This window comes from Mustela erminea, chromosome 7 (assembly GCF_009829155.1).
Source record: "Mustela erminea isolate mMusErm1 chromosome 7, mMusErm1.Pri, whole genome shotgun sequence".
In the NCBI taxonomy this organism is placed as follows: Eukaryota; Metazoa; Chordata; class Mammalia; order Carnivora; family Mustelidae; genus Mustela; species Mustela erminea.
Window position 1 is genome coordinate 89,368,500 of NC_045620.1, and position 122,107 is coordinate 89,490,606.

The 122,107-nt window shown below is 36.8% G+C and overlaps 1 protein-coding gene and 1 non-coding gene across 7 annotated transcripts; both read left to right on the forward strand.

The window, feature by feature from the left end:
- The first annotated feature begins 39,985 nt into the window (after positions 1-39,985).
- On the forward strand, positions 39,986-120,878 carry ZNF638 (zinc finger protein 638). 6 transcript variants are annotated; one of them, XM_032352410.1, is made up of 28 exons: positions 39,986-40,120; positions 53,911-55,420; positions 60,270-60,331; positions 67,199-67,237; positions 68,605-68,897; positions 70,805-71,082; positions 72,433-72,579; positions 73,491-73,610; positions 79,756-79,814; positions 80,177-80,229; positions 88,113-88,163; positions 90,054-90,122; positions 91,274-91,360; positions 91,632-91,700; positions 92,064-92,104; positions 94,082-94,213; positions 96,049-96,177; positions 97,515-97,556; positions 98,225-98,359; positions 100,174-100,299; positions 105,039-105,076; positions 109,700-110,921; positions 111,524-111,589; positions 113,238-114,204; positions 114,700-114,819; positions 117,913-118,014; positions 118,902-119,020; positions 120,558-120,878. In XM_032352410.1, the coding sequence occupies exons 2-28, from the start codon at positions 54,113-54,115 to the stop codon at positions 120,621-120,623; spliced, it is 5,940 nt and encodes a 1,979-aa protein (XP_032208301.1). In that variant the 5' UTR covers positions 39,986-40,120; positions 53,911-54,112; the 3' UTR covers positions 120,624-120,878. The 6 variants fall into 6 exon arrangements, with proteins under 6 accessions (XP_032208301.1, XP_032208302.1, XP_032208305.1 ...); XM_032352411.1 differs by having other exon boundaries at positions 39,986-40,110; XM_032352414.1 differs by lacking the exon at positions 120,558-120,878 and adding an exon at positions 120,294-120,551.
- LOC116596640 lies at positions 57,356-57,460 on the forward strand. Its single transcript, XR_004288228.1, has one exon. It is a non-coding gene; the product is annotated as a U6 spliceosomal RNA (small nuclear RNA).
- Positions 120,879-122,107: the final 1,229 nt, after the last annotated feature.

Here is a 122,107-nt window from a genome sequence, read left to right on the forward strand (position 1 = left end):
GCTTTAAGAAGGAAAGGCTGTATATTTTAGATCCACTTGTCTTTCAAAAGTGGGGAAAGAAAAAGGCCTTTTTTTTTTTAAGACCTTTTTGAAAATTTATTTGTAAGAAAGACAGAGAGAGAGAGAGAAAGAAAAAGAGCACAAGCATGGGGAGTGGCAGGCGGAAGGAGAAGCGGACTCCCCACTGAGCAGGGAGCCTGATGCAGGACTCCATCCCAGAACCCTGGGATCATGACTTGAGCTGAAAGAAGATGCTTAATTGGCTGAGCCAGCCAGGCATCCCCAAAGGGCCTTTTTATTATTAGAAAAAAAGAAAGAAATGTGTGTGTGTGTGTGTAAGTAAAGAATTTTCCTGTGTTTTAATATATAAACAAAGTGTGTCTGTGTCAAAAGAAGGCAAATTAAGATGCCATTTAAAAATTTTTATTTTATTTAATTTTATTTATTTGTGAGAGAGAGCACACATGAGCAGGGAGGAAGAGTAGAAGGAGAAGCAGACTCCCTGCTGAGCAGGGAGCCCAACGTGGTGCTCTATCCAATGACCCCGGAATCATGACCGGAGCTGAAGGCAGGCGCTTAACTGACTGAGCCACACAGCTGCCCCTAAGATGTCATTTTAAAACCAACCCATGAGAGAATGTGGACTCTGAGGAGGGTTTTGGAGGGGAGAGGGGTGGGGTGTTTGGTGAGCCTGGTGGTCACTATTGTGGAGGGCACATACTGCATGGAGCACTGGTGTGGTGCATAAACAATGAATTTTGGAACCCTGAAAAAAAATTAAATTAAAAAAAACCCCAACCCTACATAGTGAGCAACATTACTAGTATTTAGAAAAGATATAACAGGGTTTGTTTTTGATGGGAATTAAATAAACACGTCACTATGATATGTATTTATTTATTTATTTTTGGTAAAAAAAAATATATTTTTAAAGATTTTATTTATTTATTTGACACAGAGAGATCACAAGTAGGCAGAGAGGCAGGCAGAGAGAGAGAGGAGGAAGCAGGCTCCCCACCAAGGAGAGAGCCCGATGCAGGGCTCGATCCCAGGACCCTGGGATCATGACCTGAGCTGAAGGCAGGGGCTTTAACCCTCTGAGCCACCTAAGCGCCCCGGTAAAAAAAAATTTTAAATTCCTGGGTATCAATACCTTATATAGATGGTAAGTTTCCAAAGCAATGCCTTTTGAGTAGAGCAGAAATTATGTACCTCAAACAGAAAGATATATAAAAAAAAAAGTCAGAATTATTGGAACTACTGTCTCATAGCATCTTGAATAGCTGACTGAGAACTTAATGGCAGATTACACTTTAAATTTAAATTATTTATGGCATTTTCAATTTAAGCTCGTAAAAACACATATATAGATAATATCACTCAGCAGCATCTGTGGTGTCTGAAATTTTTTTTAAATTTTTATTTATTTATTTGACAGAGATCACAAGTAGGCAGGCAGAGAGAGAGAGAGAGGAGGAAGCAGGCTCCCTGCAGAGCAGAGAGCCCGATGTGGGGCTCGATCCCAGGACCCTGGGATCATGACCTGAACCGAAGGCAGAGGCTTTAACCCACTGAGCCACCCAGGTGCCCCGGTATCTGAAAATTTTAATGGGTGGAAGAACTTTTGGATATGTCATCCATGAGAAGGCCAGTATCAATGATTCATTTATGCGTGTTAGAAAAATCTGTCAAAATTTAATGAAAATAGGTTGAAAATATATTAACTTGATGATAGATAGTGCTCCTGGAATAATAAATAGTTTAGGTTAACATTGGATGTTTTAGTGATATGGTGAGAGGACAAGACACAAATTTAATAATATGTTTATTGCAGGGCACCTGGGTGGATCAGATAGTTAAGCCTCTGCCTTCAGCTCAGGTCATGATCTCAGGGTCCTGGGATCAAGTACCGCATCAGGCTCCCTGCTCAGCGGAGAGTCTGCTTCTCTCTCTACCCTTCCCCCTGCTCATGATCTCTGTTTCTCTCTCTTTCAAATAAATAAATGAATAAAATCTTTAAAAATTTGTTTATTGCGGACTTCAGTAGGAGTAATTTTAGTCCAAAAGCTTAAAAATGCAATGACTGTAGTAACTGTCACCACAAACTGGATACTGATTCTTGAACTTTGGGTGTTTCAAGGCTTTGCAGGACTTAGTTTGTACAACTCTAGTCTCCTAAATGCAGTTTAGGACTGAAAATGTTTTTTCAGTTGTTAAGAGAAATCAATTTGTACTTATTGTCCAAGAGAAAATCTTTGCCTCAGTTTACCAGTGAAGAATGGCTCAAGGATTTGGCTTTTTTGGCTAAATTACAGTTGATACAGATATAAGTAGATACTGCAAATATGTGGTATTCACAGGGTGTACCACATTTATATGATTCAGTTCTTCCATTTTAGTAAATGTATGTTTTTTGGCAAACATTTGGTAAGGAATAATCTGGATCATTTTTATATGCTGAAGTTTCTAACAATGAAAATTATAGTCTTAACTTAATTCCCAAAATGATGGAATTTAAGACTAAATTCTAAGGCAGGCTCTTTGATTTTATACTTTATGAAAATGAGCTAAGATTTCTCAATTAATAGCAATAATGTTAAGGGATAGCTACAAATGAAAGTATAAAAACTAAATATTATAACATTGGAGCAACAGAATTCCATAACTGCCTTTGAATTACCCTAAATTCAAAACTCACTATGCAGAAATTTCATTTTTGTTTGAGAGTGCCTGTGTTTAAAAGGAGTTGTTTTCTCTTATGAAACTCAATTTAAAAAAATATTGCTCTTAGGGTACCTGGGTGGTTCAGTCAGTTAAACATCTGCCTTCAGCTCAGGTTGTGATCCAGGGTCCTGAGATTTGCAGGGAGTCTCCTTCTCCCTTTGCCTCTGCCCCCACACCTGCTTGTGCTCTGTTTCTCAAGTAAATAAATAAAATCTTAAAAAAAAAAATACTGCTCTTACTTTGAGGATTCAGCGATGAATACCATATTACACATTGCATGCAATTCTAACTACATTGACATCTTGGTACAAGGGAAAGGGTGTCAGATTCTTGGTTTTAGGTCTGAGATGCTGTGAGCTACAAGAAAACCTTAATAATTAAGTGCTCCTATTTTTTATTTTATTTTATTATTTTATTTTTTTTAAAGATTTTATTTATTTATTTGACAGACAGAAATCACAAGTAGGCAGAGAGGCAGGCAGAGAGAGAGGGGAGGAAGCAGGCTCCCTGCAGAGCAGAGAGCCAGATGAGGGGCTCGATCCCAGGATGCCGGGACCATGACCCAAGCCGAAGGCAGAGGCCTTAACCCACTGAGCCACCCCGGCGCCCCAAGTGTTCCTATTTTTTAAATTTGTATTTGTCAGTTTGAAATTGATGATCTCTCCTGTCATAAATGCTTATATTATAGTATATGTCTAAATCATAGTTTGTTAAAAATAATGTTTGATTCTGTATCTAGTATTTGAATTTTCTTTGATTTTGAGCATTTCAGTTATTTATTATTACTCAATTCAATTATTTTCAATTCAGTATATTTAATTATTAATATATATTACCCAATTATTATGAGTTAGGTATGTGAGTTTGTGACCCTTGTCTTCGGTGGAAGGTAAAATCTTAGCTATATTCTTGGGGAAGATGCCTATGAAAATATGGCAATCGCATCATTCTAATTAATTTTACACTGTTACCACTTTTCCTTACCTTAGACACTAAACATATTTTCATGGTGGTTTGTTGCATGGTGACAGTTTTAGGGAGTGAACCTGAAAAACTCCTGCCTATTTCTTTCAGTATCATAAGTACATACTAGCCAGCCCAGCATCATGTAACAAGACTTTTTTTCCCTTCTCCCTACTCTCACCCTTGCAGAATATTCCATGAGAATTCCTTATGAAATCTTCAAGGCAAACCATTGAAAAATAACACCCGTGAAGTTTGATGGGATCAGAGGGTCTAACCAGACTCAGTTTAGACAAGTAATTGGGTTCAGGTGAGGAATCAGAGTCTGTGCTGTGTTTTGTAATAACTCCTGAGTTTCTTTGTTGCCTCATTGAAATTCTTCAGTTGGTGATCAGATGACGGCTGCTGCCTGTGAGAAGCTGCCTGGTACTCTCCTGTCCCTGGCAGTGCTACCCTCTCCCTGGCTCGGATGCAGCTATGGCTCTGCCCTCTCAATTGCTTGCTGTTTGTTGCCTTTTCATAGAATTATAGACCTTAAAGACTCTCTAGTAAAGCTTTTGACCACACACACTATTTATTTATTTACTTATGCTAAAGTTCTCAAACCAGCTCAAGGAAAGCAGAGAAAAAGAGAACAATGGAAATTTTTAAAAAAAGATTTTATTTATTTATTTGACAGACAGAGATCACAAGTAGGCAGAGAGGCAGGCAGAGAGAGAAGAGGAAGCAGGTTCCCTGCTGAGCGGAGAGCCTGATGTGGGGCTTGATCCCAAGACTCTGGGTTCATGACCTGAGCTGAAAGCAGAGGCTTTAACCCACTGAGCCACCCAGCCGCCCCTGGAAAATGTTTTTCTAAATCCTAAATTATTGCTGGTACTGAACTGTCACTATGAATATATACTTTTTTCATCCAGAAAGTTCAATGTCTAGTTGGGTGTTTAAGTTTTAATTTTGCTGAGTGTTTAGGGGAAAAAAAACATATTTAAGAAATGACAGTATGGGGGCACCTGGGTGGCTCAGTGGGTTAAAGCCTCTGCCTTTGGCTCAGGTCATGATCTCAGGGTCCTGGGATCCAGCCCCACTTCGGGCTCTCTGCTCAGTGGGGAGCCTGCTTCCTCCTATCTCTCTGCCTGCCTGTCTGTCTACTTGTGATCTCTGTCTGTCAAATAAATAAATAAAATATTAAAAAAGAAAAAAAGAAAAGAAATCATGGGGGGAGAGGAGAATGGCAACTTACCACCCTTCCCATTTCTCCTCACTCCCTTTGATCCTTCTTTGGGGTCAGATAGAATTACACTTCAGAATACACTCTTCAGCAGTTCTCAAGTGTGGTCCCTGTGCCAGCAGTTCCCAGCATTGGGAATTTGTTGGAAATGCAAATTTTGGGGCCCCATCCCAGACCTACAGTATGAGAAACTCTCGAGGAGTATGATGTGCAGCAACCTGTGTTTTAACAGACCTTTCAGATGATTCAGGTATACACTGGCATTTGAGAGCCGCTCTTCATATAACTTGAATTATGCCTGTGTTAGAATTGGATGTGGAAACCGATAAAAGTTTTCAAACTCCTGTAGTGTCTTCCTGCTTCCTTTTCATTGCATTGGGGTGGGAATCTGGATAAAGTATATATTGTGGGGAGCTGCAGACCTTTATCCCAGCTTTGTGGCCTTCTTGGTGGCTACCATCAAGGTAATTGCCTTGACTGACAGCTACTAATTGTAGAGGTCATGAGTGAGATGGATCCTTGTGCACTTCCAGAAGAAGTCAGAGTGGGCATCCCAAGAACTGTTGATTAGAGGGAAAGCTAGTTTTGAGACATGGTTACTTAATTATTCTCGTCTGGTTACTTAATATAAGTAAACTATTGGAGGGAAAAAAAAAAACATTGAGTATATGACTTTGTATTAAAACTGTGGTTTGATTTTTTTATTATAGTAGAATGTATATAACATGAAATTTACCATTTTAAACATTTTTAAGTGTACATTTCAGTGACATTAAGCATGTTCACCTTATTGTGCAACCATCACCACCATCCATCCCCAGAACTTTTCCATCAAACCGCATTCAGTACCTATTAAGCAATAACTACCCACTCCTCACTCTCCATAGCCCCAGATAACCACTCTTCTGGCTTTCTCTATGAATTGACTATTTTAGGTTTCTCATCATACAATTTCTGTCCTTTTGTGGCTGGCTTATTTCACCCAGCATAATGTCTTAAGAGTCATCTATGTTGTAGCATGTGTCAGAATGTTATGCTTTTTAAAGGCTGAATGAAGTTCTGTTGTATGATATACCACATTTTGCTTATCCATTTCCCTGACAGTTAATGCTTGGGTTTCTACCTTTTGGCTATTGTGAACAGTGATATACAAATACCTGGTCAAGTCTTTTGGGTATGTACCTGGAAGTGGGATTGCTAGATCCTGTAGTAATTCTGTTTACTTTCTTGAGAAATTGCCATATTATTTTCCACAGTGACTGCACTATTCCCACTCGCAATGCACAAATGTTCCAATTTTCCCATATCTTCACCAACACTTTTTTATTTTCAAGGTTTTTTTTTTAAATAATCGTTATCTTAATGCATAAAAAGCACATCTTTTTTTTAAAGATTTTATTTATTTGACAGATTGAGAGAAATCACAAGTAGGCAGAGAGGCAGGCAGAGAGAGAGAGAGGAGGAAGCAGGCTCCCCACGGAGCAGAGAGCCCGACGTGGGGCTTGATCCCAGAACCCTGGGATCATGACCTGAGCCAAAGGCAGAGGCTTTAACCCACTGAGCCACTCAGGCGCCCCTAAAAAGCACATCTTAATTGATTTGTGTTTCCCTAATTTCCTGTGCTTATTGGTCATCTGTATTCTTCATTGAAGAAATATCTATTTAAGTCTTTAGCCCATTGTTTTAGTTGGGTGTTTTGTTTTTGAATTGTAGGAGCTCTTTATATATTCTGGATATTAGTACCTTTGCAAATATTTTCTCCCCTTCTGTGGGTTATCATTTTATTTTGTTAATACTGTCTTTTGATGCACAAAAGTTTTAATTTTGATAAAATCCTATCTATATGTTTCTTCTTTTGTTATCTGTGCACTGAATGTATAGAACACTTAGGGAATTATTGTCATTTTATTTGTTTATTTTTAGATAGAGAGAGAATGGGGAGGGGAGAATTATTGGCATTTTAACAATTTTAACTCTTTCAATCTATTTAGTTGTTGAGTGTTGTTTTTTTTTTTTAAATCAGGAAAGGAGGGGCGCCTGGGTGGCTCAGTGGGTTAAGCTGCTGCCTTCGGCTCAGGTCATGATCTCAGGGTCCTGGGATCGAGCCCCGCATCGGGCTCTCTGCTCAGCAGGGAGCCTGCTTCCTCCTCTCTCTCTGCCTGCCTCTCTGCCTACTTGTGATCTGTCTGTCAAATAAATAAATAAAATCTTTAAAAAAAAATAAATCAGGAAAGGATGTTGAATTTTGTCAAGTATTTTTTCTATATCAATTGAGTTTACCATGCTTTATTTCCCTTTAAAAAAAAGATTTATTTATTTATTTGATAGACAGAGATCACAAGTAGGCAGAGAGGCAGGCAGAGAGAGAAGAGGAAGCAGGCTCCCTGCTGAGCAGAGAGCCTGATGCTGGGCTCTGGGATCCTGACCTATTCGCAGGCAGAGGCTTCAACCCACTGAGCCACCCAGGTGCCCCTTTATTTCCCTTCTAATTCATTTTATGAAGCTAATATTACTCTGATACCAAAACAGGACAAATATAAAAAAAAGTACAGACTGATACCTCTCATAAATACAGATACAAAATCCTTAACAAAATATTGGAAAATAGATTAAGCAAGATATAAAAAGAATTATATACCATAACCAAGTGGGGTGTTTTCTAGGGCTGTAAGGCTGGTTTAGCATCTGAAAATTAGTCATAATAATTCACCATATTAATAAGGTAAAGGAGAAAAACCACATGATTATATTATTCAATGTAGAAAAAGCATTTGACAAAATTTAACATCCATTCATTTCATAATTAAAAACTCTCAAAAAATAAGAAGAGAGAACTTTCTCAGCTTGGTAAAGAGCATCTACAAAAGCCTACAGATAAAATCATACTTAATGGTGAAAGACTAAATGCTTTCTCTTTAAGATTGGGAACAGAACAGTGCTGGAAATTATTGCAGAAAATAAAAGGTATACAGATCAGCAAAGAAGAAACAAAACTGTCCCTGTTTGCATATGACATAATTGTCTTCATAGAAAATCTCAAGGAATCACCAGAAAAACTAGAACTAATACACAAGTTCAGCAAGGTTGCAGTATAAAAGAAAAACATACAAAAATCAGTTGTATTTCTAAATGCTATCAGTGAACACATGGATACTAAAATTTAAAATGTAATATCATTTAAAGTCACTTGAAAAATATGAAATACTTATGTGTATTTCTACCAAAAAAAGGTACAGGACTTGTATGCTGAAAACTATACAACACTGATGAAAGAAGTGAAGATGTTCTAAATACTTCTTTGCAGAAAAATACTGTGGATTGGAAGATTCTATGTAGGGAACATATTGATTCTCCCCAGATTTAAATATAGGTTTAATGCAATTGCTATCAAAATCTCAATAATATTTTCTGTAGATATAAACAACATTATTCTAAAGTGTATATGGAAAAACAAAGTAACTAAAAGAGCTACAACAGTTTTAAAGAAGAGGAAGTCTTCTTTAAGACTTTGGGGAAGTCAGGCTATCTGATTTTAGGAGTTACTATATGTAGCCATAGTAATCAAGACTATGGTGTTGGTAGATTGATGGCACAGAATAGAGACCCCACACCCCAAAAAAGAATAGAGAACCCAGATGGATACCTACACAAATATGACTAACTGACTTCTTACAAAGATGCAAAAGCAATTCAATGGAGGAGAGAGCTATTTCAACAAATGGTGCTACAGAAATTGCATACCCACTGGGGAAAATATGAGTTAAACAATAGTTAACAAATGGTTAATAAAGAAAAACCAATCAAATTAGAAAATGGGCAAGAGAGGGATGCCAGGATGACCCAGCTGGTTGAGCATCTGACTCTTGATTTAGGTTCGGGTCATGATCACAGTGTTGTGAAATTGAGTCCCACATCATGGTCTACACTGAGCAGGAAGCCTTCTTAATATTTTCCCTCTCCTTCTATTACTACCCCCCCCACCAACTTGATCTCTCTCTCAAAAGAAAGAAAGAAGGAAAAAAAGAAAGAAATGGGCAAAGACACACTGAGTCATTTCAACAAAGAAGATAATACAGATAGTAAGTAAGCACATGAAGTAAATGTTCAACATCATTGCCATTAAAGAAGTGCAAATTAAAACCACAGTGGCGGGGGCTGCTGGGGTGGCTCAGTGGATTAAAGCCTCTGCCTTCGGCTCAGGTCATGATCCCAGGGTCCTGGGATAAAGCCCCACATCTGGCTGTCTGCTCAGCAGGGAGCCTGCTTCCTCCTCTCTCTCTGCCTGCTTCTCTGCCTATTTGTGATCTCTGTCTGTCAAATAAGTAAATAAAATCTTTAAAAACAACAACAACAAACCACAGTGGGCTGTCACTATATATCATCAGAATGGTTAAAATTTTTAAAATAGTGAAAACCCCAGATACTAACAAGGATGCTGAGAAGCTGGACCACTCATACTTCGCTGGTAGGAATGTAAAATGGCATAGTCACTCTGGAAAACAATTTGGCAGTTTCTTATAAAATTAACCATGCAATAACCATACAACCCCAACAGCACTTGGGCATTTATTTGTCTTAGAGAAATGAAGGCTTTTGTTCACACAGAAACCTATATGCCAATGTTCCAAGGAGCTGTATTTGTAATAACCAAAGACTGGAATCAGCCTACATGTTCTTCAAAGGGTGAATATTTAAACTAAAGTTTGTCCAGGGGCACCTAGCTGGCTTATTTGGTAAAGGGTATGACTCTTGATCTCAGGATTGTGAGTTCAAGTCCCACGATGGATGTAGAGATTACTTTTCGTGTGTGTGTGTGTGTGTGTGTGTGTGTGTGTGTGTTTTATTTTATGAACATAAAATGAATTATTTGTTTCAGGAGTACAAGTCTACAATTCATCAGTCTTACACAATTCACAAGCACTCACCATAACACATACCCTCTCCAGTGTCCATCACCCAGCTACTCCATCCCTCCCCCATCCCTCCATTCCAGAAACCCTTAGTTTGTTTCCTGAGGTTAAGAGTCTCTTATGGTCTGTCTCCCTTTCTGGTTTCGTCCGGTTTAATTTTTCCCTCTCTTACCCCATGATCCTGTGTCTTATTTCTCAAATTCCACATATCAATGATATCATATGACAATTGTCTTTCTCTGATTGACTTATTTTGCTTATCATAATACGTTCTACTTCTATTCACTTTGTTGCAAATGGCAAGATTTCATTTTTCAATGGCTGCATAGTATTTCGTTGTATATATATACCACATCTTCTTTTCCATTCGTCTGTTGATGGACAGCTAGGCCCTTTCCACAATTTGGCTATTGTAGACATTGTTGCTATAAACATTGGGGTGCATGTGCCCCTTCCGATCACTACATTTGTATCTTTAGGGTAAATACCCAGCAGTGCAATTGCTGGGTCATAGGGTAGCCCTATTTTCAACTTTTTTTTTTTTTTTAAAGATTTTATTTATTTATTTAACAGACAGAGATCACAAGTAGGCAGAGAGGCAGGTAGAAAGAGAGAGAGGAGGAAGCAGGCTATCCGCGGAGCGGACAGCCCGATGCGGGGCTCGATCCCAGGACCCTGGGATCATGACCTGAGCCGAAGGCAGAGGCTTTAACCCACTGAGCCACCCAGGCGCCCCTATTTTCAACTTTTTAAGGAACTTCCATACTGTTTTCTGGAGTGGCTGTACCAGCTTGCATTCCTACCAACAGTGTAAGAGGGTTTTCCTTTTTCCACATCCTCACCAACATCTGTCTTTCCTTGTTTGTTAATTTTAGCCATTCTGACTGGTGTGAGGTGGTATCTCATTGTGGTTTTGATTTGTAATTCCCTGATGTCCAGTGATGTTGAGTACTTTTTTATTTATCTGTTGGCATTTGGATGTCTTCTTTGCAGAAATGTTGAGATTACTTTTTAAAAAATGTTAAACTGTGGTACATCCATACTATGGAATACCATTCAGCAATAAAAAGGACTGAATTATTGGTACATATAACAATCTAGGTGGATCTCCAGATGCTTATACTAAATGAAAAAAGCCAATTCCAAAAGAAAACATGCCATCTGATTCCATTTATATAACATTCTTGAACTGACAAAATATAGAATTGTTGAGCAAATTAGGGTTGCCCCAGGCTATGGAAGGAGGTGAGTACAAGACAGAAATGGATGTGCGTATAAAAGTGTAATGGAAGCATCCTTGTAGTGATGGAAATACTCTGTATCTAGATTGTATCAATGTCAATATCCTGGTTGTGAAATTGTGTTATAGTTCTACAAGATGTTGCCATTAGGATAAACTGGATAAGGAACAGAACACGGGGGTCCTCTCAGTATTATTTCTTATGACTACCTATGGATCTACAATTATGAAAAGTTAAAGATTTTTCTAGGGGTGCCTAGGTGGTGCAGTTGGTCAGTTAAGTGTCTGACTCTTCATTTCAGTTTAGGTCCATGGTCCATGCAATCAAAGCCCACATGGGGCTTCTGGCTCAGTAGAGAGTCTGCTTTCCCTCCTCCCTTCCCCTGACTCATATGCACACTCTCTCTCTAAATTAAATAAATAAATCTTTAAAAATTTTTTTTTCTATAAATGAATTAGCAAAATAGCAGGATACAAAGTCAACACACAAAAATCAACTGTATGTCTATATATAAACAATAAATGATCTGTAAAAGAAATGATAAAAACAGTTCCATTTACAATAGCATCAAAGACAATAAAATACTTAGGAATTCACTTAACCAAGGAGGCGAAAGACTTGTATAATGAGAACTACAAAATATTACTGAAAGAAATTAAAGAAGACTCAAACAAATAAATACATTTTTCATGTTTATGGATTGGAAGACTTCAAATTGTTAAGTGTCATGCTGCCCAAAATGATCTACATATCAATGCAGTCCCTATCAAAATGCCAATGATGTTTTTTGCACAAATAGAAAAACAAATCCTAAAATTCATGTGAAATCTCAAGGGATCCCAAGGAGCCAAAATAATCTTAAAAAAGAATAAAAATCTGGAGGATTCACACTTACAGATTTCAAAGGTTACTGCAAAGCTACAGGAATCAAAATAATGTGCATTTGGGGCACCTGGGCGGCTCAGTCAGTTAAGCGACTGCCTTAGGCTCAGGTTGTGATCTCAGGGTCCTGGGATCGAGCCCTGCATCAGGCTCCCTGCTCAGTGGAGAGCCTGCTTCTCCCTCTATCTCTGTCTTCTGCTCTGCCTACTTGTACTCTCTCTCTCTATCCCTCTGTCAAATAAATAACAAAAATCTTAAAAAAAAATACTGTGGATTTGGCATAAACACAAACATCTAGACCAATGGAATATAATAGAGAGCCTAGAAATAAACCTTCACATATGTGGTCAAATGATCTTTGACAAGGGTGCCAAGATAATTCAATGGACAGTAAGGACAGTATCTTCAACAAATGGTTTTGTGAAAACTGGATATCCACAATGCAAAAGGATGAAGTTGTGCCCTTATGTAATACCATATACAAAAATTAAATCGAAATGGATCAAGGACCTAAATGTAAGACCTAAAGCAAAAAAACTTAAATGAAAACTTATGACAAAGCTTTAAGACATTGGATTTGGCAAGGATTTCTTGGATATGATGCTGAAAGCACAGGTAACGGGAGAAAAATAGACAAATTGGATTTCATAAAGGTAAAAAAATTTGTGCATCCAAAGACACTATCAACAGAGTAAAAAAGCAACCTACAGAATGGGAAAAATATATACAAATCAAATGTCTGATAAAGGACTAATACTTAAAATATATGTAAAACTAAAACTCAACAACAAGAAACAAATAATCTGATTCAAAAATGGGTAAAGGACTTAGATATTTTTTTCAAAGAAGTTATGTGAATGACCAATAAATACATGAAAAGATATTCAACATCACTAATCATTAGGGAAATATAAATCAAAATGCATTGAGATTCTATTTCACACCCATTAGGATGACTGCAGTAAAAAGAAAAACCAAGAGAAAACAACAAATAGTGACAAGAATGTGGAGAAATTGGAACCCTTGTGCACAGTTGGTGGGAATGTGAACAGGTATGGCTGCTGTGGAAAACAATATTGTCATTTTAAAAAAAAATTTTTTTTTAATTTTTAATTTTTTATAAACATGTATTTTTATCCCCAGGGGTACAGGTCTGTGAATCAGCACTCACCAAAGCACATACCCTCCCCAATGTCCATAACCCCACCCCCTTTCTCCCAACCCCCCCTCCCCCCCAGCAACCCTCAGTTTGTTTTGTAAGATTAAGAGTCACTTATAATTACCATATGACTGAGTGATTCTGCTTCTGGGTATATACCCAATTGAATTGAAAGCGAGGTCTAGAAACGATATTTGTAAACCCATGTTCATAGCAGCATTATTCACAGAAGCTAAAACACTTGGGAAGCAACCCAAGTGTCCATCAGAAGATGAAGGGATTAGCAAAATGAGATAGTCCTCAGCCTTAAAAAGGAAAGATTCTGCATATGCCACCACCTGGACAAACCTTGAGGACATTTTGCTAAGTGAAATAAGCCAATCACAAAATGACATATATTGTATGATTCCACTTACACAAGGTACATAGAGTAATAAAAATCACGAAGACAGAAAGTATAATGGTGATTGCCAAGGGCTAGGGGGAGAAGAGAAAGGGAATTATTGTTTAATAGGTATAGAGTTTCCATTCTACAAGATGAAAGAGTTATGGAGATGAATGGCGGTGATGGTTGCACACAATGTGAATGCATTTGTACCACTGAACTGTAACCTTAAAAATGGTTAAGACGGGGGACACATGGGTGGCTCAGTCGGTTAAGCAGCTGCCTTCAGCTCAGGTCATGATCCCAGGATCCTGGGATCTAGTCCCACATATGGCTCCTTGCTCATGGAGAGTCTGCTTCTCCCTCTACCTGCTGCTCCCCCTGCTTGTGCGCTCTCTCTCTCTCTCTCTCTCTCTCTGACAAATAAATAAATAAATAAAATCTTTTTTAAAAAAAAATGGTTAAGACGGGAGGCACCTGGGTGGCTCAGTCTGTTAAGCATCCAATTCTTGATCTCAGCTCAGGTGTTGACCTTAGGATTCTGAGTTCAGGCCCTATGCAGGGCACCATGCTGGGTGTGGGGGCTACTTAAAAAGAAAATGGTTAAGATGGTAAAGTTTATGTTATGTGTATTTTACCACAATAAAAGAAAGAAAAAATTTCCTAAAGAAGACTTTATGCCCAGATGGCTTCGCTAAGGAATTCTTCCAAGCATTTAAGGAAAGAATAATACCAGTGATTCACAAACCTTCCTCCCAAATAGAAAACAAAACAAGACCAAACCAAACCAGGAATACATCCCAACTAACAGGCCAGCATGACCCTGATACCAAAGCCTATCAATAATATTTTGAGAAGGTTAAATTACGCACATGCAAAACAAAGGAACAAGATGGGAACATTGGAACATAGCAGTATAATCTCAAATAAAACATTAGCAAACCAGATTTGGGGATATATAAAATATATAAAATGAATCACAAATCAGTATTCCGGTTAACACCAAGAAATGTTAAGCTGATTTAACGTTAGTTAATTAATTAATAATTATTTAATAAGTTGGTTTAACACCAATTAGTGTTACGCATGAACAGAGTACAAGAGAAAAATCTTATGACCATCTTGATAATCAGAAAGTGTATTTTATAACATTGAATATCTGTTGATGAAAAAGTTCTTGATAAATAAGAAATAGAACTTTGCTGATCCAATAAAAGTGATACACAAAAACAAACCCCTGCAACAAAACATCATACTTAACAGTGAAAGGTGAAAGATTTCCTTTTGAGATTGGGATTAAAACAATAATGTCCACTACCCCCTTGTGTTCAGCATTGTCCTGGTGCTCCTAGCTTGTACAGTAAACAAGAAAAAAAAACCTGCTAAACTATTCTAAAGATTGTGAAGGAAGAAATAAACTGCAATTGCCATCGATCAAATGATTGTGTCAATGTGTCAATGTGTCAATGTGTAAACGATTGTGTATAGAAAATACTAAAGCAGCTAGGGAGTTACTAAGTAAGTTCAGCAAGATTGCTGGATTCAAGGCAAGTATACAAAAATCAATTGCTTTTATATATTGCAACAACAAACAAAATGTTTTAAAAATACGGTATTTTCTAAAGCATCAGGAATAGCAGACAGCTTCTCCTCTACTGCCCTGCCAACAGCTTCCTTGCAGTCTATTCAATAAACTTCTGTTGCCTTAAAAAAAAAGACACCAGAAATATTAAATACATCTAACATAATGTATATATATTATATGAATGCAAAAAACCACAAAATATTATTGTGAGAAATTAAAGAACTTTTGGTTAAATGGAAGGATATATGGTGTTTAAGGATTGGAAGTTTCAGTATTGTAAAGATTTCACTTCTTACCAAACTGATCTATTGAGTCAATGTAATCCCAACCCAAAGTTCAATAAGTCTTTTTGAGAACTTGACAAGCTGATTTTAAAATGTACACGGAGGAGTGCCTGGATGACTCAGTTCGTTAAGTGGCTAGCTCTTGATTTCTGCTCAGGTCACGATTTCGGGGTCCTAGGATTGAGCCCTATATTGGGCTCTACGGTCAGCAGGGAGTGTGCTTGAGGAGTCCCTCTCTCTGTATCCCTCTGCAGCTCCCCCTACTCTCTCTCATGTGTGCATGTTCTCTCTCTCTTTCTCTAAAATAAATGAATCAATCTTAAAAAAAAAAACCCACCCAAAAACAAAACAAAAAAATGTACACGGAAATGCAAAGGGCCAAAAAGTAGCCCAAACAATCTTCAATTGAGGAAGGACTAGCTGTGTTAGCTGTAAGTACTCATAAAAAGTTGCAGTTATGGGGGCACCTGGGTGGCTCAGTCATTAGGCATCTGCCTTGGGTTCAGGTCATGATCCCAGGCTCCTGGGATCAATTCCCGTGTTTGGCTCCCTGCTTGGGGTGAGCCTGCTTCTCCCTCTCCCTCTGCCTGCTACTCCCCCTGCTGTGCTCTATCTCTCTATCTCTCTCTCTCTCTGTCAAGTAAGTAAATAAAATCTTAAAATAAATAAATAAAGCTGCAGTTGTTATGAAAGTGAAATATTAATGGAAAGATGGAAAAATTAACCAATAGAATTGAATAGAGAGCCCAGAAACAGACTCCCATATATCCAGACACTTGATACATGACAAAGTTGATGCTAAAGAGAAGAAAAAGAACTTGTTTAGTAAATAGTGCTGAAACAATCAGATATTATTTTTTAAAGGAAGAAATAAAGAGGGGCACTAGGTGACTCAGTTGGTTAAGCATATGCCTTCGGCTCAGGTCATTATCTGGGGTTCATGGATTGAGCCCCACATGGGGCTCCCTGCTCAGTGGGGAGTCTGCTTCTTCCTTTGCCTCCACCTGCCACTACCCCTGCTTGTGCTCCCTCTCACTCTTTCTCTGTCAAATGAATAAATTAAAAAAAAAAAAAAACTTAAAGAAAGAATCAAAATTAAAAACCAAACCAAAATTTGACCCAAGTTCACAATACTTAAAAAAAGTCCCAGGTGGATGGTAGTTTTTTTTAATTTAATTTAAAAAAATTTTTAAATTAAAAAAAAATTTTTTTATAAACATACAATGTATTATTAGCCCCTGGGTACAGATCTGTGAATCGCCAGGTTTACACACTTCACAGCACTTACCATAGCACATACCCTCCCCAATGTTCATAACCCCACCACCTTCTCCCTACCCCCTCCCCCGGGTCACCTTCAGTTTGTTTTGTGACATTAAGAGTCTCTTACGGTTTGTCTCCCTCCCGATCGCATCTTGTTTCATTTATTCTTTTCGTACCCCCCAAACCCCCACGTTGCATCTCTACTTCCTTATATCAGGGAGATCATATGATAGTTGTCTTTCTCCAATTGACTTATTTCGCTAAGCATAATACCCTCTAGTTCCATCCACGTCATCGCGTATGGCAAGATTTCATTTCTTTTGATGGCTGCATAGTGTTCCATTATATATATATACCACATCTTCTTTATCCATTCATCTGTTGATGGACCTCTAGGTTCTTTCCATAGTTTGGCTATTGTAGACATTGCTGCTATAAACATTCGGGTGCACTGCCCCTTCAGATCACTACGTTTGTATCTTTAGGGTAAATACCCAGTAGTGCAATTGCTGGGTTGTAAGGTAACTCTATTTTCAACTTTTTGAGGAACCTCCATGCTGTTTTCCAGAGTGGCTGCACCAGCTTGCATTCGCATCAACAGTGTAGGAGGGTTCCCCTTTCTCCGCTGGATGGTAGTTTTTTTGTTTTTGGTTTTTTTTAAAGATTTTATTTATTTATTTGATGGAGAGAGATCACAAGTAGGTAGAGAGGCAGGCAGAGAGAGAGAGAGAGAGGGAAGCAGGCTCCCCGCCGAGCAGAGAGCCCGACGCGGGACTCGATCCCAGGACCCTGAGATCATGACGCAAGCTGAAGGCAGCGGCTCAACCCACTGAGCCACCCAGGCACCCCTGGATGGTAGTTTTTAATGTGAACAGCAAAACAATAAAGTTCCTGGATGACAGCATAGAGAAAATCTTCATAACCTTTGTATAATAAAAGACTTTTTTCCTCCCAAATATGATGTAAATAACACAAATTATAAAGAGAAAGATAAATTGGACTACATTAAAATCAAAGTATTCTATTAATCAAAAGGCACCATTAAAGACAGTGTAAAAAGAAAAGTCACAGTGAGAGACATGCTGGTCTTTGGACAACTCTAATGGAGAATACTAAACATTTAATATACAGAATACAGAAAGAAGGCTTACAAGTCAATAAGAAAATGGTAAACAACCCAAAAGAAAAATAGGCAAGAGATTTAAGTAGGACTTCAAAAAAGCAGCTACCCAAAATGGCCAGTACACGTGTGAAAAGGTGCTTAGTGTCTTTAGTGAGAAGGAAAATGTAAAGTAAACCTACCTTTCCTTCCTTTCCCTTCCTTTCCTCCCTCCCTCTCTCACTTCCTCCCTCCCTCCCCAGATTCAGAGCAACAATAAAAGGACATTACTCTTTACCAGGAATACTGTGGTAGTGGCCTCTCCCTGGTATCCTCACATCAACTCTTGCAAATCTTCAAGCCCTTCTGCCGAGTGAATGATAGCTGGCAATTATCAGCCAGAATAACCTTTTCAAAATATGCATTTCATTATGGTACTCTTTGGCTTAAATCCTTCCACAAAGACTGGTTAAGTAAATTCTAGGTATCTCCAGAAAATGAGGTATTCTGCCATCATTTTAAAAAAATGAGGTAGAGCTCTTTGTACTAATATAAAATAATCTCAAAGAATTATTACTAAGTCAAAAACAAGGTGCAGAACAGCATGTTTAAAAATGTTTAATAAGGGGCGCCTGGGTGGCTCAGTGGGTTAAGCCGCTGCCTTCGGCTCAGGTCATGATCTCAGGGTCCTGGGATCGAGTCCCGCATCGGGCTCTCTGCTCGGCGGGGAGCCTGCTTCCTCCTCTCTCTCTCTCTCTGCCTGCCTGCCTACTTGTGATCTCTCTCTGTCAGATAAATAATAAAAATCTTTAAAAAAATGTTTAATAAAGGATAGAGGAGGGCCCTGGCTGGCTCAGTCAGTCAGTTAAATGGCTAACTCTTGTTGATGTCCCCTCAGGTCATGATCTCTTAAGATTAACATGAAGGGCGCCTGGGTGGCTCAGTGGGTTAAGCCTCTGCCTTCCGCTCAGGTCATGATCTCAGGGTCCTGGGACGAAGCCCTGCATTGAGCTCTCTCATCGAGCTCAGCCTGCTTCCCCGCTCCTGCCTCTCTGACTACTTGTGATCTCTGTCTGTCAAATAAATAAATAAAATCTTTAAAAAAAAAAAAAAGATTAACATTAATTTTTTCTCCCTTTCCCTCTGCCATTCCCCACCCACCTCCTCAGCCCTCTCTAAAAATAAAATAAAATAAAATAAAATAAAAATTGGCAGAGGAATAGATACAGTGGAATGTCATCACATATTCACTTAAGTTATTCAAAATCAACTAAAGCATATCAGTGAAAAGTAGAGAAATAATATTGCTAAACAAGGGCAGGGTACTAACCTGACCATTTTTCCCTCATTGTGATTATACGCTCCATCTTGTACCAGTCTATGGAAATAGCGTCCAAATAATTTCAAGGGTTTTATTGACTATTTATAGAGAAGAATTACACATAATTCAGGCCAGCCAAGTGAACAGTAGTGGTTTTCTCAACAATCGCGTAGGACTATTTGTTTTAAGAGGGTGTCACCCACATTGCAGGACTTTTAATGTATTTGGCCCTCGAGCATGAAATGCCAGGAGTTTCTGAGTTATTGGGTCAAACAAAGAACTACCCCTACACATCTTCAAACAGACGTGGTTGGGGCAGGGGTTGGCATCATGCTGTCTCAAGCCTTCTTGGGAACAGAAGAGGAGAAAAAGAAGTAATATAATGTCATAAGAAAGCTGAGTGAAGACGTAGAAGTCTTTAGGATTGGTTATACAGAAGTGTGTATGCTGTATTTGATTAAAGAATTTAAGGACTTTTCAAAGATTAGTTTGCCCATGAGTAAGGCAGAAAAGCAGGTAGGGTGAGGACCCTCGAGTTTTGTTTTGTTTTTTTTTAAAGATTTTATTTATTTATTTGACAGAGAGAAATCACAAGTAGACGGAGAGGCAGGCATAGAGAGAGGAAGGGAAGCAGGCTCCCTGCTGAGCAGAGAGCCCAATGCGGGACTCGATCCCAGGACCCTGAGATCATGACCTGAGCCGAAGGCAGCTGCTTAACCCACTGAGCCACCCAGGTGCCCCGGGACCCTCGAGTTTTATCTGCCATTTAAGTTAGGCTCTCAGTTGCCAACACCAAGGAGCTGTCAGGAAATGACCATGTACCCAAGGGACTCATCAATCTGTCCCTGGGAGCCTCACTGTGAAGTGTTCCCCTGGCATTTGCCTTATTTACCCAGTGCCAGCCTGTCCCTCCTCCCTTCCAGCAAAGGGGAAAGGGAAATACCCTTGAGGGGGCAGACCAGCCCTGAGGAAGAAAGGGAGTACTGACTAATTAAAGAGTTCTGATTTGATGCAGTGTGTTACTGGATTAGACCAAGGAGACCCAGAATGAATTCGGCATAAAGAATTGTCTTGCGGGCCGCCTGGGTGGCTCAGTGGGTTAAAGCCTCTGCCTTCAGCTCAGGTCATGATCTCAGGGTCCTGGGATTGAGCCCCACATTGGGCTCTCTGCTCAGCAGGGAGCCTACTTCCCCACTCTCTCTCTTCCTGCCTCTCTGCCTACTTGTGATCGCTGCCTGTCAAATAAATAAATAAAATCCTTAAAAAAAATAAAAAAACTGTCTTGCAACTGTTACAACTGTGAAAAGTCACAAAGACACCCCCCCATCCCCCATCCCCCATTCCCAGCATGGGCCTGCTGGGCCAGCTTTCCTCAACAAGGTTTTGGATTGTGCCCAGTTTTGGTTACCACACATTTAAAAAGATGTAGATAAATTTAGAAGTCCACAGAAGGTGATCAAAATGATCAAAAGCAGGCAAACTATCAACCCTAAGATTGGCATTGACATTTTTTTCAGGAGCAGAGCCCAGCCCGGGGACGTTTGAAATTTTCAGTAGCAATATTGCAGAAGACCACGAGATGGCAGAAAAGCGCTAAAATGGTTTTTTTTTTTTTTTTTCTTTAAAGGTAGATTTGGGAGAGGCAGTATCGGATCAGATGTTCCCTGATGAAAACAAGGACAAGAAAATTAAACAATGTCTGTATTTCAAAGCTTATATGATCAAAATACTCGCTTTGGCAAGTTTTTGCAACACTTGCTTATAAGATGAATAAGGTCTGAGGATCTAATGTAAAATATGGTGACTATAATTAATAACACTGTATTGTATAATCGAAATTTGCCAGGAGTATAACTTAAATGTTCTCATCAGAAAATAAATATATGTAGGGCACCAGGTGGCTCAGTCGGTTAAGTGGCTGCCTTCGGCTCAGGTCGTGATCCCTGGGTTCTGGGATAGAGTCCCGTGTTGGGCTTCTTGCTCAACAGGGAGCCTGCTTCTCTCTCTCTCTCTCTATTTCTCTCTCTCTCTGCCTCTGCCTGCTGCTCTGCCTACTTGTGCTCCCTCTCTCTCTCAAATAAATAAATAAATAAAATCTTTAAAATATACATATATATGTTAAAAAGTATATATAGGTGTGTAGGTGTGTAGGTATCCTGTGTGTGTATTAGTTAATTATTAACACATCCATCACACACACACACACACACACACACACACACACACAAAGCCACATGTTAAGATGTTAAGATGTCAGTATCACAAGAATATGGACTCAGCCAGGGACACTGTGTAACTGCTTGGGACAGAACCCATTTACCAAGCTGCACTGGACATGCCGCACAGCAAAACATAAACCTGTTGCGTTAATCTAAAAAAAAATAAATAAATAAAATAAAATATAGTGACAGATAACCAGATGGAAGAAATCCTTTCACAATTTCTATGTATATCAAATCATGATGTAGAAATATCTTACAATTTTATTTGTAATAAAAATAAAGTTCTAACTAGAATTCAAATAAAAAATTGAAAATAAAAAAGCTAAAAAATAATAAAGCTGAAAAAAAAGAAAAAAAATAGCAATTCTGGTAGATGAGTTAAGGATTTCTCAGTCAGATGTATCAGATACTTAATAGGCAACGAATATTGCCTCCTTAGTTTTCTGCTGTCTTCTTCTCTTTTTTTTTTCTGACCTCTGTTCTGTCTCCTTCTGCCAAGACATCTTCATATGAGGAAAGCAATATAATGTGATTAAGGGTGTGGGTTACCGAGCCCTACTGTGTGAGTATACATAGAGGCCACCAGTTATTAACTATGTGACATTCAGCAAATGATTTAACTCTGGGCCTTGGTTCCTTTTTCCATGGAATGGGGAACATCATACTGTCCACTTCATCAAATTATTCTCAGGATTAAATAAATTGATGTGTGTAAAAGCTCTCAGAACAATGCCTGGCAGATAAAAAATGTTAAATTTTTATGGAATTAAAGTTTCAATTTTTTTCTATTAATTTACAGAATTACCTTGTTTTCATTTGTTAAGCAGATGAGTGAACTGTTTGAGGATTTTCTCTTGTTTAAAAAAAAAAACAAAAAAACCCCAAAAACATCCAAATCAAATTTAGGTGTTTTTGTTAGAGATGGTATTTCATAAACTTTTTTTCTGTCAGGCATGTTTTCCTATTTCCCACCCTTAGATTAGTCACTGAAAAGACTATGACAGGGACTGTATTTATTTATACAGTGGATTTTTTATTAAAGGTTGTAGGGTTATTATATTCCCGGTAGTGAAATAAGAGAAAAAAAAAACAAACCCAGAAATAAGAAAAAAAAAAAAAGCAGGATAGGGTTTTTTATTTTTTAGATATTTTCTGTCTGAATAGAAAAAAGACCTTTTCAATAATCTGGGAGCTTTTATTTTTTTATTTTTTTTAAAAGATTTCATTTATTTGACAAAGACCGGGAGAGAGGAAACAAAAGCAGGCGGAGTGGAGAGAGAGAAGCAGGCCTCCCATTGAGCCCGGAGCCTGATGTGGGACTCAATCCCAGGCTCCTGGGATCATGACATGAGCCGAAGGCAGACGCTTGATGACTGAGCCACCCAGGCGCCCCTCAATAATCCGGAAGCTTTTGTTTTAAAGGATACTGTGCTTTACTTATTTAACCATTTGAGGATCATATTAAAACTATCTACTGAGGAAATCTGACACTTGTACATTCACTCTTCAGAAAAGAACACTTCTGGGGCTCCTGGGTGGCTCAGTCAGTTAAGGGTCTGCCTTTGGCTCAGGTCATGGGATCAAGCTCAAGGTCCGGCTTTCTGCTTGGTGGGGAGCCTGCTTCTCCCTCTCCCTCTGCTTGCTTGTGCAAGTTCTCTCTCTCTGCCAAACAAATAAATAAAATCTTTGAAAAAAAACTTTGTAGGTAAAAATACTTAAAGTATCCAAAAGATTTTGTGTAATTCATATTGTTTTAAATATAAAACTTATTTTACTCTAATGTGGGACTTAGCTCACAACCCTGAGATCATGACCTGAGCTGAGATCAAGAGTTGAACACTTAACCCCGACTAAGTCACCTAGGCGCCCCCCTCAGTTAACTTCTAGAGTTCAGATTCTCTAGAAAAGTTGAGGAGGAAGATGTCTTTTTCTTAGGTTTCTGCAATGTTACTGTTCCTTGTCCTTTTTTATTTCCATGAATACTACTTAATCTCTTTTATTGGTTTGTCTTTGTCTGCTTTACTCTACAGTGTTGGTGTGCATAAAATCCTGTCCTTGGCCCCCTGAGAGCTGCATGGTTGACTCCTTCACCTCCTTCTGGCCTTTATTGAATTGTGAGGCCTTCTTAGTCCATCCCTTTTGTTTGTTTATTAATTTTTTAAAATATTAAGTAATTTCTACATTCAACGTGGGGTACCAGTTTACAATCCCAAGATCAAAAGTTGCACGCTCTACTGACTGAACTAGCCAGGAGTCCCCAAGTCATCCCCTTTAAAATCTGATGGTCCTCTTTCCCACTCCCTATCCGCCTTCACCGCTTCATTTTTCTCCAGAGCCCTTATCAACACTGCCTTTCTCCACCGAGGCTAACTCCACAAGGACAGGGACTTTGTATGTCTTGTTCACTGTTGTATCCCTAGCGATTAGAGGGTAACTAGTATGCACTAGACTGTAATAAATATTCATTGACTGAACAGAATGAATCTCATTGAGGTTTCATTTTCGCTGTTGTTAGTGAGATTGAGCAGGTTTCTGTTGGCTATTTATACTAACCCCCTCGGTGAAATGCCTCACCATATCTTTTGCTCATTTTTCTATTGGGTTGTTTAACATTTGTTTGACTTTCAGGAGTTCTTTATAAATCCAGATTGTAAGCCTTTGTTAATTACTTATAAAATAAATACGCTTACACGTTGTGACTTAATTTCTAACTTTTTAAAAACTATTGATATCTTTTAATAAACAGTTTTCAATCTTAATGAAGTTCATTAATATTTCCTTTTATGGTTTGTGTTGTTTGACTATTGTGTAAGGAATTCTTTCCTATCCCGAGGGCATAAAAGCCTTTACCTATGTTTTTCTGTAAAAGTTTTAAGGCTTTGCTTTTCACTTTCAAGTATTTAATGTACCTGAATGGATTTTGGGGCATGTTGTGAGGTAGGAGTCCATTTGTTTTTTCCATTTGAAAAGCCATCCTTTCTCCTGCTGATCTGCATGCCACATCTGTTTTGTATAAATATAAGTATAAATTGATATATAAATCTATATATACATTCTGTTTATATTTCCATAGTTTCTATAAATGCTTAGTTCTTTTTGAGCTCTCTTTTTTTTTGTCTTATTAATTTTTTGTTTATTCCTGCATAATGCTACATTTTTTTGTTTTTTCATATTATCAATTTTTTAGAATTAAAATTAGTTTTTATTGTTCTGATTCTAAAAATATATGTTTTTTTCTTTCCAAATATTTATTCTGAAAAATGGATCTTTATTTTTTTATATTCCCTTTTTCCCATTTTTTTATTAATCTTTTTTAAATAAACATAAAATGTATTTTTATCCCCAGGGGTAGAGGTCTGTGAATCGCCAGGTTTACACACTTCACAGCACTCACTATAGCACATACCCTCCCCAATGTCCATAACCCCACTCATATTATTAATTTTTAATACCTCTTAATATCTGGTGGGACAATTCTCCCCTTATTCTTCTTCCTTAGGAGAGTCCTGAGAATGCTTAGCTCCTCATTCTTCCATATAGATTTTAGAATTAGCATATCAGATTGTAAAAAATGTGCAGTTGGGATTTTGGTTGAAATTCAGGTGAATTTATACATGTCTTTAGGGCAAAATTTCTGTATATACAGTATTGAATGTTACTATCTGTGAACCTAATATATAGCTTACGCTACTTTAATGTTCTTTATATCTTTCTTTAGATGTTCTTTAATATCGTTCAGTAAAGTTGTATTGTTTTGTCCACATGGAATCCTGAAATGTAGAGTCACATGCTCTATCAACTGAGCCAACCAGGCACCCCTGTTAAACTATCTTATTAATTCTAGTGATTTATCTGTAGATTCCTTGGAGTTCTCTATGTGCATAGTCATGGCATCTTCTAAGAGTTATAATTCTATTTCTTTTTAATATTTATACCATTTTTGTTGGTCTTAACTCATTAGCTAGGACTTCCAGTGTAAGGCCAAGAAAAAGCAGGAGTAATGGGTATAGTGGGTTGAATACTGTCCCTCAAAATTCATGACCACTGGTAACTTTAGAATGTGACCTTTTTTGGAAATTGGGTTTTTGCAGCCATAACTAAGGAATGAGATGAGATTGGACTGGATTAGGGTGGGTCCTAAATCTAATGATGAAGGCCTTCTGAGAACCTGGGGGCTGGGAGGAGAGACATGTCACTTTCTTCCTCCAAGCTTTCAGAAGGAACCGGCCCTGCTAACACCTTGCTTTTGGATCTCTAGCCTCTAGAAATACAAGAATAAATTCTGTCATTTTAAAGCCACCCAATTTTTGGTTTTTATCCCAGCCTTAGGGAACTAATGCCTTTTATCTTTTTCCAGACATTACCACCTTATTTACTTATTTCGTTTCTCTCTTCCTGTTAGCTTTAAGTTTGAGAGAACTTCTTTTTATGTTACAGTCTTTAAAAAAATGATTTTGAATAGGCAATGTAAATGGTTCAAATTTAAAAGGTAATAAAGGATATGCTCAAGTTACCAACTCTAAACTGTTCTGCCTCTTACTTTTCACTAAGTATAGCTCAGTGATCATCCCTGATCATTATACAGATTCCTTGCTCAGTTTTATAACTTGGTAGTATTCTTTTTAAAGATTTTATTTATTTATTTGAGAGAGAGAGTACAAACAGGGGGAGGAGCAGAGGCAGAGGGAGAATCAGACTCCCTGTGTGGGGCTCCATCCCAGGACCCTGGGGTCATGACCTGAGCTGAAGGTAGATATTTAATTGACTGAGCCACCAAGGCATCCTCTTTTTTTTTTTTTAAGATTTTATTTACTTAGTGTTATTTTTAGTGGTTGGATGTACCATTGTTTAACTATTCCTTACTGATGGATATTTAAGATGTTCCAATGTTTTGTTATTACAAGTAGTATTCAGTGAATAATCTGGTATGTTTGTATAATTATGAGTACATCTGTAGGATAAAAACTTAGTAGTGGTATTGCTGTTTCAAAGAGCACGTGTTTTAAATTTGACTGGATATTTGCCAAATTGCCTTCCATAAAGATCACAGCAATTTACATTTTACATAGGAATATGCTGATCACCCACACGCTAACCAACATAGCAATACTTTTTGATCTATGCTAATGTGATGGAGGGAAAGTAGTATTCTTATGTAGTTTCAATTTACATTTTTTTGAGTTAAGTTGAATATCATTGCATGTTTAATAGCCCCCCCCTTTTTTTTTTTAAAGATTTTTATTCTTTTATTTGACAGACAGAGATCACAAGTAGGCAGAGAGGCAGGCAGAGAGAGAGAGAGAGAGAGGAGGAAGCAGGCTCCCTGCTGAGCAGAGAGCCCGATGTGGGGCTTGATCCCAGGACTCTGGGATCCTGACCTGAGCCGAAGGCAGAGGCTTTAACCCACTGAGCCACCCATGTGCCCCCAGAATGATCTTTTAAAAATGAAGATATTTATAAGCAAAAGAAAAAACATCAATGTACATCCTAGGTTTCAGGTAAAGTTTTAAATCTGAGAGCTGTATCTTCGTGTGCACATAAATTTTATAAAGTTCGTTTTGGCTTAAGGAAAAAACTGTGGTCATTTAAAAAAAAATAAAAGTAGAAATAAAAATGAGCAGGGAAAAAAACTCTCCCAGTATTTCCCACTGTTAACACCGGGCTTTTGATGGCATCTACTTCATATACTGCATATATTATACTTTTCTATTTCAAAGTGGGAACGTATGACAAATACTTTAAACTTTTTCAGTAAACATTACAATCTAAAAAACTAAATTGTTGAGTGGTATTCTATTATGTGGATATAAAGCAATTGTGTAGTTTTCCCTCAGTTATTTCCACAAGCTCATCCTCTCCTTCATAGTCATTAAATATTGCCTATTCTCAACACTTGACCTTAACCATCTTCTCATTCAGTATTATCTTCCCAGGTAATCTCAATGGCTCACAGCTTCAGTTATTAGATACCTGCCAGGGATTTCTAAATTTACATCTCATAAGCCTCTTTGGAGACCTACGCTAGATATCTCATTGTCTATTTAGCATTTCTACTTGTGTCAAAGACACGCCAAACTCTACATATCCAAGCTAGATAGAACTCAAGAGCCCTCCTTGTCCCCCAAACCTGGCAGTCTTCCAGTGTTGCCTAGCTAAGTGAATGGCAGGATCATCTGTCCCACTGAATAAGCGATCAATTTAGGAATCACCATTGACACATCTCTCACCTCTCCCACTTATCTACTGTATTACCAAATTATACCAAATAATTTATTCCTCCTAAATATGTTGTCTTCCCATTTCCTACTATCTCCACTGCCAACATTTTAGTCTATGCTATAATTCTTGGCCAAAATAATTGGTTTCCTTCATCCAATCAGACTCCATCTTATAAATTCTCTACACCAATGCTTCTCAAAGTATCTGTGGTGAAGGACCAATTTTTAAAAATTTTCAATATCACAGACCAATATTTTTGTGAAATGTAATAAAAATAAGTTATTGGAAAAAATGAAATTAAAAACCTGAATATATACAAAATACAGCCATGCATTGTTATTAAATTTAAGATATAAAACTGCTGCATTAAATTGGTATAAAATTTCTGTGGTGCCTAAATGGGGTGTCTCTTGATACAATGGAGGCCCCCAAATGTGGGGCAGCAATTGGGTAGAAGCAGTGAAAGAATTCATCTGAACAGCAGAACAAAGGAGACAGAAGTTTATTGACTACACCACAAGGGAGCGACAGGTGGAACAGGAGAGGAGATGAGGTCGGCCAGGAGGCGGTGGGTGGGGGTTGTTTTTAAAGCGGGAAGAGGAAAAGGTATGGTGACACACTGAATCTTCTTGGGAGCTGTGCCTGGTTGTAAGGAGCGCATTGGTCAGTCAGGGCCTAGGGACAGTTTGAGGTGAGCACCCGATGGGTCCATCTATACCCAGCCAGTTGGTGGCTGTGGCCCTTTCAGCATTCTGTCGCTCTAGCCTGTTTGCCTGAAAGCAGCCTCTGCAGTTTCTGAACACTCTCCATGTTTGCCCTTAATGTGATGTATACTGTTGTATATTTAGTGCTTATCAGAATGGCTAGCATACAGATAACACTTAATAAATATTTGTGAAATGAAAAATATAACGTTGGCAATTTGAGGACATTCGAGTTGTTTTCAGTGGTGGCCATTTTAAGGATTTTTATTATTTATTAATTTATGAGAGAGCGAGAGAGAGAGCAAAGAGGGAGAGAGAGAAGCAGACTCCCCACTGAGCAGAGAGCCTGATGTTGGGGCACGAGCCTGAGGCTTAATCCCAGGACAGAGATCATGACCTGAGCCACTCAGGGACTCCCAGTGGTAGCCATTTTAAATACCACATGACTGTATCTGTAATTAAGACTTTATTTCTTTAGGGGCTCCTGGGTGGCTCAGTCAGTTAAGCATCTGCCTTTGGCTTGGGTCATGATCTGGGAGTCCTGGGATCAAGCCCCGCATTGGGCTCCCCCCACTCAGCAGGGGTTCTGCTTCTCCCTCTCCCTCTTCCCGTGCTCATGTGCTCTCTTTCTCTCACTCTCTCAAATAAATAAATAAAAATCTTAAAAATAAAAGATTTTATTTCTCTAGGATTGATTCCTAGATATAGAATTGCCATATTCAGAGTAAAGACATTTTTTTTAAAGGTTTCTGTTAAGCCAGATCAACTTCCAGAAAGACTGTTCCCATCAACATTGAATGTGAATACTCATTTCTGTTCTTTCAGAATAGGCCTCTTTGTTAAGCTTCTTCACTCAATTTAACTGTTTTAGTCTTCGCCTCTGTCTTGGGGCATTTCTGAGGTGGGGAGGCACTGCTTATCTTCCCCTTGTCCCCAGTGTGCATTTCAGCTGGCTCATTTATGATGTGATATTCACCTCTGTCCAACCTAGAATTGGTTTGGGTGAGGCAGGAGGAGGTAAGAGGGACATCGGTTCTTCAGGCTTTACCAGTTCTTTGGGTCTTCCTAGACCCTGATCAGATCTTCCATTGTGTCTCCTTTGCATTAGCTTGAAGCAGATTATTGGCTTTTGTAACCTACTAAGATTAGTAATTTTATGACCCACATCCATTTTGAGATCACTGTCTCTGGGCAATAAAGAGATTTCTTTGCAAGGCTCTAGGGTATTTTTTTTTTTAATTTGTTTTCAGATGGACCATTTTGACTGAAACTTATTCTTTCTAATTTTTTTTTCTTTTGCTGTATGGTTCTTCATATTTTTTTTTTTTAGATTTTTAAAAATTTTATTTGATAGAGAGCAAGTATGAGAGTGAGCACAAGTAAATAGAGCAGCAGGCAAAGGGAAAGGAGAAGCAGACTCCCTGCTGAGCAGAGAGCCCAATGCAGGGCTTGATCCCAGGATCCTGGGATCAGGACCCAAGCTGAAAGCAGGTGACAAACCAACGGAGCCACCCTGGTGCCTGGTTCTTTGTATTTTAACTCAAGTATAGATTTGTGTAACCATTGCCATAATCAGAATAAAGAATACTTTTATCATTCCAAAACACCCTTTATAGTCACACTTTCCCTTCAACTATAACTCCTGACAACTACTGATCTACTCTCCATCGCTACAGTTTTGTGGTTCTGATAATGTTATATAAATGGAATCACATAGAATGTAACCTTTGAGACCAGATTCTTTCACCCAGCATGTTTCAAAATTTATCCAAGCAGTAGCATGTTTTGGTAATGTGTTCCTTTTTTTTTATTTTTTTTTTATTTTTTTTTTAAAGATTTTGTTTATTTATTTGACAGAGAGAAATCACAAGTAGATGGAGAGGCAGGCAGAGAGAGAGAGGGACGCAGGCTCCCTGCTGAGCAGAGAGCCCGATGCGGGCCTCGATCCCAGGACCCTGAGATCATGACCTGAGCCGAAGGCAGCGGCTTAACCCACTGAGCCACCCAGGCGCCCAATGTGTTCCTTTTTAAAAGATGTGTTTCTTTTTACTACTGACTAAGGTTCATTGTATCAATGTATCCAAATTTGTTTATCCATTTACCCTTCAGGGATGTTTGGTTGTGTCCAGTTTGGGGCTATTACAAATAAACCTACTCTTAACATCTGTGTATAGGTTTTTCGTGTCAGTGTAAGTTTTTGTTACTCTAGGTTAGATTCTCAGAAGTGGGATTGTAGGGCTATATAGAAAATTCTTGTTTAGCTTTAAAAAAAAGTGCATTTCTAGAATGGCTGTACCATTCATTTTAGATTTGCACCAGCAATGTATCATATTACCTTACTGCCTTTGCCACAGCTAATTAAATTAGGGATAAGTGCCTTAGCTAAAAGAGACATTATATTAGCCAGACCAGTGACTTATGAATGAACTAGTATGAGAACTCTGCCAAAAAGGGGACCAGGGGACTCACACAAATCCAAATTGAAAACTCGCAGAAAAAAGAGAAGCAGAAGCCAAGGTTAGAGGAGAAGCAGAAACCTAGAAATACAGAGTCATCTGCATGGTAGACTTATTTAAGTAGGGTACAACCCTTGCCTATTTCAGAGGGAATGAGGAGATGACAAAGTCCGCAGTGCTGCTGTTGGGTCACGAGTGATGAAAAGCTCATATTCTATTGCTCTTTGAGACCTGGCTTTTGAAAGGCTGAACTGGAGACTCTACTTTTTTTTTCTGTTAGCTTTAAAATAAAGACTCATAAATTATAGACAGAACATTTAATATAAAAGCGTTATTGGGATATAATTCATATATCATACAGCTCACCCACTGAAAGCGTACCATTCGGTGGTTTATAGCATATTCACAGAGTTCTACACTGCCCTCACTGGAATAAATATTAGAAACATTTTCATCACTTTAAAAAGAAAATCCATACCCCTAGCCAAAGAGATTTTCTTATCATGGGGACCAGCTGCAGTTCCTGACTATTCCTGAGTAACATGTTTCCAGTCCCTGCAAGTCCCTGAAGGTATTCAAACAAAATAATCATAGCTTATTGCAGGAGCCAGGTATCAAACCCACCCTATTGATAGTACAAAGCCTATCTCCCACATGTGGTTGTTCACTTTGTTTCTAAGTATGACTCTCACAGGACCCTATGTGATGTCCTCCTTCCCCAGGTTGTAAGTATACGTGACAATAAACTGCTAACAATCTCATATTTTCAGCATTGTGTGTCGTGTGTTCATCCATGCCAGTGATCCCAGAGTGGGAATGCTGCTGTCACTGATGGGGTGATTAGTAAGAAACTAAAACAAGGTGTTTAATAGCAGATTTGAGCAGGCAGAAGAAAGAAACCAACATACTTGAAAATAGTTAATTGAGGGCACCTGGGTGGCTCACTCCGTTAAGTGTCTTCCTTTGGCTCAGGTCATGATTCTGGGGTCCTGGGATTGAACCCCACATTGGGCTCCCAGCTCAGAAGGGAGTCTGCTTCTCCCTCTCCCTCTGCCTCTCCCTCTCCTCGTGTTCTCTCCTTCTCTCCCAAATGAATAAATAAAATATTGGGGAAAAAAACCCAAAGAGATCCACATGAGGCACAATATAGTCAAATTGTTAGAAGACCAAGAATCTTGACGGTAGGAAGAGAGAAGGGACTTATCTTGCACAAGAGAGCCCCAGTAACAGTGACAACTGATTTCTCTCCAGAAGTCATGTTGGCCAGAAGACAATGGAATGACATATTTAAAATGCTAAAAGAAAAAAAAAAGTGTCAACCAAAAATTCTATATCTGATCTAACTGTTCTTCAAAAATGAAAAAGAACCCTACTCCTTTGACTTCTGTTGCAGCCATTCCACCACCTTCCTGGAAGAGAGGAAGTGGGAGAGGAGCTTACATTGCCTGCCATCCACATAATCTCTCTCTACTGCCCCAAAAGAGTATAAAATGTTTATCTATGTCAAGCTTGCCTGCACCCCCTGCTCTGATGCAAGCTGGATCCAGAATTGCATCCAGACCTGTTGCCGCATCAGTGCTATCTTAACAGAAGAGGGCTCTATAGTATTCGATGGGGCCCAGCATGGTGTGATTTAGCTAATGTCCATGTGGTTCTTTAAAAAAATTATTCCTCTATCTTTATTTACATTCTCTATTTGTTGCAACATGTTGTACATTTACTTACTTCTTTGAGCATGGTTCCTTTTATTTAGTTCTCCCAACATATTTCTAATAATTATTATGAAATCTTTTTATGTTAAATCCAATATCTGGGCCTTCTTACAGGCAGTTGTTGTCTTTTTCTCTTGTGTATGAGTCACACCTTCTTGTTTCTATGTGTGTCTTGCAATTATTTTATTGCTGAAAACTAGACATTTTAGGTACTACATGGTAGCAAATCTAGATCCCAATTATCTTTTTCCCCTGGGACTTGTTTTTGTTGTTGTTTGTTTATTTGTTTAGTTAACTTTTTTAAAAAAGATTTTATTTATTTATTTGACAGAGAGAGACACAGCGAGAGAGGGAACACAGCAGAGGGAGTGGGAGAGGGAGATTTGCAAGGAGCCTGATGCGGAGCTCAATCCCAGGATCCTGGGATCATGACCTGAGCTGAAGACGCTTAAGGACTGAGCCACCCGGGTGCCCCTATTTGTTTAGTAACTTAACTGAACTGTTTTAGTGAAGCCTATTGCCCCATCAATGTTTAGGGTTCTTGCTCCTTAGAGAGTGAGCCTTGGATGCACACAGGTTACTTTTGGATAGCAATGTTTTAGCAGGACTCTCTTTGACAGTCTCTTTTCCTGATCTGTTGTGCTGTCTGCTTCTGTTAGTATTTCAAATTCCTTCCCTTTTGGGCTTCTCAATAGGCTGTTTGAATGTTCTCATGAACCTGACTTTACCTAGTATAAGCAATACAAAAAAAAAAGAAGGGAAAGTCAGGTGGAAGCTATCCTTGTTATGACTTAGCTTGAGAGGTCACATAGCATCCTTTCCACCACGTTCTGTTCATTAGAAACAATAGGCTAAGTCCCATCTGCATTCAGTGAGTGTGGAATAGGCTTTACCTTGTGACATGAATCCTATCAAAGACTCTGTGGTCGTATTTAGAAACCACCTTAACAAGAAGGGACAATCTGATTTCTAGTTACCATTGCATGAACTTTGATAAAAACTCAGAAAAATAATTGCTTGCTCTTTTGAGTTCGTTTCTGAACTCCTCTCTAAATGCTACGTGGGTACACCTTATAGTCTGTCACCAAGGAGGCAAAATTCAAGGATTGGTAAGAGCCAAGTTTTGTTGACGAAATTAGCAGGCATGATATGGTTTTCATCATGGCCATGTGTCTATCCCAATCATTAGATTTGGATTCTAAAGACATATGGAGGGCAATTACTACCCCCAAATCCTATTTTTTACTATCCTTGTACTTGAGATGAAATGAGGATGAGATCCTTTGTGTCACTGAGACAAAGCCCCATGTATGTTAGCAAATCCCAGGGAAAGGTTTGTGATGACTCTTCTTTTCTCTAAGCCTTTCAGGCATTGAGCTGTGCTGAGCAGGCAGGAGCTGAGCAGTGGACAGAGCTGTTCAGTACTTGCCTGACCAATCAGAAAACAGAGTGGATAAAAAATGGGGAGGAGGATTGTGGACAAAAGTCATGGTCAGAAGAGTGGGTGGAGTAAGATGACTTTTTTTGTGTTAATAATATTGACATTTTTAGATGGGAATGAGAATTTCTGCAAGTGGTCCAAGGTGGCGAGAAGATATAAAAATCTGGAGAGGTGTGGATATGGTAGATTCTAAAATTAAAAAAATAATTCTTAGGCATGACACAGATATTCATGAGCATCTTTCAGTTTATAGATTTCCAGACTCACATCTGATGGGCAGGATAATCTAGTCTCTTCCCTTCCCCCTTTTCCCCTTATGAAAACTGAAATCCAGTGAGGTTAATATCAGAGCAGGAGCTAGAAGGGAAACTCTTGTGATTCCTGTTCCACCATGTATTCAGTGTTCTGTATAGCCATAAGGAGCTTATAAAGACTTGTACAATCTGATCCCTTGTACTTCTCCATCCTTATCTTGTCCTTCCTCTATGTCATCCCACTGCAACTGTGCTGGCCTTCTAGTTTTTCCTTAAACAAACCCAAAGTGCTCTGATCCCAGGGCCTTTGTACTTACTATGTCCTCTGTTGGAAATCTCTTCTTCCAGATATCTGCAAGACTTTTCCTCTCTCTTCCTTTATATTTCTGTTTCACTCTCACCTTACCATGGAGGACTTCCCTGACTATCCTATCTAAGGCATTACCTAGACCTTGCTTCATCATTTTTTCCCTTACTTCTTTATTTCCCTTATTTTACTTTACCACATTATATATTCCTTTGTTTATTGTTTCTTTCCACAAAAATGGAAATTCCACGAAAGGAGATTCTGGGTTTTTGTTGACTACTGTGTCCTCTAGTATTTAGAATAGTGACACAGAGTAAATAATCAATGTAAGTCAATTTATGTCGCCCCTTTGTTCAAAACCTTCCCATCTCATTCACAGGAAAAATCAAAGGCCTCAACATGGCCTTTGTTATGAACTGAATCTCTCCTCCCAAGTTCATATGTTGAAGTCTTCACAGCCAGGATTCCTCAGAATAGGACTGTATTTGGAGGTAGGGCCTTCAAGGGTGATTACAGTTAAGTGGAGGCAGGTGAGTGGGCCTAATCCAGTATGACTGGTGTCCTTCTAAGAAGGGGTTAGAGACAACAGGGATGTGTGTGCATAGAGAAAAGCCTATGTGAGGACACAGAAAGAAGGTGGTCAACTGCTAAACTAAGGAGAGAAGCCTGAGGAGAAACCAACTGTGACTATACCCTGATCTAGACTTCAAAGCTGTGAGAAAATAAATCCCTGTGGTTAAGCCACTACCCAGCCGGTGATATTTTGGTAATGGCAACCATAGCAGACTAATATAGCTTGCTTCTCCTCCACCTCATCTGCTGTGTCCCCTCTTACTCACGCTGTTGCAGCTTCTTTGGCCTTCTTGCAGTTTCTCTAGTATGACAAGCTGGCTTTTGCCTCAGAGTTTTTGTGTTTTATGTTCACTCCTCCGGAATACTCTTCCTTCCAGATTTCTCTACTGCTTATTCATACACTTCAGTCAGCTTCCTGCTCACATGCTGCTTTCTTAGTCATGTCTCTCTCTCTTTTTTTAAAAGAAGTTTATCTATTTATTTTTAAAGTAATCTCTGCACCCAACATGGGGCTAGGACTCATGACCCTAAGATCAAGAGTTGGATCATCTACTGACTGAGCCAGAGATCCCTTAGTTATGCCTTTCTTGACCACCATCCTGTTTAAATTGCAACCTCTGTCACTTCCTTATTCCCTATATCCTGATCTTGGTTGGTTGTTTTCCATAACACTTATCATCTGACATACTATATATTGCCTTGTTTATTGTCTGTCTCCCCCATCAAGGCTGTATGTGCCATGAGGGCACGAGTCAGTGTTGCTTTGTAGTTTGCCACTGACTCTTCTGTGCCAGAGGAGTTCCTGGAAAAAAGTAGGCTGTCAGATAATATTTATTGCATCAGTTAATGAATGAACAAATGGTACTGGCCCATAGATAAACAAATAGATAATGAGGACAGGCTAGCAGTTCTATAAATCCATTTTATGTATGGGAATTTACTTCTTCATTGTTTGTTTGTTTGTTTTTTTTTTAAAGATTTTATTTATTTATTTGACAGGCAGAGATCACAAGCAGGCAGAGAGGCAGGCAGAGAGAGAGGAGGAAGCAGGCTCCCTGCTGAGCAGAGAGCCCGATGTGGGGCTCGATCCCAGGACCCTGGGATCATGACCTGAGCCGAAGGCAGAGGCTTTAACCCACTGAGCCACCCAGGCGCCCCTTCATTGTTTGTTTTTTAAAGGGAAGGGCCACTTCAATGAAGGGGGAGAAAGCATGGTTTTTTAGTACATGGAAACTTCATGATTGATTTAATATATTTGAAAGAAAACAAAGTTAGATCTTTACCTCATACAAAGAGAATAAATTTTATTTTATTTAAATTTATTTACCTCTTTATTCATGTAAGTAATCTCTATCTCCAGTGCAGGTCTTGGACTCATGACCTCGAGATCAAGAGTCCCACACTCTTCCAACTGAGCCAGCCAGGCCCCCCAAGAATAAATTTTAGATTTAGTATGTCTAACTGTAAAAAATAAAATAATGAAATTGTAAACAAAATTTTAATAAGTTTACGAGAATTTTTATATAATTCCTAGGTATGTATGCTTCTTGGGGGTGGTGTGAGACTTCTTAGACAAAAAGAACACTCAGAAGTCATAAGGGAAAAGACCGACAAATTTGATTACATTTAAAATTTATAATGGCAAAAGACACTCAGAAAATATGAGTGGGGAGAAGCCAATTATGACATATTTGACAAGGTTTAATATTCCTTATATATGGGGCGCCTGGGTGGCTCAGTGGGTTAGAGCCTCTGCCTTCAGCTCAGGTCATGATCCCGGGGTCCTGGGATCGAGCCCCGCATCGGGCTCTCTGCTCGGCGGGGAGCCTGCTTCCTCCTCTCTCTCTCTGCCTGCCTCTCTGACTACTTGTGATCTCTCTGTCAAATAAATAAAAATTAAAAAAAATTCCTTATATACTAAGAATTATCTTCTAATAAGAAAAAGACCATCTGCTTATTAGAAATATAAGCAAAAAATATTAAAAAGATTTTTTTCACAGAGGAAATGTACATGGCCAGTAGATATGAAAGGAGACTGAATAACTTCATACACACATGCACACACACACATTTTTTTACCCATCAGGGTCGTTCTTTTTTTTTTTTTTTATAAAAAATACACTGATTTTCCTACTGTGTACCAAGTATTATTCTAGATATTGGAATATTGGAGATAAAGCAGTGAAGAGAAGAGGCAAAATCCCTAACATCATGGAGCTTATGTTCTAGTGGAGAGAGACAGATAACAAACAATAAGAAATAAATTATATGGTATGTTAGAAGGTGATAAGTGCTGTAGAAATAAATAAAACTATTTAAGGGGACAACATTTTAAAAAAAGGAATTTATGAAGTTAGTTTGCCCAACTCTAGGAAAATGAATTTGAAAACCCAAATGAGTGATGTCTGGGTGCCATGGTCAGTTGAGCATCTGACTCTTGGTTTCAGCTCAGGTTGTGATCTTGGGGTCATGATCTCAGGGTCGTGGACTGGGCTCCATGCTCAGTGTGGAGTCTGCTGTTCCTTCTCCCCATGCTCGCTCTCTCTTTCTTTCTCTCTCTCTCAAATAAATAAATAAAACCAGATGAAATAGATGTTTTTTGAGGAGAATTAAATTACAAAAATGATTGCAGGGAAGAGAGAGAAATTCTAATCAAATTATATACCATAAAACCATCTGGAGAAAGTTGTTCAAGAGCCACAAGGTGAGATAGTTCAAAGGTTAATTATACCAACCTAAATTTTAATTTTTTTAATTAAAAAAAGATTTTATGTATTTTTTTTTTTCAGAGAAAGAGAGACACTGAGAGAAGGAGAAGAACACAAGGAGTGGGGAGGGGTAGAGGGAGAAACAGACTCCCAAAGAGCAGGGAGCCCAATGTGGGACTCAATCCAGGACCCTGGGATCATGATCTGAGCTAAAAGTAGACATTTAACCGACTGAGCCTCCCAGGCACCCAGTCTGTCTTTCTTTCTTTCTTTTATTCTTTCTTTCATTCATTAAGTAAACTCTGCCTCTAATGTGGGGCTCAAACTCAAAACCTTGAGATCAAGAGTCACTTGCTCTACTGACGGAGCCAGCCAGGTGTCCCTAATTATACCAAGTTTTATTATTTTTTAAAGATTTTATTTATTTATTTGACACAGAGAGATCACAAGTAGGCAGAGAGGCAGGCAGAGAGAGAGAGAGGAGGAAGCAGGCTTCCTGCCGAGCAGAGAGCCTGACGTGGGACTCGATCCCAGGACCCTGAGATCACGACCTGAGCCGAAGACAGAGGCTTAACCCACTGAGCCACCCAGGCGCCCCTACACCAACTTTTAAAGAATGGACATGTTCCATGATACTTAAGTCATTTCAGAGTTTAGAGAAATAAGTGAGGTTGTGGAGAAATGATCATTTTCCTATGCATCTGGTGGAAGTGGGACTTTGGATAAACTTTTCAAAAAGCATTCTGACAATATCTAATAGAATTAAATCTAACTACACATATATAATACATATATATATATCTTTAATGTAGATGTCTAACTCTGGGGATTCTAGCCTTTAGAAATAAAAATATCAGTTGGTAAGACTGTTTATGTATCACCAATGTTTAGAGTGTCAGAAAGACTAAAAACAACTTCAGTGTCAACAGGTTGAATAATTGATGATGGAGCCATGCTATGAATATTGCACAACTATTTAAGAAAAGGGATCTACTTGGAGAAATTCCAGTAATCAGAAAAGGAACTAGCAGGCTAATGTCAAGTTTTTGGCAAAAAAGAAAAAGAACATTTCCCATTGCATGCAAATAACACATTTGTGTATGTTAGTATGAATATATAGAAATGTATGGAAGAAAACATTTGAAGCTTTAACATTGGTTATGTGGAGTTGGCTTGTTGGCTTTCTCTTTGTTGTTTGTGGTTTGCTGCCTCTGCAGTATTTTTAGTTTGAAATGAAAATCGGGTAAGATAGATTTTATGTATTTTCTTTTATATATATTCTCTATATATTCTATACTATTCTATATGTTCTATCTATATTCTATATTATTCTGTATATATTCTATATAGATATCTGTATCTATATATTCTATGTATTCTCTTTTTCTATGTATTTTAACGTGAATAAAAGAAATACATCTCTGTGAAAAAGAAAGAAAAGAAGAAAGAAAGAAAAGAAAGGAGAAAAGAAAAGCAAGTGAGGGTGCCTGGGTGGCTCAGAGGGTTAAGCCTCTGCGGTCAGTTCAGGTCATGGTCTCAGGATCCTGGGATCCAGCCCCACAGAGAGCCCTCCGGCTCCCCCCCCAACCCTTCTCTCTCTGCCTACCTCTCTGCCTACTTGTGATCTCTCTCTCTCTGTCAAATAAATAAATAAAATATTTATAGGAATAGGAAAGAAAGAATAATATACATCTGCTTGGTAACTGATACATGAGACTTAGGTGGTGTGATTTGTGTGGTATCCATAGGCGAGACTTGGGAATTTTGCCAGATTTTTGCCCAATGATTGAGCTTTTATGTTGGTGTAGTAGAGTAACCTTGAGTTATTCAAGTTCTTTCAAACCAAATGAAGGTTATGAATATCTATCACAAAGGGAGGTATTTTGATTGTGAAACGACACATGGAAAGATTTTTAGAGTGTTAAGCTTTTAGGTTAATAAGCTTCAACAGCCTTCTAATTTTCTGACATTTTCAGTGGCCGTGATATACATCACATCACCGCTATAGAATGGCAAAAATAGATATAAGGCGAGAGCTTAAAGGCAGGCAAACTCCTAACCATACAAAGTATTATGATATCCAGTGCAAGATATTACTGAAGGCAAAAATGTTCAGGGAAGACATCGCGGAGGCGAGAAAACACGGGTCTTATAGTTTGCGCATCATATGGATAGGACAGGTAGAGAGCAGGTAGAGGAATTGACAACGGGTGCCTAAGGACACGCTGGGCTCCGGGAACGCTACGCCCAAGAGCGCCCCCTTTCGGAAACAAGCTACTCAGGCTCCGTTCTCGTGCCTCCTGGCGAGCGCGGTGCCAGCGGTACGCAGGCGCCGGGAGCAGATGAGGGCTCGCAAAGGCTCGATAGGCGCGCATGCGTGCAGTTCTCTGGAGGCGGTAGCTTCTTCGGCGTCGAGACTGGAGGCTGAGTGCTAAACTGTGTGGGGCACAAATGGGATCCGGCTGTTAGTCGGGTAGGCATAGGTAGGACTGCTGCCTTGTGGGGTGTAGGGGGCTGGAAGGCGGGAGCCCATAGCGTGGGGTCCTGAGCCTTTCCCGTGCGGTCCGGGCCGACTATTGTATCTGTGTCGCAGCGGCTGCGCACAAAATGGCGGCGGGCAGGCGGCGGGGGCGGGAGGAGGTTGGGGGACCCCCGGGATGGGAAGGGAAGCTTGGCTGCTCCGCTACCGCGTCGGTTCACTTCGCTGCTCTGGAGGGCCGGGTCGGGTAACTGCGCTGGGACCTTGCTTCAGGAAGAGCCACCCGACGGCGGGTGCACTGGGCGGAGGAATGAGGACAGCCCTTTGGCAACGCCGTGGCTGCCCCTTCCCCATCGGCGCAGGGCCTGCCGAGGCCGCGCCAGGCCTGACAGCCAGAGGAAGCGGTGGTGCGGGAGCATGGAGGAGGGAGTAACCATTCCTGTCGGGCCAGGAAGAGAGGCGGCGGAGCTGGAGCTAAACCCCCTGGCGAGCGGCGTTGTGCAAGAAGCGTGCAGAGAAGAGCATGTTTGTGTTTGGGGCTGGGGGAGAGGGAGTTGGGGTGAAGGGGGGAATATTAGATCCAGCGGCTTTTGCTGTCGCTGTCTCTTGTGCCTGCCTTTTGCAGCCTTGAAAGCAAAGAAAATGTCACCTCTGTGCGGGATACGGAGGGCTCACAAACGATTCTGATACTTACAAATTTCTCCAAGGAATCGGAATACCGATCGTTAATGGTTTGTGTGTGATTCCTAGGCTGAGCCCCGTTCTGTTAAAGCTGGGGGGAGAGTGTATAACGCACAGTTCAGCCTTTGAGGACGTTTGAAACGGATCTTTTGTTGTTTGAGATAATTGCGAATGAGGGAGACTTAACGTTAGTACAAAATCTTTAATTGAACTAGACAATGACGGCTGCCTCTAGCTAATTTTTCTCAAGATTTACTCTAAGGAGAAAATTGGGGGGGGGTGGAACCCTATTTTAATCTGATGGCTTTTTGAAGAAAAACTTGTTAACAGGATCCGGCAACTGAAGTTGATTCAATTTTTTTTTTTTTTTCTAACCGGCTTTGGAATTGTGCACAAAAAAATTTCTTCGTCGTTTCCCGCCCCCCCACCCCCCATTTGTTTTAAAGGGTTGATTGATTTATTGGGGATATTTGCTGATTCAGATTTGCAATTAGTATTGCTAAATCAGAAAAATTAGTTTCCAAAAAATGATTAATGAGTTTATATGGAAAAATAAGTGCATAATTTACATTATTTCAACATAGCTTTAATTTTATTAGGCATTCTAGACTTAGCTTATGTTGCATTTTTTTTTTTAATTTGACAACGTTTCATATACGGCTCTTATGCATATTTTGTAATATGCACTTTTAAAAAATTGTGTGGACTCCATCCTGTTAATACAGTAAAATATGCTGGGCCATCCCTGCTTCATTGTTGCTATCTGCTAAGGGGAAAGATAAAACAGTTGGAAGACGTCACAAAATCTCATTAGTTTCTATTAACTAGTTTTCAGAATGTATTTATTCATGTCACATATTTTTTACCCTGAATATTGGTTATATTTTAGTATTATAATCTTTTTGTCTTGGAGAGTGTATATAGCAGATACTCTTGTTTAAAAAAAAGCTTATTAAAAATCAGAGATCACTTTGTACTTCATGGTTGTCATAAAGATTTTCTCTCGGGTGCTCTTAAGGTGATCTCTGGAAATTTTTATGTAGTGAAAGAAAATGCGAGACAAATAGTTTAGTGAAATGAGAATAGGCTTTGGAATCAGGAGATCTGGATTCAGATGTCTGTTGTTTTCCCTTACTGAATGTCTAAGGTTTTGGGTAAGTTACTTTATTCTTTCTAAACTTTTGTTTCCTTACCTGTAAATTGGTGATAATACTACTGCCTGCTTGGGAGTGTTGTGAGACTTGAAAGAGGCAATGAATAGAAAGCCGGTATACTTTGGCATATACTAGGTGCTTAATAAATATTAGCTGATACTTTTATTACAAGTGTTTAAGTTTCAGGCAGCAGCTTTTGATAAAAGATTGTTTCTTGTGGATATTCCCTTTTAGTTAAAAAGAGGCTTAAAGGAATTCAGATTAAATTGATAGAATTTTGCAATTGAAAAATCATCTAATATTTCATTAAAATTTTGGTATATCTGTACATTTTGTATGTACCTCTCTTGTAGCACTTACCAAATATATTGTAACCATTTATTTATTTGATTGTTACGTTCATCTTTGTATCTGTCCCAGGGCTCCATGCTCCTGTGTTGAGTGAATGAACTCAGCTAGTAGTTACCAGAGCCTGGGTAAGAACCTATCTAGCCCTTGGAGTCCAAATTGTGCTCTTTCTAGCATGACTTAATGTGTACTGGTCATAAAGTTTGAATAAATCTGTCCAAATCCCTCATAAAATGCTTTATATACTAAGAATCAGTGCTTCCAGTATGGGTACCCAGTAACATTGTTTGGGCTGTTTTGCAAGGAAAGAGGAGCTACTGAATGTTGGCATGTGGTGGTTTAGATCGACAGGTTTTGAAAGTAATTTTATTTGTGGCTAAAGCCAATAAGCCCCTGTTTGTATTCAACATTACTTGCTCCTTAATTACTTTAACCTTATATAGTTACAATAGTTTGAAATTTGTGGCTGAGAATGAAAATGAAAACAGCTATTTGGAAGATAACAATGGAAAGGAGGAAGATGAGGTGTAGAAATAAAACATAGCTATTATAATGGTCAGCAAGGGTCAAAGGAAGGGTTTTTTTTTTTTTTAAGATTTTATTTATCTGACAGATCACAAGTAGGCAGAGAGGCAGGCAGAGAGAGAGAGAGAAGCAGTGTCCCCACTGAGCAGAGAGCCCGACGTGGGGCTCGATCCTAAGACCCTGAGATCATGACCTCGTGGGAAGGCAGAAGCTTAACCCACTGAGCCACCCAGGGGCCCCAAGAGCAAGGGTTTTGTCCTGAGAAGAGTTTAGGGAGGACAGGAAGGTTTTAAGGTACACATATTTTGGTATTTTCTTTGTGGTTACCTTGGGCATTTATATATTTTGGGTTTTTTCAACTCTTGAATCCCTTGAATACCAAAATAATTCTTGTTCCAGTCTTAATGTCTTTTGAATGTCTTCATTTCTTTAGAAAAGTTTTTATTATGGAAAATTTTAAACATATGCAAAAGCAGAGAGTATTATGTAATTGTTAACCCATGTAATTATTGCCCAGCTTCAGTAATTGCAAGCTAGTGGTCATGTCTCTACCTTCCACCCTATTATTTTTAATCAAATCCTGTATCATTCAATTTATAGTTCAGAATTTTTCTCTACAATATTTAGAGAAAAACATGCTTATCACTGCTAAAATGATAATTCCTTAATGCCGGTATTCAAATTTCCCCAGTTATGTCTCATATACCACACTCACAGTGTGTATATACATGTGCTAATTTAATTTCTATCTCAGCTATATTGACATTTTCAGAAATAACCCAAGTCTTAATAAAAGAAGCAGATACCTACCTACTTCTTAAGTAAAGCATTTTGTTTACTATCTTAACAGTTTCTGAGCAGCACCTGTTGTGAGTCAGGAAGTATAATTTTTTAAAAAAGATTTATTAATTTATTTTGGAGGGGCAGAGGTGGGGGAGAGAGAATCTCAGGCAGACTCTGCTGAGTGCAGAGCCTGAGGGAGGGCTCTAACTCAGGACACTAAGATCATGACCTGAGGCGAAATTAAGAGGCAGCCTAGAACTGGTTGCTTAACCAGCTGAGCCACCCAGGCCCTTAAAAGTATAATCACCATTCTGCAGTGGGTGTTGTTTTTATTCCCATTTTTCACATGATGAAACTGAGGCTTGGGTTAACCAGCTTGCTGAAGGTCACTTTTTTAGCACTCAGCAGGACCAGAATTAATACACTGAATCTAAGGTCTAACTTGTTAGAAAACACTATGCTACATTAGTGTTAAATTTTACTTACGGGAGTTAACCAATTTTGCATGAAGTAATTCACTGGCACCCCTCCTAGCAGGGTGGATATCATCAGATTAGTTGAAATGTCCCCAAAGATGAGATTGTTTTGAATTGCATAATGGGCTGACTAATAGTCAATAGGGAGTGAGCAGGATGTAGAAAAAGAAAAACAAAGTGTTTAGGGCTGATGGCTCTTTTATTGTGTTGCATGTTTTCTGCCTGTTGCCATACTTGGAGTCTTTTTTTTTTTTGACTTCGTATATAAATAAGGGGTTAGTCTGGTGTTGGACTGAAGAGGTTGGGTCATGAACTTTCGAATTAATTAAATCTTTGGTAGGAATACCCTGTCTGTCCCTGTGTCCCCTCTTCCATTTTTATACGCATAGACACGTGTTTTTTTTTCTTCCTGAACTGATTGAGAGTAATTGCATATTATTGTACTCCTTAACTTTAGTTTATTTCCTAAGGACAGAGTATTTTCCTTTGTTGTCAGAGTATAGTTAGCAACCTCAATAAATTTAACATTGATAAAATTCTTGACCATTTTCTGATTTTGTCAGTTGACTCAGTAGTGTTCTTTATAACACTTTATGGGTTTTTTGTTTTGTTTTGTTTTTCCAGTACAGAATCAGTCTGGGGTCAGATAACTGTATTTTTAATTGTTACATCCATTAGTCTTTTTTACTTTGGAACATTTCCTATAACCTTTCTTTGTTTTTTGTAAAGTTGACATTTTTGAAAAGTGCAGCCTGCTTTCTTTCTTTCTGTGTTCTTTTTACTTTCTTTCCTTTTTTTTTTTTTTTTTTTTTGGTAATAGAACATTTCTCATTTTGGATTTATCTAATGTTTCCTCTTGATTAGATTCAGATTATGTGTCCCTGGCCAGAAAAATCACATAAGTGGTGCTGGGTCCCCATGGTATCAAATCTGGAGGTGCATGATGTCCATCTGTCTGCCATGAATGATAATACGTTTGATAACATATTTGGTCAAAATATTTGATTTCTTCCCTATCCCCCCAGAACTAATTGATTGGTGGAGAGACATTTTAATACTATGCGGATGTCCTACTTATTAAAATTTCCTCTAGATTTAACATGCACAGATAATTTTGTCTGAACCAATCTTTACTATTATGGTTACAAAACGATGATTTTTCAAGTCAGTACTCTACATTTGCAGTGTTTGATTGCTATGGAGTTACAGACTTTTGTTTTTTTCAGTGGTTTATAATTTATTGTCCAGTTTTTCTTTTTCTCATTTCATATATATATATCTTGTCTTGCACAGTGAAAGCCCTGGCTCCCAAGACTATCAAATATTTACTTATTTGCTTAATCCTATAACATATCTAAAGTAATTTAAGAATTGCTTCAGCTCTATCATTACCAAAAAATCTCCCCAAAACAAACTACTAAAAAGAGTAAGAATTTATTGTAGTTCTCCCCTTTTTCCTAACTCCTCTAAAACAGAGGATATATAAAGCAAATGGGGGTTCGTAAGTTATATGCATCAGTTTTTTAAGTGGGGATTTTTTACCTTCTTCCATCCTTGTTTTAATTTAAATAAGTGTTGGTTGTTAACATGCTTCTGAAAGTCAGACTGTATAATAAGATGTACTCCATGAAATATTCCCATTTTCTTTAAGTCCTTTCTGTCCAGTATCCCATATAGGTAATCAGCTTGTTTCTGTTATCCTACCTGTGTTTCTTTTTGTGACTGCAAGCAAATATATGTGTTTTCTTATTTTCTTTTTTTTATACAAAATATAACATATTGGGGTGCCTGGGTGACTCAGTCCATTAAGTGTCTGTCTTCAGCTCAGGTCATGATCCCTGGCTCAGTGGAGAGCCTGCTTCTCCCTCTACCTTTTCTGTTCCCCCTTCTTGTGCACGCGAGCTCTCATGTCAAATAAATAAAAGCTTCAAAAAAAAAAAAGGTACATGATATATATGCTTTTTTATGCTTTGTGAAGACTTAAAGGAATTTAGCATTTTAAGGCATTTGACCAGATAGTTTAGGTATGCTTAATCAAAGATTCTAGAAACTCATTTTAGGCAGAGACAGACATATTTTGGCCTGTACGCTTCATGAAAGTGAACAGCCTAATTGCAGGGAAGGCAGGAATACAGTTATGCCTCAGAACGGTTGCATCTGGGTAGTGAATGTCTTCCATACTGTATTTACTTCTTGGGCCTGCATTGGCTTTATTTTGTTTCCGTGGTTGTGTTTTCTCACTGAGGCAGTAAAAATGCTATCGGTAGCATATGAGTTTTATCAACATCCACCACTTTTCTCATTTCTAGTTTTAAAAACAGTCCCAGGAGAGATTTCTTTATTCCATCTTGGATTAGACAGTTCTCTTTGATTAATGCATTACATTTCTTGAGGGTAGCAAGGTAACCAGGCCCACCAAAGCACTTCTCAGGGAGGCATCATTTACTACGAATACAGAGTGGTCTCTCAAGATCCATTTATGTATGCAGTGCTTTTTAAAAAAGTACATATAATTATATTCATCCTGTTTATCAAAAAGTTGTTTTCCTGGGGCACCTGGGTGCCTCAGTCATTAAGCATCTGCCTTCCGCTCAGGTCATGATCCCAGGGTCCTGGGATGGAGCCCCAAATCAGCCTCCCTGCCCAGCAGGAAGCTCACTTCTCCCTCTCCCACTCTGCCTGCTTGTGTTCCCTCCCCCGCTGTCTCTCTCTGTCAAATAAATAAAATCTAAAAAAAATTGTTTTCCTGGAAATAGTAACTATTAAATCATTGCTATATGGGATGGTTAATGCATGGTTCTCATGGTGATCTGTTCTTGGCATTGTGCGTTAGCAAGTTGAGCTTTTTTTTTTTTTTTTTTTTTTTTAAATATATGGAATCATGTTTATCAGCCTGCTCAGGTGACAGTGAAGTTTGTGGTGCCCTCCGTGATATCAAATGATGTTTCTAATCGTCTGCGTATTTTTTCTTTCTGTTTCTTTTTTGACAGTTTCTTTGAGGTGTACCACATTTTGGCATTTTAAGTTTTAGTGATATTGTCCAGCCAAACTTGTGATACCGTCAGAGTTATGACTTACCTTCTGTGAGATATGAAGGGACACAATTTGCGGTAGAAAACAGTTGGCTAATGGATCCATCTGTATAGTAGGAGAGATTAGCAGATTGAGTGACATTTAAACTGAGTAAAGCGTAGAAAGATAAGTACTCTCTTTTATATTAACTGGCCAGTGTAGTACCCGTATTCTTAGGTAGAAAAGGGGATTTATATGTTGGCAGTCACTCCAGCAAGATGTATATATCTGGAAAAGTCAGTGGTTGGTTTTCCTTTATGTTAAAGTTATAGAAAAAACTCTTCTGTATGTCATGAGGGTAATTTTTCTTTATTTTGGGGGGGTGGTAATGAACATTTATTACTTTTTTTTACAATGAGAAAAAGCAAAGCAATAAAATTTACATTTTATGTATCTAGAATATTGTATGGAAAAATACAGAGAGGAAGTATAGATTCTAGTTATGGTCTTGCAACTCAGTCCTGAGGCTTCAGTTAATCTGTAAAAACTGGGATTCCCTTGCTCACTGTGTGGTTGTGAGGTTCCAGGTAGATAATGAATATTAAAGTGCTTTGTAAAGTTCACCTTTGGGTTTTGATATAAATTTTTCATTATGGCTAAGGGAGCCATTATGATCAGGCTGACTAATTTTTGATGATACTTGTAGATTTTTAGATTTCTGGTTTCTTTAACAGTATCTTTAACAGTATCTGGTTTCTTTAACAGTATCTTTAACAGAAAATAAAGGACTATCTTTCTTCCAAAAGATTATGTTAGAATAACAGGCAGTGTTTGATTTTCCATGGTGGTGAACATCTCAGAAGGAATTTATGGGATCTAGTGTCAATATATTTTTAATCCATCAAGCCATTTCTGCATGCCTGCCTCAGAGGTCAGTTTCTATTAAGTGTTTCTAAAAGAATTTTTATGTTTGACATTTTATTGAATATTTGTTGTTTCAGAGTGGCATGTTTCGGTTTTTAAAGGGGCATAGAAAAGAGTTAACTGCTACTTATCACAATAATAGAATTTTTTGAGGAGTTCATAATGTTTCGTGACCAGTAAATATCCTGGTTTTTTAAAGATACTTAATATAGGAAAATAAAATGTTAACTGAAAACAGTGTATTTCTAATTTCATACAGTAAAGTTTGGTGTATTTTCCTGCCCTTCTCATTCATGTGTGTATTCACATAAACCTGAAAGAAATTAAATCAAAATACTAGTTCATTCTAGGATCATGGTTTTAGTGGTAAGGATTTAATATACTACTTTTTATTTTCTATGAAAAGCATATGTTACTTATAGGAATAAAATTTGTTTAGAAGTATTAATATTTAGTTATAGTTGTTTTCAAAGCAGTGTTAATAATGAAAAACTCAGATCTTAACTCCGGTTTTTCAGAGTTAGTTTAGTGATTTCATAAATTACTGTAGGTGAAGCATCCTTTTTGTGGCTAAAGCTCAGTTATCCAGAAAATGGCATATTCCTAATAGTTATAGTTAATAAAGATTATATTTACTGGGTCAGGCATTTGTTCAGAGTTTTGGCTGTCACTTGTTACTTTGTAAAAATTCTGTGATATTACCAGAATTTACAAATAACTGTAACTGAATGCCACTGTTGGTGAAACCCTTTGGGTTTTTTGTAGTAGCAGATTTTGGAGAACAAGGATTCTCTTATATTTGCTATTTTTGGTTTAGATACCAGCTTGACTTTAGACATATGTGATGGTGGTACTATGTATCTATGTAAGTAATACTATTATGTGGATATTTTATCTTTAATCAGCATTTTACGTTTTGTCCATATGCCAATTTAAAAAGAGGAAAACAATTTGGAGGGTTTTATGTACTAGTTACTATCCTTAGGGTATGTCCCACCAAGGATATTTAATATTCCTTTTTACAGGTGCAAAATATGGTGTAACATAGTTTATTTGACCAATCTCCAGTCTTTGCAAACCCTCTTAATTGGAGACCTGTGAAAAGGGAAATATCCAAATTTCTAACTGTATTTTATCATTTTGGTTTCTCTGGTTCTTATGAGACACTAACTCCATCTTAAAAACTGGAGCATTAGCTTTATAAAGGAAGGGTTCTGTTCTGGCTTAATAGCCTTGCTACTTCCCCATGTAGATCAGCACTGTTAAAGTATTTGTTTAGTGGGTGAATAAGAGTTGGGTTTGAAGTTACTGTGACATATTTATGTTAAGACAGTTTCTCTAAGTTTTGAGGCGTACCTAGAATTTTTTTTAGGCAGCTTGAAAGATCCGATAGTTGATTTTGAATTTTATTCTTCTGAATCTGTTGAGGTGATAAATTCTTATGCCTCATTTAGTGATTAGCATTTGCCTTGAGTATTTGCGTTGAGCATTTCCGAGGCATTTTTGGTAGGGCTGAAGTTTAAACAAAGGGGAGACAAGTTAAGCAACAAAGGAAAGGATGCTGATCGGTAGGGCTTGCCTGTCTTTACATTAGAGTTGAAGAAATGAAGCTTGAAAATTATATAACTGCAAAATGAAAGTTTGTAATACTTTATAAATGGAACGCTTGAACTACAATTACCAGCTTCTTTTTAATCAAAACGTTTTGTTTGCAGTTAATGTGAATGATAGTTTTAAGAGAGACTAAACCATAACTTTCCTAAATGATTTTTTAATCATTTAGGAAATATGCTTACACTTACAAAATAAAAAGACAATTATGCAAATGAAATATGGGTGTACTCCTTAAATTTCATTTACAGAAAACTCATAAAGTTACTTAATGTTTTTTTAGCCATGGAAGATCTGTTACTTGGCATATGCATTGTAGGCATACTTTTTCGTATATTTTAAAAATAGTCTCTGTCAGTTCTTACCAGTGTTGAGCATTGTGTTTCATGCTTCACACTTAACATTCATGTCACTGTAGTGAAAATTTCCACTGTAGTGGAAATAGAACTAGAGACAGCTGAGCATGTATAGTATAGTAATTTATCATATGTTAGTATAGTATAGTAACTTATACTATACTATAATTTTACTATACATGTATAGTAAAGTAATTTATCATAATTCCTCTTTAGTGGTGTTTGATGGACTACTTTGTCAGAAACTTTTCTACCATGATTAAAAGTGATAGTGGTTGCATAAGAATGTGTTTGATGATTTTACATCAGTCAATCAGTGTCTGAAAATAGTAACTAAATGCAATCTAAAATGAAAATATACTTAGAATAGGTCTTAAATCCAGAAGGAGTCTTGGGATAAAAGTTAGAAGTGTTGGCTTAAAGTTCAGAAGGATTAAACTTGTTCTTAGAAGGGAGGTTAGTTAAAGAGAGCTATTGAAAGAGTGATGTTTGCTTATAATGATAGATTTTCCAGGATACACATATCTGGAGAGAAACTCTTTCTTACCTCTAGCCAACAGTAGGTCCTGGAATCAGAATGCTTCATATATAACTATGACTAAGCCCCTAACTTGTTTTACCAAGAGAGAAGGGAAGACAGCCTCTTTGGGAGAGCCAGGACTGCTGTGTCCTCATTAGATTTCACATTGGGACTCACCACGTAAGTCACTCACTACATGTCAGACGAGATAGGACATCTAGTGTGTGTGCACATGTGTGTGTTTTAAGGCTAAAAATGCAAACAAGCCAAATCTCTGCTTACTGAGAGTTGAAATTTAAATTAGGGAAAGGCGGGGCCCCTGGGTGGCTCAGTGGATTAAGCCGCTGCCTTCAGCTCAGGTCATGATCTCAGGATCCTGGGATCGAGTCCCGCATCGGGCTCTCTGCTCAGCAGGGAGCCTGCTTCCCTCTGTCTCCCTCTCTGCCTGCCTCTCCGTCTGCTTGTGATCTCTCTCTGTCAAATAAATAAATAAAATCTTAAAAAAAAAAATAAATTAGGGAAAGGCCTTTTAATTCTCTTCATTTATATTCCAAACTGTTCTATGAATCTTGAATCTTTCAGGACTGATATTCGTGACTACAACACTGATATAGATAATGGCAGTGGAAATAATTCTGCCCTTATTAGTAAGTAACTTTCTCCCCAAGGGCAGACCTCCACTTCTCCCACTCTTTTAGTCCCTTCCGAGGACTGTCCCCCTCTCCCCAACTCCCCACCTTATGCTATAGCAACTAAAAGCTTAAGGGGGGTAGAGAAAGGAGGGGCTCAGGACCCTGGTTGCACACTGTAAGTCACAAGTTACTGTTATAATTGTTCCTTGCTGTGCTTTACCAGTTACTAAATATTTGAAATATCACCTCTGAGTATAAGCATGAAGAAGACTCAAGTTTAGGAAGCACAAAATGAAGTTTTTAAATAAACAACAGCATCATACAGCCTTTAATGTACAGTAAGCATCATGTCTCTCTAGGAAGAGTAGCTAGTGCATGCATTTCAGACTTTCTTGACCAGGGAATTTGTTTGTGGAAGACCTACAGTCTTAACAGGATATTTCTGCAGAATACAGTTTGTGAAGGGCTGCTCTCTTACAGTCTATAAACATATATCATAGATCCATTAGGAAATATGTAGGTAAGTTTTTTCCTTTAAAGAACTTAGGACTTACATACCTCTAAATGATACCTTGTTCACAATTCCATGTGGTAGGTAGATGACTGAAATCTGTTCTTTTTGATTTCCTTATGGGGGAGAAACAGTACTTGGGAGAGTTTGTGTTCCTGATGTTGTGGGAAGAGTCCTCACCAGTTAAGGAAAACGGTGCTGAAACATTTTGAGTAACTAGATGACAAACTGCTTATGTAAGACAAAGTTTTCTTGGAAATAATTCTATTTTTTGGAAAACAGGCACAGTTTCGTATGGCTGTTGTCTAAAGAGACCTGGAGTTTGTTATAAATGAACATTATTGACACAATTCAGGTATCATTTCATTGTTTGCTAAACTTGTGTCTGCTACTTGTATCTGTTGAATTAGAAGCTTGTGTAATTTTTGTTGTTGTGTTTCATTCCGATTTGAAAATTAATTATGTATGTTAATGACTGGATGTGATCAAACAGTTTAACAAATATTTGAGGGTATTTTTTCTTTTTAAGATTTTATTTATTTATTTAACAGAGATCACAAGCAGGCAGAGAGTCAGGCAGAGAGAGAGGAGGAAGCGGGCTCCCTGCCGAGCAGAGAGCCCGATGTGGGGCTTGATCCCAGAACCCTGGGACCATGATCCGAGCCGAAGGCAGAGGCTTCAACCCACTGAGCCACCCAGGTGCCCCTATTTGAGGGTATTTTAAGTAGGAGTAGAGTTTATGCTTGGAAGGTAAGACAGCAATAAACATATGCTTTTAATTGACAGTGGATAGTTTAAAAAAAGACCACACATTTGAACACAAAATGTATGAATCCCAAATAGAACAAGCAACAAATAAGAAAGTTTGGGCCTTTGTGGTCATAAAGGTTTAATGGGGGCTGACCATTGAGTAAAATCAAGTAAGTCATGATGGTCCAGGGCAAAGTTATAAAGCCCATTTCTCAGCCAAATTAACATTTCACTACCATTATAAATTAAAAAAGGATGTAGTGGAGTTATGGGTGAAGTTGTAGCTTGAACCAGAAAGCGATGATCATCAGATATGATCTGTAGTGTGGATTTTCACAGTAAGTGTAGATGTCTCAAGACCTCGTGTTTCCCACCTTGCATTTCTGTCAGGTATAAAAGTAGGTAAACAGGCATAGCCTTTTTTTTTTTTTAAACTGGAAGAGGAAGTCCAGATCGGTGGTCGCTGACCTTGGTCCTGAATGATAACTAAGTTACTGTTTTTCTGAGACTCAGGTTAGAATGAGTTGTGTTGTGCTCTCATGGCTGGACAGCAACCAGTTTAATACAGTGTCTGGAACTGCAAAATATTCTTGCTCACATCTATTAGTGGTTAAGAGCATGTGTTATGGGGTTAAATTACCTTGAGTGCAAATCTTGGCCCAGTCATTTATTATCTGTGCAAGTTACTTAATTTCTGTGCCTTAGTGTTCTTGTCTGTAAAACTTAATATTTGAAGGGGTTGTTGTGAGAATTAAATTAATCCATGTAAATTGCTTAGAACAGTCACTGGCACATGAATAGTATAAACTTAGTCTTTGTTATTATCTATACATATTTGCCTATACACTGGAGGGAATCCAAGAGAAAGGTGACTGGTGGTTGTGCTGCATATTATGTTGTCTGTTATAATCAATCTATGCTCCTGCGCACTCTTTTGTCAGACTCTAGTCAAGTTATTGATGATAAGTTTTCTTCTTAAAAGAAACATTTGTTTAATAATGGAAACTTAAGCATAGTCTAATTACTATATGGAATTTGTGAGATATGATTTCAAGGAACACTGTGTCTTGGAGAAACGGGTCTTGTAAAATTTTAGGCTTACAGTTTTTGTTTTAATGGTTCGTACCTAACGTACATATTAAGAATAATACATTCTAAATATTTTAATGACTTCCTCTTTTTTTCCAGTAACAAAGCATGAAATAAATCCCCAGTGTTTTTCAAGATTATGTAAAAGGATTTGTAATTACCACTCAGCACCTAGGACAGCACCCAGTGCAACACTTTGTACATGAACTCTGGCTTGAGGTTTGGGGTGTGTGCTCTGGATTCGGGAAAGAAAAGAAGAGAACATTTTGGGAAAGTTAACAATTCTCGTAAACACCCTAAAAGTATATGAAATGGAGGATGGTTTCATGGCTTTATTTCAAAATGCTTTACACTGGCTGTAGAACCCACTTCATGACGTAGTTTGAGTTAAAATGATCTAATATTTGTGTTTTAACTTTCAGCTTTGTGTTATTCTTGGAAAATTTCGCACCACTTGTGAATTCCTTGAACCTGGGCATTGCAAACCCACTTCTGTTGGGCCCATCTCCTTTACACTTTGCTCAGATTAAGACTCAGTTGGCTCTTCAGCAGCTGAATGCCGTTGCCTCACATAGTTCAACACCACCTTATACATTATTAAATCAGGCTTTCTTGAAAATAGCCATGTCGAGACCCAGGTTTAATCCTCGAGGAAACTTTCCACTTCAGAGGCCACGAGCACCTAACCCTTCTGGGATGAGGCCTCCAGGACCATTTATGAGGCCTGGATCCATGGGTCTTCCAAGATTTTACCCAGCAGGGAGAGCCCGTGGAATTCCGCACAGATTTGCTGGCCATGAATCTTATCAGAACATGGGACCACAGAGAATGAATGTTCAGGTAACTCAACACCGAACTGATCCAAGATTGACCAAAGAAAAATTGGATTTTCATGAAGTTCAACAAAAGAAGGGGAAGCCTCATGGTAGCCGGTGGGATGATGAGCCTCATATATCTGCATCAGTGGGAGTGAAACAGAGTCTAACACAGGTTACAGAGCAGAGTCCTCAAGTGCAGAGCCGCTATACAAAAGAGAGTGCCTCAAGTATCTTAGCAAGTTTTGGATTATCTAATGAAGATTTAGAAGAACTCAGTCGCTATCCTGATGAACAGCTAACCCCTGAAAATATGCCATTAATTTTGAGGGATATAAGAATGCGAAAGATGGGGCGTCGATTACCCAATTTTCCTTCTCACAGCAGAAATAAAGAAACGCTTGGTAATGAGGCAGTTTCAAGTAATGTGATTGATTATGGGCATGCAAGCAAATATGGCTACACAGAAGATCCACTTGAAGTACGTATTTATGATCCTGAAATTCCAACAGATGAGGTCAAGAATGAATTTCGGTCACAGCAGAGCATTTCTGCTTCTGTTCCCACTCCAAATGTGATATGTAATTCTATGTTTCCTGTTGAAGATGTGTTTCGACAGATGGACTTCCCCGGTGAGTCCTCTAATAATCAGTCCTTTTTCCCAGTTGAGAGTGGAACTAAGATGTCAGGCTTACACATTTCAGGACAGTCAGTCCTTGAACCAGTAAAATCCGTCAATCAATCCATTAGCCAAACAGTTAACCAGACAATGAATCAGTCTCTTATTCCTCCACCTATGAACCAGCAACCTTTTTCATCAGAATTAATTTCAGCTGTAAGCCAGCAAGAGCGGATCCCACATGAACCTGTGATTAATTCATCTAGTGTACATGGATCAGGAGGAAGCAAAAAGAATTACCGGTCAGAGGCTGACATTCCCATTCAGTCGCCCTTTGGGATTGTGAAAGCATCATGGTTACCAAAGTTTTCACATGCTGATGCCCAGAAGATGAAGAGACTTCCAACTCCCTCTATGATGAATGATTATTATGCAGCGTCTCCAAGAATATTTCCACATTTGTGTTCTCTGTGTAACGTAGAATGTAGTCATTTGAAGGTGAGTGTTTTTAAAGATCACTGTATAATGATACTCAGCGCCCAAATTTCCTCTAAATTTTTATATTGTGCTGGTCTTAACTAGGCATTGAGGACATGGCAGAAATTATTTGTGATTGCAACTTCCCTGCTTAGTTGTAATCTAAGTGGTCCTGGCCTAAATACTGGATTGAGTGTTAGGCTTTCTGTATTCTTGTGACTGGGCACATGACCTAGTTTGTCCATGTACTTTGAACTTTTGGATTAGTTCTCTCAGAAAATTCATGCAACATAAAATTTATATAACATAAACCATGGACTTATAAAACAACATCTCATGAGTCAACTTTAAATAGAATCTGTTACTATAAAAATATAAAAAGTTGGAATAAAATATTTGTACTGCACACTTTCAAGAGACAGTGTATTGCAGCCTTGCATGTATCTACCTGTCTTGGGCTAAAAGACAGTTAATGTTAATTTTAATATTTTCTGATTCTAGCTAGACTAGGATTTTTAGTGTTTCATGAGAAGGAGCTTCCTAAACTTAATCCATAGCAAAATTGAGTCAAGAATAATTATTTTGGGGTTAGCTGTCAACTCAGAATAGTGTAAAATGGTAAACTTGAGAGAGAAAAATCTTAAAATAATAAAAAAGGCCTTAGGTACCTCTATCGTCAGTATAATTAGAAGAAAGTATTTTATAGAAGTGCTGAAGAGTAATGTAGAATATACTTTTTTGATAGTACAGTTGACTCTTGAACAGCTTGGGGCTTGGGGGTGCCAACTCCTGCACCGTTGAAAGTCCAAGTTGACTCCTTAAAAACTACTAATAGCCTGTTGACTGGAAGCCTTACTGACAGCATAGATAGTTGGTTAATACGTTTTGTATGTTAATAGTATTGTATACTGTATTCTTATGATAAAAGTAAGCTAGCGAAAAGAAAATAGTAAGAAGATGGTGAGAAAATACATTTATGTATACTGTAAAAATCTGTGTGTAAGTGGACCCGTGCACTTCAAACCGGTGTTCAAGGGTCAACTGTAATCGTTGGCGGATTTGTGTAGGAATTCTCCAGTATGATTTACTTACTTACATATATTTGGAAACCACTGTTTCTTCTGTTCACTAATGGGATTTGTGGATTTATATTATAAATGGTCAGGAAGGAATGTACTTCCTATGGAATAAGCTTCGATTCAAGGCCATATCATTGGCTATATACTTTGTATAGGTTTAAAAACCTATAGGTGTTTAATTCTCTTTTTAAAACTACTTCCAGTGCTGCCCTTTTTTATTGTCTTTGTATTATCCACTCACAGATTTCAGCTGATGCTTTTGTTAACTCTAGCAAAGGAAAGTGGCATTCTTCCTCATTTTAGCCAAATTTGTGGAGTTCTAGTAAAATAATAGTTGGTGTCCCTATCAAGGGAGATAGCCAAATCTTGAAAAGTCTCAGAATAATTCATAGCACTTAGCCTTTAAGTAGTGCTGGTCTAAGTTCCTAATTGAGTAATAGGCTCTCTGTGTTCCATTTGAACTTTTAACTAGTCATGGTGAATCCAAGAAAGGTATAGTAAAATAAAGAACTTAAAATTTTTTATTTTGTCGAATGGAAAAGGTATACGTTTATTCAGTAGGTATTTACTGATTACCAGTTTCATACATGGCTGTATTAGATGCTGGGCAGAAATGAGAGCTATATAAAATGAAGATGTTGGTCTTAAGCAGTTTAAACAGTCTCACTGAAGAGAAAAATTACACACCAAAGGAATTTTAAAAATTAGAGGGCATCACATGGTTCAGTGATTGCATTTAACTTTTTGGATGTGCTGTAGGGGAGAGAGATTTAATATAACTATCTTGACTTTAGGCTTATATCGGTTCAGGCCAGCTTTATTAATTTATCAACATCTATTGTGTTTTTAGCAGCATATAATTAAAAAGTATAAATAATGCTTGCTTTGGCAGCACTTAGCTAAAATTGAATCAATAGGGAGAAGATTAGCATGCCCCGTGTACAAGGATGACATGTGAGTTAGTGATATGTTCCATGTTTTTTGTAGTAAGTGTAGTTGCCGTCATCATCTCATACAGATAAAAAGAAAGCGCCCCTCCCCCCAAAAGTATAAATGTACTTTCTGACTTCAAAAGACTAGTTGGGTAAGATTTAGTGACAGAGACTTAACTATGTTGAATCTGGCCTGGAAGGATTTGGGAAGGAAGACTTCATGGAGTTGGTTAAATATAGGTCTTAAATAATGAGTAGGCTTCAGATATACCTAGGGAAGGAGGGATGACATTTTAGATGTCAGCAGTAACAGTAGGTACCAAAGGCCTTCAAAAGCTTAGCTTAAGGAGTTTAGACTTGAGGTGAGCTTAAGGAGTTTAGACTTGAGGTGAAAGGCATTAGGAAGCTAATTAAGGTTTTTGGTACATGAAGTGACATGTTCAAAGTGTATTTTAGGGAGATAAATCTGACAAATGTATGCAGGATGAATAAGAATGAGAAAAGATAATGGTAGGGCACTGAATATGAGGCTTCCCTAGTTCCTTCAAGTTTAAGATGGTGAAAGTCTGGGTTAGTATGATAAAAATAAAACTTCGAAAAATAAATCATTAGTAATTGATTCATTAGAATTCACAGAGATTGCCATTTAAAACACCTTTTCTTTTAATAACAGCATGATGGATCTAACTAATGAATTCTTTACTACTAGATGACCCCATGATAGGGATTTGTGAACATGGACATAGGTGGTACAAACAACTTCTCTTGTTTCTGTGTGATATATCTTGCTACCTTGTAAATATGCATTTATATGACATTGTAAATAATGTAGCCAATTAATATAAAGTATCAACTGCCTTTTTTTTTTTTTTTTTGGCTAATTGTCATTTGACAGATAGTCCCCCACTGCTGAATCTTTAAAACTATAGCCTGAAGAGGGCAACAGTAGACTGTAAAATGTATTTCTTTTCTAAATTGGGGTTCAAGTGTCAGAGAAGGAGCTGTGCTTAGTTCAGATGTTATGTCTTTTGGGCTGTCCTCAGTTTAGAAGCTGTATTTCTGACTTAAATAATTCAGTTTGAGAAAATATTAATTGACATAAAAGATTTTTGAGATAATTGGAGGATAGAGTAAACTCATATGGGTAGGTATTTTCACAGTTTGATTCTGTGCCTACTCAAGTCTGCAGTCTTACAAGCATTTCCTGCTTAGTAGGTAGTTATCACTTTTTCTCTAGAGAGGTAGTACTGCTTTTGGATCCTTTTTATCTAATCTGGATACTCTAGACAGTCTAGAAATTGGGTGGCAGAGGTATATTTATTGAGCTTAAAGCAAGTGCTATCATGAGTGAAGTGGGCCTGTTAAATAGTACTCGGTGTGAGTGTGTGTGTGTATATTCATATGCATATATATATATGAATGTTTGTATAGAACTGGAGAGTATGCCTTAAATAGGGCAGCTATCAGCATCAGCTGATACTTGCTATACAGAATACATCCAGTATTGTTTTTTCAAGAAAAGCTGCAAGTTTGGATTTGGGGGTAGAAATCACTGGATTTTTAAATGATGGCAACTTATTCAAATAAAATGCTTTATGGTGTAAATAAATTATGCCCAACCACTATTTGCCAGTGTGTCTGTTTGATGTAAACAATGTCCAGTTAATGTCAAAGACATGGGTTCAGCAGTACTACAGACTCTTCACTGCCAATCTCTTCTAGCTTCTATTTGTACCATTGAGCGGGATATGCAGACATTTCTTTTTTGCAATCCACAATCAGTTTCATGGCTTAATGAAGTAGTTTAGGGTTTTTCCTAACCTGTTGCTGAGTATTATAAATAGCACGCACTTGTCTTCAGATGGTTCTTGACAAGACAGATTCCAAAATTAGTGTCAACTGTGGTTTTAACTGTGGAAACTTCTAGTTTGTAGCAGTGACATATTAAAATGTTTTTGAAATGGATATGAATAACATTTTCCTCAAGGAACATTTTAAAATACAGAACCGTTGAGTAAGTTTTTTTTAACTATCCAAATGCCGGAGAAACAATAAAACATTGAGTAATAATACACATTGCTTTTAACTGCTTCACTTGGGGGACTGTATCTTTGAAAACTGTACATTGTCTTTTCTAAAAATTTTAATCAGATGTATCTTCCAGGAGCTGTTTTGTGGGTACACAATGTAATTTTAGGGCAGATTTATAAATGAAGTAATGTATTAAAAAAGCATTTTGTTCATTGTAAAGCTCTATGTAAGGGATATTGTGTCTTTGAAATGGTGTTACTTTCCCTTAAATCCTGAAAATAAATTAGATTTAATCAGCAGTTTTTCATATTTTTACTAATCTTATCCTTTATCAATATAGTGGGTACCTTGTTTGGAATGGTACTGACCTAAGAGGTAGGATTTTTTGTTGTTGATGTTGTTAGCTTGAATTTAGAGATACAAGTTATTGATACTATATTTTTGAGATGCCATTTCAGATACTATTTTATTTATGGAGTTTTTGGTGTTTTCTGGAGTATTTTTATATGTAAGATGAATTATTTCTGAAAAATGCTTTTATTTTTTCCAAGGTTAAATATATATTTGATTTCAAAATGAGTATCCATGGGTATGATTTTTTAAATGTTTTCTATACTAAAATGTTTCAAAATGGCATCAGTAAGGTCTGGTATTAAGTACCTTTGTTTGGAGGTACTTTATTTTTGTGAAATATTATTGAGTAGTCAAATGTTATTTATAACTACATTTGTTAATTTTTGAAAAAAGAATCCTGTGTCATTTTTTAAAAGCCTAATTTCATAGTGTGAGGAATATTCTAATTTCAGTGCTTTTCTCCTTTCACAATAGGATTGGATTCAGCATCAAAATACGTCTACTCATATTGAGAGTTGCCGCCAGTTACGTCAACAGTAAGAACAAATTTTTCTTTTTTATAGGTAGCAAATTTATGAAATAGTAATGTTCAGGTATGACTGTTTAATAACTTTAGTGTGGTACTTTAGAGAAAAATATTCTTAGAAAGCTATTGCATATTTGAAATATTTTATGAAGCATGTTTAATCTTTTTCCAAAAGGAGAGAATTAAATATGATGTTTTCTTCTCTAATTATTCCCAGTAGGTAGACTTAGTATCATGGGTTCATTCCTTGCTGGCTTGCCTGCTTTGCAGTGGTTTAACTATTTTAGAGTAGATAGCATTCCCTTTTCCTATCTGCTCCGCTTTCCCAAAGGACAAAAAACTAAAAACCACCCCAAACCAAACACCAATATTTAATTTCATGTGCAAAGCTCTCCTCTGGTTTAGAACCTATTTTAAGAAAAAAACCTTAAAAAAAAAAAAAAAAAAAGAATAAACCTTAGTGGCACCTGGGTGGTTCAGTCAGTTAAGAGCCTCCCTTTCCGTCCACCTCTGCTCCTTCCCCTGCTTGCTTGCTCATGTGTATGTGCTCTCTCTCTCAAAATAGATAAATCTTAGGAAAAAAAAAGAATAAACCTTAAGTGGGAGATAAACAAGCTAAATGTGTTGGTTCCTCAGCATTGTTTCTTCAGTTCTTCAACCTTTTGCCCTTTTTTTTTTTTTTTAAAGATTTTATTTATTTATTTGACAGACAGAGATCACAAGTAGGCAGAGAGGTAGGGGGCGGGGGAGTGGTAAGTAGGCTCCCTGCTGAGCAGAGAGTCCATTGCAGGGCTCCATCCCAGGACCCTGGGATCATGACCCAGCCAAAGGCAGAGGCTCAATCCACTGAGGCACCCAGGCGCCCCAACCTTTTGCTTTTCTAAGACAGACGCCTATGAAGGTGAAAAGTGTGACTACAGCAGCAATCTCTTATATATCTCATGGAGTAACAAAATTCAGTTGTATTCCCTGTACTCATTAAACACAATGATACAGTTGTGTGAAGTTCCCCGGTCCCTAAACTGATGATAGGAACATGTTTTGGGGCAAATGATTTTGTCACAGCTGTTTTGGGTTTTGGTTTTGTTCTTTATGAAAACATTATCAAAATATTTTGAGATTGTTCAGGACTCTTCCAGTCATAAGTGATAAACTTAATTCAAAGTAGTTTTTATTTTATTTTATATTCATTATTATTATTATTATTATTTTAAGATTTTATTTATTTGACAGAGATCATAAGTAGGTAGAGAGGCAGGCAGGGGGGTGGGAAGCAGGCTCCCCACTGAGCAGGGAGCCTGATGTGGGACTCGATCCCAGGACCCTGAGATCACTACCTGAGCCGAAGGCAGAGCCTTTAACCCCCAGAGCCACCCAGAAGCCCCTTATATTTATTTTTTAAAGATTTAACTAATTTATTTTTTTTAGAGAGAGCCAGAAAGGGCAGCAGGACCTTGAGTAGGGGGAGGAGCATGGAGGGAGGGAGAAGGAAGGGAAAGAATCTTGACCAGGCTTTACACTGAACGTGGAGCTCGATGCAGGGCTCTGTCTCATGGCCCTGAGATCATGACCTGAGCTGAAACCAAGAGTCTGACTGCAGACTTAAGCGACTACATCACTCAGGGACCCCAAAGTCATTTTTATTTTTATTTTTATTTTTATTTTATTTATTTATTTATTTTTTTCTTTTTAAGATTTTATTTATTTATTTGACAGAGAGAGATCACAAGCAGGCAGAGAGGCAGGCAGAGAGAGAGGAGGAAGCAGGCTCCCGGCTGAGCAGAGAGCCCGATGTGGGGCTCGATCCCAGGACCCTGGGATCATGACCTGAGCCGAAGGCAGCGGCTTAACACACTGAGCCACCCAGGCGCCCTATTTTTATTTTTTTTAAGATTTTATTTATTTGTCAGAGAGAGAGAGCACGAGAGCGAGCACAGGCAGACAGAGTGGCAGGCAGAGACAGAGAGAGAAGCAGGCTCAAGGAGCCCAATGTGGGACTCGATCCCAGGACCCTGGGATCATGACCTGAGCCGAAGGCAGCCACTTAACAACTGAGCCACCCAGGCGTCCCCAAAGTCATTTTTAAAGTAAGGGAATTTATGATTCTACTTTCAGGAACAGCTGAATTGGATTTTCAAACAAAAATCAGAGTGGTCAGAAATTGTTTCTTGGCTGTTCTGTTCTCTTCTGCTTTGGCTTCTTGAGATCCCAGGTATACTTCCTCCACAAAGCAAAATGACTCCCATAATTCTGGACTTAAATGAACTATGTAGATAGTAATTCTAGGAGTTCAAAACAAACACAACAAAAATACCCTCAAAAAAACCCTCTTTCCTCAAAGCTCCTGTGTAAGTCCAGGTTTTGACTTTTTTGGTCCACTTTGAGTTAGTTGTCCATCTCGAAATGAGTTATAATAGTTGGGAGAATTGGGTTCTCTACCTGTGTTGGGGTTGTGTACCTTCTCCTGCTGTTGAGTGTGGTAAGCCCAACCTGAATCATGTAGACTATGAATAGAGATGGTTTCTTCCCTAAGTAGATGCTGTGCAGACAAACACAGGTTATTATATGGAGATAATTTATCATCTGAATTAGATAGGCCTAGCTGCCACTATAAATAGAAAATCTCTTCTAAGCCACAAATTCTCTCATAGATATCCAGTAGGATGTCTAATGTTTACAAAGGTGAGGGATTTAAGTGGTAGTGAGTCATTTGCTGTAGGTTGGCATTAATGTTAATAAGATTCTAGCTACATACACTGCCATTAATTTACTAGAGCAAATGGCACATATGCCTATTAAAGCCTTCTGTATAGATGGCCTTGTTTTTTTTCTTTTAATGCACGTAGGCCCTGATTTTGAAGTGCTTTCTGTGCCTGTCACTTTTATTACTCTAGCCCACATATTTACCTTTTTCAGGCTTTGTGCTCTTGAATGATTCCTTTTTGGCTTTCTCTACACTGCAAAAAAATAATAACAACAACAAAAAAATAGATTTGATTAGGTGCTTGGGATCCTTCCATGGCAAAATATGTGCTATTCCATTCTTTGTTTTTTTTTGTTTGTTTTTTTTTTAAAGATTTTATTTATTTATTTGACAGACAGAAATCACAAGTAGGCAGAGAAGCAGGCAGAGAGAGAGAGAGAGGAGGAAGCAGGCTCCCTGCTGAGCAGAGAGCCCGATGTGGGGCTGGATCCCAGGACCCTGGAATCATGACCTGAGCCGAAGGCAGAGGCTTTAACCCACTGAGCCACCCAGGCGCCCCAATTCTTTGTTTTTGTTTTTTTTGTTTTTTTTTTTTAAGCTACATTGTGTTCCTTTTGTTTCTATACCTTAATGTATAGGTATATACATTATGTATATATGTATATTTAGGTATAAATATTTATATGTATTTTTAGGTATATGTATATTTAGGTTCTTACTCTTTTTCTTGAGGCTGATTATCTTTTCCCTCTCTTTGTCTTTGTTGGATCTTTCTGGATTATGATACAGGAGTAGTTGGTTAACCTGAGAAAAGACACAGTGCATCTGAATTTTAGTATTAAAAATAAATAATAGCCATATTCTTTTTTTTAAGATTTTGTTTATTTATTTGACAGAGAGAGACAGAGCGCACGCGCACAAGAAGGCAGAGCAGCAGGCAGAGGGAGGTGGAGAATTAGTCTCTCCTGCTGAGAGCCCAATGCAGGGGTCGATCCCACAATGCCAAGATCATGACCTGAGCCGAAGGCAGATGCTCAACCAACTCAGCCACCCAGGCCCCTCAGTATTAGCTACATTCTTCTTGTTTGCTGGGCATAATTCTAAGTCCTTTACATAATTTAAGTTTCAAAACAACCCTGTGAGATGTATGTATAATGATTATTTGTGATTTTACCAGTGAGGAAACTGAGGCATAGAGAATCAACTTCCTTGCTGAACCACAGCAAATAGTTGGTATAGCTAGTCTGTCTAGCCCATTTTCTGTTCAGCAGATTATTCTGAAAAGTTTCTAAGCTGCAGAAGTTGAAGGGATAGTAAACATTCATATATTCATCTTTATTCACCAATTATTATCATTTGCCACATTTGTTTTATGTTTCTATTAAGCTTTTTTGAAGCTTTATTTGAAAATAAATTGCAAACATGGTAACTTCACTCCTCAATTCAACATCTCTCTCCTAAGAATAAGGAAAATTTTCTGCAGTAGTTATCTGTTACAACCACACTGAATCCCTGCCTACCCCCAAACCACACTCCCAAACCACGAGGCAATCAAGATTCGTGTACTGCAGTCTCTTAAGCTAGAATAGCCCACTCTGCTTGTTTCTTCTCTTACCTTCCTTTACCTTTCATTTGTTCCTTCATTCATTGATCTGAGAAGTATGCTTTCACAATGTTAACTTACTTTGAAATGTTCAGGAAAGGAGAGTTGTCTTGTAGAATGTCCCAAAGTACATTTTGTACTTTTCTGTTTGTTTCCTTATCATTAAATACATATTGAATATTTTTGTCACAGAAACTATAGGTGACGTTTATACTTAACTGCATTGGGACACACATACTGTCATTTTGTTCTTGCCATTGTGCTGTACTGCCTGTGTGAGGGTTATCATGCTTCTGAAGCACATTTTAAACTTGTTATGCAATGTACAGGCAGTCCAACCTCAACCCGCAGAATAGTACACATGCTTTATCTTTCTGCCCTGGGCACCAGAGACAAAAACATGTATTCTAGCAGTCAAACTAGTGAAGATCCAGAACATTATTACGACCTCTTGACTAATAGTCCTCAAGCTCTTTTGAATCCATTAAACCGGAGATTGCCAGAAACTTAATAACATCTGTGTGTTGACAACCAGCATATTTCTAGCATTGTACATTTAAGAAAGCTAAGCCTTACTCACATTAAGTAACTGGCTTTTAGATACATGGCCATAAAATGTCAGCACCTACACTCAGAGCTAGCATAGCTTAATTCCAGAGGTCTTGCTTTTAAACACCATACCGTAAGAATAGAAATTTATCTTCTTAGATGGTAACAGATTGAGGAAAGTTTTTAAAAGCCTAAGTGTTAATGAAACAGAATTATCCATGTTTTGACAATTAATTATTGATGCCAGGTGATAGATACACTGGATTAAAGTTGACTTTTTTGTTCTTCATAGTTTGTCACCTTATAGTTACAATTAGATGCTTCAGGCATCATGGCTGCTATCAAAGAAGGACAAAGGGGCCAAGAGGCAAGAAGAATTTTGCCAGTGGTTTTGCGTCTGTCTCACTGTTTTGAATCTATCACTGGCTATATTTATTCCAAGGAGGTTAGGAAAGCAAATATTTAGCTTTTTTAGCCTTTATAGTAGAGGCAGACAAGGAAAAACGAAGTTGAGAATTGTTGTTGTGTTAACCTGCTATAACAGTGTCTTAGGCAAATAGCAACAAATAAAAACCACTTTACTTTTACTGTGGTTTTGACCGGACTTCTTGCCAGGTGACTTGCTGAAAGAGATGGCTGCCTCCATTTCCTTACTTGGCTCTTCTCTTGGTTATTAAGCTTGTTTTTGAATATTAGTTGTCTTAATGATTTAATTTCCAATTTAAAAATGTTTTTAAAATTTCCAATCAACTAACATACATACATTTATCTATCTATCTATTTATTTATTTATTTATTTTAAGAGGGTGTGTGAGAGCCAGGGTTGGGGGTAGGGCAGAGGAAGAGGGAGAATCACCACAGGCCTTGATCTTCATCATGACCTGAGCCGAAGTCAAGAGTTGGACACTTAACTAAGTTACCCATGCACCCCTAAATTGACCTTCAGAGTTCAGGTTCTCTAGAAAAGATGAGGAGGAAAATGTCTTCTTCTTAGGCTTCTGTGGTATTACTGTTTCTTGTACTTTTTCTTTCTGTGATTACTACTTAATCTCTTATTCGTTTGTCTTTGTCTGCTTTACTCTTCAGTGTTGGTGTGCATAATATTCTGTCCTCAGCCCTTTTTATTCCTACAAACGATCTTCTGTGTTAGTCTAACACAACCCTTATACTGTATAGGCTTCTTCATGCCTAATTTTCAAATATCTCAGTCCTAATCTTTCCCCACAATTCCAGATATTTATTTCCAATTGACCCGAAAATATTCTTGTATTCTCTTCACTTCAGAAATGATTATTGGTTCTTTGTTACCTTTTACTTATGTGCAATCTCCTTACCTGATTTCAAGGACCTTCACAGTTTGTAATTCTGAGCTGCCTTTCCAGCCTCCCTCCACCCCCCGCCCATAATTCCTTTTTATCATTTGCATGCTGCAACCAGACCAGTTCATGAAATAGAACACTTGTTTTCCCTCTCAATTCTTTTATGTATGGCCACTGCATCAAACCTGGCTTGAATCATGCCTATTGGTAGACGTAAGGGCTACTTGAAAAGTAGCCTTTTCTGCGGATTTTCCCCTAATTCTTCCACCAGATGTATCTCTTCGAGGACTGCCTGGTACAGTGTAAAGAGCACTGTACATGTTGTTTTGTGTAGAATGGGGTCTCCTGGAGTTCTGCAAAGTGCATGAACTGTCCTTATCTTTTAACCCCTACCTAAACTTGTGTCATTCTTAACACTTGTATGTGTATTGCCTGTTTTACTTTAAGAAACTTTGAAATCTTTGATGTATTGGGAATGTGTTTCTTTTCCTTGAATTGCCTACTAGAATAATGCTTTGATTATTTATTGAATTAGACACTCAAAATATCATACTTTCAAGAAAATTTTCATACTTAATATACTAAGAAATTACTATGTAAACTTAGGTTTTGAACAGTCCTCCTGATGATACATTGCAGGGAAGGATTGAGACATACAGTCTCATTTTAACTGTTTATTAATACTGTTTATTCTCAAAATAGGTATCCTGATTGGAATCCTGAGATCCTCCCATCAAGAAGGTAATTCTTTTTAATAGTGATATTGTTGAGACTTGATTTTCTTTTAAAAGTAAACAAGTAGGGGTGCCTGGTTGGCTCAGTGGGTTAAGCCTCTGCCTTCGGCTCAGGTCATGATCTCAGGGTCCTGGGATTGAGCCCTGCATCGGGCTCTGAACTCAGTGGGGAGTCCACTTCCCCCTCTTTCTCTGCCTGCCTCTCTACCTGTGATCTCTATCAAATAAATAAATAAATAAATAAACAAAATAAAAAAAAAAAAGGTTTTAAAAAAAGTAAATAGGTGCTCTCTTTAAAAAAGGTCTTATTTTTAATTGAGTTCCTGTTTGACCATTTTTACTTTTATTTTAAATTTTTTTTATTTTTACTTTTAAACAGCAGATGAATGCAATAATCTCTATGAACCTTTAATTATCCCAGCTTACATGTGATCGCTTGCCTCTCTGAGCTTCCATTTTCTTTCCTTTTTTTTAGTCTTTCTGAAAATACTTCCTGCTTTTGTTATTGTTCTGATTGTGGGGTCTTATGTTACAAATGTTTTGAAGGCTAGGAGTGGTTTTATTAAGTTTTGTATTCCTTAGGAAGTCTTGTATTTAAATGTTTGCATATAAACATTTTTATATACATGCAAAATATATATAAACTTTTTTTTTTAAAGATCCTATTTATTTATTTGACAGACGGAGATTATAATTAGGCAGAGAGGCAGGCAGAGGTAGACGAGGAAGTAGGTTCCCTGCTGAGCAGAGAGCCAGATGCAGGGCTCTATCCCAGGACCCTGGGACCATGACCTGAGCCGAAGGTAGAGGCTCTAACCCACTGAGCCACCCAGGCGCTCCTGTATATAAACATTTTTGTACATTTTTTGTATATTTGTATATAAACATTTTATATATATATATACAAAATGTTTGTATATAAATAAGTTTTAAACTTGTATTTAATGTTTGTACATAAAGTAACAGCAGTTAAAGAAATATTTATAAATGGCATAATCTCTCAGGGGGGAAAATGTTGAAAACATTTGTTTATGTAAATCATTTCTTAAATCCTTTATATAACTTAATACTTCCAATATATAGTTGACTATAAAATGATATAGGAAGAGACCAAGAAATTGGTAGAGGGTCCTCTTCTGTATATTAGCAAAACAGGGATCCAAGCAATTTGAGGACTGAGCTTCTGTTCTGATTATTTTTTATTTATCTATGAGGGTGAATTGTGTCATAACAAATAGGTTTTTGTTTTAAATAAATATATACTATCAGAGTTTGGAATTGTTTATACTCTCTTGTTAAGAAGGAGCCTCTGTCATAGAAGTTAAATTTACATTAAATTGCTGAATCTTGTAATTTCCCCCCCATACTTTATAGAAATGAAGGCAATAGAAAAGAAAATGAAACTCCAAGAAGACGTTCTCATTCCCCCAGTCCTAGACATTCTAGAAGATCAAGCTCAAGTCACAGATTCCGTCGATCTCGAAGCCCTATACGCTATATATACAGACCAAGAAGTCGAAGTCCAAAAATCTGCCATCGTTTCATTTCCAGATACAGATCCAGATCCCGTTCACCATATCGAATGAAAAATCCATTTAGAGGTAGTCCAAAATGCTATCGATCAGTTAGCCCTGAAAGGACATCACGGAGATCAGTGAAATCATCAGGTACACCTATGGTTATGAATAATAATACATACTATAGTATATAACATAATAAATTTACTTATTTTGACTAAATTTTTTAGGATTTTTTTTGTGTTTGAATTTTTCAGTTCTGTATTTTTAGTAAGTTTGAAAACATGACATAATCTGCTACTGCCAGGATTTAACAAAACTTGGGGTGCTTGGATGACTCAGTCGTTAAGCATCTCCCTTTGGCTCGGGTCGTGATCCCAAGGTCCTGGGATGGAGCTCCGCATTGGGCTCCCTGCCCAGCCAGAAGTCTGCTTTTCCCTCTCCCACTTCTCCTGCTTGTGTTCCTCTCTTGCTGTCTCTCTCTCTCTCAGATAAATAAATAAAATCTTCTAAAAAAGAAAAGATCTAACAAAAGCTGATGTTTTGAGCTGTTTTTCTTAGCTCTTTAAATAAGCTAGAAATGGAATTTCTATTTTACTATATTGACCCGCATCCCAACCTAGTCCATTCTTCCTTTTATTAACTATCAGAAGAAATGTGGAAGAGTGTATGTATCTACCTAAAATCAGATTTAAAAACCACTGATATGCCAACATCTTAGTGTGCCCATGAATTAATCTAAAAGTGTTTTTGAAATTTCTCCTATTTTCAACCTGTGTCTTAATATTGGTTTAGTGACATTTTTAGAAATAGCTCATATATGTGTTCTCTGAGATCTTTTTAGAAAGGTCTCCAAGACCGGGGGGTCTTCCAACTATGTGAAGCTGAGTTTCCTTTATATGTTTCAACCAGAGCAATGTATCCATCAGATTGGAAGCAGAAGCAGATAGGAGAATTCAGGGTTTTTTTTTTTTTTTTTTTAAGATTTTATTTTATTTTATTTATTTGAGAGAGAGCAAGCACGAACAGGGAGAAGGGGCAGAGGGAATGGGAGAAGCAGGCTCCCTACTGAGTAGGGAGCCTGATGTGGGGCTCAATCCCAGGACACCAGGATTGTGACCTGAGCCAAAGGGAGATGCTTAACTGACTAAGCCACCAAGATGCCCCAAGAATTCAGGTTTTAAGCCCAACATGAAAGTGTATGGGGAAATACACAGTGGTGCAACTCATCTAATTTTTTGTTTGTTTTGGGAATTAAAGTTTTTCATAAAAATGTTATTTATGCTAACACAGAAGCCTATTATTAAATGAATTAGTAAATATTTTGAAATAATTTCAGGGACACCTGGGTGGCTCAGTGGGTTAAGCTGCTCGGGTCATGATCCCGGGGTACTGGGATCGAGTCCAATGTCGGGCTCCTTGCTCAGTAGGGAGCCTGCCTGTCTCTCTGCCTGCTTGCGTGCTTTCTCTCTCTCTATTTTTGACAAATAAATGAATAAAATCTTAAAAAAAAAATTTAATTTCAGTTTCTTATGGTAAATATTGGTAAGTCTAACAAAATCTCTTTGGAGTCTTCGGTTTTTATTTTTATTTATTTATTTATTAAGATTATATTTATTTGACAGAGATCACAAGTAGGCAGAGAGAGGCAGGCAGAGAGAGAGGGGGAAGCAGGCTCCCCATTGAGCAGAGAGCCAGATGTGGGGCTCGATCCCAGGACCCTGGGGTCATGATCTGAGCTGAAGGCAAAGGCTTTAACCCACTGAGCCACCCAGGCACCCCTGGAGTCTTCCGTTTTAAAAAGTGAAAATGGATACTGAAATCAAATGTTTGAGGACCATTGGTATAAGATAAGATCATGAGTGAAGAATTAAAGACTGAGAATTGTTTTGTGTATATTTGATTCCTGTCTGGCTTGACAGTGGCTCTGTGTGATAAATATTTGGGCAATTAAGGAGTTATTCTTTCTTCAATAATGTGATTTTATATTATAAAATAATGTGGTTTTCATCTTAAGTTCTTTTCAGTTGAAGTTGCATTTATGTCCTTTTTACTAGATAGAAAAAAAGCATTAGAAGATGTAGTACAACGATCTGGGCATGGGCCAGAATTCAATAAACAGAAACATCTTGAAATAGTTGATAAAGGACCTTCACCAGCCCCAAAGCCTAAAATGGGCAGTGGATCAAAGGCATTAATTAAATCTACAAACCTTGCAAAGAGTGATGCAAATTTAGGGGGACATTCTATTCGTTACAAAGCCAAGAATATTGAAGATGACACCTCATCAGAATGTAAACCAGTGTCTGAAAAACCTGTTTCTCTCCAGCGTAAGGTCAGTAGTTTGTTAATGTAAGTGTGTACATACATGTGTCATTATGATACAAAAAAGTTGTTTGAATTTTTTATTTTCATATTTTAAGTTTGAAATCATAACTTGTTGAATTATGTTGATTTGGAATATTTTATTGATTGTGCTTATGAATTTAGAAAAAGTCCATTAAGTCAAAATCTTGTAGCTTACAAATCCTAGCAGTTTGGCATTCAGTGTATCAAAAGTGAGAACATTCTGATGGTTTGTTTTTGGCTAACCACACAGGCAGGTTGTTGTGAGGAGTTTGCTGTCTGGTGGGGGAAGTGAATGTAATCACACCAGCAACATTAATGATTTTTTTGTCATCTTTATCAGTAAACTGTAAACGTGAGTCTTTGCTGAGAATTGACCATTTTTAATCTACTTTTTACTTTTTTGCAGTATAGTTCATAAGTCAAATACTCTCTTGGCCAATATAGAATAGCCTGTTTTCTAGTACTGATTTATTAATATATTTTGACTGTAACCTGCTAGTTAAAATACTCAGAGGTATTGTTCTACATAAAGCATCTTGAGAACATTAGAACAGTTGCCAGTGTTTAGGCAGATTATCAGATGTTTAATGTAATATTAACAAGTCTTCAGGTATTTAGGTATATATTACTCTTAACATTGTCTAAATATTTTCAATAGCTATAAATCCTTGCCTTTAAAGAGCTTATTTTTAGACGGATACACTAAAAATAATCAACGTGTAATTACGCAGTTTTGAAGAGTGTTAGGAAGAAATTTTAGTACAGAGAAGATTTTTGAAGAGGCTAAATTAATCTGTACTATTCATTTTGTTTCAAAACTCTAGGTGGTGGCAGTGGAACTTTTAAAGTCAGTTTTTAATACAGTTGATAAACTTGGTATTATAGGAAGTTCGGATTTTATACATGCTATATATGTTTTGAAAATGGTATACCTCTATCTAGATACCATCGCAGCTTACAAAACACAAAGTGCACAAAGCTGTAGTTTTATCTTTCTTAGTGGTGGGCCATGTAGATTCATGTAGAAAAATATTCTTCAGTGGTTTTGGACCATTCCATAGGTCTTGTTTGTTACAGAATGCTTCTATACAGAAAAGAGCATCTGTGATTGTGTTACCAGTAACCTCTGATCACTGTTAGGGTCGAATGGTAAAATATAAAACCTATCTTTTACTATTTTATTTAGCATTTAAAAATTTTTTTAATTGTGCTAAAATATTTAGAGAAGCCTGTTTCAAGGACATAGCTTAATGGCAGAAATTATATTGGGAATTATTATTTTTGTACTTCATGGCTTAATTTGGCTTATTTTTAATTTCCTTTCATTCAAAAATAGCTTCGGAAGGACCAGTCTTCACATTATGGTTCAGTTCTTCTTATATCTGAATTACCAGAGGATGGCTGCACTGAAGAAGATATTAGAAAAATATTTCAACCATTTGGAAAAGTTAATGATGTCCTCGTTGTTCCTTATAGGAAAGAAGTGAGTCAGTCACTCTGTTCTAAAAATACATACAAAGTTACTACATTATAAAGTCTGGTTATTACTTTATGAAGATCTTTTAGCACTTTTTGCTACATATGTAATTGTTAATTGAGAGTTAATGTAAATGCTTGGATTCCAGTGAACAAGGTCCCCAAATACCATTTTATATCTTTTAGAACAGGAGTTGGCATTTTCTGTAAAGGACCAGATAGTAAATACTTCAGGCTTTGTATGCCATAGGATTGTAGCTATTCAATTCTGCCATTGTAGTACAAAGGCAGCCAAAAATATACTAATGAATGGGTACAGCCATGTTCAAAAAAACCCTTTGCAAAAACAGGTGGCAGGTTATAGTTTGCTTTCCAGTTCTTTAGCATACTGGTTAAGATGATGCTAAAAAATGATTTTGTTGTACAGTATTTTTTACATGTGGATTATATATAGTCCTGTAACTCAACACGGTAAAGTTCATCAGAATTATGAACAACTCCCATACTAAGAAAAAGATAAAATTGTGAGACGAAACGGGAATGTAGTTGGTAGTGTCCTTTATTTCAGTAAGCCTTAAAAATGTCAGGTTTACAGCAACTAAGGCCAAATCCTGTCTTTTCTCCATTTATTCCATGAGTCCTGCCTTCCTATTTCTCATTGTTCCATGAGTCTGCCATGGGCCCTTGTTTCCCCTCTTCTTATCTTGGTAATGGTACAGAAATTCTGTAAGGTTAAATGTCCATTTCATGTATGAAAACTAACCCTAGAGATCAAGTGACAATGTAGCAAAACAAAAAGATGTAAAAGCAACCAGGACTTGAGGTAATTTCATAGTTTTATGTTCCACAAAAAGTACTGATGCATGCAGAGAGTTTTGAGTTAGATTTTTGACCAAAAATGTAATACATTTTATTTAGGCTTACTTGGAAATGGAATTTAGAGAGGCGGTTACTGCAGTCATGAAGTACATTGAAACAACACCTCTTCTCATAAAAGGGAAAAATGTGAAAATATGTGTTCCAGGAAAGAAAAAACAGGTAAACCAGATTTAGATCAAACGTGTCTCATTATTGTTAATTAAATTTGACTTTATAAAGTATGATACATATAGAAAAATGCATTGAACATAAATGTTCACTCAGTAGATTGTATGCATATGGATTGAAATACATTGAAATTAACAACTTTATATCTACATAAATAGCACTACAAACAATGTTAAATGGCAAGCAGTAGACTAGGAGAAGATGCTTAACAAAATTAGCAAACATCTCCGAAACCTACCTAGGTCACAAAAGAACATTGAGAACATCTTGGAAGCCCCTTGCATACTTCTTCTGAATCCTTATACCCTCCATTCTGCCCCAAAGTAACCCCTAACTTGATTTCTAATACCATAGTTGAGTTTTGCCTGTTTGGAACTCTAAATAAACAGAATTACAGTGTATATATTCTTTTGAACCTTTTGCTTCCTTAGAAATATTACTGTTTATTAATTTAGTCTTTCTAGATCATTTTTTATGGTTCAGTTTATAAATTTATTGATGTCTATAGAAGTACTTAAATATCAGCAAGTTTTACTTTGTGTATGAGTGTTCTTTTCAGGTAATTATTGTATTTGCTGAAGAATGTCTACTTTAAAAGGGTTTTGTAGTATACTTTTTTTTTTTTTTGACATACAGAGATCACAAGTAGGCAGAGAGGCAGGCAGAGAGAGAGAGAGAGGAGGAAGCAGGCTCCCTGCTGAGCAGAGAGCACAATGTGGGGCTCAATTCCAAGACCCTGGGATCACGACCTGAGCCGAAGGCAGGAGCTTTAACCCACTGAGACAACCAGGTGCCCCTGTAGTACACATTTTTTCAGTCAGCAGTTTGATTTGGAGATCTAACCATGTTTGTACCTACAGATTTTCCTCCTCTTTCCTAACTCCTGTGTGGTATCATTTTGTATGAATATACCACAGTTATTTTACCAGTTCCGTATGGATGTGATATTTAGGTTATTTCTAATTTTTCACTACTATGTTAATTTCCTTGTATATGGCTTTTACAGGCCTTATACATGTATGGTACTATTTTTAAAGTGATATCTACAGTGGAATTGCTGGGTTACAGAACATGCAATAATACCAGATCTCCTGTTAAATAGCTGTAAGAATGTAGTTTGATAATAATGAGAGGACTGGTGTTTCTGTGTTATCCACAATATCTAAGATTTGCAGTTTAAAAATCCAGTATGTAAAATATGTTATCGAGCTTTAATTTGCATTTTCCTGATTATTATTAAACTTCAGTATCTTAATATAATAGCTATTACTATATTAATGAGTTGTATAAAGCTTTTCCCATCTTTCTGTTGGGTTATTTGCCTTTTTAAAAAAGCTTAATTTGAAGGTGTTCATGATTTTCAGTACCAATTTTATATTACTTATGAGAAATATTTTCTTCCAGTATGTTGTTTATGTGTATATCTATATATAAAGTTTTTGATTTCAGTGTACTCAAGTTGTTTTTTTCTCTCTTAATAGCTTCTGCTTTTTTTTCTTTTGTCTTTAGAAGACCTTCTCTATACCAGTGCCAAAAAGATATAATTCCATTATTATTTTAATCTAGAAGTTGTGGTTAATGTGTTATTGAGATCTATACTATTTCTAAAGTGGATAACCAACTAGTGCAACACCATTTATACCTAACTGGTTCTTCCCCGTTGATTTCAAAAGCTATCTTTATGTGTATAAATTACCCTATACACATAGATCTCTATCAGATTATTGTTAGATGAGTCCGTTTATTTCTATTATAATACTATGTAATTTCAGTTCTTATGTTATTATAATTTTACATAATTGCCTATCTTTCCAGTAGAATTCTTTTTCTTTGTTCTTTATTTAAAATTTATTTTGAAAAAATAAAATTTATTTGGGGCATCTGGGTGTCTCAGTTGGTTAAGCATCCAACTCTCGGTTTTGGCTCAGGTTCTGATCTCAGGGTCCTGAGATCAAGCCCCGCGTTGGCTCCATGCTCAGCGTGAAGTCTGCTTGGAATTCTTTCCCTTTCCCTTCCCCCACCCATGCTCCTCTTCTGCTCATGCTCTCGTGTACACACACATGCATTCTCTATCTATAAATTTATTTATCTATATGTAGATAAAATCTTTTTAAAAAATTTTATTTTGGTTAATCTTGAACATTTACTCCTGCGGTTGGTTTTAGAATCTGTTTAAGTTCTCTGAAAAATCTTATTGGGAGTTTCATATTGTATTGAATTTGTATTTATGATTTATAATACTCTTTCTGTTCAGAAGCAGGGATTTTCTCCATTTATTTAGATTTCATTTAGTGTCTTTCCATAACGTTCTTTTGTAATGTTTCCACAGTGTACATTTTGGAGGAGATGTTAAGTTTCTTTCTTACTGATATATTTATTTGTGTATATCATAATTACTACTTAAATCACTATTCCATAAAGGATCTATATTTTTTATTTCATTTATGCTCTCTGGTTAGTTACTACTAGAGTAACCCATGATCCTAGGTTACATCTGTTACATGCCATCTATTTATTTCCATTGTCCTGATGTGAATAATGAGTTTTATGGTAACCCTAGTTATTAACAATTTTATCACTTAGGATTTCTTATCTTTTCAACTAGCAGAAACTTCACCAGTGGTTTATGAAAGGAATAAGAGGTTTATTTATATCATAATAGAAAATCTATAGGTAGGTGGCCCATGGCTGGTGAAGCAGCTCCATAATATCAGGAACCCAGGCTTTTTGTTTTTTTGATTCACCAGCTTTATGTACTTTTCACTCTCAGTTGTGAGATGGTTGCTGTACTTTCTAGCATCATTTTTATCTTCCTAGCAAAAGGAAAGGAAAAAGAAATAAAAACAAAAAGGGATTTTGATTTTTTAAAAAGATTTTTTAATTTATATTTTTGTGGAAGAATGAGTTCCTCAGCAACTTTTACCTACAATTTGATTTACCAGAACGGTGACATACAACCTTCTCTAGTTGCAGAGGAGGTTAGGGAGAAGCAAGAATTTGAATGTATAATTTAAGAATGTAAGCTTTATCCTGTAGACAGTTAAATTTTAATCAAGGTTTTGAACAGAGCTATGATGCAAAATGGATAGGTTAAATAGATTCATTTGGGAGTGAGCTGCAGAATGAATTAGGCAAATGACTGAAGAAGGCAAAGAAAGCAAGCTTAGCAGAGTGATTAAAGGGGAGAAGAGAAAAAAAAAAAACAAAAAAATAATGAAGTCCATTTAGAAGACTCATCTAGCCAGCCAGCTTATTGTAACGATAGTAATGGTTTCAGGTAGATTAGTATACTTGAGATCGGAAGGAGAAATAATAGCTTAAACCAGTTACTATCAAGCAAGACCTGGCTGATAATTAAATTTTGGAGCCGGGGAGAAAGTCATTCTTTTTTAATATTGAAAAGTTTAATCTGGGAAAATGGATGAATAAGGATACATCTAGGTTATTAGAATATTTTAGTCAGATTAAAATAACTCTCTTTGATAACGTTTTAGTAAGGTAGCGACAGAAGTCCAGAAAGAGCCAGCCATATTTACAATTCTGATTTTCAAAGTAATGAACAGGGGAAGCTGTCAGCCCTATAATCTAGAAAACATGCCATCTATGTGTCAAAAATTTGATATTCTTCAACTAAATATAGTTTGGATGGGGCTAACTCAGTGACCTCTCTGTTGTAATCAAGTAGCCTTCCTAGCGACTGATAGGAGGAGAACCCACAGAGAACTCCAGCCATAGCTGTTTAAGATTGGAAGTGTACAGATAACCTTAGCCTCTTATTACAGTGGAAGACATCAGATTTCCTTGCCAGAGCAAGCCAAAAATAGACTGGGAACCTAGACTAGGAACCAAGGCAGTGCTGTAGCTTTCTTGGTCCAGATCTTAATTTGGGCACGAATAGTCAAACTAAGACAAAACGTTTCTGCCCACATTTGATACTTCATGTTAGGACTGTCTTTTACTCTGGCTTTGATTCAAAGTATAGTCTCTCCATTTGGCTATTTCTTCAAATCAATAAAGAAATGTTACAGAAAAGGTGAAAATTGACCACATCCCTGTATTTAAACCTGAAGGATTAAAATACGAATCTGCACAACTCTAACAAACTGAATTACCTTTTCTTTAATTATAAGCCAGTATAGACTTCAATTATTAATACTGATTTTTAGCCATTTTTGAGCTACCTTCACTACCAGCACTACCAAGAATCTGATGAAAGCAAGCATTTTTTTTTTTCCCCATAGAAATGGATAGTAGTCCATACTCCCAAAATTATCTTTAATGGAGCAGGACACTTGATCTACAAGAGTATCAGATTTTCTGTTGAAACTGTGAAATAGTGCTGCAGCTCAGCTCTACAAAAACAAAATGAAGACAACACTTTTCAAATTTTAATTTGGTATTTTCAGCAAGATTCATGGCAACATTATATCTAAAAGCCAGAGTAGACAGCTAAGATCCAGGAAGATTGCATGGAAATGAAAACAATGCTGGGAAACAGTTATCAGTGGTTTGAACATTATATAAAAATCTAATGAGTAATGAGGAAATAAAACCAAAGAATTCATCGGATGAGAGTTTAATTTCATTATAACTGAAAACTTTTCTTAAAAATCTGTTATATATGTCGGGCATTGTGGTACCTGCAGTAGAGTGATGAGCAGGACAGATGGGCTCTCATTCTTGGAGCTTATGGTCTATTAGTGATAAAGAAGAAGGACTTGGTGGATATATTCGGGAGACTCCATTTGCATATAACTGAAATTCCAGAAAGCGGACACCACTTTAATACTGTTGAAGATTTTTAATTTTATAATTATGCAGGGGCAGCCTGTAGTAACTCAGGCAGAAGCAGTTTAGGTATGAAAAGAAATAGTCTAGTCTTAGCAGAGGAACACATTCTCAAGGTTAAATGGAAGAAAGATCAGTTTTTTGTAATTCATTAATTCCATCTTTTACTATTGATCTACATTTTCTTATCACTGTCTTTAAAAATACTTCAAATAATACCATGACATTTCAGGATCTAATTGCTATTACCCTGGCCCAGTGTGTCACCATTTTTTCTTTGTTACTACAGTAGCATCATGACAATATTGTCCTTTTCTCCTTGCCTTTTCACTCACTTTGACTGTATTTCTAGATAGAACCAGATTGATCTTGTCATTCCTAGACTCAGAACCTTTCATTACACTCAGAGGAAAAACCAGTACTCAAAATGGCTTATGAGTTTACACCACCATTCCACCCACACTCTACCCCATAACCACCACATACCTATTTCTCTCCTCTATTTCCTACCCAAGCATCCTTTGTACTTTTTTTTTTCTTAAAAGATTTTACTTGTTTATTTGACAGAGAGGGAGAGAGAGATCACAAGTAGGCAGAGAGGCAGGCAGGGAGAGAGGGGGAAAGCAGTCTCCCCACTGAGCAGAGAGCCCGATGCGGGGCTCCATCTCAGGACCCTGAGATCATGACCTGAGCTGAGGGCAGAGGCTTAACCCACTGAGCCACCCAGGTGCCCCACATCCTTTGTACTTCCTAAGTAAGCTAATAGGCATGGATCTCATTAAGTTTTCTGTAGTTGCTGTTCTTCTGTCTGGAATGCTCTCAACACAGGGAATGGTTTGGTTTGCTCTCTTACCTCTTTTAGCTGCTTGCTCATATATCACCTTTACAGTGAGACTTGTATAACAGACTTATTGATAGTTGCTCCTCATTCCCCAACAAGAGCAATTCCGTTTCCTTTCTCTTCTAGTTTTTTCCATAGTACTTGTTGCTAACAGACATAGTATGTATGTATTTTTAAATTTCCTTGAGGTCTTTTCTTCCTTATCTCTTGAAGTTATTTATTTCCTGAAATTATTATTATTATATTATTATTTAATTATATATAATCATATATAATTACTTATATTATTATTTATTACTGAAATTATTATTATTTATTTACTGCTCCTCTCCAGTGCCTAAAATTGTGCTTGACAATTGGTGAATAGTCAGTAAATATATGTCAGATTGTTCTGAATCTCATAATAATGTTTTTATTGTATTTCTTTATGCTTGTGTTTTCTAAAGTGCTGTTTATAATTGGGGAAGAAACTAAGATTTTCTTTTTCAAAATCTTTTTCTTTCATAGAACAAAGAGTTGAAGAAAAAGACCTCAGATTCAAAGAAAGCATCTGCAGCTTCTTTAAAGTAAGTAATTCCATGATTTCATATGCAGGAATGAATGTGCATATGAATTAAAACTTCAAAATTTTTATACAATTGCATTATTTATAAATTTATTATCCTGACTCCAGTTTAAATGGACTCCGGCTTTAATTCAGTTGTTCAAATTGAATTAAATTAAACTTTATTCTTTAAAATTTTAATTTAAGTAAGCTCTGCACCCAACATGGGGCTTGAACTCATTACCCTGAGATGAGGAGTTTCATGCCCTACATACTGATCCAGGCAGGCATCTCTAAGCTTCTTTAGACTTAAGCTTTTGCATCCTTAGAAGTTTTAGAACTTGGAATTTCAGTCTTTGCCTAATTTTTTCTTCTTTCAAATAGAAAAGATATAGATGCTTCCAAAGCTGTTGAAACTATGACTCCAGCTTCTGCCAGTAAGTTGTTACTTTTAATACTCTTCCAAATAAGTATATTTTGTCAGTTTACTAGAAACGTCTTGCAAGATGATGCTAGGAAACCATTATTGTGCTTTAATAGAAGGGAACAATATTGGTCCCTATATTAAGCTAGAAGACTCAGTGAGATAGTATATGTAAAATACCTATCATAGTTCCATAAGTAATCGCTGTTAAGGTTAATTTTGTCATACTTCCATCTCCTACCAGTAAGACAAAACATACAAAAACAAAGCCTGTTAAGGTTGCTTATTTAGTCTCCTTTTATTTTTAAAATTTGCTGAGAGCCCAAAGGTGAACAAAGAAGACCAAACAGAAATCAGTTGTTACACTCATGTGTTAAAGTTGTTTCTTTATACTCAGGAAAACATTGTGGGTCTTTATTATGAATCTAGCTAAGTGAATTTCTGTACAGTTTTAATAAACTGAATTTTCTCTTTCCATTTAGGGTTGGAAAGAAGTTACTGCAAAACAAATACTCTTAAGTTTAAGAAGAGATAGCTTGATAGTGAAGGATGAGACAGAAAAGCTAAAATAAAGTAGATATAAACTATATTTAGGAAGTTAAATTGTTTTGTGTGTTCTCTTTTGGAAAGACAGGTGTATAGTGAGTTCTGGATTTCTGTTCAGCAATCCGTGTGTGTGTGTATGTATGGGGAAGGGGGGATAGAGAGAAGTTAGGGAGATGATACAACAAAGGTAACAGAATTGGGGAATCACTTCATCAACTTTTTGAAGCGTGCTGGGAAGTTTTTGAATTTGACTTCATTAATAGCATTTCTCAAAATATGTGTGTGAGAGACTAATTCCTGAAAGATGTTTTGGATCAGATTTGTATTATAGCTTCTTTTTCTTTTTTTTTCCCTAAAAACAATCCCCAGAACACATTTCAATTATGAAGTCTTGAAGGAGAGAAACCTATTTAGCTTTATGTAACTCATTATTCATGAAGCTTGGCTTAGGGTGCTTGCCATTTTTCCTTTGTAAGATTTAGTACAGACTCTGGGAAATTGCCATCGGGAATAAAGAACCATTAATTGTTTAGGATTTTTATGTAGATTGGACAAAGGCAGAGTGAAAAATCCTGTTGAAGCAGCTCTTTCTGCCCATGGGTCCTGATCCCAATGCTTGAATAAAATCACCTTTTTGCACAAAAAAAAAAAAAAAGAAAAGAAAAGAAAAAAAGAAAAGAGAAAAGAAAAATCTTACTGAGAAAACACAGTTAAGGTTCACTTTAAGGTAACAGGGACTGAATATAAAAATGTTAATTAAAATGGTGTGAGAAGGTAAAATCTGATTTTTTTTTTTTTTTTAAGATTTTATCTATTTATTTGACAGAGAGAAATCACAAGTAGATGGAGAGGCAGGCAGAGAGAGAGGGAAGCGGGCTCCCTGCTGAGCAGAGAGGCCTATGCGGGACTCGATCCCAGGACCCTGAGATCATGACCTGAGCAGCGGCTTAACCCACTGAGCCACTCAGGCGCCCCAAATCTGAATGTTTATTCTATAGAATGTTCTAGTGGATAGAATATAAAATTAAAACAATTTAAAATTTTCAACGTTTCAGGCCAGGTAGTTTTTACTAGAAGAGTGTGGTGATATTGATTATATCTATGTAACAGGAAAACTTAGATGCAGTGATTTCTTTGAGAAAAACCATGAACTCAGATTTCAACATTGATGAATTTCAGATCTCAAAAACTTACCTAGTGGAGATATCCTTAGGTCAGCCAGTCAATGGATTTGAAAGTGGGATACTTTAGAAATTGTTAAGGTCTAGATTTTGGGAGTGGGCCTAACATAATAAAAGCAGTGAGTAGGGGAGAAGCACTTCAAGGCAAATATGCCCTCCTTTCTAATAGAAGTGTAGAAAGACAGAGAGGCTGGTGAATAGGGTGGAGAGTGTCCGGTGAGAAAGCAAAGGGTGCATGGTTTCTTTTTTGAGATAAGCAATGTGAGATTGAGTACTGACAAGTCAGTTAGGGTAGTTTTAATTTATTTTTTAGAGAGAGGAAGAGTGCACACACATGGGTGCCCACGACTTAGCAAGAAAAAGGAGGGGTAGAGGGGAAGAGAGGCTGAAGTGGACTCCACACTGAGAGTGTGGAGCCCAGCATGGAGCTTGATCTTGGGACTCTGAGATCACAACATGAGTGGAAATCAAGGGTCAGACACTCAACCGACTGAGGCACTTAGGTTCCCCTAATTAGGTAGTTTCAAAGACTTTAGCTATATGCACAGATAAGCAAGGATGAAGAGAAGTACACGAAGGAGGCTAAAGTATAATTTGATCAAAAAGAGAAACTTTAGGACCGTTACCTATAACTAGTTAAAAAGAAAGAATACTGAGCATCTACTATATCCTCATAATTGGATGTACTTTTTAAAGTGTTAGGATACATCAGTAAACCAGTAGGCAAGATCTCTATATCCAAGTAGCTTATATACTAATTTGAGGTGACATGATATATAGTAAATAACGTGTTTTATAAAGTGAAAAGTGTTATAACAGGAGAGGAGATCCAGGGTTAGTTTGGAGTTTGAATTTACTATTTAGAATAAAATGATTTGTTAAAAAGTAGAGTCTCCTAAGGGGCCTAATGTATGCCAGGTGACAGAAAACAAGGGGAAGAAACTTGCCATTGGTTACACTAATACTAGGAAATTTACATTATCTTTCTTAATCTTTCAAATTACCTCATTTTGTAGATAAGAAAACAGATTCAGAGATTAATAACATACTCAAGGTTAAATGACTTCCTTGGAGTAAGAATTCAGATCTAAAACTATGGTTTCAAAGCTTTTCACCTATTTTAAGCTATCTGAGAATGAAAACTTGTTCTTTTTTTTTTTTAAAGCGTAGTTTTGTTTTCTTTTTTAAAGACCCTATTTATTTATTTGACAGAGAGAGAGAGAGATCACAAGTAGGCAGAAAGGCAGGCAGAGAGAGGGGGAAGCAGGCTCCCTGCTGAGCAGAGAGCCGGATGCGGGGCTGGATCCCAGGACCCTGAGATCATGACCTGAGTGGAAGGCAGAGGCTTAACCCACTGAGCCACCCAGGCGCCCTGAAAACTTAATCTTAATCTCCTTTGATTGCTCTTTTATCTTCTTTTAATGGTTCCCCTAAATGTCTGTTCCTGTTATGTCATACTTGTCTTCCTGATTTTATCTTTGTACAGCATTAGGGACCAGTGACATCTTACATACATGTACAGACCTCTACTCCCTCAAGTTAACTTTTCTTATTTTCTTATGTTACCTAATAGTCATCAGTCATCATCCAGTGTAGAAATTGTAAGTAATCCTTTCCCTGGCTTTTCTCTTCTGTCCTATCTAGTTCATATTTAAATAACATCCTTCCTCTTTTCATCCATTCAGTGGCTGATTCAAATACTTCTCTTTCAGATCTACCTCAGGCTATGTCTTTTGCCTTTCCTTCATCACACCGTTAATTGTTTTAATTAATTTATGTTTGAATTTTGAAAATAGCCTCCTGACTGGTATTTTTACCAGCTTCATTATTCACACTGATCTCTTTAAGGCAGATCTGATTATTCTGCTCTTAGTGACCTATAGGAGAAAGTCCGAATTCTTTAGCATTGAATTAATGACCCTTTACCCTTTGTCCCAGGTTCCTTTTTAATGTTTTGTCACCTTTATGCTGTCCATTTGTTTGGAATTGTCTGAATTCCAGTTTACTTCAGTAAGCTCTTACATGTACCTACTTGGTAGGTGCCAGGCCTTATGCAAGGTACTGAAGATAGAATGTCATTTAAGACTCCTTTTTTGGGTTGGAGTTGGAGCAAATTCTAGTTTATGTTTTAAGGCCCATCTCAGATATAATTTCTTTGTGATATCTTCCCTAGCTCACCTAGGCAATTAGAAACTTTCAGTTCTCTTCTAGTGATACTGAATACATTGAGTCATGGTATTAGTAGTTTGCTTAGAAGTCTCTCTCTTTCACTTGGCTGGGTAAGGGAATATTTTATTTTTCCATCCCTTAAATGTAGTGTAAGGGTTAGTAAATATTTGTAGGAGGAAGAATACAGGGGGCACTCAAACTAAGTTTGTATTGTTATGGGAACCTATGGGTAAACATAGCCCAAATTTTCTGATTTGTCATCCTTGGTTTAATTATTTTTCTTTCTATAAGATTTTATTGGTTTCTTTCTTTCTTTCTCTCTCTTTTTTAAAATAAATGTATCTTATTCTTTATATTTTCCAATTCCCAGATGAAAATAACTTTCTTTTAGGGAACAAAGCAGATGAACAAATGGAAAAAAAGAGACAAACCAAAAAACAGACTCTTGACTATAGAGAACAAATAGATGGTTACCAGAGGAGAGGTATGTGAGGGGTTAGGTGAAATAGGTGAAGAGGATTAAGGGTACATTCAATCTTGGTGAGCACTGAGTAATATATGGAACTACACCTGGAACTAATATGACACTGTATGTTAACTACACTGGAATTAAACAATTTTTTAAAAGTGACTTTCTTTAAGTCCTTTATTCCTCCATTTAGAGTATTCTGCCCAAATAGTTCCCATGTATGAGTTCCACCAAACCTTTAAGGAATTAATAAATCTAGTTCTATTTCAGCTATTCCATGACATTTAGAGGAAAGGAATATTTTCTTTAAGAAGGGGGGTGGAGAGAAGGAAACAGGAAAAAGCAGGTTAATAGGGACATCAGATGCTGACAGAGATACTGTATGCCTCTCAGAAAGGATAAACTAAGAAAATGGTGGCACCAAATTTTATTGAAGATGTGGAGAAACTTGTACATTGATGCTGGGAATTTAAAATGGTACAGATAAGAATATTGCAGGTTGGTTTGTTTTTTTTTCTCTTAAGTTTATTTATTTAAGTAATCTCTGCTCTCAGTGTGAGGCTCAAATCATAACCCCAGGATCAAAAGCTGCATATTTTATCGACTGAGCCAGCCAGGCGCCCTGAGTATTGCAGCTTTTTGGTTTTTTTAAACAAAATTAAGTGTGTTCTTACCATAGGACCCAGCAGTTACGCTCTTTGGGCATTTATCCTAGATGGATGAATTACATTTACACAAAACCTGTTCATGCAAAAACCTCTATATGCATGTTTTCACCTTTATTTATAGTAGCCAGAAACTGGGAACAGGGCAGATGTGCTTCAGTGGGTGAATGGTTAAACTGTGATGTATCTGTAGCATGGGATACTACTTGGCAATAAAAAGGCACAAATTATTGATAGATGAAACACTTGGATGGATTGCAGAGGAATTACGCTGAATGAAAAGAAAATATCAAAAAAATACAAGCTTTTTTTATACAGCATTGTAGAAATGATAAAGCTATAGAGTTAGAGAATAGACGAGTGGTTGTTGGGTTGAAGAGGAGGGAGACAAGTAGCTGTTGCTGTAATCCTTGTGAGGATGGAGCTGTTCTGTATTGTGATCAGTGGTCATAGCAGTCTACACATTTATGATAAAATTTTATAGCACTAACTATACATTAATGAGTATGTAAAACTGCGGAAATGTTGGTAGATTGTATTAGTTTTGTTTGTAACATAGTACGTAGTTATGCTAAATATTACCATTAGGGGAAACAGGGTGAAGCGTATGGTATTCTTCCCAATTATTTCTTACAACTTCTTGTGAATTTACAGTTATCTCAAAACAAGTTAAATGTTTTGAATGCTGATAAAGTGGTTATAATAAATTAAAGTTACAGAACAATTTTTCTTATGAACATTGATGTAAAACATTTTTTGCGGTAATACTTTTAAGTAAAATTTTAGCATGTAGAGGTGAGGAGCACATTAAGTGGATAGTAATGGTGTGCCCAAGAGGAGATCACATCAGAAATATAAAAGTGTTTCAAAATTAGAAAATCTTTTAAATTCAGTTCGCCATATTAAGTAGAGAAAAGGTAAATGCTAAGGATATTAGGAAAAATTCAACATCCGTTCCTAGCATCAAAAAAAAATTCTTAAAATAGGTAACTACCTTAATATAGTGTGTTTTATATTTATACACACACACACACACACACACACACACTTTTGCTTATATACATATGAACATATACATATATCAAGTCAAAAGCCAGCATAGGCTTAATAGTGAGAGTAGTAGAAGTGTTCTCATTAAGGTTAGGGACAAAAGAAGGGATACTCATCATTTCTGTGAAGTAGCTTAAATATTGTCCTAAAACTAACAGCCACTTGCCAGTGCAAGTCACGAGGCATAAAAATTGGAAAGTATGATTCAATATTATTATTTGCAAATGTGTATGTATGACAGAAAATGTAAGAGAGTCTACTGAAATGCCTTTAAATCTAACTAGCCACCTTAATTTTCTAAATTAATTTAGAGTTTCAGTTGCTTTATTATGTAGAAAGAATAACCACTTACATGTAATCTAATAAAATACTCTGTTTAAAATAATAAAAAGGGCGGGGGGCGCCTGGGTGGCTCAGTGGGTTTGAGCCTTTGACTCAGGTCATGATCCCAGGATCTTGGGATCGAGCCCCGCATCAGGCTCTCTGCTCATCGGGGAGCCTACTTCCTCCTCTCTCTCTTCCTGCCTGTCTGCCTACTTGTGATTTCTGTCAAATAAATAAATAAAATCTTAAAAAATAATAATAATAAATAAAAAGGGTAAAAACTATGAAAATTTTAAGCTACTATTGTAAGGCATAAAGAAATGCTATGTGGAAAACAGCTCATTCCTTGATAGAAAGCTTCTCACCATTATAATGTGTCTTTTTTTCTTATATTAAGATAAATGTTAGGAACCCAATAAAACTGCCAGTAAGATTCTTTTTTAATTTGAATATAGTTGATACAAACAATAAGATTTTTAAACTGTACAAGTTTATTATAAAGTTTATAAATAAAGAATTAACAGAATAGACAAAAATTCTGCAGAGGAAGTGTAATTAGGACAGATGAGCACCAACAGATACTAAAAGAAGTTACAGAGGTAAAGACTCAAAATAGTTTCATGTAGTTGTACAGCTAGACAAAAGATCAGTAGGACAGAGAGTTTCCAGAGGTATTTCCTAGAACATATGGAACATCAGTAAATAATTGTGGTAATATGTTAAATTATCCAGGAAAAGATCAATTACTCATTAAATTGCCTTGTCACTTTGTAAAAGTAAAGCATGTTAATAAAATAAATCACAGCGGATTGTAATTCACAAGGTGGTAATTAAAAGTACTGAAAGAAAATATGGAGAGTTTTTTTGTTTGGTTTTAATTGCAGAGCGAGGGCATCCTTCCCTTTTAGGAAAATACTTGATTACATAAAAAGTATTTTTACATAAGTATTTTGCATAACGTTTTAAAAAATTGTTACCTCTGTGCTATAGATGAATTTTCTTAATATGTAAAGCCCTCTTAATAAATAAGAAAACCTCAACAACCCAAAAGATAAATTGGCAAATATTAGAATAGCGGATCACAGAGAAAGATTTAGTGTTGAATTAAACATATGAAAGTCAACATAACTTTATTCCTGATTAAAGAAATAAAAATTAATCTGTACCAATGTCCATCTTAGATTGGAGTAATTAATAACTTCTCTTACATACTGTATGTGGAAATTGGAAGCCCCACTCTCATGTACTGTTTTTGGGAATATCAGTTGGTACAGTCTTCATGTAGAACAATTTAATATTGTTAAAATTGAAATCTTTTCCTTTCATCTCAGCAATTGCATGTCTCAGAATTTACCTATATAGTTCCACAAGCATACAAAGATGAGCGTAAGGATGTTTTTTTAGTGTTTCTTCAGTCATTGCCAGATTAGCTCTTTCCTAAGTCTAAATGATAGTATTCGTAATGTGTCATTGATAATGTTTTTCTTATTAGCCAAAACTGGACAAGCCAAGACATCTGGAGCCAAAGTCATTAAGACTTCAGGTATGTTTTTTACTAGAATTCTAGACCTATTAACTTTAAATTACTTAAGAAGTATATAACAGTTATCTTGGATTTCATGTGACAAAGTATGTTCTGGGTGTATACTAATTTTTTAAATTTATAGCCATCTAGGAATTCTGAGAAAGGAGACTTAGTAGGTAATGCTCCTTCTTTGTAGTAATTATCAAAATAAGATAATTTCCCTCTTTCTCTTTTATTGAGGTCTCTCTGGAAACTTTCTTTTATAAAATAGTTCAGATAACAAACAGCAGAATTATATTTCATTATCAGTTGTTATGGACTTCAGTGGGGTTTCTTGGTTGTTGTTTAACTCATAACCCTGAGATAAGACCTGAGCTGAGATCAGGAGTTGGACGCTTAACTGACTGAGCCAGCCAGATGCCCCTTCAGGATTTTAAAGTAATTATTTTTTCTCCTTCCTCTAGCATTATCCTTCCTACTTCTCATTTCTGCTAAATGCTTGTTCGTTTAGGGTCATCTTTTTAAGTCGATAGAAATCAATGTATTAAATTATCTTCTCTGTAATAGTAGAAAGGATGCAGCTTTGCATTGGTAAATAACCATTGTTAGTGGCAGATCCAGAATTTTCATAAAAGAGTTTCTTTGAAGCAGTAATCTGAAGGGGTCAGGGGAAGCTAGATATCTTGTTTTGAGGATGCATTTATTTAGTAAACAGTTTGGTATTACTTTGATAGTAAGTTTATGGGAATTCTGGTAGAGATTTGGGGGGAAATAGGTGTTAAAGCTGCTTAGCCACCCCTTAACTGTGCTGGGAAATTAATTCTCCATATTTTTTCCTTAAGCTCTGGTTCCCAGCTAGAAGTATTAAAGTGAATTGATGTATAAATACAGGGATAGTGAAAGAAATACTGAAAGGCCCTTTGGGCTCAGCTCATGTGACACAGCAGTGTGTTGAAACTTGGGGTTAACTAAGAAATGACTGGTTAGGTGATACTCTATAAAGGATTGGTATTAATCTTTTTGGGCAAAGGTTAGGGTCTATCTTTGATATAAAGGGTAAATTTGTAAACAGTTCAGTTGATTTTTACATGTCATTAGTTTTATTTGTATTATAATTTTTCAAAAGCATAGTCATGTTCTTAAAAGGATTCCTCAAGTAATTAAAGCAGTCACCACCCTTGTTTACAAATGGGCACATGTGCACAGAAATTGGTTCATGCCCCAAGACTTGACAATTTAATTTGGAATTCAGCTTGGATCTACTGGTAGTTTGATTCTGAGCTTTTTTCCTCATAGTGCAGCCTTAGTAGTTGTTAATGAGTCCTAAATTTCAGAGCTAACTCTGTTGCTCTCTGGTGATCTTTTCAATGACACTTTGATGATCACAGTCTTTATACATTATCTTTGAAAATAAGCAAGAGTAACAGATGTGTATGTACGAAGAAGGGTCAGAGCAATTTAAACAGTCTTGTTCACATAGAGCCCAGTAGGAATGAGTCAAAGTAGGCTTTATGTGGCTTAACCATGATTAAGGTGTTCTTGAATGCTTTTCAGTCAGCTGGGAGCCCCTAATTATAACTGTTTATGAAACATTAAAAGCATTATGGGACTGTTTTTATATCCTTGCAGTTAGTAATTCTTAGTTGGTCCACACATTCAGAGATTTATTTAACTTGCCTGAATGCTCTTTTTAAGTACCTCTCTGGGGAGGTGAATTCTTACTTTAGTGATACTTTTTTCTGAAGATATTATTGTCATTGCTTGATTTAGAAAGTGACCTGTGCCCCAAAGATAACATTTTATGTTTTGGATAAAATATGGTTTGTCACTCATATTCTTTAAGAGGTTATTTGGGGATTGTTGATACTAGTTAAATTAACCAATTTGACTACAACTTTTGTGATTTAGGGAAATCAGCGGGTTCTGTAAAGTCTGTGGTAACAGTAGCTGCTAAAGGTAAAGCTTCAATCAAAACAGGTAAGACTTTTGGGAAGAAGAGGATTAAGTTTGTTCTTAATCCTCCCTTGAAGAATATAATAAAGATACTATTATCAAAAGCAAGTTTGAAATTCATAAGATTTATAGTACTTAATAACAGCTTGAAAGGTTTAGTAGATACTTCTTTGATATTTTAAACCTGACACATAATGGGACTACTGTTTTTTGGTATGTTGGTCTTTGGCAGTGTGCCACTGCAGATTTTTGCAGAGGACATTTTTGACAGCTGTATAATTATAAACTGTTCTGCTACTTCCCCCTACAAATCTTTATTTTTCTCATTTTTTAGAGCTGTCGCTTCATATTACCTTCCCCAGCTTGTAAATTTTTCAGTTTGTTACTCCAAAAAATGTTCTTCTTTCCCTGTTAAAAGAATGTATTTCCTCCATAAAGAAAGAAATGTGACAGGGACGCCTGGGTGGCTCAGTTGGTTAGGCAGCTGCCTTCGGCTCAGGTCATGATCCCAGAGTCCTGGGATCGAGTCCCACATCGGGCTCCTTGCTCGGCAGGGAGCCTGCTTCTCCCTCTGCCTCTGCCTGCCATTCTGTCTGCCTGTGCTCGCTCTCTCTCCCTCTCTCTGACAAATAAATAAAATCTTTAAAAAAAAAAAGAAATGTGACATGTTGAAACTAACATGATCTGTTTATTAATATATAGGCTAATTTTGAAGAGCCTTTGTAGAAATGATTAAAAAAATTTTTTGTGTGATCATGACATGCTTCTGCCACATGGAAGATAAACCTGTGGCCCTTTAGTGGCCATCAACAAGATTGTATCATTTTAAATTTGGGGTATTTTAAAAATTTATTTATTTATTTGAGACAGAACGCACGAGCAGGAGGAGAGAGAGAAGCTTGTTAGTGGGGATCCCTGTGTGGGACTCAGTCCCAGAGTCCTGGGATCATGATCTGAGCCAAAGGCAGATACTTAACCAACTCAGCCACCCAGGCACCCCTTTAAATTTGCTTTTAATCTTACTGGTAAACAGACCTAAGTGGAAATAATAAATATATGGAAAAGAAACTGCCTTTACAATGAAGTTGGACCACATTTCTTATATATATGAGTATATAACATGCTAAATGATTGAACAGATCCTTGGAATAACTGTTCACTTCTACTTTTAAAAGCAAAATCTGGTGGAAAGAAGTCTTTGGAAGTCAAAAAAGCTGGCATTGTCAAAAACAAAGATGCCAATAAACCTGTGATTGTACCAGGTAAGCTCTAAAGGCTTTTGTTCGTTTAAGTGCTTTCTTTAGATCTCCTTGGTATACATTCGAGGTATATTTTGAAATTATTGCTTTAAAATCTTCAAAGGTATTGTTTTATTGATTTTCAGAGAAAAGCCTGTATTAGCTTTGACTTAAATCAGGTCAGTCTGAGGATACTTAGTGACAAAATAAGCAAATTTAAGTTCCTGTTTAGATTCATTAGTTTAATTATTTTAGCGTGTTTTTCTAGACTATTAAAGCAGACTGTTTCATGCAGAAAACTCTGAAATAAAGACCAGTATGGAAGTCAAAGCCACTGAAAATAGTGCTAAGGAAACTATTTCAGGTAGGTCAAAAAGGTTTTATTTTGTTCTCTTATGTTTAAAGATGGAAAATCAAATTTTAAGGAAACAAGATTTTTAGTTTTGTGTCTTATATACATGTATATTTTTTAAAATATCAGGCTCATACTAATGAAACTTAAAATATTATGATTCAGGTCACCACCCTCTTGATTTTTCTGAAATTTTGCTCTTACAAGAAATAAAATGAAATGTTATTTCTGTAGCTATTTCCTTCTTACATTTTGTAGTATTTTGTCATTTGTGTACATTTTCATGCAGCTACTATTTAATCCATTGTGGAAAAAGAGGGATCTTGGTAAATAAAATATATCTGCATGAATTCTTACCTTATTTTGTATCTTCAGAAGCTGCTGTGGAGTCCACAGAAAAAGAACCAGTTAACAAGGTCAGTTTTTATATTTTACTTACTATTTAAAAGCTTAGGAAACTTTGACACAATATATTTAACTTACTGTAAACCCACTAAAAAATTTACAGGATTTGGCATGGTGAAAAACCTGTCATTTGTGACGTCTTTTTTTTTTTTTTTCTTTTTTGAGTTTTATTGCTTCACCTTAAGTTTTTGTTTTTAAATAGAGAGATGGGGGAGGGGCAGAGGGAAAGGGAAGAATCTTAAGCTGGCTCCAGGTGGATCTCAGGACCCTAAGATCATGGCCTGAGCCTAAGTCCAGGGTTGGATTCTTAACCAATTGAGCCACCCAGACACCCCTGTCATTTGTGACTTTTTAGATAGAGTTTGAGTTGCAGAGTAAGTCATAAAAGTTAAAGTGCAGATGATCAATAAATGTACATTTTTTTTGTTGTTGTTGTTGTTTTTTAAAGATTTTATTTATTTATTTGTCAGAGAGAGAGAGAGAGTGAGAGCAAGCACAGGCAGACAGAGTGGAAGGCAGAGGCAGAGGGAGAAGCAGGCTCCCTGCGGAGCAAGGAGGCCGATGTGGGACTCGATCCCAGGACACTGGGATCATGACCTGAGCCGAAGGCAGCTGCTTAACCAACTGAGCCACCCAGGCGTCCCAATAAATGTACATGTTTTTGAGGTTTACCTTATACCAGGAAAAAAAGTTTAGGCCAAAATTGGTTTTTGAGTAGAAAAGCAGTTTGTTAAATTAAACCCAGTAAAATTTTGTGAAATCTGTTTTCTTTTTTCTTAGAGGCAAGTGGGAGATAAATTAATATTTAGAATACCAGTTCTCTGTGTTTTTAGAATAGTGAGTAGGATTTGAAGTTTCATTTGAAAGGCAGAAAGTTCACATTACTGTTTTTTTTGTGGTTCATCTGTGATTTTGACTATTAATATCTTGTTAATTTAATTTATATTTTGCTGGTTAAGATCTTGAGATCATTCAAGTGCTAAACAGTAAGTTTATTTTTGACTGATAGATGCATTCTTCAAGAAGTCACTAAGTAGTATGTCTTAACTATTTTGTTTTAGGAAGAATATTTTAAAGCACAAATAGATTGACTTAAAGCACTTACAAAGGAACCATTTATGAACACAGTTGACATGGTAGTTGAAAATCATTCTCAACTGATTTGTGAAAATTACAACTTCCTGGTTCTCCCCATCCCTATCCCCCACTTTTTTTTTTTTTCTAAAAGAAAAGTCACAGGTTGTCCAGTTTACTCTAGTACACCTTTGGGGATTTTTCTCAAAATTTACTAGAAGGAAAAATTGGCATTGATGAGCGTCCTCTTGAAGAATAGATCTGAAAGAAAAGAAGACAGAAGTGAAAGTATTTACTTTGTAGTGGGAATTGGGTTATAGGAAAGGGTTTCTAAGGCACTAGGGAAACTTTTTAATTTTACCTAAAAGATTATTTTATTCAGCAAGATGAAAAGCTATGTTCTGTTTTGGAGCTTGGGGATGTTCGTTTCGCATAGCACAGGAATGGCAGCCGTGCATGAAGGAGTTGTCAGAGACAAACTGGTGTTTTTCAGCTTGCACTTTAAAAATAAATAGACTTGCATTTTTATTATTTTATTTTTACTTTTTATTTTTATTATTTTATTTTTGTAAATAATCTCCTTACCTAGTTGTGGGGCTTGAACTCATACCAAGATCAAGAGTCGCATGCATCCCTGATTGAGCCAGCCAGGTGCCCGGTTAAACTTGTGTTTTTAAGCAGTGGTTGAAAAAGAGAACGAAAAGCCTTGATATGACTGAAATTATGCTGTGTACTTAAAGAGAGGAAATTTGCATTTTCTTTTGTTTTGAGGTTCAGACCGGCCTTCTTAATTGATAAGGTTTAGTATTAAATGCAGTTTAAATACTAACATACCATGATCTGCCGCATAAACTTAAGTAAATATAAAAGCAGTTAAAGAAATTTGAATGTCAACTCTTAAATTTGTTTTGAAGGAAACAGAGGAAATGTGTGTGGTACTTATTTCTAATTTGCCTAATAAAGGATATTCTATAGAAGAAGTTTACAACCTAGTAAAACCATTTGGTGGTTTAAAGGATATTTTGATTTTATCATCTCATAAAAAGGTAAGCGTTGATAATAGCTGTTCATATTGTCTGAAGCACATTTTGAAAAACATTAAGTTCAAAAAACTAAAAAGAAAGGTTTTTAAAAAGGAGCACCTCAAAATAATTAAGCCATTCAAGCTAAGGGATTTGTAAAGTATAAAACATCCCGTATTTTAGTGTTATTCTGAACTGACCTAGTTTTAACGATGGGGAGGTTGGCTTACTAAATGTGTCAAAATTTTGCTCAGAATTTTAGTCTAAAGAAATGTTTTATATCTTCAATATATTAATACAGAGTTTTATAACAACTTACAAGCTTTGTAGCACTTTTTTATTAGTATTCCTTCTGTTTTACCAATTGCACTCAAATGGGAAGTAACCATTCTCAGATAGAGATGTGGTCAGTACTTAGAATAACCTAGGTTATCTGTGTGTTTTACATTTTCAGTAATAAGTACATACTGCTTTTGTAATTAAAAAAACAAACAAACAAAACACTATATTAATACAGACAACTTGTGGAAGGTATCTTATAGGGAGTGAGATTTCAGGAAAGTTTAAATAATGGAACCACGATTCTGGTGGCTGATAGTAGTGTTCTTACGTTAGAAAGGGATTGGGGATCACTAGAGAGCATTGAGTAGGATATATGTTTGCTGGTAGCCAGAGCCAGTGTGCTTCAGAAAACAGAGTAGAAGAAGAGAGTGAATATGAGTGAGTTAAATGCAGTTTCACATAATGTTAAAAGTAGATTATTTGAATGGTTGAATGACTTCATAAATTACTAAAAAACCAATGAATTCTACACCTATACTGGTGAACTTTATGATATGTAAATTATATTTCATTAAAGCTGTTTTTATTTAGAGACGAGAATAAAAATAAATTTTTTTATAAAATAATTTTTTTTATGTGACAGTACATTGAAATAGGGGGAAATTGTGGGAATTTGGAAGTGAGTAATTCAGATTCATACCAAAGAATAAGTAGATACATTAAATATGAAATCAGATACAGAAAATGTAGATTATTATCTGTCCAATTTTGATTAGAGTTGAGTAGAATTACTATTTAGAGATTTAATACTTTTCCAGATATTATGTGGAAAAATGCCAGATTCAATCATATAAGCAAAATTAATATAAAGCAAGATGCAAATTAAAGTTAAAAATATTTATGTAAAAGGGAAACAAAAGATTCATACCCTGATTACACTATAAAATGTTAAAAGTTCAATAAATAAATTGAAAGATTACACAAATAGATAATTCCTTTAGAAAAATTATAACTATGATCAAATATATGGAAGATTTCTGCCCCACTATCAACACAGAGAAGAATGTTCAACTATTTGTTTACCCAGGGATGAAAATTAAAACCAAAATGTATGGCACTATAATTTTATAATTAGGAAAACAAAATTAAAAATAACTTGGTAATCATTACACATTTCTTTGGTTCTTTCAATTCTCATACTTCTCATATTTTATCAGTCATTAAATTTATTTATTTAAATATTTATTAAAACCTGCTATATGCTCGATACTGCTGTAGGTACTAAGACTACAATGATGAATAAGATAAATAAGATTTTCCTTATTTCCTTCCTAGATTTTCTAGTAAATGTCATTTACTAGAATGTCCTCTCTTATTTCTCTTTAGTATTGCCTTGTGAGTCCATTCATTCATTATTACTTCCTTATGGTTGTAATACTTTGAGTCTGTTGGCCTCACTTTCTGAAGATGCATTATCTTAATGTTTACTAAATTATTTGACTCTTAGTATTAAATCTTTTCAAGAAAAAGTAACTTAAAGACATATTTTTTTGTTCTTGTACTTTTTATTTTAAAAGATATTTATGGAAATAAATAGAAAATCTGCAGAATCTATGATAAAATTTTATACCTGCTTCCCAATATCAATGGATGGAAATCAACTCTCAATAAGTATGGTTCCTGAAAACATGAATATAAAAGATGAGGTAAATAATAGACTTAGCATGATTTTTACTAGAATATTATAAAATTTTTGGATCGGGTTTATTGTAGTTGGTTATATGCTCTAGCTTGTTTCTTTGGGTTACATGTTCTCTCTGAGTGATTGAGAAAAAGCTTCTTCCTGTCTCTTCACAGTCTCCTGTCCCAGTGGTTGAGAATTACTTCCATATTGAGGGAATCTAATCCCTCATGTATGTCAGAGTGGGAAAAAAGTTGAAAACTACTATCTGTAGACAACTCTGTATTCTTATTTTACTGCTCTTATCTGTCCTCCAAACTGGGATGTTATCTTTAATTTTTCTCTGTTTTCTCACAGCCATCCATCACTAGGTCTTGTATAATTTAAGTCATAAACATTTCTGTAGTTTGTTCCCCCTTTATCCCATCCATTATTGCTTTGTTTCTTGAAAACTCCCAACTAAAGTAGTTCTTTATGTCTCCTACCTTTAGTTTTGTCTCCCTCAAAATCTTTCTCCATGAAGTAATGAGACTGACATAGAATATAAATCTGTTCAAAGTCAACTGATTCAGAAACCCTTCACTGTTTCTTTGTGGCACACAAACATTTATTATCAACTGTTTATTATCAACTAAGAGGCATGAAGCAGTTTTTAGAATCTCTAGAGGAAGGTGGAAATGCGTGTTATTTGAGAAAGCCTTCCATTGCGAATCACTCTGATGTAATGGTAGAGTTGTTTTATATGTGTCAGTATTGTTGAAAAGAAAAAAAAAGTTTAAGAACCAGAATCTTGTAAGATAAAGTTCCTTTCCTATACAGGTAAGCCATCCATTAGCTAGCCCTTCCTTTCCCAGCTCTGACATTTTTGTCTCAGGCTACTCTTAGCCTTCTTTGTAGTCAACAGTACTAAATAACTGTACATTTAATACTCTATGTTGTTTTGTGGTGGGTTTTTTGTCTTTTTTTTTTTTTTTGCAAGCCTACATTTCTGTTCTTCCTCATCCCCTACTTTGCTTAGTTAACTTTTTGTTTTATAATTTGAATTCTCTAATTGTCTGCTAAATTAAATCTCTTATTCCTTATATATGAATTTGAATGTCCTCCCCCTAATAAAACCTTATTAATCTTTAATGTACTTAAGGCAATGGGAAGAATTAAAGTGTATTAAGGTGGAACTTGAATAATTTGTTCAGGAAGAAGGAAGGATTTTTAGAAGGAACAAAACTTCTGCTGACTTCTCATTTTATGAAACAGCGTTTAATTCTTATTCATATAGGTTAGGTTATTATAAACCCTGAATAAATAAATATATGTATGGGGAAGACTTACATCTTCCTCCTTTCCTGTGTTTTGCCTTTCTAGGAAGCTATATTTACAACCTTGATTAAAGAAAATGACCCAGAGGTAAGTTTTGCAGTTAAATGCTTTTGTACACTTGTTTAACTGATGGAAACATGGGTTATTCACCTGTTAGAAATAAAAGAAAACCTTACTGCTCATTTTAAAACATTGAAGTGATGGTGAGGGCATGTGATATATAATGAGCACTGGGTGTTAAATGCAACTGATGAATCACTGAACTCTTCCTCTGATACATTAATACATTATATGTTATATGTATATGATATATGTATATGTATATGATAACATATAATACATTATATGTTAATTAATTGAATTTAAATTGAAAAAATAAAATATTGGGGGTGATGAAAGTGTCCGATGGATCTTCTCTTGGTAAAATAAGAAGTAAAGGATCGTGGTAATCCCTAAGGTGAAATATTTTCTAGATACTGGAGCTATATTAAGTAGCTTAGTTACAAAGTGTTTTAGGTAAATACTGTGCTGATAGAAGAAGGATTATACTTCTTGTTTGAGTATATCGTTTCATTGATCACTCAAATCTAAAACTAAGATCTCCCTGTCTTCACTCACATAGTCATTTTCTTACTCTTGGGAGAGGGTATCATCTGACCTCTGAAAAATTAAATTACTGTTAATCTGTGTTTATAGTTTGATACTTGAGCTGTGTTTCTCTTTTTCTGTGCTGTCTCTTAAAAAAAAAATTACAGGCAAATACAGATAAAATTTACGATCGATTTGTACATCTTGATAATTTACCGGAAGATGGGCTTCAGTGTGTGCTTTGTGTTGGACTTCAGTTTGGAAAAGTGGCTCACCACGTATTCATGAGTAATAAAAACAAGGTAACAAGGTCCCTCCTGGTTTAGCTATATGTTCTGTAGAGAATATATGACTGAACCCTGTACTCTTCAGGTTTGTGACTTTTAATCTGTCTTCTGAGCTGAAACACCTATAAAATATCATTTCTTAGCAGAACTATGATAGGTCAGCGTATTTTCTCTTGGGCTGTAATAAAAAGAAAGAGATGATGACTTTCTCCTCAGAACTCTTAGTGTGTTTTTGTTTTGTTTTGCTTTTTAAGATTCATTCATTTATTTATTTATTCATTTTGAGAGAGAGAGCGAGTGAGCACAGAGGGAGAATCTCAAGCAGACTCCCTGCTGAGGGGGAAGCCTGGCATAAGGCTTGATACCACAACCCTGAGATCATGATGTGAGCTGAAATCAAGAGACACTTAACCAGCTACTCAGGTGCCCCAAAACTCCTAGTTTTAATGGAAATAAAACTTGCACAAGGGAGAATGGTAGTATGTGCAAAGAACATTATCTTACGGGAAAGTTTAAACGTGAGTTCATCTAGCCTTTACTGCCTTTGTGACCTTGGCTTAGTTGATTTACACTTTTAGTTAGTTCTTACTTATAAAATGAAAAAAGGTGTTACCAGATACTTTCCAAGTTACTTCCAGCCGTAAAGCACATAGAGAGTTAGCTCTTTTTGTTTCATTATATGGAAAGAAGTACAAAGTGATCATCCCTTAGGGGTTTTGTTCTTCCTTAAAAGAAATTGTTAATCTGTTTATATTTGTTGTTCCCTCTGTGTTTAATATTTAATTCAGATACTTGTCTAGTAAAATTAGATTTTGAGCAACCATGTATTACCTAGGAAGGTAGGATTTTTTATCAAAGTTGACAGTGTTTGCTTCAGAACTGATTCACCAAAGGTAGATACTAATTTCTTTGACATACTTCTAACTGCTCCATAGAGCATGTTTGATACTTTAGAAATAGTGTGACACAGGAGGGAAGGGAGAAGACAGGTGGTCTAAGGAATTTTGAACTTTTACTTTAGATATGTTTAATCCTCTGGTAGTTATTTTTTTAATTTCTTAAAAATACCTATCATACTCTCCTGTTTTGCCTGGACTTTGGAACATTTTAAGGATTGCTTTTTCTTGTTTCCTTTGAAATGAAGATTACCTTTGTAATCACACTTGAAGTCTGGAAGAAAAATTTATCTATTCTTCAGAAAAATTAAAGAATGTTTTTATTGTGCTAAAATACATGTAATTAAATTTACTGTTTTAACTATGTTAAATGTCCATGCACTGGCATTGAGTATATTCATGTTGTTATACAACTGTCACCACAGTCCATCTCCAGAACTTTTATCTTTTCAAACTGAAACTCCCTGTACATTAAACACCAATTCCTCTGTACCTCTCTTCCTAGCCCCTGACAACTAACGTTCTACCACTCTACTTCCCTCTCTATGAATTTGACTACTCCAGCGGTTTCTTATAAATGGAATCATAAATATTTGATCTTTTTTGGTTGGCTTATTGCACTTAGTTTAATATCTTCCAGCATATATTGTAACATATGTCAGAATTACATTCCTTTTTGGAGCTGAATAATAATCCATTGTTTGCATATGCTCATTTTGTTTATCTGCTTGTCCATTGATATTTTGTCTGCTCTACCTTTTGAGTATTGTGAATAGCACTGGTATGAGCATGAGTTTATAAATGTCTATTTGATTTCCTGCTTACAGTTCTTTGGGGTACTACCACATAGTGGGCTTCCTGGATCATATGGTAATTCTACTTTAGTTTTTTGTGGAACTATTTAATATATATATTTTTTAATCTTCTCCAAAGGCAATTCTTCAGTTAGATAGCCCTGAATCTGCTCAGTCAATGTATAGCTTTCTGAAACAAAATCCACAGAACATAGGTGACCATGTATTGACCTGCACATTATCTCCAAAAATGGACTCATCAGAGGTAAGATGAATTTCTGTCAACTTTTGTGCTTTTAGAAAATGAAGAAAGTATAAAGGTCACTCTTCCAAAGCTAGAACATGTACTCAGAAGGAAATTTCAAGAATTAGAGAGTAGCTAAACTGGTATTGAGTTTAGATATTCTTTCTTTTAGAAATTTGTGTTGCAGTCACTACTACAATTTTCATGATTTATGGAACAGTGTAAATTTGTCTAAATTACAATAAATTGAATAATCTTGAAAAAGATAGCATATTCATTCTGAAACCTGTTATGAAAATATGTATAGAATGATTCCATATATGTAACATGATCATGATTCTCTCCAGAGTGCAGAATCTACTTTGAGTCCATTTTGGCTGCCTCCAGATAGAAAGAAGTTTACTTATTCTTTTCTTTATTATAAACTCTTGTATAAGACTTAAGAGTTTACAGATTATTGGGCTACACAGTAATAATAATACATGTAAGAAAACTCTTAGTAATCCACTTTTGAAAGAGTTAAATTCAGACTCAGTTGTTTCCTCTAATAGTTTCATTGTATCTCCATAACAGGAGGTAAATAATGGGGCCTATATTTGGTATCTGCATGTTTTTTGTTTATTAATATGCTAAAAATCTTGTGCTAGCTCAAGATAAAGAAAATTCCACTGTCTAAAATCAAATTAGAGCATCTATAAGTAAATGCATCATGGTAGGTACTGATTTTTTTTTTTTTAAGATTTGTTTATTTTAGAGGAAGAGAATGAAAGGGTTGAGGGTGAGTAAGAGAAAATCCTCAGGTTGACTCCCTGCTGAGCACAGAGCCCAGCATGGGGCTCCATTTCATGGCCCTGAGATTTTGACCTGAGCAGAAAACTAGAGTCATACCCAACTGAGCCACCCAGCGCCCCATGATAGGTACTGATTTCAGCACAAATTTGAGTAGCTTGTTTAACCTGATAATTTCAGAAAAAATTTGGAAGTTCTTAGCAAGTTTCCCTCAGCAATACATGGTATTTTTAAAAATTTTGTGTTTTGATATTTTGAAGTTATTACTTTATTCAGAATTATGGGGAGCAGTGATGATACAGAAATTTTTCTTCTAAAAATACAGTCCCAAATTTTTAGACTTAAAGAAAATGAAACAAGTGATTATAGAAAACATCTGCCTGAATGATACTTTACTTCCCAAGCTTTTACTTGGAACCTTATTCTTACAGCTTATTAAATTGAAAAACACACTGTTTTACTGTAGAGTTAGCCCCACACCTGATGAGGTAGCCTCATAATCTTGAACATGTCATATAGTGTCCATTATATTCATTTAACAAATGATAAATTGATGGCTATGGCAGGTAGACTAATTTCAAGGTATTATAATGGTCTGTATGAGAAGTAGTTAATGCCTAAGCTAGACTAGGAAATGGAAATAAATTCTGTCCCCCAATTTTTTAAATAATTTTTTAATTACGGTTTTTAATTGACCATGTTTATAATGAGCTAATTTATTACCATCCTTGTATTATTCTTTGACACCCCCCCATTCTTTTTTTTTTTTTTTTTTAAGATTTTATTTATTTATTTGACAGACAGAGATGACAAGCAGGCAGAGACCTGTATTAGGTTTTTTGTTTGTTTTAAGATTTTATTTTTAATAAATCTCTACACACCCAGTATGGGGCTCAAACTCACACACCTGAGATGAAGAGTTGCATGCTCTACCTACTGAGCCAGTCAGGTGCCCCTTAAACTGTATTGTTAAGGAGAAGGCTGATACTTTTTTTTTTTTTTTTTTTAAGATTTTATTTATTTGAGAGAGGGTGAGAGAGAGAGAGAACACAAGCAGGGGTAGGGGTAGTGGCAGAGGCAGAGGGAGAAGCAAGCTCCCCATTAAGCAGGGAGCCTGATACGGGGCTTGATCCCAGGACCCTGGCCTCCTGACATGAGCTCAAGGCAGATGCTTAACCGACTGAGCCAGCCAGGTACCCCAAGAAGGCTGAGTCTAATCATACCATTATGTATTTTTTTTTTCTTTTGAAAACTTCTAGCATTTATTGATTGGTTCATTAAATACCTGTGTAATTCCTTTTCGGTGGCAGCTCTGTTTTAGACATTGGACTACATTGATAAACAGAGGAGTTGATATCCTAATCCTCAAGGAGCTTATACTTTAGCAAAGATAGACTATAAAAAGATTATACATGTACACACACTCAATGTCAGGTGGTTAAGAAATGCTATGAAGTGTTATGGAGACCAGTCAAGATAAAAGGGTAGCCAGTAATGGATTGGGGGGAATGTTTATTTTACAGTGGCAGGGATAGTCCCTCTGAGGAATAGTTATTTGAGACCTGAACAAAGTAAAGAGAGGAGGTGTTTTTTTTTTTTTAAGATTTTGTTTATTTATTTATTTGACAGAGATCCCAAGTAGGCAGAGAGGCAGGCAGAGAGAGAGGTGGAAGCAGGCTCCCTGCCGAGCAGAGAGCCGGATGTGGGGCTCTATCCCAGGACTCTGGGATCATGACCTGAGCCGAAGGCAGGGGCTTTAACCCACTGAGCCACCCAGGCACCCCGAGAGAGGAGGTTTTTAAACTGAAGGGCAATGAAACACATTATTCAATTAAAAGGAGAGGAGGTTTTTAAACTGAAGGGCAAGTGTTAAGTCCTTAAGGACAAATTGGATGATTCAGAAACTCCAGGCAGGATCAGTATGGCTAGCCCAGTGAGCAAGGTTTTATCTTGGTTTGGGACTTATTCATATATCCTGCTTTAGAGCACTCAGTGAATTTATAAAGATTAGTGTGTTCCTTCACCTGAAAAAGATCTTTCTCTTATTATTTCTTTGATTATTTCTTCTTTTTAAATTTTAATGTTCTTTGTGGAAGTAGCACCTATACTGATTTTGTGGAGTATTTCATTGTCTGAAATATCTTTAGTCCATTTTGTATTTTTACCTTACTCTCTGTTGTGCATTTGTTTTTCTCTTTATGAATAAGGAAGCAAGTTAGCTAATACAGGTATCTGATACAGATTTCCTCCGCTGTCATGCAGGCTGCTCTCCTCCCCCCATAAGCTTTTCCCATGAATGGGAAGACTGCTTGTAAATACTATGGATGGGGCTTATCAACTATCATCTTTAACTTTGGTTACGTGTCATTAGAGTGTAGAATGAATACCCAAGAAAATGCCCCAATAAAGAAGGCCTTTACTCTGGGACTCCCATTACCTACACCAGAAATCCTTTCTAAGCACATTATTCAACTTTCTTTAAAGTATAATTTTCAGTTTTTAATATATCTAAAGAAAGGTAATTCTAACTCAGAGCACATGATTCGCAGAGAAGCAACCTACAGCTGATATATGTAAGCTCTAAGGAACAGATAGTTTTTGCTGTTTTGTTCACTGATATGTCCAGGGTCTAGACCTATGCTTGGTACATAGGCATTGAAGTTTAATTCTGCTTCTGTTTTGGGCCCTAGGACATTGATTTTCTTGGTGGTTCAGAAGTATGTTTAAAAGGATTATTGTTGCCGGTGCCTGGGTGGCTCAGTTGATTAATCAACTTGTGATTTCAGCTCAGGTCTTGATCTCAGGGTCATGAGGTCAAGCTCCACATTGGGCTCCACCCTAGGCGTGGCGCCTACTTGAAAAAAAAAAAAAAAGGATTGTTAAATTTTGTTCAGCGCTTCTAGGTATTTGTGGTTTTTTTTTTTTTAAGATTTTATTTATTTATTTGGCAGAGACAGCGAGAGAGGGAATATAAGGAGAGGAGTGGGAGAGGGAGAAGCAGGCTTCCTGACAAGCAGGGAGCCCAGTGACGGGCTCCATCCCAAGACCTTGGGATCATGACCTGAGCTGACAACAGATGCTTAACGACTGAGTCACCCAGGCACCACTAGGTGTTTTGAGTAGAAAGCTTTTTAAGTCACCTCATCTCCCATATTGATAGAAGTCTTTTTAAATAATAATTGGATAGTGAAGATGTTGAAATTTCAGGTTTTTATTCTTGGGAAAAAAAGCAGTATTTCCAAGCCTTTAAAGATAAAAATTTTTCTTTTTTTTTAAGATTGTATTTATTTGAGAGAGAGAAAATGAGAGCATACACGTATGCGTGCACACACATGGGAGGAGGGCCAGAGGGTGAGGGGCTGAGAGAATCTCATGCATACTACCAGCTGAGCACAGAACCCGATGCAGGGCTTGATATCAGGATCCTGAGATCATGACCTGAGCCAAAACCAAGTCTGATGCTCAACCAGCTGTGCTACCCAGGCATCCAAAAGAGTTTCTTATTTTATATCAGCATTAAGGAGACTTTTTTTCTCATTAATTGCTCTCTGTCCATTATTCTCTATCACCTAACTTAGGGTTTTTTATCTAAGGAGAAAATAATTCTAGGGGTACCTGGGTGGCTCAGTGGGTAAGCCTCTGCCTTCAGCTCAGGTCGTGATCTCAGGGTCCTGGGATCAAGCCCCACATCAGGCTCTCTGCTCAGCAGGGAGCTTTCTGCCCCCTTTACATGACTTTCTGCCTACTTGTGATGTCTCTCTCTGTCAAATAAGTAAATAAAATCTTTAAAAAAATAATAATAATTCTAGAACCTGATAGTTACGTGGACACCAAAAACTGTTTTGATATAGTTTTAAGATGTGGTCTTGTTTTTTTAGCTTAGATTTTAAGAACAGGAAACATAGCATTGATGGGATAAATATTAAAATCTTGTAGAATAGCCTCTAATGAAATGTGGAATTGTGTTACAGGCTCAAGCTGACAAAGACCCAGAACTAGGAAAAGAAAGGTATGTTGTTTTATGCTTACTAACATTTTTGCAAGTATTTAATTACTGAATTTTGTTTCTGTATTTTATAATTGTTCACTTGTAGTAAAATGTTTGTAGCTCTCATGTCTATTTTGTATATATATATGAATGTTACGGTGTATGTATGTGGGGTTTTTTTTTTTTTTTTGGACTGTTTGACCAGGCATTGTTTTGTCTGTTTTTTAGTCTCTTTCAAGTATTTACTGATTTTTTTTTTTTAGAAAAACTAAATTTGTAAACACAGTTTGAATTAAATACATAAATATGACTTCTTTATGAAATGTTTTGCTAAACTCTTGAACAGCTCGACTCCGTTATCAGCATTACATTCTTGTAGATTTTTCTATTCCAAAATTGTTAAACACAGTAATAAAATTTTAATCATTGTACGTTCTTTTGAAAAGAAGGTATTCATTCAGTATATATTTTGATACTTTCTGAAGACAATTGGAGTGGGGAAAAAGATATTTTTAAAACAAAATAATGTATGAAAGCTTGGATGAGAGGTGAAAACTTGTTCTTCAGTGTATACATAGGCTAGTGACTCACAGTCCTGGTCTGACCACATATAGTACACCCTCTTCTCAGTGACTTACTCATCCTGATGAATACCGCCTTTATCACCACCTTTGCCCCACCAACTAATAACCTTCTTTTTGCTGCTCTTCATTGGGAATCGCTGACTTAGAATTCTTTCCTCTTTTTAATACTAAGTGATTTGTTCTTTGTTAGAGGTCAGTGTGGTAAGAGTTTACCAGTTTGAAAGAGCATTTTGAAAGTATTTAAATATGGAAAGTTTGTTTAATTTGATGCGCTAATTTTAAGATACCTGAAAAGTGGGGTGTTTTATGGGGTTTTCTTAGTAATTCTTATATGCGGCTTTTAAATGATAAAGTTGATTAAGAGTGCTTAGAAAGGGGCACCTGGGTGGCTCAGTGGGTTAAAGCCTCTGCCTTCGGCTCAGGTCATGATCCCAGTGTTCTGGGATTGAGACCCGCGTCAGGCTTTCTGCTCGGCGGGGAGCCTGCTTCCTCCTCTCTTCCTGCCTCTCTGCCTACTTGTGGTCTCTGTCTGTCAAATAAATAAATAAAATCTTAAAAAAAAAAAAAAAAAAGAGTGCTAAGAAATATAGTGGTAACTTTAAGCAATTAGGTTTGCTATACATACATTGCCAGCACAGACTTTCTTTTAAGTTGTACACGATCGTACCAATTACATTCCCATGTCTAAGAAGTAATACTAACAGCACTGTTGGCTCTAAAAGCCCACAAAGGGCAATAAATAGGTAATGCTACATGTAATATAGATGGACCTACAGTTGGCCACAGTAACTGGCTAAGTGTATAGGCCTTTCCGAAAATTCATTTTATAGGTTAATCTCATTTTATAGATTTCATTTGACATAGTTTTAGGTCTGCAAGAACAGCTATTGTCTGTGTTCTAGTCATTTTTCCTCTCATTATCTTGACTTCCCAATCAAAGATTCTCCTTAAGGAGTTTGCAGATAGTTACCTATTATGGTAATCTTATAAAGTTAATTTTAAAATTTCTAGTACTAATAATTCCCATTTTGCAGTCAGTTTTTTTCTGTCTTATATGACATTAGAAAAAAAGATGTGGGATGGGGCCTGAATACTTAACATTTCTTGGTTGGAGTAAACTAATCCTGGGAAAATACTGGTGCTTGTTGTGTTGTTTTTGTTTTTGAAGGACTTGCAGGTACTGATTCATCATGAATGTGATCCTTTTGTTTATAATTATTTCCTATTTAAAGGAAATCTCTTACGAATATATCAGGAATATTCTACATTTTGCCTTTTCTCATCTCCCATGTATACCTTATTTACCTTTCATGTGATTAAGGCTCCAAATAAGGATGCAAGGTACAGTTTTCACCAACCCATTAGCAATGTTGGAAAGTACTCAGTGGTCCTCTTAAATAAATACTAATCTCCAGTATTGTTAAGTTGCAGTCTAAAGTTTCTTGAAAAGTATAGCATATGGTTGTTAACCTTTGTTCTCACACCCAGCTTTTTTTGTTTTGAAACCGTGGTATTATGGGGGGATGGAAGTGGGTCAGAGGTAGAAATTAGATACCTATATCCTGAATGCCTTTTCTATTTCTTTCTTGTGCATTTCCCAAAATATGATGTAGTTTTCCTTTGATCTCTAAAAGACTGAGGTCTTTTTTGACTCTGGTATTAATAATTTCATTTATTTGACATCTCAAATGGACTTTTCAGGCTAACTTCATGAACATGGAGACTTTTTCCCATATTAGCCAAAGAACTAGACATAATTTTTTGGTAAATGAATTCTGTGAAAAAGCACTGTAATTTTATTTTATTTTATTTATTTTTAAGATTTTATTTATTTATTTAAGATAGAGAGAACACAAGCATGGTGAAGGACAGCAGGAGAAGCAGAGTCCCCACCAAGTGGGGAGCCTGATGAAGGGCTCAATCCTGGGATCAGGGATCGTGACCCAGGCCGAAGCAGGCACTCAACTGTCTGAGCCACCCAGGCAACCAACACTGTAATTTTAAAAGACAAACACAAACAGCATATTAAGTCATTTTTTTCAAGTAGGTCCATATTCTCTGTTTGAAGTATTGAAACTGCATAGTGATCCATTTTGTATAAAATATAATAGCTTTTTCTACTGACAAACTTTAAATATGGTAAAGGGGAAGGACTTGCTATATCCTAGAGCCAGGAATAAAAATCTCCATTGTTACCCTTCTAGCTGAGTAGATTGCTGTTTTTGTATAACCCTAATTTGTAAAGCCTTTAGGGTTAATGGTGCAGTTCTGTAATGAGGCAGGAATTTGAATTTAATCTTCCTTATTTAGATAATAAGTTTTACAATTTAAAAATGAAAGCTTACATTTGAGAGGTATTATTTACCTAACTGCTGTAACTGAATGTCAGAACTTCTTACCTTTGTTGTATTTGTGCTGGGCCACAAGTTTTATTCTGACTAGTTCTAAGAATTTGGAACACTTAAAATCAGCCATTGGTATTTTTGAATTTAAGCAATGTGAATAATTTCAAAAAAGTTTTAAACCCTTTCAGCATACAGAGGAAGCTTATACAAATAAGTAGAATACATACTAATTAAGGTGTGTCTTACAGACTGTTGAACTTAAATTCCTCACACTCTCTGCTTCTATAACTTCATCAGGAGGTGTTTCTCTGATCTCTTAGATTTCCTTTGGAAGTTTAAACCTAACCATCTTCGGTGGGGGTGGGGAAGACCAGTTTATTGGTTTAAATGGTTGGACCCTGATATGGTAGCATGTACTTTTTCCAAAGTTTTGAAATATTAACGTCTTGGGACACAGATACACATCACCTTGCATTGACTGAAGGGTATTATGGCCACTTTTGGGGAAACATATCAAGGGGATGTCTCATCCCATCCCTCTTTGAAAAGTAGGAGGAAAAAAACCCCAATATTCTTTACTGTGAGGTGTTGATACGGCATCACTTTCTGGTGTCTTCCTCTAACCAGTTGCTTCTAATGTAATAAGCGAATATATTAGTTAAATTTGATTTGTGTTGACTGCATGCTGGACATTGTTTTGGAAGCTAAGATTTTTCTTGTCACTCTTCAAGATAACCTCTGACCTATGGAACATTAATATAAAAATTAGTTTATTCTATCTCTGTCTCCGTGAAATAAGTTGAATTACAGAATCCCACACATAATTTTATTTACCTTGGATTTGGAAAGACCACAGTGAAATAAGATCAGTTGCTTTTACTTGGCATGTATTTTCTTCATTTCTTCTGAATAATTTTACTTAAAATTTTAAATTATGTATTAGAATTCTAAGTTATTCTCTGTAACTGGAAAGATTTCTTTTAATATATACCTTCCTCTCAAGTAGCCAAAGGCACCTAATTTATGTTAAGATGATTGTGTTTTGCCTCTAACTTTAAATCCAATAGAGTATTTAAAAGATACTTCCAAAGGAAGTTTTCTTTTAGGAATTGTTATTAATAAATACAGTTCTTGGGAAAAACAAATCCGTCTCACATCTTTAAAAAAAAAAAAAAAAAAAAAGTTGACATTGTTAGGAGTATAGCCTTTTCTCCCGACCAGTTTCTGTTCATTTTAGATAAGATTCACTGAAAATTTTAAATTTCAGTGCATGGATTGTTAGTTTCATTGTAGAACTATACAGATATTTTATTATTTCAGTAACCACTATTGGGAAGATCTTAATAATCTGAGATGTCTTACATTCACATTCAGCCTCCTCATGTCTAGTGCAAATGTGACACAGAAGGAAAAAATTGGTTGTAAGGATTGTATCAGTGGTCATAATTTTGCCATTATTTCCTTTGAACTAAAAAGAAATCTTCAGGGCAGTGGAGGATCTCTTAAAATTTTATATTGCTTACATATTTATATCAAAACGTCTTAACCATTTTAATTCTGATTGGCTGGATTTCCCAGTGCTTATTACTAATGCATCAAGAAGTCTTAACAGTTGGCATCAACAGGATTATTTATAATGGTTGAATTCTCATCATAGTTTGATTTTTGTTTGTGTTGTTTGTGTTCTTTTTTTGTTTGTTTTTAAATACTTTTAGCCCTGACTTGAAAAACAGTCCAGTTGATGAAAGTGAGGTCCAAACAGCAGCTGATAGTCTCTCTGTTAAACCTAGTGAGGTTGAAGAAGAAACTGTTCCCAACGTTGAAACAGAAACATCCGTACAGCAGGAAGAAACTTGTGAGGAAGAACCTGAAAAGGCACTGTGTGACTCTGACTTTGCAATTCAAACTTTGGAAGTTGAAACTCAAGAAGAAGAGATCAAAGTGGAAATTCCTCTTGTAGCATCCACTCCAATAAGTATTGAATTATTCACTGAAAATGTAGAGGAATGTGTTTTAAATCAGCAGGTGTATACCAGTGACTTTGAGAAGGAAGAGGCAGAAATTATTAACCCTACAACAGAATTATCAACATCTGACACTGCATTTATAGAAGAAAGGAACATCAAAGGAATTCTAGAAGAATCTCCATCTGAAGCAGAAGATTTCTTTTCTGGGATTACACAGTCTATGATAGAGGCTGTAGCTGAAGTGGACAAACATGAAACTGTTTCAGAAATAGTACCATCTACTTGTGTTTTGGCCTTGGTACCAGGAATTTCCACTGGGGATGAGAAGGCAGTGAGCACAAAGGTAATTTCTGAGAAAAGTAACACGGATGAAAAGGAAGAAAATGAATTTAATAGTAAGGAAACCAGAATGGATCTGCAAATAGGAACAGAGAAGGCTGAAAAGAATGATGCTAGGATGGTTACAGAGAAGTTGGAAAAGATCGTGGCAGCAGTGAAAGAAAAGCCTGCAGAAAATGCTGTGACCAAGGGATACCCGAATAAAGCAATGGGTCAGGCTAATAAGCCTGATGAAACTAGTAAAACTAGTATGTTGGCTGTATCAAATGCATCTAACACTAAATCAAGCATCAAAGCCGGTATGGTCTCTTCTCTAAAGGCAAAAGCTACTTCAAAATCCGAGAACCAGAAAAGTTTTCTGAAATCTGTACTCAGAGATCAAATTAATGCTGAAAAGAAGCTTTCAGCCAAGGAGTTGGGTCTCCTTAAACCTACAAGTGCCAGGTCAGGCTTGGCTGAAAGCAGCAATAAATTCAAACCCAGTCAGAGCGGTGTTACCAGAGGAGGCAGTGGAAGGATCTCAGCCCTGCAAGGCAAGGATTCTGAACTGGATTACAGGGATATTACAAAACAATCTCAGGAAACAGAGGCTAGACCCTCCGTCATGAAACGGCATGACAGCAACAATAAGGTGAGGAGGGTAGGAAGAATGGCTCAGTGTATCTTTGAAATGAGTAGCTCTGCTGTTGTAGCTTTGGAGTAGGAGATGTAATCTTGTTTTGTACTTTCATCTCCTCACTCCACTCCCAAGTTCCCATTTCTCTTAATGATTCTACTGATGGAAGCCAGTAGACATTTAGAATAGTAATTTATTAACAGGTTTGAAAAGCACTGTTTGGATAAAATGTGGTCAGAAATACAGGTGTGCTTTAAAAACAAAAAAAAAGAAAAGTCTGCAGTGACTCTCCTGAGGTGATTTACTACTCTGCATCTGAATGGGAAACCGTTTGCTCTTTTAATTGAAACTTCCTTTATCGGCTTACTGATTGCCTAACTTAGACATTGTGGGTATTGGGAAGAGAAGATCAGTGAAACTGAGTTTACCTACAACTTACACAGAGGATGCCTATGTTGTTAAAATGATTGTTGACTTAGTGTGGTATACCTGTTAACTATTTGCATAATTGAATGTGTTTGGATATTTTTTGGTGTTTGGATTTAAAAAAAAAAAAAAGAACATTAATAACATGGTTGTAAATTCTATTTTTCTGTATTTTTTACTTAATATTTCAGACCTTGGCTGGACAAAACACTAAGAATCCTAAAAGCACCACTGGTAGAAGTTCCAAATCTAAAGAGGTGAGAAACAATTCACTAACACTAGTAAGCCTTCTATTCATTCTGTCTTTCCATAGTAGAGTTCATCTATCTTACCACTAGTGTCTCTCCTATAATAATCAATTTGATAACAGAGCAAGAGACAGGAATGAGGTATTTTATTTTTGACCCTACCACCAATTTGTTTTTTGACCTTGAGCTAGGCTAAGTTATTGGTGTTCATGGTGAAGGGCAAAAAGTTACGCAGGGACGGGAAGGGAATTAGAGTAGAAAAACCCCTCCAATCTCCTATTGACAGCAGTAAGTTATAAACACAATAGAATCATGTGTGTTAAAGAAGGGTGGTGTTTGACTAGAATCCTTGCCATTTTGTGGAACTTCCGAACAGGTGGTCCTTTGGAGATGGCTCAGTTTAACCTAACTGGATAGGATCTAAGATTTGCTTTCCTGGTACTAAGCTCTCCTGCCAAATAAATGTGTTATTTTTTGTTGTTGTTTGATATTTTAGGTTTTTCCATTCATAGAATATTTTTTTGGTCATTTTATTAGGGCACAAAGGAGAAATGTTAGTTTAAGAAGCATAATAAGGGGGCGCCTGGGTGGCTCAGTGGGTTAAGCCGCTGCCTTCGGCTCAGGTCATGATCTCAGGGTCCTGGGATCGAGTCCCACATCGGGCTCTCTGCTCAGCAGGGAGCCTGCTTCCTCCTCTCTCTCTCTCTGCCTGCCTCTCTGCCTACTTGTGATCTCTCTCTATCAAATAAATAAATAAAATCTTTAAAAAAAAGAAGCATAATAAGGATTTTAAAAACATAATAAGGATGATGTTTCTGTTGGCTTATTAATAAATTTATACTATCAGTTAATAAATTGATGATATGAATGCTTAAATGTTTCTTTCCCCCCCAAATTACTGGGTATATGTTCTTATGTCATTATATATGCTAGTAATTAGTCATTGATAGCATACTAAATTTGTAGGAGGGAATTTATTTTCTTTAGTGGTGTCACCATTTTTCAAATTAGAGATACTATTTTTTTTTCAAGTGCATTTGGCATTAAGTCTTATTTAGTAAGAATTTTTTCATATAACTTTCTCTAAATGTAAACTTAATGTTGTTTAACATTAACATATTAATATATTACGTTAATGTTGTATAATGTTTTATATTAATGTTGTTGTAGCTAACTAGATTATACCTAGTTAGCTATTTACTTTCTAGCTACATTCAAGGTGCTTCTAATAGCCGGGTAAGTCTCCTAGAACACTTGTTAGGTATCATTTAATAGGGAACAATGAATTTTTCACATTGTGCTTTGATAAATGCTCTACACTGTTTGATAAATACTTTAAATGTAGTATTTTTTTGTGTTTCATATTTCAGAAACCTGGACATCATTTAGGAATGCAGTCTTAACTGAATTTAAGTAAAGGTGGAATTGGGTTGATATTTTTAGGATTTTACCTTCGGTATTGTTTGCTCTGTGGATTAGAGCTAATTCATTTGTGTGGCCTTAAAAAATAGTTTATTTCAGCCTATAGGAAACTTCTTTGTACTGAAATTCTCACAGATGATATTTCATGTACATTTGCTGGGAGTATTTGGAACCTAACCAGTTATCAGTAATTGCTTCTATTTACAGGTCTGTGTTTTTGTTTTTTTCTTTTTAGTTTCTTCAACAGGAACCATTATTTCCATTTAATTTGGATGAATTTGTCACTGTGGATGAGGTTATAGAAGAAGTAAATACTTTTCAAGCCAAGCAAAACCCACTAAAGGGAAAAAGAAAAGACAGTCTCAAAAATACCCCTTCCTCTGAACTTAACATAAAGAAGAAGAAAGGGAAAACTCCTGCCCCTCGTGTTGTTGAGGGAGAATTATCTTTTGTAACATTGGATGAGATTGGGGAAGAGGAGGATGGAGCTGCACACCTAGCACAAGCTCTAGTAACTGTGGATGAAGTAATTGATGAAGAAGAAATAAATATGGAAGAAATGGTAAAAAATTCAAATTCACTCCTTACATTAGATGAGTTAATTGATCAAGATGATTGCATTTCCCACAGTGAACCTAAAGATGTTACTGTACTGTCAGTGGCTGAAGAGCAAGATCTTCTCAAACAGGAACGTTTGGTAACTGTGGATGAAATTGGAGAAGTTGAGGAGCTACCTTTAAATGAGTCAGCCGACTTAACTTTTGCCACTTTAAATGTTAAAGGAGATGAGGGAAGTACTGGAAGGGATCCTATTGAGTTCATTTCTTCCCAGATGCCTGAAGACCCTTCTACTTTAGTTACTGTAGATGAAATACAGGATGACAGCAGTGATCTGCATTTAGTCACTTTGGATGAAGTAACTGAAGAGGATGAGGACTCTCTGGCAGATTTTAACAACCTTAAAGAAGAGCTTAATTTTGTTACTGTTGATGAAGTTGGAGAAGAGGAAGATGGAGACAATGATTTAAAAGCAGAGTTAGCACAAAGCAGAAATGACCGTCCCACAGATAAAAGAGGGGATAGGAAAAAGAGAGCTACGGACTCAAGGAAGGTGAAGCTTGAAGCCTTTTCCCAAGCTGGTTCAATAAGTGAGAATGTTATGGAAGAGGATCTGAAAACCATGATTCAAAGACACTTAGCAGGTAGATACTTAGAAGTAGTAATTTTTCTGCTTTATGAGGGGATTACATTTAAAATTTTAAAACTTGATGTTGTAGCCTTACTCATAATTGTCCCTATATTGATATAAGAAGTTAATGAAGAGTGAGGGCCTGTGATATTTTCCAAAGGAATGTGTACAAGTTTACAGATTGCTTTTAGTTACAGAGCAGACTGTCCTCAGTTATCATACTTCCAAAAAAAGATGACAAAGCTGGAAAGTAAACTACAGTGCCCAAGTTAGAATGGAAATGGTATATTTGTGTTACTGGAAAAGACAGCTTTTCATTAGTAGAAGGATATTACACCAGGCTGCCTCCCAGTTTTTCTCAGATTTAGGATTTAGAAGAAATTGTAAAGGTGTCATTTCACTTTTAAGTAATATTTTGATGTTATAGAGTAAGGTTTAGCTCACTTTAGGGAGATCAAAATAACTTCTGAACTAAGAATGGCATGCTGTTACTATAGCAGTAAATCAGACTTTCTCTTTAAAGCTAAAACGCCAACCAAGAGAGTTAGAATTGGGAAAACACCAGCATCGGGAAAAGCTGTTGCGACAGACCCAAGGAAAGGTGAAGAGGCCTTCCAAATTTGTGAAGGTAAAGCAGGATTGATGGAAATGGGGAGGAGAGTAGAGAGTAACACAAACTAGTGGCTGAAGTTCTTAAAGGTCTACCATCTAAGAAGAGAAGTAGAAAAACAGTGAAATAGAGTGGGGTGGGGGTGGGGAAAGCAGCCTTATCTGGATAAAGATTTTAGTCTTTGTAATTTAGAGATAATGGAACATAATGGAATGGATAACAGAATAATAGGCAATCCCTTTTGTGACAGAATGTGACAGTAAAATACGACAAATTTGTGGAGATGATATACGTGAGAGATTATTCTGACCATGTTGCCGCATCAAGTAGAAATCACTGCTATCCACCTCTTATTTGTGGACCCAGATGCCTTGCTTTGTGGAGGCTGCCATGCAGACAGCCAAAGATGTCGTAACATTGAGAAAATTTATGTTGAAACAAATATGGACTGGTATCTAGTAAGAGAGGTACTCTAGTCCCTCAGATATTTGTCATTTTGTCCATTATATTCATAGCAAAAATAATAGAAGGATAGGAAGAGAAGCACACAGTTCGAGATCTCAAGTTAACAGATTCAGAGTTAGAGCGAAAAATCAGTTACTAGGGTGGCTCAGCACTACAGGGGATCCTTCATATGTTCTCTTTGATGCACCCTCCTTTCCTTTTGCTTTTCTATTCTGTCTTCTCTAAGGAAAAACTGCCAACTGTCATTGAGTCTCAGTTCATTGAACCTGATCTCAGCTGGGCTGTTGGTTATAGGCCTCCTTTCTTCCCCATTTCCTGACCGGGTGTAATATAAGTCTTTTCCTGCTTTGCATCATGTACTGCTTTAACCAGCTCATTCCTCCCTGGATATCCTTGCTTTTATTTCCATTTACCAGAGCAAGTACGGGAGGTCCATCTCTGCCAGCTTCTGTTTTATATTCCTTGACAAGTCACCTACAAAATACGGTCAAGTCTTTCCCATTTAAAAAACCATGCCCTTAACCTTTGAATCCTCTGGCTCCCACCTTGTCTCTTTTTCCTTTCAGGGGAAGGTATCTGGAAGTAATCACCTATTTTTACTTCTTCCTCCCAATGAACTGAATGTATTTTGGCTTCTTTGTAAACTACCATTCTGAAGTTTATATTGATAAACCCCCATTGGATTGTTGTCCAACTTGATTTATTAAGTTTTTTTTCTTCCTTATTTAGTCTTACTTGACTTCTCTGCATTATGCGTTACTTGATCATGTGTTCTTTCTTGAAGCTGTCTTCCATGGCCAAGTGGGTACACTCCTTTGTTCTTCTCCATAACCTCTCCTTGATACCAAGCCCATAGGTAGTGGTTTAGTAATCTGACAGATAGCTCCTGGCATGATTTCATGAGGATATTTTCGCCCCAGGATTTCTGTTTGCAGCTACCAGCTTTCTTAGAACTGCCTTGTTTCAACTGAAGAATAGAGAAAAGTGACTCATTTACTGCTTATATAACTATTTATTTCTGTTAATGGACAATATGTTTGATAGAAGAACCTAGCTGAAGAAAAAGTAATTTTCTAAACAGTTTTAAACCTGAAGTATTTGTCCTAATCTATTTAATTATTTATATGATTATATATAACATACATTTATTATTACAACATAAACATCCTTTTGGAATGGATGTTTGAGAAAGTTTATTAGTTATTCTGATGAGGTAATAAACTGTTGTAGGAAGAGACTAGAGGCTATTTTAATCAAGTCAAGAAAAGGGAGATGACCTTTTTTTTAATCAACTCTTTAAGACTTGATGACCAGTAAAAAAATAAAACACAAGGAGTAAGAGAGGAGTAAATAATGATTTCATGGGGTGCCTGGGTGGCTCAGTCGTTAAGCGTCTACCTTCAGCTCAGGTCATGATCCTAGGGTCCTGGGATTGAACCCTTCATTGGGCTCCCTGCTCCATGGGAAGCCTGCTTCTCCCTCTCCCACTTGCCCTGCTTGTGTTCCCTCTCTCACTGTGTCCTTCTCTGTCAGATAAATAAAGTCTTATTAAAAAAAAATGATTTCATGGTTCCTGTCCATCTCCTCAGATTTGTTGAAGAGTAGCCCAGGTGCATGAAGAGAACACTGAACTTGAAGTCACAAACTTTGCTTCTAACCTGTCACTTAAAAGCCTTGTAGCCTTGGCCGTACCAGTTTCTTATGTCTTGGTTTTGCGTTCTCCATCTATGAAGAAATAAAGAGAGGGGCACCTGGGTGGTCATTGGGTTAAGCCTCTGCCTTTGGCTCAGGTCATGATCTCAGGATCCTGGGATTGAGCCCCCGCATCAGGCTCTCTGCTCAGCAGGGAGCCTGCTTCCCCCTCTCTCTCTACCTGCCTCTCTGCCTACTTGTGTTCTCTCTCTGTCAAATACATAAATAAATCTTTAAAAAAAAAAGAAAGAAAGAAAGAAAGAAAGAAAAAGAAAAGGATAATGGTGATTTGACCTGCCTATCTCACAGGAGATAAAAGCTAAACGAAGGGTATATATGTGAAAGGGACTTGTCAGCTACCACGTAACAAAAAGATATTAATAGCTACTGAAGGTGAGCAGGATTGCTTGGAACCAGTTCCTTTCTTCTCTTCCCCAAGATCATATTATGCAGAGTCTGCCAAAACTGCATGTTTCTTACATGTTATTTACTTTGGTGGACTTGAACATTTGTGATGTCACTTGTGATCCTGTTGGACAGGGGTCTTTATCAGTGTAGGCTTAGTATTTTTTGACTGGGAGGGCCTCAGTAGAGGGCACGAGAATACTTTCTGCCCACATCCTTTCCTCCTCAATCCATACTCCCCTACCCCAGCCCTTTCCATACACTAGTTAACTCTTGACAGTAACTACAGAGCTTGAAATTCTTCCAATTACCCTTGAAATTCTTTTGAGAACAATATATAAATAAAATATGCTATTACCTTTAGTCTGTTTTTTTCCTAACATCGAAGAATCTTGGAAGAGTGGTCCAGTGGGATCAGCCAAGGAAGGTTTACTTAGAGAGAAGAGCCATAAATTAATTTTGAAGGCAGGGATTATCTGGTGTTAGCTTTATATACTGTACATGTATTTTGAATGACTTCTTTTCCTTGAAAAATTTTAATGATTTTAGTTGATGAGGAATCTGGATTAAAGGACTCAGAACCAGAACGAAAACGTAAGAAGATTGAGGACTCTTCTTTAGGGAAATCAGTGGTACCGGATGTCCCTGAAGGTAAAGTAAACATAACATTTTTCCTTATCCATATGAAATAAAAATTCAGTACCATAGTAAGTGTTCTGTTGTTTAGATGACTATTGACATTTCTGAAAACAGAAATACGTTTTTTTTTTTTTACCTAGCAAGGATTTTTTTTTCCATCCTTAAAAGTTTGGGATAAGCCTTTTTTTTTTTTTTTTTAATTCCTGGTACTTTCTTTGCTGCTGTGGTAAGAGCTAAGTTATATTGCCCAGGCAGAAATTTTAGTAAACGTGCTGAAAAGCTAGCAGACTGTGACCAGCTAAAACGGGCTAAAGGAGCACCATATCCATTTACTCAGAATATTCCTCAGGCAAATAGTTGTCCATCATTCTGCCTCTATTTTTCTGCTTTTATTGTATGGGATTCCAAAGATGTTCATTTCAAAAACACCATTAGATTCTTTTTCAACGAATTGCTATTCTGAAGAAATTTCATGATATCCTGGAGGCTCTAGAGTATTACAGAATATGTTAAAAAAAAAAAAAGTAAAGCCCTTGGAGGGTGCCTGGGTGGCTCAGTCGTTAAGCATCTGCTTTCGGCTCAAGTCATGGTCTGGAGCCATACATCAGGCTCCTTGCTCAGCCTGCTTCTCCCTCCCCCTTTGCTTATGTTCCCTCTCTTGCTGTCTCCCTCTCTGTCAAATATATAAATAAAATCTTTAAAATAAATAAGTGAAGCCCTTGGTTTTGTGATTAAAGGCTTAATTGCTCTTGATCCCTAGATACTTAGCCATAAATATTATGTTTATAAAAGTATATACTATGATTAGCATGTTTGTCATGTTTAGAGAACTTGATTAACACAGCTGTAGATATTAATTTCCCTCCATTCTCTTTCCCCCCTTTCTTCCTGTCCTCTAGATTTAGACTTCCTTGTACCGAAGGCTGGATTCTTCTGTCCAATTTGTTCCCTCTTCTACTCAGGTGAAAAAGCAATGACAAATCACTGCAAGAGTACACGTCATAAGCAAAATACAGAGGTAAATTTTTTTCTTAACACCTCATAAAATACTCCAGGTGGTATTGTAATCAGACTACTTAAGTGTTCACCCAGAACGTATATTCTTTTCCTTTGGGAGAACTTTTGAAGATTTATGCCAGTTTATTCCTCTGTAGTTCAAAAGTACAGTCTTCACTGTATGCTGCAAGGAATGTCTAGTCTTTATTCCTTTTCCTCTGGCAGCATTCCTCAGGGTAGATTCTACAGATCACTAGTCCTGTATAAGTCTCCATTAAAGTGTGGGGAACTATGTGTTCTGATGGCCCCTTGAAGAGTCAACAGACGAATAACATACTAAAATTTGTGAATTGTCTAGTCAGAGAGAATCTGTTTAACTTTATTTAACCCATTTCCTAAACTGATTTAATGACACCCCTCACCCGCCTTTTAAGTTGTACTCATCTTTGGGAAGTGCTCCTTTAGAGAATCATTATTAACCATAGTCGAAGCAGTGGTTCTGATTCCTCCTGAATGTTTGAGGTTATTTTATATAGCCTCTAAATTGAATTTGTGGTACCGACACTCAGCTAACATTGAGTTGTTATTTGCTGGAAGCTTATTTAATACCTTCCCCATCAGCATTATGAGGTAGATGGTATCATTCCAAACTTCTTGATTGCTTTTTTTTAATCATTCCAACTTTAAAGGTAGGAAAAAAGGCTTAAAGAGTATCTAATCCCAAGATCACATAGCAGGTTAGTGGCAGACTTGGGATTTTAACCTAGCTCTGTTTTATTCTAGCCTCAAACTCTTAACCATTATGCTACACTGTCTATGCTCTTAACTTGTTGTGTCATTTTTCCATTTAAAATTTCCACTGGCTTTAGGTCTGTAAAGCCCTACATGATCTGATTCCTTTCTGTTTCTCTGGCCTTACTCTCTGTTATTACTCACTATGATGCAGTTTTTCTGGTACTCTCATTTTTTTTGGTTTCCTATATATAAAAGGCCCCTTTGCTACTTTTGCACCTTTATATCCCTGTTCCTTTTGCCCTCTCCCAGTCCCACTTCTTTTCCTTGAAAAATTTAATGAAGCTGCCTCTTCCCCACTTTTAGCTAAGTCTAGACTCAAATGTCATCTTCCAGAAAGACTTTTGCTTAAGACAGACCTAGCTAGAAGTACAAAACTCCCTCCTACTGCCAAGAAGGGTTTACCTCAGTCACTTCCCTTATTGTATTTCTTTCCTTTATAGTGCTTACCAGCATGAAAATTTGTCTTATTTATTCTTTTATTATTTCTCTTCCCCCACTAGAATGTAAGCTCCATGAGGTAAAGGGCCTTACCTATCTTGTTGACCACTGAATCCCCAAGCACCAAGCGTAATGCCTGGTATGTCATAAATATCAGATGACTGGTGAATGGAAGGAAAGAATGTTAATGTAAGGCACTGTGTTTCTAATCTCTGTAGGATCAGGCTCTTACAAATTATAAATTCAGTGAAATATATTAGATATGTTTTCACACACAGCAGAGCAACACCTAATAGATATTTTATATTGCAAATTGTTTTTAACAGAAGTTCATGGCCAAGCAAAGAAAGGAAAAGGAGCAGAATGAGGCTGAAGAAAGAAGTTCTAGGTGATTGGGGGAAAGGGGAAAGACTGCATTAGAAATTTGTTTAGGGTCCAGTTGATTTGTGTATTTTTGTTATCACTTAATTTGTAATTTTTGTTTCAGAAGCAAATATTCATGTTGTACAAATTTCTGATTGCCCTTGATGTGGAAAGACTGATGGGGAAAGTATGATGTGTTTGATTTTTATATCAAATCATCAGGCATGGAGGAAGTATCTTTTAGAAGTGTTAAAATAAATGTTCCTACTGTATATTTAAAATACCATCTTGTGTTTGTGACTGATTTATTAAAGACTTGTGTGCTTCTGATTTCAGACAAGAGACCCTTGTGACTTGTTTAGGGATTCTTCATATATTACTGGAAGTCATAGCAGAGCATGGTTTCACTCTGTTTCAACCATTCATGTACAGGTCAAAGATTTCTTAAAACTTCTAATTTTTCTGGATGAAATTAGATTACATATAATTGACCCCAGATAGGTTTGAGTAAAACTGCTTGTTGTTTTCAGTGTATTAAGAATATCTTTTTTTCTGTTTGTGGTAACATCTAGTTTCTGCCAGGACCCATTTGAGTTAGCTTCTAGCAAGTCATTTAGTATTACCTTGAAAAACTACAAAGACAGAGCAGCCTTTACTTCCTGTGAGACGCTACAGTTGCTTTTAAACCGTTTAAATTACTATTTAATATGTTTGTTAAAAGTTGTAAAGGTGCAAAAATATAATTCAGTGCTTGTTGGGTGCAGGACACAGTCCTGTGCTGTGAATTTTTAGATTAGGCATGCTTCAGACATAGGCCTGCTGACTTTGAGTTGCTTTAATATCAGATTTCTCAGCTTTTCCAAGATAAGAGTATACCAGTTAATAACAGAGAGTGAATGGAAGGAAATGAAAAACTACTACTCTTTGAGATCTCTTACTCCTGTCACATGTAGCACATTACCTCACAATGAGCAAAGAGTGGAGTGAAGAACAAAAAGCAGCAACTTCTTGTTGTTGCCCACCAAACTCATTCATTGCACACTAGGTTCAGGCTTAGCTACAGCCTGAGTAAAACAACAGACTGTGACATGCCATAGACTAAGGAGTGGGGTGGGTGGGGAGGGCGTGACTTATGAATGTCAGGAGTCTGCTGTAATTAAACCCTTGTAGGTGAGGGGCGCCTTGATGGCACAGCTGGTTATGCATCCGACTCTTGGTTTTGGCTCAGGTCACACCCTTAAGACTCCCTCCCTCTCTCTCTGCCCCCACCCCCCTCCACCCCCGCTCTCTTTGTGCGTGCTCTCTCAAATATATAAATCTTTAAAAAAAAAAAAAAATCCCTTATAGGTGAGTGAAGTAGTAAGAGAGAGAAGAGCTGTTAAAAGTTTGGAGAATAAGGGGCGCTTGGGTGGCTCAGTGGGTTGAGTCTCCGCCTTCGGCTCAGGTCAAGATCTCTGGGTCATGGGATGAAGCCCCACATTGGGCTCTGCTCAGCCGGGACCCTGCTTCCCCC

What these genes read in the sequence shown, in the direction of transcription:
- ZNF638 (XM_032352410.1), top strand. Translation starts at nt 54,113, where the DNA reads ATGTCGAGACCCAGGTTTAATCCTCGAGGAAACTTTCCACTTCAGAGG. An exon ending in CAAAGTCATTAAGACTTCAG is followed by an intron (nt 88,164 to 90,053) that starts GTATGTTTTTTA and finishes TTTGTGATTTAG; the next exon opens with GGAAATCAGCGGGTTCTGTA. An exon ending in TTTTATCATCTCATAAAAAG is followed by an intron (nt 94,214 to 96,048) that starts GTAAGCGTTGAT and finishes TTATTTTAAAAG; the next exon opens with ATATTTATGGAAATAAATAG.